Source organism: Lepus europaeus, chromosome X, assembly GCF_033115175.1.
Source record: "Lepus europaeus isolate LE1 chromosome X, mLepTim1.pri, whole genome shotgun sequence".
NCBI classification, from domain to species: domain Eukaryota; kingdom Metazoa; phylum Chordata; class Mammalia; order Lagomorpha; family Leporidae; genus Lepus; species Lepus europaeus.
The window spans coordinates 90730596-90874774 of record NC_084850.1 but is presented as its reverse complement, the minus strand read 5'-3'; the positions used below and the strand labels follow the sequence as shown (position 1 = coordinate 90874774).

Here is a 144179-nt window from a genome sequence, read left to right as displayed (position 1 = left end):
GGGTACCAGTTCCAGTCCCAACTGCTCCACTTCCAGTCCAGCTCCCTCATAATGTGCCTTGAAAGCAATGGAAAATGGCTAAAGTCCTTGGGCCCCTGTACCCACGTAGGAGAACAGGAAGAGGCTCCTGACTCCTGACTTTGATCTTGCCCAGCCCTAGCCATTGCAGTCATATTGCAGTCATTTGTGGAGTAAAGCAGAAGATGGAAGTTCTCTCTCTCTCTCTCTCTCTCTCTCTCTCTCTGCTTCTGCCTCTCTGTAACTCTGGCTTTCAAATAAAATAAATTTATCGTTTAAAAAAATGAGCACAGGTACATGAAAAAAAATGCTTACTATCACTAATCATCAGAGAAATCTAAATCAAAAACACAATGAGATATGACCTCACTATGGTAAGATTGGCTATTATGAAAAATATGTTAACATGTTGACAATAATGTGGAGAAAAGGAAACACACATGATTACTGAGAATGTAAATTAGTACAACCATTGTGCAAAACAGTATAGTACAAAGGATCCTCAAAAAAAAAAAAACAAAAAAAAAAAACCTAAAAAGAGAACTCTCTTATGACTCAGCAATCCCACTTCTCTGTATATAACCAAGGGAAATGAAATCCATCTGTCGAAGAGGTATCTACCCTCCTGAGTTTACTGCACCAAAATTCACAATAGCCAGGAAATGGAAACAAGTGTCCGTCAGCTGGTGATTGGGGGAAGAAAATGTAGTACATACACAAAATGGAGCAGTAATCATGAGAAAGTGTGAAATCTTGTCATTTGCAACAACATGATAGGAACTGGTAAAGAAATGGGCAAGTTATATGAAATATATTTTTTCAAAGAAGAAATACAAATAGCAACAGACATATGAAAAGGTGCTAGCCATCAGGGAAATGTAAATAAAAACCATGATGAGGTTTTCATCTTACTCCTGTTAAAATGATTGTTACCCAAAAGTCAAAAAATAATGAATGCTGGTGAGGTTGTGCAGAAAAAGGAACCCTAATACACTTTTGGTGGGAATACAAATTGGTACAACCGTTATGGAAAATAGTATGGAGATTCCTCAAAAAATTAAAAACGGATCTACCTTATGACCCACTTCTTTGGGAATATATCCCAGGAAAATAAGGTCAGTATATGAAAGATACCTGCACTCCCATGTTTATAACAGCCCAATTCACTGTAACAAAGACATGGAATCGAAAAATACATAACTCCATTTTATGAATTATTTTACATAAATGTCAATACATGTAGAAACAAAGACTAGAATAGTGATTGCCAGAAGGTGTGTTCCAGGGGAAAATAATGAATTATTATTCAATGATTATAAGCTTTTACTTAAGAAAGATGATTATGTTCTAGAGATTAGAATTACATCATTGTGCCTATAGTTTAAAATACAGTATTGTATATTTAAAATCTGTTAAAGGGTAGATTTCATGATAAATTTCCTTACCACAATAGTTTTAAAATCCAGCTATACAAAGTTAATAACTTTCAAAAACCTAGATATCTATATTAATTGCTGACAGAGAAGACTTCAGATGAAGAAAAATTATATTGAATAATGATAAAATTGGTAAATTCTCTGAGGACACATAACAGTTCTGAATAAATATCTATCTAAAAATAGAATGTCAACAGTTACATGGAATAACTTCCAGTATTCTACAGCACAGCAAGTGACTATAGTATATAATTTATAATATATTTTATAAAAGCTAGAAGAGCAATTTATAAGCTTCCAATACAATGAATTGTTAAATGTTTAAAGAGATGAAAAATGCCAAATTAGCCTGTTTTGACCACTAAACATTGTATACATAATTGAATTTTCACAGTGCACCTCAGAAATATTTATAATTGTTATATGTCAAGCAAAAAATACATTTTAAAATAGCATGTCAAAATATGAGGTAATATCTGGTAGAAATGCAAAGAGAAATAGATGAATCCACGATTATTGTTGAACACTTCAACATTCTATTAGAAATTATCAGATCTATCATGCAGAAAATAATAAACAACATAGTGATACTCAACAGCAACATCAATCATAGCTAACATTTATAAATTACTTCTTCCAGCCACCTCAGAATACACATTATTTTCAAGTTCACATGGAACATTAACCAGGAATGACCACATTCTGGTCATAAATGCACTTGAAAAATATAGGAGAACAGAAATTATACAATTTTTTCTGAGAATACAATTGAGATTTACCAGAGATTAATAATATAAAGACCTAGAACATTCCAAAATACCTGGAAATTAAACAATATCTTTGGAGCAGGTATTTGACCTAGCAGTTCAGATATCCAAATCCCCATATCCATATGCCAGTGTTTGAGTTCCAGTTCCATTCAAGATACCACAAATGCACATCCTTGGAGCCAGCAGTAGTGGCTCAAATACTTGGATCCTGCCACCTGCATTACAAACTTGGATTGAGTTCCCAGATCCTGGCTTCAGCCCGACCAAGTACTGGCCATTGTGGACATTTGGCAGAGCTGGGTGGGGGTGGCAAACCAGCAGATGGGAATGCTCTATCAGATGAATTTTTTTTAAATTTTTTTATTAAACTTTTATTTAATGAATATAAATTTCCAAAGTATAGCTTATGGGTTACAATAGCTTCCCCCCTCCCATAACTTCCCTCCCGCCCGCAACCCTCCCCTTTCCCGCTCCCTTTCCCCTTCCATTCATGTAAAGATTCATTTTCAATTCTCTTTGTATACAGAAGATCAGTTTAGTATATATTAGGTAAAGATTTCAACATTTTGCCCATATAGCAACATCAAGTGAAAAAACTACCATTGGATTACTAATTATAGCATTAAATAGCAATGTACAGCACATTAAAGACAGAGATCCTACATATTTTTTTTCAAATTAATTAATTTTCTATGCCATTTCCATTTTAACACCAGGTTTTTTTTTTTTTCATTTCCAATTCTCTTTATATACAGAAGATCACTTCAGTATATAATTAGTAAAGACCTCATCAGTTTGTGCCCACACAGAAATGCAAAGTATAAAAATACTGTTTCAGTACTAGTTATAGCATCACTTCGCTTTAGACGACACATTAGGGACAGATCCCACATGGGGTGTAAGTACACAGTGACTCCTGTTGCTGATTTAACAATTTGACACTCCTGTTCATGGCGTCAGTAATCTCCCTAGGCTCTAGTCATGAGTTGCCAGGGCTATGGAAGCCTTTAGAGTTCGCTGACTTTGATCTTATTCTGATAGGGTCATAGTCAAAGTGGAAGTTCTCTCCTCTTTACAGGCAGAGTTATAGACAGTGAGAGAGAGAGAGAGACACAGAGAGAAAGGTATTCCTTCCGTTGGTTCACTCCCCAAATGGCCGCTACGGCCAGCATTGTGTCAATCTGAAGCCAGGAGCCAGGTGCTTCCTCCTGGTCGCCCATGCAGGTGCAGGGGCCCAAGCATTGGGCAATCCTCCACTGTCTTCCTGGGCCACAGCAGAGAGCTGGCCTGGAAGAGGAGCAACTGGGACTAGAACCCGAAGCCCATATGGGATGCCTGTGCCGCAGGCGGAGGATTAACCAAGTGAGTCACGGCGCCGGCCCCTCAGATAAATTTCTTAAATCCTTCTAAATAACTCATGGATCAAAAAAGAGCTCTTCAGAAATTTAAAAACAATTTGAGCTAAATGAAAATGAAAATATGAATTATCAAAACTTGTGGGAATGGTGCCAGTGCTGTGGCATAGCAGGTAAACCTGCCTCCTACATCCCATATGGGCATCAGTTCGAGACCCAGCTGCTCCACTTCTGATCCGGCTCTGCTGTGGCCTGGGAAAGCAGTAGATGGCCCAAGTCCTTCAGCCCCTGCACCAGCATGGGAAGACCCAGAGGAAACTCCTGGCTCCTGGTTTCGGATTGGCAGAGCTCTGGCCATTGCAGCCAGTTAGGCAGTGAACCAGAAGATGGGAGACCTCTCTCTCTTTCTCTGTCTCTCTGTCTCTCTGCCTCTCCTTTTCTCTCTGTGTAACTCTTTCTTTTTTTATATATTTAATGAATATAAATTTCCAAAGTACAGCTTATGGGTTACAATGGCTTCCCCCTCCCAAAATTTCCCTCCCACCCACAAGCCTCCCCTTTCCCTCTCCCTCTCCCCTTCCAATCACATCAAGATTCATTTTCAATTCTCTTTATATACAGAAGATCAGTTTAGTATATATTAGGTAACGATTTCAACAGTTTGCCCCCATATAGTAACACAAAGTGAAAAAAAATACTGTTGGAGTACGAGTTATAGCATTAAATAAGAGTGTACAGTACATTAAAGACAGAGATCTTACATAATATATTTTTTAATTAATTAATTTTCTATGCCATTTCCAATTTAACACCAGGTTTTTCCTTTTTTCATTTCCAATTATCTTTATATACAGAAGATCGATTCAGTATAGAATTAGTAAAGATCTCATCAGTTTGTACCCACGCAGAAACACAAAGTGTAAAAATACTGTTTCAGTACTAGTTATAGCATCACTGCACATGAGACAACACATTAAGGACAGATCCCACATGGGATGTAAGTACACAGTGACTTTTGTTGCTGACTTAACAATTTGACACTCCTGTTCATGGCGTCAGTAATCTCCCTAGGCTCTAGTCATGAGTTGCCAGGGCTATGGAAGCCTTTAGAGTTCGCTGACTTTGATCTTATTCCGATAGGGTCATAGTCAAAGTGGAAGTTCTCTCCTCCGTTCAAAGAAAGGTACCTCCTTCGTTGATGGCCCCATTCTTTCCACTGGGTTCTCACTCTCAGAGATCTTTCATTTAGGTCTTCTTTTTTTTTTCTTTTCCATGGTATCTTGGCTTTCCATGCCTACAATACTCTCATGGGCTCTTCAGCCAGATCCACATGCCTTAAGGGCTGATTCTGAGGCCAGAGTGTTGTTTAGGACATCTGCCATTCTATGAGTCTGCTGTATATCCCGCTTCCCATGTTGGATCTTTCTCTCCCTTTTTGATTCTATCAGTTAGTATTAGCAGACACTTGTCTTGTTTGTGTGATCCCTTTGACTCTTAGACCAATCAGAGCCATCGAATGTGAACTGAAATTGATCACATGGACTAGTGAGATGGCATTGGTACATGCCACCTTGATGGGATTGGGGTTGTATTGGAATCCACTGGCACATTTCTAACTCCACCATTTGCGGCAAGTCTGATTGTGCATGTCCCAAATTGTACATCTCCTCCCTCTCTTTTTCCACTCTTAAATTTAACAGGGATCACTTTTCAGTTAAAATTTAAACACCTAAGAATAATTGTGTGTTAATTACAAAGTTCAACCACTAGTACTAGAACAACAACAACAAAAACAACAACAAATACTAAAAAGGATAAAGTATTACATTGTGCATCAACAGTCAGGATAAGAGCTGATCAGGTCATTGTTTCTTATAGTGTCCATTTCACTTAACAGGTTTCCCCTTTGGCGCTCAGTTGTCACCGATCAGGGAAAACAAATGATATTTGTCTCTTCGGGACTGGCTTAATTCACTCAGCATGATGTTTTCCAGATTCCTCCATCTTGTTGCAAATGACTGGGTTTCATTGTTCCTTACTGCTGTATAGCATTCTATGGAGTACATGTCCCATAATTTCTTTCTCCAGTCTACTGTTGATGGGCATTTGGGTTGGTTCCAGGTCTTAGCTATTGTGAATTGAGCTGCAATAAACATTAATGTGCAGATGGCTTTTTTATTAGCCAAATTAATTTCCTTTAGGTAAATTCCAAGGAGTGGGATGGCTGGGTTGTATGGTAGGGTTATGTTCAGGTTTCTGAGGAATCTCCAGACTGACTTCCATAGTGGCTTAACCAGTTTGCATTCCCACCAACAGTGGGTTAGTGTCCCTTTTTCCCCACATCCTCTCCAGCATCTGTTGTTGGTAGATTTCTGAATGTGAGCCATTCTCACCGGGGTGAGGTGAAACCTCATTGTGGTTTTGATTTGCATTTCTCTGATTGCTAGTGATCTTGAACATTTTTTCATGTGTCTGTTGGCCATTTGGATTTCTTCTTCTTTTTTTTAACGTTTATTTAATGAATATAAATTTCCAAAGTATAGCTTATGGATTACAATGGCTTCCCCCCATAACTTCCCTCCCACCTGCAACCCTCCCCTTTCCCGCTCCCTCTCCCATTCACATCAAGATTCATTTTCAATTCTCTTTATATACAGAAGATCAGTTTAGTATATATTAAGTAAAGATTTCAACAGTTTGCACCCACATAGCAACACAAAATGAAAAATACTGTTGGAGTACTAGTTATAGCATTAAATCACAATGTATAGCACATTAAGGACAGAGATCCTACATGATTTTTTTTAAAAAATTGATTAATTTTCTATGCAATGTCCAATTTAAAACCAAGTGTTTTTTTTTTATTTTCAATTATCTTTATATACCGAAGATCAATTCAGTATATACTAAGTAAGGATTTCTTTTTTTTATTAAACTTTTATTTATTGAATATAAATTTCCAAAGTATAGCTTATGGGTTACAATGGCTTCCCCCCTCCCATAACTTCCCTCCCGCCCACAACCCTCCCCTTTCCCGCTCCCTTTCCCCTTCCATTCATGTAAAGATTCTTTTTCAATTCTCTTTATATACAGAAGATCAGTTTAGTATATATTAGGTAAAGATTTCAACATTTTGCCCATATAACAACATCAAGTGAAAAAACTACCATTGTATTACTAATTATAGCATTAAATAGCAATGTACAGCACATTAAAGCCAGAGATCCTACATAATTTTTTTTCAAATTAATTAATTTTCTATGCCATTTCCATTTTAACACCAGGTTGTTTTTTTTTTTTATTCCAATTCTCTTTATATACAGAAGATCACTTCAGTATATAATTAGTAAAGACCTCATCAGTTTGTGCCCACACAGAAACACAAAGTGTAAAAATACTGTTTCAGTACTAGTTATAGCATCACTTCGCTTTAGACGACACATTAGGGACAGATCCCACATGGGGTGTAAGTACACAGTGACTCCTGTTGCTGATTTAACAATTTGACACTCCTGTTCATGGCGTCAGTAATCTCCCTAGGCTCTAGTCATGAGTTGCCAGGGCTATGGAAGCCTTTAGAGTTCGCTGACTTTGATCTTATTCCGATAGTGTCATAGTCAAAGTGGAAGTTCTCTATTCCCTTCGGAGAAGGGTACCTCCTTCTTTGATGGCCCCGTTCTTTCCACTGGGATCTCACTCACAGAAATCTTTCATTTAGGTCTTTTTTTTTTCCCATGGTATCTTGGCTTTCCATGCCTGCTATACTCTCATGGGCGCTTCCACCAGATCCACATACCTTAAGGGCTGATTCTGAGGCCAGAGTGTTGTTTAGGACATCTGCCATTCTATGAGTCTGCTGTGTATCCCGCTTCCCATGTTGGATCTTTCTCTCCCTTTTTGATTCTATCAGTTAGTATTAGCAGACACTTGTCTTGTTTTGTGATCTCTTTGACTCTTAGACCTATCAGAGCTATCAATTGTGAGCTGAAATTGATCACTTGGACTAGTGAGATGGCATTGGTACTTGCCATCTTGATGGGATTGTGTTGGAATCCCCTGGCACATTTCTAACTCCACCATTTGCGGCCAGTCCGATTGAGCATGTTCCAAATTGTTCATCTCCTCCCTCTCTTTTTCCACTAACATAACCCTACCATACAACCCAGCCATCCCACTCCTTGGAATTTAACCAAAGGAAATTAATTTGGCAAATGAAAAAGCCATCTACACATTAATGTTTATTGCAGCTCAATTCACAATAGCTAAGACCTGGAACCAACCCAAAGGCCCATCAACAGTAGACTGGAGAAAGAAATTATGGGACATGTACTCCATAGAATACTATACAGCAGTAAGAAACAACGAAACCCGGTCATTTGCAACAAGATGGAGCAATCTGGAAAACATCATGCTGAGTGAATTAAGCCAGTCCCAAAGAGACAAATATCATTTGTTTTCCCTGATCGGTGACAACTGAGCGCCAAAGGGGAAACCTGTTAAGTGAAATGGACACTATAAGCAACAATGAACTGATCAGCTCCTATCCTGACTTTAGATGTACAATGTAATACTTTATCCCTTTTAGTATTTGTTGTTGTTGTTGTTGTTCTAGTACTATTGGTTGAACTCAGTAATTAACACAGAATTATTCTTAGGTGTTTAAATTTTAACTGAAAAGTGATCCCGGTTAAATCTAAGAGTGGAAAAAGAGAGGGAGGAGATGAACAATTTGGATTTCTTCTTTCGAAAAATGTCTATTAAGGTCCTTGGCCCATCTCTTAAGTGGGTTGTTTGTTTTGTTGTTGTGGATTTTCTTGATTTCTTTGTAGATTCTGGTTATCAACCCTTTATCTGTAGTATAATTTGCAAATATTTATTCCCATTCTGTCGGTTGCCTCTTCACTTTCCTGTTTCTTTTGAAGTACAGTAACTTCTCAATTTGATGCAATCCCAAATGTTAATTTTGGTTTTGACTGCCTGTGCTGCTGGAGTATTTTCCAAGAAGTCTTTGCCTGTGCCTATATCTTGCAGGGTTTCTCCAATGCTCTCTAATAATTTGATGGTTTCGGGTCGTAGATTTAAGTCTTTAATCCATGTTGAGTGAATTTTTGTGTAAGGTGATAGGTATTGGTCTTGCTTCAAGCTTCTGCACATGGAAATCCAATTTTCCCAGCACCATTTATTGAATAGACTGTCCTTATTCCAGGTATTGGATTTGGATCTTTGATCAAATATAAGTTGGCTGTAGATGTTTGGATTGATTTCTGGTGTTTCTATTAAATCTTAAAAAAAAAACTTTTGACAAGTAGTAAAACCTATCCTTGGAGGGAAATTTATATCACTGAATATATGTTTTATACGGAAGTAAATGAATGAAAATGAAAATACTGTTTATCAAAATTTGTGTATTGTACAGCAGACACATAGAATGGCAGATGTCCTAAACAGCACTCTGGCCTCAGAATCAGCCCTAAAGGCATTCGGATCTGACTGAAAAGCCCATGAGAGTATTTCAGGCATGGAAAGCAAAGACACTCTGGCAAAAAAAAAATGACCTAAATGAAAGATCTCTGCAAGTGAGATCCCAGTAGAAAGAACGGGTCATCAAAGAAGGAGGTACCTTTCTCTGAAGGGAGGAGAGAACTTCCACTTTGACTATGACCTTGTCTAAATATGATCAGAGTCAGCGAACTCAAAAGGCCTCCATAGCCTTGGCAATTCATGACAAGAGCCTAGGGTGATTACTGACGCCATAAACAAGAGTGTCAAATTGTTAAGTCAACAACAGGAATCACTGTGCTCCTACTCCTCATGTAGGATCTCTGTCCTTAATGTGCTGTACATTGTGATTTAATGCTATAACTAGTACTCAAACAGTATTTTTCACTTTGTGTTTCTATGTGGGTGCACACTGTTGAAATCTATACTTAATATATGTTAAATTGATCTTCTGTATATAAAGCTAATTGAAAATGAATCTTGATGTGAATGGAAGGGGAGAGGGAGCGGGAGAGGGGAGGGTTGCAGGTAGGAGGGAAGTTAAAGGGGGGAAAAGCCATTGTAATCCATAAGCTGTAATTTGGAAATTTATATTCATTAAATAAAATTTTTAAAAATTGTGTATTGTAGAAAATACTATACATGGAAGAAAATTCATAACACTGAATTTATGTATTAAGCATAAATAAATTATGTTGTCAAGGATCTGAACTTCCATCTTAGAAAACTAGGAAAAGATAAATCCAAATCATAAAGTAAGATAGTTTGGAGATTTCTCAAAAATTTCTAATAACACTTATATATAACCCAGTATAGCAAAAGGAGAAGAAATCACCTTCTCTTAGATATAACTCCACTTTCATGTTCATTGCAGCATTATTCAGAATAGTCAGGATGTGGAAACAACCTAAGTGTCCATTGACAGATGGACCAGAAAAACAAAGATCTGATTCTTTCAAGACCATAGATTTCAATTAAATACTAATCAAAGAGAATATGAGAGGATAATTAGGAGGAGGATAACAAAACATGTTCCAGAAAAAGGACTGAATAGCAAAGAACAATCAGAAAGCAGCGTTTAAAAAATTTTACATCAAAATATACTCAATATATTTAATCAAATAACCGAACTTGAGTAAGATAAGACAAATAGGCATAATGTGCCCACAAATTGGCACCATTTTACTAAATGCTGTTAATAAAAGCTTTAGAATGCTTTAGTCATAATAATCTAAATGTATGAAGTTTCTACTCCTTAAATAAAAAGTTTCTCAGGAAAAAAAATAGAACAAAAAGAGGAATAAAGAAAAATAATAGTCTAGTTTCAGAGATGTTTGCTTCTAAAATTATAGATTACAGAAAGTAAGTACTTTTTTAGCTTTTCTCAAATTTTTTGTTTAAGTTCTAAGTCTCTTTGTAACAGCTTGATTTTTAGGATTTTCATATATCTGTATACAGTATATTTCTTACTCTAACATTTTAAACTTCTTCAACTGAAGGTAATTTCTGAATATGTTCTTTCTTCTTTGCATGATGGTGTATGAGATTCCAGTGTTCAGCATAACTCAGTGTAAGAAAATGTGTGCAGTGAACACTTAAAAAAAAGATCTGGTTCTTTGAAAAGATAAACAAGATTTACAGACCTTTCTATAGTAGGGAAAAAAGAGAAAATTAAATACATAAAATCAAAGTTGAAAACAGACATTGCAACTGACACCACAGAAATACCGAGTTTTTAATAATAGCTTTTAAAATCTTTAACTCTTTTTGTAGATTGCCAATTGATTTGAATTGCTTTTTGTTTTTAGTAACCTCAGTTAACCATACTTTCTCTCAGTTGGTACTGTTAATACATTATTGGCTTCATCTGTTTACAGAGCCATCTCAAAGTACTGAATACAATAGAAGTGGCTGGAAAAAGTCCATAGGAACCTATAGGAGGACAGCTAAACACAGAACCAACAACGCTTTAGTTTTATGAGCAGCACATCATATATAACTGTGGACGACAAACGACTTTAAGTTGCCATGTTTAAAATTATAAACTCATCAACCAACTGGAGGCACTTTCTTACTTCACAGCATTTTTTAACGCACCTGCAGGATTTTACAAGTATTTAACCCTTTAGGCCTCTGGGGCTTTCTCATTAAGATAACTATCATGTCTAGTAACACAAAATCATTAGACTTTTTAATTCTCAAACATTTGTATTAATAGCATTTTCCATTATAGAAACTTAAAGTTTGGTACCACGTCACATCTTGACAGTACTTCTCATATAATCCAAATAGCCTGATTAGTTGGTGTCTCTATAAGATGAGAGACATAGGTCCTTCGATTTTTTCAGTTGGGCCCAGACTGGAAAAACCAAAGTCCAAGATTTACTGGAAATTTTAGAGTCCAGATTGTTTGAAATTTTGATTTTTTGAATGCCTGTCAAGAATGACAAGAAGGTTCAAAATCCAAAATATCTGGTTGAAATAAGATTCCTTAAAATCATGACATAACATAGACCAAATTTGATCATTGTTACAAGGTGATTATTCAAATCTTTGAAAATAAGCACATATTTAAATAACCCATAGCTCTTAATAAAAATTCATCTGTTTTTGAACAATTAGAATTTAACAGACATCAAGAGAACATAATAGATTACTTTAACACATTGCTTTAACAGAGCATCAGAGTTTAATTCTATGTCAAAGAGAAATTGAGCTTCCTGTGATCTTTTGCTGTGAGGTTTCCTTCCTTTACCTTCTTTCATATTGGTGACCGTGTTTCTGTGTTTCTGTGTGTAACACATCTTTAAGCATCTTTTGCAGGGCAGGAGGAGTGGCGACAAATTCTTTCCATTTCTGTTTGCTATAAAAAGTCTTAATTTCACCTTCATTCACAAAAGAGAGCTTTGCAGGATATAATATTCTGGGCTGGCAGTTTTTCTCTCTTAGTACCTGGGCTATGTCTCGCCATTCCCTTCTAGCTTGTAGAGTTTCTGATGAGAAGTCTGCTGTGAGTCTAATTGGAGATCCTCTGAGAGTAATCTGACGTTTCTCTCTTGCACCTTTTAGAATCTTTTCTTTATGTTTCACTGTGGTGAGTTTGATTACAACATGTCGTGGTGAGGATCTCTTTTGGTCATGTTTATTAGTGGTTCTATAAGCTTCCTGTTCTAAGATGCCTCTTTCCTTCTCCAAACCTGGGTAACTTTCTGCTAGTATCTCACTGAAAAGGCCTTCTAAGCCTTTCTCCCTCTCCATGCCTTCAGGAACTCCTAGAACCCGAATGTTAGGTTTTTTAATAGTATCATGTAGATTCCCCACAATATTTTTTAGATTTCTAATTTCCTCTTCTTTTCTTTGGTTTGCCTGTTTCCTTTCCTGTTCTCTGTCTTCTAAGTCTGATATTCTCTCTTCTGCTTCGCCCATTCTGTTTTTAAGGCTCTCTAATGTGTTTGTCATTTGATCTATTGAATTCTTCATTTCATTATGATTTCTCGTCACTATCACAGTTTCTTGTTCTACTAGTTGTTTCATTTCATTTTGATTCCTCCTTAATATTTCATTTTCATGAATCTTGATGGGAATGGAAGGGGAGAGCAAGTGGGAAAGGGGAGGGTTGCGGGTTGGGGGGGAGGTGTGGGGGAGGAGCCTTTGTAATCCATAAGCTGTACTTTGGAAATTTATATTCACTAAATTAAAAAAAAATTCATTTTCACGAGAGAGATTTTCTATCTTGTCCATTAAGGATTTCTGTAGTTCAAGAATTTGTTTTTGAGAACTTCTTAATGTTCTTATCAATTTTTTCAGATCCGCTTCTTGCATTTCTTCTATCTCATCATCTCCAGAATCTTGAATTGGGGTGTCTTTTTCACTTGGGAGCGTCATAGTGTCTTCCTTGTTCTTGTTACCTCGGTTTTTGCGTTTGATGTTTGGCATGGTGGAGATATTTGGTTTCTTCATTGTGGTGTTTTTTCTTGTTATACTATGGCTCTATTTTAAGTGGACTGTCTGCTTTTGGTGGAGACTTAGAGGCTTGAGATAAGTGTGGCCTGAGAGCTGTGTTTGGTTCCTCAGGGTTGAGGGTGTGTCAAAATGACACTCCCAGGTTAGGCATGGTAAATCTCTCTTTCTTTCTTTCTTCTTTTTTTTGATTCAAAAGGGAAGTAATTCCACACAGCTGAATGGAATTGGAGGTAGTTAGCAGGCAAATGATATACCCACAGGAGCCAGAGTTCAGAAGCTCTTTCCCAAGGACCACACAGGGAATCTCTGCTGCCCTCAATGTGGGCTCCAATTCTCCTGCAGTCTCCCACTGGGTTGCCAAGTTAGATCCTAATCTCCTGTTATTTCACCCCTCCCCCCAGAGTCAGGTTTTTCTTCTAGGCTCAGGGCCGGTGCAGACCTGAGGTCGCCCTGCTTATGACGTATGTCCAAAATGGCGCCTGCTCTTTGTCTTCCTCGCCTTTGAGGGGTGAGAGGAGAGAGAGAAAAACTCGTGTCCGTATCGGTCACTTTTTTTTTCCCTCTCTCTCTTCTAGTTAGCCTGGTGAACTTTTCCCCACGGAGTTTCAAGCCTCGTTCCCTCTAGTCTCCTCTTTCCACTTGCCCGCTGGTGTCTCGGGCTATTGAGGTTCAGCTCACCTTGCGTTCCAGCGCTGGTGTGTTGAGTCTGCCGCTGGTGTCCCGAACTTGGGCTCCCACACTCTCCATGCAGGTCCACTGTGAATCACTAGTTCTGGAAGAGTTTCCTCTGCTGTTTCTTCCCCTACTCTTCCTTGACCCTGCAGTATCTCCACTTTTATTAACCTGTGTCTTCCCGAACTATCAGTGTTCTCCCTTCCTATTCCGCCATCTTGCCGCTCTCAGAGGTGGATACTTTGATGGGTGGTGGTGGTGTGAGTGTGTGCATGTGTGTGAGTATCTATATGTGTGTGCACGCGTTTGTGTGTGTGTAAGAGGGAGAGACATAGACAGAGACAGAGCTAGAAAGAGTAAACTATAGTGAAAAGGTGATCTGCATAGTATGAGAAGCTGAGGCTTTTCTTTAATAGCAAAGTTAAGCTTTTTTTCCAGAAAGGTCAAGCTGTCAAAGCAGTAGGGAAAATCTGAAAAAACACAGCTAATAAGGTTAATTTTAGGATGAAAAGATGTAGGCTTTTGAAGTCAACAGGAAATCAGTCTAGGAGGGTATGAGAAGAAACTATCATTTATTAAATTTTACTGATCAAGTACCAAGAGCTTTATGTGTGTTACCCCTTGTAATCTTGATAGCAATGCTTTGGAACAGGTTATTTAATATAACTGTTAAATTTAGAATTACATTTTGAATGTAAGTCTCTCTCTCTCTCTCTCTCTCTCTGTCTGTCTTCTAACACTGTGCTTAGAAAGCTCCTCTAATAATGACTCTGTCCTTTGTTCTAGACCCTGTCTAGCGCACTTGGGCCTCATTCCTTCGTAATCATAACCTCTACTCTACCACCAATGGCTCTACTCCCAACCTGTGTGTACTGATGGTCCTCTTCCCCACTTAATGCTGTATAATTGTTCAGACCTGGTTAATGCCACTCTTAGGATCATTGGTTACTATCCTCACCCTGTCTTTTATGACCTTGTCTAAATATGATCAGAGTCGGCGAACTTGGAAGGCTTCCATAGCCTTGGCAACTCATGACGAGAGCCTAGGGTGGTTACTGGTGCCATAAACTAGAGTGTCAATTTGTTGGGTCAACAACAGGAGTCACTGTGCACTTGCTCCTCATTTGGGATCTCTGTCCTTAATGTGCTGTACATTTTGATTTGATGCTATGACTAGTACTCAAACAGTATGTTTCACTTTGTGTTTCTATGTGGGTGTAGACTATTGAAATCTTTACTTAATATATACTAGGTTGATCTTCTGTATATGAGGAGAATTGAGAGTGAGTGTTGATGTGAATGGAAGGGGAGAGGGAGCGGGAGAGGGGAGGGTCGCGGGTGGGAGGGAAGTTATGGGAGGGGGAAGCCATTGTAATCCATAAGCTGTACATTGGAAATTTATATTCATTAAATAAAAGTTAAAAATAAATATATATATATTTAAGGTTAAAAAAAGAAAAAATGAAATACCTAAGAGAAAACTATAACTATACCATTTCAAAGTGTGCCTATACTTCATTTTAGTTTCTGAGGAAAAGTTTTTGACATGGTATATTCAGAAAATACTTCACCAATCCCAGTATACACAATGTAAAGAAAAAGCACTAGAGAAAGAAACAAAACATTCTTAGCAATAAACCATCTGAGTTTCTGAATTTATTCCTTTTTCTGCATTTTTTCATATGTTACATAAATAGAAACCAAATTTTCCAGAGTAGGTACATCCTTTTAAGTGTAAAAATGAGGCCTTCCATTTTACGATCAGTTTAACTTAGCTAAAACAGCAATGCGAAGTTCATTCTGACTAATTCTGGGCTTGTGTCACAAACTTTTACTTAATCAGTCTAAGGAATTGAAACTTCTTTTGGTTATATAGTTTAGAAATGTTGGGGCAGACATTGGCACAGCAGTTAAGCCACCTTTTGGAACACCCACATTCCATATCAGAGTGATACAGTACGAATCCCATCTCCTTGGCTACAGATTCAGTTTCCTGTTAATTCACACCATGGGAGGCAAAAGGTGATGACTCAAATACTTGCATCCCTACCACCAACATGGACCTGGATTGAGTCTGAGGCTCCTGGCTTCGTCTAGCCCAACGCTGGCTGTTGCAAGCATTTGGGAAGTGAACCAGTGGTTGGAATATTTCTCTATGTCTGTCCCTCTGTCTGTCTCTCTCTCTCTCCTCTCTCTCTCTCTCTCTCTCTCTGCCTACCAAATAAATGAAAATATTTTTTTTCAAAAAAAGAAATGTTTAGGTAGCTTCAAAGAAAGATTGATATATAAGTCTATTTTTGCTAAGTTGCATCTGTTAGAGTTTCTTCAATATGGCATTAACTTTTAATTACATCTTTACTAATATTTTTCAGAATTGTCAAGTATGCCAAAGTTTTAGGCAATTGTGATATAGTGGCAACATCCCTTGATTTGATTTGAAGTCAGAGATTTGAAGTCAGAGAATCTAAGTTGAGATCTTAGCTCTGAATCCTATTTACTGACTGTGCAAGTTTGGACAACTAACTTACTTTCTCTCAGCCCTAGTTTCCTCATCTGTAATGAGAATAATCCTAACTTCCTATAGTTATTGTGAAAATAACTTGAAATAATAAATATGAACATATTCTGTAGGTAATAAAATTCTATTTTAATGCAAATAGAACTGAAATATAATGAACACTAAGGGAATATTTACCATGCACTAGTCACTGTGCTAATTGGTAACTTATTTTCTTCCTTTTGTTGCCAGCATGACCAAGGGCTGCATATCTCTAGGAAAGAGTAGCATGCCCTCTTGCCTTGGGTATTATTTCCCGACTCTTCTACCTGTTGCTCCAGGAGTTCTGCATGGCTAACATCATACTGGCAAGAAGGTAAAAATATATGGGAGAACCTCCTTCTAGGTCATTCTCTTCAAGCACAGAGATCTCTTATCCAGGAAAAGCCCACTTAACAATTAATACCTCCATTCAAGGCAATGAAAGCAGTATTGGAGATAGACAGTAGTTTTACAACAAAGTCCAACATAATCATCAAAATGAAGCATTGTGATAGAAAAGGAAAGTCACCAAGCTAGAAGCAAGGGAATCGAAGATCCTACCCTAATTTCACTACTAACCAACTGTACAACCTAAAGAATTTCCTTTTTCCCTTTTGATCTCAAGGTCCACCCCTATACAATAATATTATCTCCAAGGTCTACTTGAACACTGATAGTCTATGATCCTGTTTTGATGGTAATAAAAATTCAGGGCCAGCATTGTGGTGTAGGGAGTAAAGCAGCAACCTGCGGGCCAGCGCCATGGCTCACTTGGTTAATCCTCCACCTGTGGCGCCAGCATCCCATATGGGCACCGGGTTCTAGTCCCGGTTGCTCCTCTTCCATTCTAGCTCTCTGCTATGGCCCGGGAGGGCAATGGAGGATGACCCAAGTGTTTGGGCCCCTGCACCCACATGGGAGACCAGGAAGAAGCACCTGGCTCCTGGCTTCAGATTGGTGCAGCCAATTAAAAATGAACCAAGTGCATGAACTCCTGCAACTGCCTAGGAGACCCAGAAGAAGCTCATGGTTCCTGGCTTTGGTCTGGCCAAGCCCAGTCCTTAGCAGCCATTTGAGGAGTGAACCAGGAGATGGAAGATGGATATTCTCCCCCTACCTTCCTCCCCACCCCCGTCTCTCCCTCTCTCTCTCTCTCTGTAACTCAGCCTTTCAAATAAATAAACCTTTAAAAATAATAATAAATTGTATAGGTTTTAACATGCCTTTTTTTATTTTTGACAGGCAGGGTGGACAGTGAGAGAGAGAGACAGAGAGAAAGGACTTCCTTTTTCCATTGGTTCACCCTCCAATGGCAGCCATTGCTGGTGCGCTGCGGCTGGCACACCACGCTAATCCGAAGCCAGGAGCCAGGTGCTTCTCCTGGTCTCGCATGGGGTGCAGGGCCCAAGGACTTAGGCCATCCTCCACTGCCTTCCCGGGCCAGAGCAGAGAGCTGGCCTGGAAGAGGGGCAACCGGGACAGAATCCGGCACCCCGACCAGGGCTAGAACCCTGGGTGCTGGCGCCGCTAGGCGGAGGATTAGCCTATTGAGCCACGGCGCTGGCCTAACATTGCCATTTTATACCTCAAAAGGAAAAAGAAAAACATACACAGATTATTTCTGTGTTATAGATTACAATAAATGTTCCTTTATATTAATAGCTTTATGGCCGGTACCGCAGCTTAATAGGCTAATCCTACACCTGCGGCGCTGGCACACCGGGTTCTAGTCCCGGTCGGGGCACTGGATTCTGTCCCGGTTGCTCCTCTTCCAGGCCAGTTCTCTGCTATGGCCCGGGAAGGCAGTGGAGGATGGCCCAAGTCCTTGGGCCCTGCACCCCATGCGAGACCAGGAGAAGCACCTGGCTCCTGGCTTCGGATCAGCGCGGTGCGCCGGCCGCAGCAGCCATTGGAGAGTGAACCAATGGAAAAGGAAGACCTTTCTCTCTGTCTCTCTCTCTCTCACTGTCCACTCTGCCTGTCAAAAAAATAGCTTTATTTGGGTAAAATTAATATAATCCTTTACATTTTCGAAGTTCCTTTAAGATCTTTTGAGTCTCTTCATATCATTTTACCATTTATTCTCACATAATAAATTGAGAACTGAGGTTCAAGGAGGTTAAAAAGTTTACACAACATCACATAGCTAATGGAGACAGAAACCCCATTCTGTTCTATCTCCAAGCCCAATATTTTTTCCACTGTATCAAGCTGCTTTGACTATTTAGTCACACTTAAAATAAGTAGACTGCATCTTGAAAATTAATTTAAAAGGGAGGAGTCACTGCTTTTGTATATGTTCAAAGTAAAAATAAGGATAGTTTTTATATGGCTTAAAAATATTCTTCATTTTTGAGACTGAAGCTAAATACCATGTGCAAACAAATGCAGAAATAAAATATACAAGAGTACTTTTAAAAGTTTATGGAAAATATAATTAAAATAAGTTTTTTGGGGGGCCAGCTCTGTGGCACAGCAGGTTAAAGCCCCAGCTTGCAGTACTGTCATCCCAAATGAATGCCAGTTCGAATTCTGGCTGCTCTATGTCTAGTCCAGCTCCCTGCTAATGCGTCTGGAAAAGCAACGGAAGATGGCCAAAGTCCTTGGGCCCCTGCATCCACGTGGGAGATGTGGCAGAAGCTCCTGGCTCCTGGCTTTGGATCTGCCTAGCTCCAGCTATTGCAGCCATATGGGGAGTGAACCAGCGGATGGAAGATCTCTCTCTCTCTCTCTCTCTCTCTCTCTCTGTCTCTACCTCTCTCTGAAATTCTTTCAGACAAAGAACTACTGGAACTCATCGAAGAGTTTGGCAAAGTAGCAGGATATAAAATCAATGCACAAAAATCAACAGCCTTTGTATACACAGGCAATGCCACGGCCGAGGAAGAACTTCTAAAATCAATCCCATTCACAATAGCTACAAAAACAATCAAATACCTTGGAATAAACTTAACCAAAGACGTTAAAGATCTCTACGATGAAAACTACAAAACCTTACAGAAAGAAATAGAAGAGGATACCAAAAAATGGAGAAATCTTCCATGCTCATGGATTGGAAGAATCAATATCATCAAAATGTCTATTCTCCCAAAAACAATTTATACATTCAATGCAATACCCATCAAGATCCCAAAGACCTTCTTCTCAGATCTGGAAAAAATGATGCTGAAATTCATATGGAGACACAGAAGACCTCGAATAGCCAAAGCAATCCTGTACAACAAAAACAAAGCCGGAGGCATCACAATACCTGATTTTAGGACATACTACAGGGCAGTTGTTATCAAAACAGCATGGTACTGGTACAGAAACAGATGGATAGACCAATGGAACAGAATAGAAACACCAGAAATCAATCCAAACATCTACAGCCAACTTATATTTGACCAAAGATCCAAATCTAAACCCTGGAATAAGGACAGCCTATTCAATAAATGGTGCTGGGAAAATTGGATTTCCACATGCAGAAGCTTGAAGCAAGACCCATACCTATCACCTTACACAAAAATTCACTCAACATGGATTAAAGACTTAAACCTACGACCCGAAACCATCAAATTATTAGAGAGCATTGGAGAAACCCTGCAAGATATAGGCACAGGCAAAGACTTCCTGGAAAATACTCCAACAGCACAGGCAGTGAAAACCAAAATTAACTTTTGGGATTGCATCAAATTGAGAAGTTTCTGTACTTCAAAAGAAACAGTCAGGAAAGTGAAGAGGCAACCAACAGAATGGGAAAAAATATTTGCAAACTATACTACAGATAAAGGATTGATAACCAGAATCTACAAAGAAATCAAGAAAATCCACAAAAACAGAACAAACAACCCACTTAAGAGATGGGCCAAGGACCTCAATAGACATTTTTCGAAAGAGGAAATCCAAATGGCCAACAGACACATGAAAAAATGTTCAAGATCACTAGCAATCAGAGAAATGCAAATCAAAACCACAATGAGGTTCCATCTCACCCCGGTGAGAATGGCTCACATTCAGAAATCTACCAACAACAGCTGCTGGAGAGGATGTGGGGAAAAAGGAACACTAACCCACTGTTGGTGGGAATGCAAACTGGTTAAGCCACTATGGAAGTCTGTCTGGAGATTCCTCAGAAACCTGAACATAACCCTACCATACAACCCAGCCATCCCACTCCTTGGAATTTACCCAAAGGAAATTAATTTGGCTAATAAAAAAGCCATCTGCACATTAATGTTTATTGCAGCTCAATTCACAATAGCTAAGACCTGGAACCAACCCAAATGCCCATCAACAGTAGATTGGATAAAGAAATTATGGGACATGTACTCCATAGAATACTATGCAGCAGTAAGAAACAACGAAACCCAGTCATTTGCAACAAGATGGAGCAATCTGGAAAACATCATGCTGAGTGAATTAAGCCAGTCCCAAAGAGAAAAATATCATTTGTTTTCCCTGATCGGTGACAACTGAGCGCCAAAGGGGAAACCTATTAAATGAACACTATAAGCAACAATGAACTGATCAGCTCCTGTCCTGACTTTAGATGTACAATGTAATATTTTATCCTTTTTGGTATTTGCTGTTATTGTTGTTGTTCTAGTACTGTTGGTTGAACTCAGTAATTAACACACAATTATTCTTAGGTGTTTAAATTTAACTGAAAAGAGATCCCTGTTAAATCTAAGAGTGGAAAAAGAGAGGGAGGAGAGGAACAATTTGGAACATGCTCAATCGGACTGGCCGCAAATGGTGGAGTTGGAAATGTGCCAGGGGATTCCAACACAATCCCATCAGGATGGCATGTACCAATGCCATCGCACTAGTCCAAGTGATCAATTTCAGCTCACAATTGATAGCTCTGATAGCCCTAAGAGTCAAAGAGATCACACAAACAAGACAAGTATCTGCTAATACTAACTGATAGAATCAAAAAGGGAGAGAAAGATCCAACATGGGAAGTGGGATACACAGCAGACTCATAGGATGGCAGATGTCCTAAACAACACTCTGGCCTCAGAATCAGCCCTCAAGGCATTCAGATCTGGCTGAAGAGCCCATGAGAGTATAGCAGGCATGGAAAGCCAAGATACCATGGAAAAAAAAAAAAAAAGACCTAAATGATTGATCTCTGTGAGTGAGATCCCAGTGGAAAGAACGGGGCCATCAAAGAAGGAGGTACCCTTCTCCGAAGGGAGGAGAGAACCTCCACTTTGACTATGACCCTATCGGAACAAGATCAAAGTCAGCGAACTCTAAAGGCTTCCATAGCCCTGGCAACTCATGACTAGAGCCTAGGGAGATTACTGATGCCATGAACAGGAGTGTCAAATTGTTAAGTCAGCAACAGGAGTCACTGTGTACTTACACCCCATGTGGGATCTGTCCCTAATGTGTCGTTTAAAGCCAAGTGATGCTATGACTGGTACTGAAACAGTATTTTTATACTTTGCGTTTCTGTGTGGGCGCAGACTGATGAGGTCTTTGCTAATTATAGACTGAAGTGATCTTCTGTATATAAAGAGAATTGGAAACGAAAAAAAAAAAAAAAAAAGGAAGGAAAAAAAAAAAAAAAAAAAACAACCTGGTGTTAAAATGGAAATGGCATAGAAAATTAATTAATTTGAAAAAAATTTTTGTAGGATCTCTGTCTTTAATGTGCTGTACATTGCGATTTAATGCTATAATTAGTAATCCAATGGTAGTTTTTTCACTTGATGTTGCTATGTGGGCAAAATGTTGAAATCTTTACCTAATGTATACTAAACTGATCTTCTGTATATAAAGAGAATTGAAAATGAATCCTTACACGAATGGAGGGAGAGGGGGAGCGGGAGGGGGGAGGGTTGCGGGCGGGAGGGAAGTTATGCGAGGGGGGAAGCCATTGTAACCCATAAACTATACTTTGGAAATTTATATTCATTAAATAAAAGTTTAATAAAAAAAAAAAAAAAAAAAAAAAAAAAAAAAAAAAAGAAAATAAATCTTTAAAAAATACGTTTATCTTGGTGCAAACATTTTTTAATCCATGCAGTTTTTACATAATACATATTTTCCACAGACTTTTTGAAGCCCCCTCACAAATACATGTGTCAGATTCCTAGGGATTATGAAATAGTATTTTGTAAAGCATTTTAAGATCACTTGAAGAATGTGGTTATTTAAAGGTAATAAATAGGGGCTGGGGTTGTTGTGCAGTAGGTTCAGCTGCTATTCCTTGCTCATGCTGCTGAGAGGCTGCAGGTGATGGCCTAAGTATGTAGGCCTCTCTCACCCACATGGAAAACCCAGATGGAATTCCAGGCTCCTGGCTTCTGCCTGGCCCAGCCTCAGCCAATGTGCCCATTTGGGGAATGAAGCACCAGATGGAAGATCTCTTTCTCTACGTTTCCCTCTCTGACACAGTGCCTTTCAAATAAAAAAAATCTTTTTTAAAAGGAAAGAAAATAAGTAAATATACTATTTTTTTTGGACAGGCAAAGTGGATAGTGAGAGAGAGAGAGACAGAGAGAAAGGTCTTCCTTTTTGCCGTTGGTTCACCCTCCAATGGCCGCTGTGGCCAGCGCATCTCGCTGATCCGAAGCCAGGAGCCAGGTGCTTCTCCTGGTCTCGCATGGGGTGCAGGGCCCAAGCACTTGGGCCATCCTCCACTGCCTTCCCGGGCCAGAGCAGAGAGCTGGCCTGGAAGAGGGGCAACTGGGACAGAATCCGGCGCCCCAACCGGGACTAGAACCCGGTGTGCCGGCGCCGCAAGGCAGAGGATTAGCCTGTTAAGCCACGGCGCCGGCCAGTAAATATACTATTTAGAGCTATAAACCCTCAGTCATACAAGAGAAAGTGAAAGAATAGGTGCTGGCACTGTGGCATAATGGGCTAAGCCTGTGGCGCCATCATCCCATGTGTGTGCCAGTTCGTGTCCCACCAGCTCCTCTTCTGATCCAGCTCTCTGCTATGGCCTGGAAAGGCAGCAGAAGATGGCCCAAATGCTTGGGCCCCTGCACCCACGTGGGAGACCCAGAAGAAGCTACTGGCTTCTGGCTTCAGATTGGCCCAGCTCCAACTGTTGTGGCCATCTGGGGAGTGAACCCGTAGATGAAAGACCTTTCTCTCTGTCTCTCCCTCTCTCTGTCTGTAACTCTACCTCTCGAATAAATAAAGAAAATCTTTTAAAAAATAAAAAAAGAAAGAATAGGGGCCAGTGCTGTGGTGTAGTGGGTAAAGCTGCCGTCTGAAGTGCCGGCATCTCACATGGGTGCCAGTTCGAGTCCCAGCTGCTCCACTTCCAATCCAGCTCTCTGCTATGGCCTGGGAAAGCCCAAGTCCTTGGTCCCCTGCACCCATGTGGAAGACCCAGAAGAAGCTCCTGGCTCCCGGCTTTGGATCAGCGCAGCTCAAGCCATTGCAGCCAATTGGAGAATGAACCAGAGGATGGAAGATTTCTGTCTCTCTCTCTGACTCTCCTTCTCTCTCTGTCTATAACTCTACCTCTCCAATAAATAAATAAAATCTTTAAAAAATGGAAGAATAAAGAATGGAATATCAATTATATAGGGATCATCTGTCACATTTGCTGTGTTAGTATAGACATTTTAGCAACTGCTGTACTCTTTTACTTTTTCTTCCACATATTTTTTCCTTTACCTCCCAACCAAAAATAATTGCAGGCTTTAGGGTGTTTGATGTGAATTATCTCTGTCAATGAGCATAGTAACTGCTAGTTACTGGTGTCGTAGCAACAATGAAAAGCCACCAATGGAGATTTTGCATCTAAAATTGTTAATAATTATTTCAAAAAATGTGTAGTTCCTGGGGAGCCTGTGCATTAAAATCAAAGAAATTTCATTTCTCTGTTTGACAAATAAATGGTTTGTGAAGGTGGAACTCATTAACTTGCTTATTAGCATGTTAAAGTTTAATCAAATCCAGAAACAAATGTTAGGAGATTTGAATATATTGGATTCAAACTCTAGATGATGAGCCTGTATGGAGATTCTTAGTATTCTACAAATGTGTCCTAAGCTTTTCCAGTCCATGGAAAAGTAGGTACCAGGGCCAGCATTGTGGCACCGCAGGTTAAGCTACTGTTTATGATACTTGCATCCCATATCGGAGTGCTGGTTCAAGTCCCCGCCACTCTGCATCAAATCCAGCTTCCTGCTAATGCTCCTTGGAAGGCAGCAGAAGATGACCCAAGTAATTGAGCCCCTGCCACCCTGGCTCCTATATTTGCCCTGCACAGAACTAACTGTTGGAACCATTGAAAAACAAAGCAGTGGATGGAAGATCTCTCTCTCTCTCTCTCTCTCTCTCTCTGTGTGTGTGTGTGTGTGTGTGTCTCCCTCCCTCTCTGCCACTATATCTTTTTTAAAATTTATTTATGGGGCCGGCGCTGTGGAGTACCAGGTGAAGCCACCGCTTGCAGTGCCAGCATCCCATATGGACGCCAGTTCAAGTCCCAGCTGCTTCAGTTCCAATCCAGGTCTCTGCAATGGCCTGGGAAAGCAAAAAAAATGGCCCAAATCCTTGGGCCCCTGCACCCACGTAGGAGACCCAGAAGAAGCTCCTGGCTCCTGGCTTCAGATTGGTGCAGCTCCAGCCGTTGCAGCCATCTGGGGAGTGAACCAGCAGATGGAAGACCTCTCTCTCTCTCTCTCTCTCTCTCTAACTCTGCCTTTCAAATAAATCAATAAATAAATCTTTAAAAAGGATTTATTGATTTATTTGAAAGGCAGAGATACAGAAAGAGAAAGAGAGAGATAGAGAGATCTTCCATCCTCTGGTTCACTTCCCAAATGACCACAACAGCCAGAGCTGGGCCAGGCCAGAACCAGGAGCCAGGAGCTTTTTCCAGGTCCCACATGGTTGCAGGGGCCCAAGTACTTAGACTATCTTCCACTGCTTTCCCAGGCACATTATCAGAGAGCTGGATGGGAAGTGGAGCAGCCAGGACTTGAACCCGCGCCCATATGGGACACCAACACTAAAGGTGGAGGTTTAATCTTCTATGCTACAATACCCACTCTTTCAAATGAATAAAAAATTTTTAAATCATTTTTCTAAAAGCAGTACATGTCAAATACTGTGAACCCAACTTTTAGAGGAAATCATGTCTTTTTATCTAATATGCCAATCTCTGCATGTGCAGCTGCAGTTTAATCCATTTGCATTTAAGATAATTACTAATAAGGAAGGACTTCTGCCATTTTACTGTTTGTTTTCTGTATATCTTGTATATTTTTGTCCCTCACTCATTCCATTACTGCTTTTTTTGTGTTTAGTTGCTTTTTGTAGTATGCCATTTTGATCTGATTCACATTTCCTGTTTTGTATTTTTCAAAAGTTATTTTTGCTGAGAAGTCTGCTGCTAGGCATATTGGAACTGCCTTATATGTGATTTGCTTCTTTTGTTACCTTCAGTATCCACTTTATCTTTGATCATTGACAGCTTGGTTATAATATGTCATGAGGTAGTCTTATTTGAATTGAATATGATTTGAGATCTTTTACCTTCTTATATCTAATTATTTATAACTTTCTCTAAATTTAGAAAATTTTCTTCAGTTATTTCTTTAAGCTAGCATTTTGATCTTTCTCTACTTCCTCTTGAATGCTAATGTTTCATACATTAGCTTTTTTGATGCTGTCCCATAAAATCTATGAGTCTTCTTAACTTTTTTAATTCCCTTTTTCCTTCTGACTATATATTTCAAAATAACTTGTCTTTGAGTTAACGTTCTTCTGTATGGTGAGTTTTGCTGTTGATTCTTGCTTTTTTATTTTGTTCATTTTATTATTCAACTCCAGGATTTGTTTCACTTATTTATTATTTCAATCTTTTTGTTAAATTTCTCTAATTTTTTTGAAATTCATTAAGCTTCCTTAAAACAGTTGTTTTCATATCTTACAACTTTATCTCTTTAGGTTCAGTCTCTGACACCTTGTTTTCTCCATTTGTCCTAACCCATTTCCTTGATTGTTCATGATCCTTATGGTCACATGTCAATGTCTGCATATTAAAAAATATTTCCCAACCTTTGCAATCTTGTTTCATCTGAGAACATCCTTCAGCAATAAGCCTGTCCAGAAATGCTAGAAGCTCTTCTGTAATGCCTAATCCTGTCCACTGCAGCCATTGCAGTGCTAGGAAGCACTCAGGACTTCCATAGCACATATAATCTATAGCACACTAGTCTATATTCCCTTAGTCATCAAGACTGTATCATGCCAGGCTGGAATCCCAGTCTCCAGGCACTGAAATCTACCTGTTGCATAGCTACTTGGGTATTGTGATCCCAAGGCCATTGTAGTGGGTTAATAGTGATACAGGCCAAAATTCAAGTCCACCTCATTGTGGCTGCAATTGCCGTCTGGCACCAGGATGGGTTTATAGACAGTCCATGGATAGTCTTGAGTCAGGGGCCACAGGGGTCTGTCCAGTTCTGCATTTTACCATAGTTGATCTCATATGTGGGTTCCAAAGTTCTATGTTTATTCCCCCTATTTCCCCAAAGTAGACTATATTTCCCTCTGCACTGTGCTTCCTAGATTGAAAGAGACATGATACAGATAATATAAAACTGTCTTTCCTTCCCTCTTCAATTAATCTTTTCTTATTATTGTGCCAAACCAAATACTTTTATATCTCACCAGGTTTCCTTAGTTCTAGTGTGGGTATTTTCATGTGTGCATAGTTGGTCAAATTGATGTTTCTGCAAGGGGACAATCACTGGAAAGTCTAATTTTACCATCTTGCTCCATCTCCTATCTATTATTAGGTATTTTCCTACTGTTTGCCATGGGGATTGCAACTAACATCCTAAATTTCTTCTGCTTTTATGACCTATTTGAAAGACACACAGACATATAGAGATGTCCCATCTGCTGGTTCACACCCCGAATGCCCGAATGCCCACAATACCCAGGGCTAGGCCAGACCAAAGCCAGGATCTTAATCCAGATGCCCCATCTACTTAAGCCATCACCACCACCTCCCAGGGTACACATAAGCTGAAAGCTGAAAGAAAGGAAAACTGGAACTAAAATCCAGGCCCTCTGACATGGGATGTGGATATATGCTTAACTTCTGTGCCAGGCACTCCATCATCCTAAGTTTCTAATGAGCTAGTTTAGATTGATACCACATTAGCTTAAATGGGATATAAAAACTCTTCTCCTATAGAGGTTTACTTCCTCTTTCTATAGTTGACACAAATTTTGGTTTTATACACTGTATCCAATAACTTAGGTTTATAATTATTTTATGTATTTTTATTTTTAATTATATAGGAAATGGGGAATTACAAACCGAAATGAAATAATGCTGACTTTTGTGTTAACCTACATGTTTTCATTTACTAGATTTCACAATTCCTTTATATGGCTTCAAGTTGCAATCATTTAAACCTGACGAACTCATCATTTCTTATAGGGAAGCCATTGATAGCAAGTGCTTTCAGATTTTCTTTTGTTTGGAATGTCTTAATTTCACCTTCAATTTAAAAGATCAATTTGCAAGATATAGAATTCTTTGTTGCAAGTTTTCTTTTTCCTTCTCCACCTTAAATATTTTCTCATTGTCTTCTGGTTTCCATGGTTTATTTTTTAAAGATTTATTTATTCATTCATTCATTCATTCAAACGGCATAATGACAAAAAAAGAGGAAGAGAGGACAGAGAGAGAGAGAGAGAATCTTCCATCCATTGGTCCACTCTCCCAAATGCCCACAACATACTGGACTAGCTGAGACTGAAGCAGGAACCAGGAACTCCATCCAGGTCTCCCATGTGGGTGGCAAAACCCATGATCTGTTGCCTGCCAGGCACATTAGCAGGGAGTTGGATTGGAAGCAGAGTAGCCAGGATTCAAACCGGCATTCCAATATGGAATGCTGGAGATACAAGCAGAAACTCAACCTGTTGTGCCACAAGGCCACCCCTGGCTTCCTGTTTCTGATGAGAAATCAACTATTAATCTTACTGAGACCCCCTTGTGTGTGACACGTTGCATCTCCACTGTTGTTACCAAGATTCTCTTTGTCTATCAACAGGTTGTTTCTAATGAGTTTTATTGTAGTCCTTTTTCCATTTATCCTTGGGATTTGTTTGGCTTCTTGGATATGTAGATTAATGGCTTTCAACTAATTATAGAAATTTTAGGCCATTAAATGTGCAAATATTCTTTCTGCCATTTCCGTTTTTTCTCTCCTTGCTATACCTTCACTATCTGTATCTTGGTCTACTTTGTAGCATTCCACAGTTCTCTTAGGCTCTGTTCCATTTTCTTTATTATTATTTTTCCTTCTGTTCTTCAGAATTTAACCTTGCAATTTTCCTGTTTTCAAGTTATCTGATTCTTTCTCTTACTTACTCAGATGTGCCCTTAAGCCTATCTGGTAAAGTATTCCTTTCCATTTTTGTATTTTTCAGCTCCTGAATTTCTGTTTCTTTGAGGGGTGGGTGATTTCTATGTATTGATGTTCTTTTTTTCTGTATAATTTTATAGTTTCCCACACATTTCACACTTGATTTCTTTTATTCTATGAGCATATCTAACACAGTTGTTTTATCTTTGTCTATGTCTATGTCTGAGCTTTGGTGGAGATGGTTTTCATCAGTTTTTTCCGAGTGACTGTACCTGTTTATGTGTATGTTGTGTGATTTTTTTCAAAAGATTTATTTATTTATTTGAAAGTCAGAGTTACACAGAGAGAGGAGAGGCAGAGAGGCAGAGAGAGAGAGAGAGAGAGAGAGAGAGGTCTTCCATCCACTGGTTCAGTCCCCAGTTGGCCGCAATGGCCAGAGCTGTGCCGATCTGAAGCCAGGAGCCAGAGTTCTTCCGGGTCTCCCACATGGATGCAGGGGCCCAAGGACTGGGGCCATCTTCTACTGCTTTCCTAGGCCATGGCAGAGAGCCAGATCAGAAATGGAGCGGCCGGGTCTTGAACCAGCACCCATATGGGATGCCTGTGCTTCAGGCCAGGGCTTTAACCCACTGTGCCACAGCACCACCCCCATCAGTCCATTTCTATGCTGATTGAGTCTAAATTTGCCTGATTATTTACAACCCTGCATTACCCTTTACTTCCTCCTTACATTGAGTCCAGAGATCAGTCAGAGATGAAAGTGTTGGGATATCTAAACTCTTGTTCAGAGCAAATATCCTGCCCTGAGCATACGTATTGCTATTCAAATTCCTCATTATACAAAGGTGCTTTGAGATATCTGAATTTCCCAAATAAACTCTCTCCTTTGCTTTTCTTACCGTACTTTAGACAGAATATTGTAGGAGGGCAGCTCAAAAAGTTTGTGGGAAACTTTTTTTAGATTTATTTTATTTATTTGGAAGGCAGAGCTACAGAGAGGGAGAGCAAGAGACAGAGACTGAGACCTTCCATTCTCTGGTTCACTAACCAGATGGCCACATTGCCAGGGCCTTGCCAGGCCCACATCAGGAGCCAGGAGCTTCTTCCAGGTGTCCCATGTGGATGCAGGGGCCCAAGGAATTGGGCCATCTTCTGCTGCTTTCCCAGGTCCATATGGAATGCTGGCAATGCAGGCAGCAGCTGAACCTGCTATGCCACAATACCAGCTCCAATAAAACATTTTTGAAATTCATGCATATGAAAGGTCTTCAAAAAGTTCAATGAAAAAAAGAATTATAGGGGCCAGTGCTATGGCGAAGTATGCTAAGCCTCTGTTTGCAGGATCAACATCCCATGTGGGCGCGGTTTGAGTCCCAGCTGCTCCATTTCCGATCCAGCTCTCTGCTATGGCCTGGGAAAGCAGTGGAAGATGGCCCAAGTCCTTGGGCCCCTGCACCCGCGTAGGAGAAGCTCCTGACTCCTGGCTTCAAATCCGCTCAGCTCCGGCTGTTATGGCCATTTTGGAAGTGAGCCAGCAGATAGAAGACCTTTCTGTCTCTCCCTCTCTCTGTAACTCTACCTCTGAAATAAGTAAATATTTTTTTAAAATATGTTATAAAAACACTATGCCTGGGTTTATAAATTTTGGCACCAGAATAAATTTATCACTTAACTCCATTTTCAATGGACTTTTTTGAAGTTTCTCCATGCATAGGATATGGTTACCAAACTAATGCAGACATTTAAATTTTAAACCCCAGCATCTTATGTTGATAGTGCTAGGTGGGTAGAAACTGAATCCAATTCTGGTATTTAGGAGATTGCAGGATCTTAGTCCACCTGTATGAGGATGGACTGGGTCCGAGGAAAGGTAAGTGTGCCACTCGCCTGTTTCCCAATCTCGCGAACCCAGAGACATCAGACGCAGCAGGGAGCCAAGTCAAGCAGGCACTCGTTTACTTCGGGCGTAACAGAGCCTTTTAAAGCACAAAACTGCAGAGCCATTGGGGCAGGGCATAAGGACCAACCAATCACTTAAAAGATCATTTTACGGGAAGATTCTTATAGGACTAGCCATATATCTATACACTTGTCATCAGTTGTCCTCACTTCCCCTGATGTTGCACAGCCAATCAGCTTTAGTGACAAACAACTTTGAGTTCCACCCATCTTACTTTCTCTGGGCACCATCTTCTTTGCCCCTCTCCTCTGGAGAGGAGGCCGCTGGCATCATCGTCAGCAGCCTGGTCCCTCTCCATCTGGTTCCCAATGGTCCTCTTACTGGGGGGCTGTGGCAGCCGCGCGGGCTGCTCCAGGAGCCACTCCGCCTCCTTGAGCGACAGCAGTTTGCTCATGGCCGGCCCTGGGCACAGCGGCATCATGGTGGCAGCTGTGCACATGCTCCAGCTCACAGTCCCATTCCTCCAGCGCCTGCAGGCTGTAGATGAAGTCCTCCTACAGGCGCTGCAGCCGGCCCTGGGCCTCCTGGAGCTAGGCGCGCTCCATGTTGACCCCTCCTTGGTGCCGCCCAGGGCCCCCATCGCCCGCACCGCCTGGTCCGGGGGCTGGAGCCGCTACCACCGCGCCCCCCACGGGGCTGCTGTTCGCGATGGCAGCGGCCGGGGCCATGTGCACACGCGCCGGGCCCCTCCCTGCGCCGCCATCCCCGGGACACCTGCCGGCTGGCTCCGGGCCCTGGCTCAGGTTATTTCGGGGGCTCGGCTCTGTGCAGCTCGGACGGGGGCGCCCCAGGGCAGCTGCACATACGGAGCCCCTGGGCCTGGCCTGGCCGCACCATGGCCGCGCTCATGCCCTGCAGGAGATGGCCTTAGTGAGAAGCCATTAGATGGGCCCTTGGGAGGTAGATCTCATGAGAAAGTTGGCAATGAAAGCCTTAGTCAGGCCCAGCGTCTCTCTGTTTCCCGGCTGACCTTGTGACGGTTACTCCACAAGTATTCTGCCGTTGCCATCCTCTGCCCTCCCCACAAGGCTGAACTAATGGGGCCTACCCAATCTTGGATCTTGAACCTCCAAAACCACAAGCCAAAAGAAAACTGCATTCCTTATAAGTAACTTCTCTCAGGTATTTGTTACAGTGACAAAAAGCTGACTAATATGGAAAATTGGTAGTAAAGAGTGAAATTGTTATGATAAACTATATCTGAAGATATGGAGCAGCCTTTGGAATTGATTTCTTGTAAAAGGTTGCAAGAGCAGGCCTAAAATGATGTAAGCAGAGCATTCTGGGAAATCCTGATGAAGGTTTGCTGAAGGTCAAGCTCAGAGGTAGTTGACTCATTTGGCAGAGATTTTAAGCATCACAGCAATCAGGCTGCAGTGTGGGTGTTATTGGCTGCTGTTAGCAAGTTTCACAGTGAGAATTAGGAGCAAAAAAGAGCAGAGCAGGGGGCAGCGGTGTAGCATAGTGGATAAAGCCACCACCTGCAGTGCCGGCATTCTATATGGGCACTGTTTCTAGTCCCAGCGGCTCCACTTCTGATCCAGCTCTCTGCTGTGGCCTGGGAAAGCAGTAGAAGATGGCCTAAGTCCTTGGACCCCTACACCCGCATGGGAGACCCGGAAGAAGCTCTTGGCTCCTGGCTTCAGATCAGCCCAGCTCCAGCCGTTGCAACCATTTGGGGAGTGAAACAGCAGATGGAAGACCTTTCTCTCTCTGCCTCTGCCTCTGCCTCTCTGTAACTCTGCCTTTCAAAAAAAAATAATTTTTTAAAAGGAGCAGAGCAGAAAGATTTTAAAAATTCACAGCCTAATGAGAGAATAAGCCATGCAAAAGTATGTTTCAGATAGGAATACACAGTAGAAACACCTTCTGCTAAACAGATTAGTGCACATAAAAGAGAGTCCTGTGCTAGTTTTGGGAGAAAAACCCAAAGGCACTTCTTTGAAGCTCTCCCTCTCATCACTGGCCCAGAGACCTTGAAAAGAATAGATTTTTTTTAAAGATGTATTTATTTATTTGAAATTCAGAGTTACACAGAGAGAGGAGAGAGAGAGAGAGAGAGAGAGAGAGAGAGAGAGAGAGAGAGAGAGGTCTTTCATCCACTGGCTCACTCCCCAGTTGGCCTTAACGGCAGAAGCTGCACCGATCCGAAGCCAGGAGCCTCTTCTGGGTCTCCCACACAGGTTCATGGTCCCAAGCACTTGGGACATCTTCTACTGCTTTCCCAGGCCATAGCAGAGAGCTGGATCAGAAGTGGAGCAGCCAAGACATGAAACTGTGCCCATATGGGATGCCGGCACTGCAGGCAGCAGCTTTACCCTCTACACCACAGCGCCGGCCCCAATAATTGATTTTTGAAACTCCAGAGCACTTTCAGCAAGCTTACCCAAGACTTCCCCAGGAATTTATTTCCTTGTAGTTGCCCAACAAAGCAATGCAGGGCTGCACTCATGGTTCAAGTGGGACCAGAAGTGTCTCATATTAGCAGCAGATAAGTGGCATCAGTGTCCACTGGTTTTGCAGGTGTATAGAACATAGAAGTTCTGGGGTCATGAAGGCTTCTGCTGAGATGGCAAAAGAAAGCCTATGAGGCCAGGCAGAGTTGTACCATAGGGTTGAGTCCCAGATGGGGTGATGCCTAGTGAAGTTATGAGACAGAAGCTGCAGTGAAGACCACTGGGGAAAGCTACAATCAGCATGGCATATAAACCTTGGAGAGCCATAGATATCAGTGTGCATCCTCAGAGAGCAACCACTTGGGCAGAGACCAAGCCAACAGAGCTTTGGAGGTATGGAGACCTCCTCCACTTAGATTTCAAAGGAAGTCTCAAACAAGCTGGGAGCCCAAGCAGAAACCCATAGCAGGGGTGGAACCCCTGCAGAGAGCTGCCCACCCCCATCTTATGGTAATACCAAGCAGAAATGTAGGCTCAAAAGTTCTAAAGAGTTGCTAGCATGGCAATGCCTAAGCAGCTGCAGGAATGAGACTAACCTATGAGAACTGAAGCAAAGCTAAAAGGATGGAGTTGCCCCTGCTACAGTGTGCCTAGGATGTCAGACATGGAGCTTTAGGATTTAATGTTTGCTCTTATGGATTTGATCCTTTTGTTGTTTGAGCAACCTTTTTTTTTTTGAATGGAAATGTAAACTCTGTGCCTATCCTGCCATTGTGTCTTAGAAGTATGTGGCTTGTCTGATTTTACAGGTGTTCACAGCTAGAGTTTGCCTTGAATCTCACATAAAACTTTGACTTGGACTTTTTGAGCAATGCTGAAACATTAAGACTGGGAGATGGACTCATTTTATGTTGAATATGAGAAGGGCAGGAATTTTGGGAAAACGGGTAGAATGCTATGGTTTGAATGGTATATGACTCCATAATTCATGAAGATGTTTAATGTTTAAGCCCTTGAATCTTGTGTTGATGGCAGTGGAAAGGTACAAATTTAGTCCAATTGTGGTGTGTAGGAGGCAAGCCTAATGGGAGATCCTTTTGGTAGGGAGACACCGTGAGAAGGTTTGTTATAAAGCCTGAAACAGGCCTACGCTCTCTCTCTGTCTGCTTCCTGGCTCACCTTGACATCCTTCCTCCACATATTCTCTACCATTGCCATTCTCTGCCCTCACCATATATCTGAACCAGTCAGGCTGCTTGATCTTTCACTGTGGACCTCCCTAAAAATCATCAGCCAAAGTAAACCTTACTTCCTAAGTAGCTTCTCTCAGGTATTTGTCACAATAACCAAAAGGTGACTGACACACCCAGTATGTCTCAACTGTAATCTTTTGGCCCAGAACTCAGAAGCTTTTTCAGCTACCTTATAATGCTTTAAAGCAATGACTGCCACTTTTCTACACCAAGTGAGTTCCAAGTTAAGCAAAACAAATACAAGTACCTTGCATAAGACCTATAGATAGCCCCCAGAGAGGTGAGAAGACTAACACAATAATTTACAGATGAGGTCTGCTCTGCTCCCTCCAGAACCAGGAACCAGGGTCCTACACTGGAAGTAGGGCCTTCCATCTTCAAGACCACTGCTGAGAATTGGTAGGGGTGGGGAAGAGAGAATACAAATGCTACAAGATTTTCCTACCATTTAGGTTGACTTTTTTTATTCTATATTTGCTTGGTTGCTGTCAATACTTGCTTGTTTTCGTGAGTTCCAACAAAGTTGTTTCTGACAGCTTATACTTGTTTTTCAATGCTTCTGTGGAAGAATAAGTATTTAGAGCTGCTTGTTCTGACATTTTACTGACATGACTCCCACATATATAGTAAATATAATTTCTTAATTACCAGATAAAAAATGGTGGTTGGATTCCCAAGTCAGCCACCACTCTTTCCTGACCACCAAGAGCTAGTTAACCTACTGATGCGACTGAATAGATTGAGACAACTCTGAGGGAAAAAAATTGCATCTGGTATGTTTTCTTACTTGAAATGCCTTACACGATGTCTGTAATAAAGCACAAGTTCAAAATGTAATTTGAATAAGTAAGTGCAGTATAACATCTAACCATTGGTAATGATAGTAATTACACAGAAACATATGAAATGCCAGAAACACAGAATTGTATTAATAGTCAAAATGTATGTCCTTATACGCCTGTATACTTTTCAGAGTACTTTCATATTTATTTTCTCTTAGAGTTTCAAAACCATTCTAAGAATGATAGACGTTATCCTTCCCATTTTATAAATCAGATAGGTTAAATGCTATCTTCTAAGTCATTCAAGTGTAGATTGTAATGTTAGGAATTATATCTAGCTTGGCTGTACACAAATTTTTCATTTTTCCAAGTTTCCTTTCGGGCTCACTATGGAAGAAAACCATCCTTCTCAGTTACCCATCATAAAAGAAGCATGTGCATTGTCCTTTTGAATATTTTGAAGACTATCAACTGTCAAAAACTATAGGAAATAAGGAGTAAAAGAATTCCTACTCTATTTTTTACAGATTTAATTATTTATTTGAGAGGCAGAGTTAGAGAGAGAGAAAGGTCTTCCATCTGCTGGTTCACTCCTTAGGTGCCTGCAATGGCCGGAACTAGGCCAATCCAAAGCCAGGAACCAGGAGCTTCCTCCAGGTCTCCCACGTGGGTGCAGGGCCCCAAGAACTTGGGCTATCTTCTTCTGCTTTCCCAGGCCATAGCAGAGAGCTGGATCAGAAGTGGAGCAGCCAGGACTCGAACCGGTGCCCATATGGGATGCTGGCACTGCAAGCAACAGCTTAACCACTACACCACTGTTCTGGCCCCAAGTTCCTACTCTTTTTTTTTTTTTTTGACAGGCAGAGTAACAGTGAGAGAGAGAGAGAGAGAGAGAGAAAGAAAGGTCTTCCTTTTCCATTGGTTCACCCCTCAATGGCCACTGCGGCCAGCGCACTGTGGCCAGCGCACCACACTGATCCGAAGCCAGGAGCCAGGTGCTTCTCCTGGTCTCCCATGCAGGTGCAGGGCCCAAGGACTTGGGCCATCCTCCACTGCACTCCCGGGCCACAGCAGAGAGCTGGCCTGGAAGAGGAGCAACTGGGACAGAATCCGGCACCCCGACGTGGACTAGAACACCGGCACCGCAGGCGTAGGATTAGCCTATTGAGCTGCAGTGCCGGCCCCAAGTTCCTACTCTTTTTTTATTAAAAACTTTTATTTAATGAATATAAATTTCCATTGTACAGCTTATGGATTACATTGGCTTCCCGCCTCCCATAACTTCCCTCCCACCCGCAACCCTCCCTTTTCGCGCTCCCTCTCCCCTTCCATTCACATCAAGATTCATTTTCAATTCTCTTTATATACAGAAGATCAGTTCAGTATATATTAAGTAAAGATTTCAACAGTTTGCACCACATAGCAACACAAAGTGAAAAAATACTGTTGGAATACTAGTTATAGCATTAAATAACAGTGTACAGCACATTAAAGACAGAGATCCTACATGATATTTTTTAAAAATTAATTAATTTTCTATGCCATTTCCAATTTAACACCAGGTTTTTTTTTCATTTTCAATTATCTTTATATACAGAAGATCAATTCTGCATATACTCAGTAAAGATTTCATCAGTTTGCACCCACACAGAAACAAAAAGTGTAAAAATACTGTTTCAGTACTAGTTATAGCATCACTGCACATTAGACAACACATTAAGGACAGATCCCACATGAGATGTAAGTACACAGTGACTCCTGTTGCTGATTTAACAATTTGACACTCTTGTTTATGGCGTCAGTAATCTCCCTAGGCTCTAGTCATGAGTTGCCAAGGCTATGGAAGCCTTTAGAGTTCGCCGACTTTGATCTTATTCCGATAGGGTCATAGTCAAAGTGGAAGTTCTCTCCTCCCTTCAGAGAAAGGTACCTCCTTCTTTGATGGCCCCGTTCTCCCCACTGGGATCTCACTCGCAGAGATCTTTCATTTAGGTCTTCTTCTTTTTCTTTTCTTTTCCATGGTGTCTTGGCTTTCCATGTCTACAATACTCTCATGGGCTCTTCAGCCAGATCTGAATGCCTTAAGGGCTGATTCTGAGGCCAGAGTGCTGTTTAGGACATCTGCCATTCTATGAGTCTGCTGTGTATCCCGCTTCCCATGTTGGATCGTTCTCTCCCTTTTTGATTCTATCAGTTAGTATTAGCAGACACTAGTCTTGTTTGTGTGATCCCTTTGACTCTTAGACCTATCAGAGTCATCAATTGTGAACTGAAATTGGTCACTTGGACTAGTGAGATGGCATTGGTACATGCCACCTCGATGGGATTGTATTGGAATCCCCTGGCACATTTCTAACTCCACCATTTGGGGCAAGTCTGATTGTGCATGTCCCAAATTGTACATCTCCTCCCTCTCTTTTTCCCACTCTTATATTTAACAGGGATCACTTTTCAGTTTTCAGTTTCAAGTTCCTACTCTTAAAACATCATATTTACATACATACTCCTTTGAGAAAAACAGAATATATGCATACTTGCAAATGATGGGAATCAAATTATTGAAGGGATAAGGTGAACATTACCTACATTTCAGAGGATCAGCCAGTCTCAGTAATTGAGTCACTGATCATAGCAGGGGAGGCTATGAAAGTGATTTGGAAATTAACCCAGGAACCAGGGAAATAAGGGTGTGGGGGAGGAGAAATAGCCACAAGGACCTTAGAGCTCTCTCTCTTCTTGTCCCTGACTGCCTCTCCTGTGCCCAATAGCCCTGATGTAGTGGCACTGAAGAATTGGGGACTGAGGCAAGAAAGGTTGGGTATAGGAAGAGATAGGAGTGGCTCTAAGCATCAGTGAAATACATAGAGGAAAAGGAGGAAGAAAGGGCATATTGTAATTGTTGCTTAAAGGAGCGTTAGGGGAGTTCTGTATACATATCAAGATTCTCTGTCTAAGCTTTTTTGTACTTACAAAGAAAGAGAGATGGTCTAGTGATATGGAGTCAGGTAGGCTTATGTTAAAATTTGGGCCCTGTTACCAGTTAGCTAGCTGTGTGGATTCAGCAATTTCATTCATTTCTCTGAACCTTAAATGGTTATCATCTATGAAGCGATGATAATAAAAGTGGGCTTCAAAAAGCTTAGGAGAAATGGAATTAAAAGATGATGCAAGTTGCCCTTGAATTTTTTGAAGCCCCCTCATATGTGTTTCAAAGTATTAATGTGAGTATTACAATGAAAAAAATGAACGTACTTTTAGAATGTTAGATACTATTTTTAGAATCTTTGGGTGGCTCGAATTCCAGGTTCAGAGAATCTTCATTTATTGTTTATTATTTGGAAATAATGGGGTAGTTTTCAAAATGAATTTGTCAGACAACTAAAGCTTTAGTGTTTGAAAATTGACTCTTGATGGAAAGTGTCTCTTATAAAAAGTGCATGGATTTCAAAAAATTTTGCACCAAAAGAAACATATCTCCTAATTCCATTTTCCATAACTTCTAAAGTCCCCTTGTATTTCTAAAACATATTGTACAATTATATTCCTACTTAAACAGTAACATGAACAGAATTTAACTTCCTCTTGACAACTTGGAATCATTAATGAAAATCCATTATTATACATTACTATAATATAAGATGTAGTAATAGCTTTCAAAGACTGAGACTGGCATCAATCAAAAAGGGGTAGGATTGAGACAGATAAGGTTTATAGCCTCAGAAAAATATGTTCTTTTTTCTTTTGTTATAGTTTCTGAGTTTTTCTTTCCTTTTCAACCTGATGTTGCTTTCACCACTATCTGTACGTCTGCCTCTGGCAGCTTCCTTTCAAATTGTCCCTGTTAATATAGACCGGGAAACCCAGACAACCTAACTTAATAAAATTACATCTATATCTAATGCAATGGTTTTCCTATGTGTGTGATGGGGTCCTCTGGACACCAGCATAACTATCACCAAGAAATCTGTTAGAAATGCATAATTCTCAGACTGCACTTCAGACTTACTGAATCAGAGAACTCTAGGGTAGAGTCCAGCAATCAGTTTTAACAGGACTTGCAAATGATACTAATGTATAGTCAATTTTGAGATTCACTGTCCCGCTATACTTATTAATAATACCCACACCCAGTCCTCACTCTGAGAGGTGTGATTTAGTTGGCATAGACTATGACCCATGCATCTTAATTTTTGAATCAGTACCCCAGATTATTCTGATGAAAAGTAGTCACAAAGCACACTTGGAGAAATTTCTCAAGCCTACACAAATGCTTCTTAAACATACCTTTAAGATTTCTTTAAAAATGCATGTTGTGATTTAGTGTGTCTGAAGTTCAGTGGTCTAAGACCTTATATGCTAGGTTTTAGGATTTAATGGTTCAAAGAAGGAGAGAAGGTGGCTAGTTAAAGTAAAGAAGACTTTCTGACTTTATCTTAGGGGGGACACAATGGAGGGTAAAGAGAGAGTGGGGGTTGAGCCTTTTCAGAGGGCAGGCAGGGGATTAGAAACCAAGCTTCATTCTGTTTGAGCAGCAGGCAGAGTCCCTTCTTAAGCTGCTTGTTGGGGGAGGTGCAGAGCACCACGTGGGCCCTGATAAGGTCAGGGATGGGGAGTGGGTAGGGGGCTGCAGAAAGGCTCTTACAGTGTGCTGTCTTTACAGTCTAGCAAGGCTTTCCTGAGCAATAGACATTACACTAGCCTTTACATTATCTACCTGCGCCAAGTTTCATCAGGGCTAGAGGTTCAGACCCAGTGTTCTAACGTTATAAAGTAGGTGTTTTATAGGTGCTTTTATTTTCCTTTATTTTTGAATGTTTTTATCTTAGAATTTTTCTATGAATAAAATATCCTTTCTTGATTTTGCAAAAGATATTTTCTCCAAAATCAAATACGTTCAAGATTTGTATTTTTAAATTTTAAAAATTGAATTAATATTAATCATAAAGCATGAGTTAGTTGTCATTAAGTACGTTCTGGAGCTGTCCTGTTTTATAACCTAAGCTTTTTTCCATAAATGAAGCCATTTTTCCTCTGAATGAGCATGAAGAATGAACACTTAACTTTGCCCTAGACCCCAGAACCAGGTCTGCGTCAATGAAACCCAGCACCAATGTAGCCCCCGTGGCTCCTGGGCCAGCCCCTGCTGACTCAGGCTCTAGGCCTGCCCAGTGCTCCAGACTGACCCCAGTGCTAGACTGGCCTCTATGGCCCCAAGCTCCAGGTAAACACATACAAACCCAGCTTCCAGGCATGCCCTATTGCCAGGCTAGCAATTGTGGCTCGACTCTAGGCCAGGCCCTGTGGCCCCAATGTTCATGTTCACTCCACTGCAGGCCAGCCCAAGTTAATTCAATCTCCAGGTCTTTCCCAAGCCCCAGACCAGATCAGCATTTTCAAGCTCTAGGATAGCCTCCTTGGCATCAGAATTTAGGCTCACTTCAGCGACAGGCTGGTCCCAGAATCCAGGCCAGTACCCACAAGCATACTTCTAAGCACACTCCAGTGCCAGACCATACCTGAAGACCTCAGCTCCAGGCTAATCCCCACAGTCCCATGTTCCAATGGACAAAGACTCCAGGCTATCCCCAGTAGTTGCAGAACCCAGGTTCCTTTCAATAAACTCAGCCTCCAATTTAGTCCTTATGGCCAGCATCCATGGACTTAGTCTCCAGGAAAGTACCTGCAGCTCTCAGCTTCAGATCAGCCTCCACTGACCCAGGCCCTAGACCAGTATCCATGGGCCCAGGTTTCAGATTTGCCAATAAACTCAGTCTCTAGGCTTGCCCCAAGCTTCAGGCTAGTCTCTGCAACCTAAGAGTTCAGTGGACTCAGGATCAAGGCCCACTCCAGCTGTCCCAGAATTCAAACTTCAAGTGCCTGGCCAGACCTCATAGACCATCCCACCTTAGGGCCATGCCTTCCCCCTACTAGACTCAGGATATAAATTGATTTCCATGGATCCAGGACAGTGCCAGGCCAGCCCCCACAGACTTAGACTCAAGGCCCACCCCCAGAACCAGCTTAGCCCCCATGGGCCCAAACTCAAACCTGACCCCCCCAGGCCCAGGATTCATCTCCACACCCTTGTAACCTGTTGATTAGGTCCACCCCAGTGCATCCCAGACAAGACCAATCACCATGTACCCAAGATCCAGGTTCACCCAAGAAAACCCAAGCTCAGCAGACCCATCCACAGACCTTACCAGGGAGCCCACCCAGATTTTCTGGATAGTTTGACTGAGGAAGGCTTTGTCTGCCAAAGCCAATAAAAGTTGTAATAGGCATCTACTTCAGATGCACAGACACCAACACATAGCCCCAAGGATAATGAATACCACAGGGAACATGCTGCCACTAAAGAACAGAATGAAGCACAAGTAAACAACTTTCCAGAAATAGGTATCTATTAACTGCCTGACAATTCAAAATTATCTTTCAGAAACTCAGCAAGCTGCAAGACAACACATGTAGACAGCTAGATGAAACCAGGAGAATAATACATGACCAAAATTAGATACTCAACAAAGAAATAGAAAGCATAAAAAGAACCAAACAGAAATTCTGGGGAACGGCAGTGGATTATCATAAGCTTAATCCAGATGGTGACTCAAATTGTATCTACTGTGCCAAATGTGGTTTCATTGCTGGAGCAAATCAATACAGCCTCTAGTATCTGATAGGTAACTATTGATCAGGCAAATCACTTTTTATACAGCCCTTTCAATAAGGCCCACCATTTTACTTTCACCTGGAAAATGCCAGCAATATACCCTCACAGTCCTACCTCTGGCATATATCAAATCTCCAGGCCCAGCTCATAATTTTGTTCACAAGGATATTGATCACCATTACTTATATAAGATATCATGCTTTGGGTAGATGTTGTGGGTGCAGTGGTTAGAACACCTGCATGCTATATCAGATTGCCTGGCTTCCAAGTCCTGTCTCTGCTCCAGATCCAGCTTCCTACTAATGTACACCTCAAGAGGTATCAGGTGATGGCTCAAGTGCTTGGGTTCCTGCCGCCCATATGTGGAGTTCCTAACTTCACCCTGGCCCAGCCCTGGCTATTGTGGGCATCTGCATGTGTGCATGTGTGTGCATGTGTATGCAGGTGTGTGCCCTTATCTGTATCATTCTGCCTTTAAAGTAAATAAAATTTGAAAAAAAATAAAATTATCATATCGGTCCGTTATATTGATGACATTATGTTGATTGGACCAACTGAACAAAAAGTATCAAGTACAATAGACTTACTGATAAGACCTTTGGTATGCCAGATGATAGGAAATAAATCCAACCAAAAATGCAAGGACCTCCTGCCTCAGTGAAATTTCTAGGAGTCCAAGGCTGTTCAGTGTATCAAAATATCCCTTCTAAGTTAAAGTATAAGTTGCTAAATCTGGTCTTCCTTACAACCAAGAAGTGCAGTGCATAGTGGTCCTCTTTAGATTCGGGAGACAACATACTGCTGTTACTTTGACCCACTTACTGAGACCCCAAATGCTGCTTATTTTGTGTTGCACCTAGAGCAGGAGACAGCTCTGCAACAGAATCAGGCCTCTGAAAGCTGCTCTGCCACATGGGCCAGCAGATCCAGTGGTGCTTGATTGTCAGTGACAGACAGTGATGTTTTTTGGAGCCTTTGGCAGGTCGCTAGGAGTAAAACCCAGTATAGGCATTTACAATTCGGGGATAAGACCCTGCTGTCTCATCTGTAGATAACTACTCTCTATGATAAACTGCTCTTGGTTGGCTACCAGGCCTTAGAAACTGAATACTTAACCCTGGGCCAATCATGTTGCCATGTGAGCTTAGTTGCCCAACATGAACTGGATGTTATCTGACACAAAGCCACAAAATTGGATGTGCCTGGCAGCATTCCATCACATAATGAAAGAAGCATAATGCATTATTGGGCATAAAGATCCTGAAGACACAAGTTGTATGAAGAAGTAACCCAAATGTCTATGGTTCCTACTCCTGCTACGCTACCTTCTCTCTCCCAGGCTGCAGCTGTGACCCATAGGGAGTATCCTATGATCAACTGGAGGAAGAAGAGAGGACTTAGGACTGGTTTACACATTGTTCTATATAATTCTGTGATTCTGTATGTTAGAAGTGGATAGATGGAGCAATATAGTCCTTATCAGGGACAACAGTGGTGAGGGGAAATCCTGCCATTTGGCATAAATTTGAGTATTGTACCTGCTTGTTTAATTTGCCTGGAAAGAGAAATTGCTAGATGTATGATAATGTATTTGTTCATGTGCCATAGCAATGATTTAGTTGAATAATCAGGGACTTGGAAGGAACATACTTCAGAAATTAATAATGTGTAAATGTGGCAAAAAGGTAAATGGATAGACATCTCTAAATGGGAAATAAATGAGAAGATACTCATATTGTGTCCCATGAAACAGTTCATCAAGTGGGTAAGATGATTCATAGTGTGGATACTAGTCAGCCTCTTCTCAGCCACTCTTGTTATTGCCCAGTGTGTTCATGACCAAAATGGCCATGATAGCAGGTGGTGTTAATGTATGGGCTTAACAACATGTCCTTCCACTCCCCAAGGCTGACCTACGTACAGCCACCTCTGAGTACCCAATCTGCCAGCAGCAAAGCCAAAGTGTGAATACCTGAGATAGCTTCATTTCCTGGAGTGATCAGCCAAGCTACCTGGTAAGCCAGGTTGATTACATTGAACAACTTCTATCATATAAGGGGCAGTAATTTGTACTTATTAGATTAAACACTATGTAAACAGATTTATCTTTCTGCTTACAATGCTTCTGCCAAAGCTATCATCTGTGCACTTAGACAATGTCTTATCTGCCATCATGGTATTCTGCACAGCATTGATACTGATCAAGGAACTCCTTTCACAGCAAGTAAGTGAGGTAGTGGCCCCATACTCACGAAATATCATGGCTCTCACCATGTTTCCCACCATCCTGAAGCAAATAGGTCACAGAATACTGGAATGGCCATTTGAGGACTCAGTTACAGTGAGTGGCAATACCTTCAAAGGTACAGAACTATATATGCTCAGAATCAGCAGCCAGTGTTTCTCGCATGATCACGATTCAGGGGCCAGGTTTCAAGGAGTAGAAAGAGGAGTGGAACCACTCACTATTACCTTTAGTGACCCATAGGAAACTTTATTCCTGTAGTCATGGCCTTACTCTCTGCTTCCTAGAGTGAAATGTTTCCATTAGGGGACATAACAATGATTATATTGGACTAAAAATTAAAATTGCCATTCAGTCACTTTGAACTCCTTATGTCTTCAAGTCAACAAGCAAGGAAGAAAGTATTATGCTGGCTGGGGTGATTTATATGGACTAGTATGGGACAATCATGTTGCTATTCACTCTATAATGAAGATAAGGATAAATATGTCTAGAATACATGATATCTCTTAAGGTATCTCTTACTATCATCATGCTCTGTGATTAAAATCAGTAAAAATGATAAAAATCCAATCCATGCAGGACTGCTAATGGATGATACTCTTCAGGAATGGGAATGGCAGTTTGGGGAACTCCATTAGGTAATGAACCATGACAGTCTGATGAAGGTAAAGGGAATACAGAATAGGTAGCTGAATAAGATAGTTGCAAATACCACCTATGACATGACCAGATATAGAAATAAGGACTGTAATTGTTTTGAGTATTCCTTCATATGTTGTTATGAATATATTTGTGTTTGTGTGTATATTTATACATATGAGTATATAAATATATTATTTGCTGTATATAAACAACTCTTTGTTTTCTCTGTTAATCCCTTATCATATAACAGAAGACTTATTATTGACTTACCATAATAATAAGACATTGAATAATTTACAACGTATTTTCTTGGGTAAGTTTACGTCATAGCATTTGAGTTATAGGATACCAAAGAGAAGAATAAGCATTATTCAAAGACTTTACCTCTTCTTCTATAGAAGGGGTTAGTTCAATTTTGGTTGTATGCAGGATAATTGTTAGGTGGAATTATGACCTTTTTGTTCTCTATATTTTCAGATTACATGTGGTTTAAGGAGATATGCATGGTTGTCAAGTATAGACTTCTGGCCGGCGCCATGGCTCAGTTAGCTAATCCTCGGCCTGTGGCGCCAGCACCCCGGGTTCTAGTCCTGGTAGGGGCGCCGGATTCTGTCCCAGTTGCTCCTCTTCCAGTCCAGCTCTCTGCTGTGGAATGGGAGAGCAGTAGAGAATAGCCCAAGTGCTTGGGCCCTGCACCCACATGGGAGACCAAGAGGAAGCACCTGGTTCCTGGCTTCAGATCGATGCAGCGCGCCGGCCATAGTGGCCATTTGGGGGGGTGAACCAACGGAAGGAAGACCTTTCTGTCTGTCTCACTGTCTAACTCTGCCTGTCAAAAAAAAAAGAAGTGTAGACTTCTGATCATAAATTTTATGAGTCAACTTGAATAGGTAACAAGATGCTTACATATTTGGTTAAATATTTTTCCTGAGTATGTCTGTGAGAGTGTTTCTACGTTAGATCAGCATTTAAATCTATAGACCAAGTAAAGCAGATTCTCTTCCCCAATATGGGCAGGTATCACGCAATCCATTGAACTGGAACTGATTAAGTTCGGGCTATTCTCTTCCTTCATAATGTATTTGCACAGTTGTATTTGCCTAGCCATTTCAAAGAAAATGTACTGAGTCTCAAGGTAGCTTTTTTCTGACTACAGTACGCTTTAATAGTTGGATTCTGGAGCTAGATAAGGGGCTTGGGGTCAGGGAGGTGACTCTGATAGGGATCATCAAGGACCCCAGAGCATATTTTCTGCCTTCTACTGCTGCAATTGCCTCATGGACTCTACCATTATGCACCACAGAAGACATGGAAAAATCTGAAAGGTCAAGCACAGGGGAGGATGGAAGGAAAGAAGCAGAAAACATCAGGTTAGAAGCGGCAAGGTCATGTGGTATTTATCTTCTGGGTCTGGCTTTATTTCATTTAACATGATTCCAGTTCCATGCATTTTGCTTCAAATGTTAGCATTTTCTTTTTGTGGCTGAATAATAGTCATTATATATATATATACACACTACAGACTGTAGATCACAGCAGCATATATTGTATAAAGAACTGGAAGAAAGGAGCCTCTAGGCACCAAACACAATGAAAGAATAAGGAAATGAAAAGCTCGAGACCTGGCTTGATTAGTTTATGCTGTGTTTATGTGTTGAAATATTGCAATATATCTCACAAAAATGCACAAACATTACATGTTAATTGAAAACTTTAGGTAATAAAATTATAAAGTATTTTCTTTTAAAAAAGATTTATTTATTTATTTGAAAGTCAGAGTTACACAGGGAGAGGAGAGGAAGAAAGAGAGAGAGGTCTTCTATCTGCTGGTGCACTCCCCAGATGGCTGGAACAGCTGGAGCTGTGCCAATCCGAAGCCAGGAGCCAGGAGCTTCCTCCAGGTCTCCCACGTGGGTGCAGGGGCCCAAGGACTTGGGCCATCTTCTGCTGCTTTCTCAGGCCATAGCAGAGCTCTGGATCAAAAGTGGAGCAGCCGGGTCTCAAACCAGTGCCCATATGGGATGCCGGCACTGCAGGGGGCAGCTTTACCCACTAAGCCACAGTGCCAGCCCCTAAAGTATTTTCTAGAAAGAAGTGCCAAGGTCAGGAGAGGGAATAAGATTTGAAAATCTTGCCCCAAGTATCAAGTTTCCTAGTTCACTTTATGCTTCCAAAATTAATGTTCGCATTGTTAGTAAGATGCAAGACTCTTAGTTTCAAGGTTTTGAGTGTGCTTTAATTTGGGTACATCAGTTGAAGTCCAGTAGTAGACAGAGAAGATGTTTGAGTCAGATAACCATGCGAGATAGTTTTCCTCTTTGTTGGAGATTTGAATTGCAGTTTCCTCATCTATGAATGGAAACAAGAGCATACTGCTCAGACTCCCTTCCAGGCTTACTGTGGCGATTACATGAGTTAATATATAGGTGAGAGATTTTGTGAATTCAGAGTCATGCATTCCTCTTAATGATCATATTCAAGTAGAAATGGCACAAGGCTAGGCATCTAAATACCTGAATTCTTAGCACTTACAAATAATATGAAACCAATTGTTGGTACAGACTACTAACTGGAAGAGTTATATTCTATTTTTTTAAGTTTTATTCTGTGTTGTAAGGTGCACTCAATGGATAGAATTTGTTGTTAAAACATTAAAAAAAGATGCTGCAAGAGTCCTACTAGACACTTCAGAATGGGCTAAAGATCCGTAAGGAACTAATAACTTTTGAAAGTATGACCTAAGATTGAAGATCAACTTCCAGGACAGCAGCATGAGAAGCTCCAATGACCTGATCCCCAGTGAAACTGGTGAAACTTTTTTAAAACAACTATTGACACCTCTGTAAATGGTCCTAGGAGAAAGCAGCAAGTTGAGAAACTTCTATTCATAAAAATTCATTAGGAAAGTGAGAGTCTGTGGCATTTGAGCCAGAATGACCCCTTCTATCCCCTCCCAGCTCAGAAAGACAGGAACTCCACTCTGGACTGCTGTAATGAAGAAAACTAGTCACAGGCAGGGATGGCGCTGTGGCATAGCAGGTAAAGCCGCCACCTGCAGTGCCAGCATCCCATATGGGCACCGGTTTGAGTCTCGGCTGCTCCACTTCCGATCCAGCTCTCTGCTATGGCCTGGGAAAGCAGTAGAAGATGGTCCAAGTCCTTGAGCCCCTGCACCCACGTGGGAGACCTGGAAGAAGCTCCTGGCTCCTGGCTTCAGATCAGTGCAGCTCCGGCTGTTGCAAACATCTGGGGAGTGATGCAGCAGATGGAAGACCCCTCTCTCTCTCTCCCTCTCTCTGCCTGTGCCTCTCTATAACTCTGCCTTTCAAATAAAATAAATAAATCATAAAAAAAAACAAAACAAAACAAAACAAAAAGAATACTAAGCACCCTGTCCCACAGCTTGCTGAGGAATTTCTTCCTGGAAGAAGCATTGTTTCCCATCATTCTCCCAGCTAAGTCTTGGGCAAGTGCAATAGAGAACTGGGGAGACCTGGATAGAATTCCAGGGTCCACCTGCCTTCAGCCTGGCCCAGCCCTGGCTGTTACAAGCATTTGGAGAGTGAACCAGCAAATGAAAGATATTCATTCTCATTCTCTCTCTCTATCTATCTCTCTCTCGCTCTCCTTCTTGCTCTCACTCTCGCTCTCGCTCTTGCTCTCCCCTCGCCTCGGGTACGGGTTTTTCTATCTTGTTTTGCCTTTCAGGTAATCCTTATTTGAAAACACCGAATCTCCTTCATCAGAAATATCAGAGGCTTCACATTGTGAGAGTAAAGAACAGACTTCACTAACCAAATTTAAAAAAAAAAAAAAAACCCTCTCAGGGGTAATGGATAAACAGTATCCAGAATCACTACAATATATTAACTGAAATGCGCATTCAGTTCAACCAAAAAATTTAGGAAACTTGCAATATGACAGGAAAGTATGACCCAGATGACTTTTTTTTTAAAAGACGGATAGTTGATCAACTTGACAGCTTGGGGTTCTAAAGTCATACATTCTTGGCAGCCCTTATCCACTGCAAAAATCACACTACAACTTCCAAACACTTAACAGCTTAAACCATTGAGACACTCACAGATCCTTCTGATATTGATCATAGCTGAAGAATTCATACAGAGATTACACCTTGTTGCCCATTCATAACCAAAGCTGAGGTACTTTGCTCAACCAACAACTGATGACTCATTTTTTAAATCTTTTTTTATTTTTATTTTTTTAGATTCCCGCTGTTTTTTTTTAAACTTTTATTTAATAAATATAAATTTCCAAAGTAAAGCTTATGGATTACAATGGCTTTTTCCCCCATAACTTCTCTCCCACCCGCAACCCTCCCATCTCCCACTCCCTCTCCCACCTGATGGCTCATCTTTAAGAAAAAGTCTTTCCCTAAAAAAACTACTCTGTAAAATCAGAGAAGCTATTGTTACACTAGGTGCACAAACATCAAGAAAGGAACACAAGACACATGAAAAAGCAACAACACATGACAATGTCAAAGAAACATAATAAATCTGCAGCATCAACCCCTCCTCCCCTCAAAGGAAACTGACAGAATGCCTTAAAATGAATTCAAAAGAATGAGTCTAAGGAATCTCAATGATTAGGAAAATAATTCATGATATAAGTTTGAAACTCAAATAAATACAGATCATACACTATATCAATACTAATGTTTTTTTTTTACTTTTATTTAATGAATATAGATTTCCAAAGTACAGCTTATGGATTACAATGGCTTCCCCCCCCCATAACTTCCCTCCCACCCACAACCCTCCCCTTTCCCGCTCCCTCTCCCCTTCCATTCACATCAAGATTCATTTTCAATTCTCTTTATATACAGAAGATCAGTTCAGTATATATTAAGTAAAGATTTCAACAGTTTGCCCTCACATAGCAACACCAAGTGAAAAATACTGTTGGAGTACTAGTTATAGCATTAAATCACAATGTACAGCACATTAAGGACAGAGATCCTACATGATATTTTTTTAAGAATTGATTAATTTTCTATGCAATTTCCAATTTAACACCAAGTTTTTTTTCATTTTCAATTATCTTTATATACAGAAGATCGATTCAGTATATACTAAGTAAAGATTTCATCAGTTTGCACCCACACAGAAACACAAGGTGTAAAAATACTGTTTCAGTACTAGTTATAACATTACTTCACATTGGACAACACATTAAGGACAGATCCCATATGAGACATAAGTACACAGTGACTCCTGTTGTTGATTTAACAATTTGACACTCTTGTTTATGGCGTCAGTAATCTCCCTAGGCTCTAGTCATGAGCTGCCAAAGCTATGAAAGCCTTTAGGGTTCGCTGACTTTGATCTTATTCCGATAGGGTCATAGTCAAAGTGGAAGTTCTCTCCTCCCTTCAGAGAAAGGTACCTCCTTCTTTGATGGCCCCGTTCTTTCCACTGGGATCTCACTCACAGAGATCTTTCATTTAGGTCATCTTTTTTTTCTTTTCCATGATATCTTGGCTTTCCATGCCTAAAATGCTCTCATGGGCTCTTGAGCCAGATCCGAATGCCTTAAGGGCTGATTCTGAGGCCAGAGTAATACTAATGTTAAATATAAATGTGTTAAATATATAAAAGAGATACTTGCACTCTCATGTTTAGTATGGTATTATTCAAAATATCAAAGGTATAGAATCAACCGAGATATACTTTGACAGATGGATAAAGAAAATATGAGATATAACACAATGGAATATTATTCAGCTGTAAAAATAATGAAGTTCTTTCACTTGAGGAAATGCAGATTGGAATTGGAGGACATTATAATGAAATAAACCGTGCACTGAAAGACAAATACCACATTTTCTTGCTCATATGTAAGAACTAGAAAAACTTATTTCATAAAAGTAAAGAATAGATGGTGGACACTAGAAGTTGGAAAGGGTGGAGGAAAAAAATAGGGAAAGACTGCATAATGAGTACAGTCTTATAGAATATAGTCATATAGAAGGAATACATTCTAATATCCTCCAGCACAGAATGACTACAATTTATAAGAACTTATTATATATTTTAGAAAGAACTAGAGAGGTGTTTAAAGATTCACAACGCAAAGAAATAATAAATGTTTAAGGAGAGGGGAATGCTTTATTACCTTATTTGATCACTGCAGATTGTATATATGTGTAAAATTATTACACTGTAAATAATTAATATTTACAAATTAAATAGAATGTATATGTGAACTAAAAAAAATCGACAGTCAGAAATGTTCACATTAGATTTTTTTTCCAATGATCTATTTGATTAAACACACTTTAGATTCAAAAACACAAATATTTTGAAAGTATGAGTATGGAACCAGATACTTCATGCAAAGTACACCAGAAGGAAACTAGAATGGTGCTACTGTATTGAGACAAAATAGACTTTTTTTTGACAGACAGAGGGGACAGTGAGAGAGAGACAGAGAGAAAGGGACAGAATCCAGCTCCCCAACTGGGACTAGAACCCCGTGTGCCGGCACCACAGGCGTAGGATTAGCCTATTGAGCCGCGGCGCCGGCCAAAATAGACTTTTTTAAAATATTACCATAGGTAAGCAAGGACATTTAGTGACAAACAAGTCAATTCCTCAAGAAAATATAACCAGTGTAGGGGCCAGCGCTGTGGTGCAGTGGGTTAACGCCCTGGCCTGAAGCGCCAGCATCCCATATGGGCACTGGTTCGAGACCCAGCTGCTGCACTTCCAATCTAGCTCTCTGCTATGGCCTGGGAAAGCAGTAGAAGATGGCCCAAGTCCTTGGGCCCCTGTACCCGCGTGGGAGACCCGGAAGAAGCTCCTGGCTCCTGGCTTCGGATCGGCACAGCTCCGGCCGTTGCGGCCAATTGGGGAGAATGAACCAGCGGATGGAAGACCCCTCTCTCTCTCTCTCTCTCTCTCTCTCTCTCTCTCTGCCTTTCCTCTCTGTGTAACTCTGCCTTTCAAATAAATAAATAAATCTTTTAAAAAAAAGAAAATATAACAAGTATATACATATATGAGCCTATCAATAAATCACCAATATGTATGAAGTAAAAACATATGGATATGAAAAAAGAAATAGAAAATTCTACCCTACTACAGTAAGAATAGAACTAGACAAGAAAATTGTTAAGAAGATAGAAGATTTGGACAATAGCATAAACCACCCAGACAGATATATAAACTTTCCACTCAACAATACAATACACTTCTCATGTGCATATGGAACATTCTTCAGAATAGACCATATGCTGGGCCATAAACCAAATTTCAATAAATTATATTTTACTAAAGATTTATTTATTTATTTGAAAAGCAGAGCTACAGAGAGAGAGAAGGAGAGAGAAAGAGATTTTTCATCCACTGGTTCACTCCCCAAATGACCACAACAGCCAGAATTGGCCAGACCAAACCAGGAGCCAGGAGCTTCTTCAAGGTCTCCACACCCAAGCACTTAGGCCACCTTCCACTGCTTTCCCGGGCACATTAGCAGGGAGCTGGATCAAAAGTGGAGCAGCCAAGACTCAAACCGGCACCCATATTACGATGCCAGCATTGTAGATGGCAGCTTAACCCATTGCACCACAACACTGGTCCCTCAATAAATGTTATATAATCCAAGTAATACTGCAGGAAGTATTTGGTTCAGTGGTTAAGATACCACTTGGGACACCTGCGTCCCATATTGGAGTGCCTAAATTTGAGTCTTGGCTCTGCTTCCATTCCAGCTTCCTGGAGGTAGCAGGAAATGCCTCAAATGGTCAAGTCTCTGATACCCACATGGGAGACCTGGATTGAATTCCTGGCTCCTGGCTCCTGGCTTTTGCCTGTCTCTGCCCTGGCTGATATGGGCATCTAGAGAGTGAAGCAGCAGATGTAAGTTCTCACCTTCTGTCTGTCAGTGCTTTGATTTTCAAATGCAATGAAACTGATAAAAATTTTGAAAATAATAATACAAGATATGTTCTCTGATCAGAATACAATGAAATCAGAAACCAATAGCAAGAAAAAAAGTGGACTCACTATTACGTGGAGATTTAAGAATACATTCTTTAAAAAATGGGCCAAATAAGAAATGAAAAGGGAAATCAGAAAATACCTTGAAATGAACTAAAATGAAAACATATCATAACAAAGCTATGAGATTTGAGTAAAATAGTACTTAGTGAAGATTTTTTGGCTGTAATATCTATATTAAGAAAAAGGAAAGATCTCAAATCAACTACCTAACCTTGTACGTTATGGAAGCTTTACTTATGGTTTGTTCTAGGAATCTTATAATTTCAGGTTTTAGATGGAAATCTTTAATCCATTTTGAATTAATTATTGTATAATATAATTTTACTATTTTACATGGGCATATTCTGTCTTCCAATTCCAAACACAAACATCATCTTTTTTACTGTGCATTCTTTTTTTTTTTTTTTTGGACAGGTAGAGTTATAGACAGTGAGAGAGAGAGAGAGAGAAAGAGAGAAAGGTCTTCCTTCTGTTGGTTCACTCCCCAAATGGCCGCCTCGGCCGGCACTATGCCGATCCGAAGCCAGGTCTCCCACACGGATGGAGGGGCCCAAGCGCTTGGGCCATCCTCCACTGCCCTCCCGGGCCACAGCAGAGAGCTGGACTGGAAGAGGAGCAACCAGGACTAGAACCCAGCGCCCATATGGGATGCTGGCGCCACAGGTGGAGGATTAACCAAGTGAGCCATGGCACCGGCCCCTTTACTGTGCATTCTTGGCATCCTTGTCAAAGATCACTTGACCATATATGTGTGAATTTATGTCTCATTTCCCTATTATATTCCATCGATTTGTATTTATACCAATACCATATTGTTTTGATCACTGTAGATTTTGTAAGATAATTTCAAAGAAGGAATTGTGATGCCTTTAGCTTTTTTTCTTTTTCTCAAAATAGCCTTGGCTATTTGGGGTCTTTTATGATGTCATGTGAATTTTAGAAATGCTTTTCCTATTTCCATAAAGTATGTCATTGGGATTTTGATAGAGATTGCATTGACACTGTACATCCTTTGAGTAGTATGGACATTTTAACAATATTGATTCTTCTAATTCATATACATGGAACGCCTTTCCATTTATTTGTATCTGCTTTAATTACTTTTATCAGTGTTTTATAGTTTTTAGTGTATAAATCTTTCATCTCTTTAAATTTACTCCTATTCAAGTTTTTCTTTTTGGTGCTGTTATAAATGAGATTATTTTCTGAATTTCCTTTTCAGACAATTCAGTGTCGTTTTATAATGGAACTAAATTTTGTGAGTTGATTTTTTTATCCTAAAACTTTATTGAAATATTTTTAGTACCTAAATATTTTGTGGTGTTTTTACAGTTACATATCAGTTATAGAAATACAGTTACCTGTAAGATCATGTCATCTGCAAACAGTGATCATTTTACTTCTTTTGCAATTTGGATGATTTTTATATCATTTTCTTGCTTAATTGCTCTCACTAAGACTTCCAGTGCTATGTTGCATAGAAGTGGTGAGAGCAGGTGTCCTTGCCTTCTTTCCTATTTTAGAAGAAAATTCTTCCAACTTTTACAATTAAGTATGATGTTAGCCTAGGCTTTTCATATATGACCTTTATTGCGTTAAGATAAGTTTTTGTTTCCCAAATTTGTTGACGGTTTTTATCATGTAAGTGTGTTTCATTTCGTCAAATGACATTTCTACATCTACTGAGATAGTCATATGGTATGTTATCCTTCATTTTGTTAATGTGATGTGTCACATTGACTGATTTGTATATGTTGTACAATTCCTTCATTCTAGGGGTAAATCCTATTTGGACATGATATATGCTCCTTTTAATATGCCAATGGATTAAATTTGGTGATAGTATGTTGATGATTTTTGCACCTATGTCCATTAGGAACATTGACCTTTGCATTTCATTGATTTTTTTTTTTTGTAGTGACACACAGTTATGGGCTGAATAGTGGTGTCCTCCCAAAGTTCATATGTTGAAATCTTAACCTCCAATGTGATGGTCTTAGGAGTTGGAACTTTGAGAAAGTAATTGATTTTGAGAGTAAAATCCTTGTGTATGAGATTTGTGCCCTTATAAGGAAAAAACACAAAGGAAGTGATTTTTCTTCTGACCATGTGAAAGTATAATCCAAAAAGAGTGCTTTTACCAGATACTGTGTCTACTTGCACCTTAATCTTGGACTTTGCCTGCAGAAATGTGAGAAATAAATTTTTGTTGCTTCAGCCACCAAGCCCATGATATCCTAGCCTGAACTGACTAAGATACATGCTTTGATTGCTTTCTTTGATGCATCTTCTGTGTATATTTTCTTGTAGTTACCAGGGCAAATACATAAAATGTCTTATAACAATATATTTTAAACTGATTATTTTTAAAGATTTGTTTATTTATTTGAAGGACAGAATTACAGAGGGAGAGGGAGTGGAGAGAGAGAGAATGAATCTTCCATCCACTGGTTCAATCTCCAAATGGCCACAATAGCTGGGACTGGGCCAAATCAAAACAAGGAGCTAGAACTCCATTCAGGTCTCCCATGTGGGTGACAAGGGCCCAAGCACTCAGACCAATCTTCTGCTGCTTTACCAGGCACATTAATAGGAAGCCAGATCAGAAGTGGAACAGCCAGGACTTGGACCAGGGCTCATATGGGATGTTGGTGTTGCAGGCAGCAGTATAACCCACTGTACCACAGCACTGGCCCTTTAAACTGATTATTGCTGTGCTTCTATTGCATACAATATGTCTACTCTTTACACCAACTACTTTATTGCATCTGTGTCACAATTTTCATTCTTTATTTTTTTTTTAACAGGCAGAGTGGACAGTGAGAGAGAGAGAGAGAAAGGTCTTCCTTTGCCATTGGTTCACCCTCCAATGGCCGCCACGGCTGGCGCGCTGCGGCCAGCGCACCACGCTGATCTGAAGGCAGGAGCCAGGTGCTTCTCCTGGTCTCCCATGGGGTGCAGGGCCCAAGGACTTGGGCCATCCTCCACTGCACTCCCAGGCCATAGCAGAGAGCTGGCCTGGAAGAGGGGCAACCGGGACAGAATCCGGCGCCCCCGACCGGGACTAGAACCCAGTGTGCCGGCGCCGCAAGGCGGAGGATTAGCCTAGTGAGCCGCAGCGCCGGCACAATTTGCATTCTTTAAGTATTTCGTGTCCTTGAATATACTTTTTATAGGTATAGTTATTTTTATTATTTTATCTTTGAAAAGCATATGCCTGAATTAAATGTTTGTTCTCTATCATTACAATATTATAGGATTCAATATTTGTCTATATATTTACCTTGGCAGCTTTACAATTTTTATACGCATTTGTCTTGCTATCTAGTGTCCTTTCATTTCAAATTGAAATACTACCTTTAGAAATTCTTGTAAGTCAAATCTACTGATTATGAACCCTCAGCTTTTGCTTTTCTGGGAAGGCCTTTATTTCTCCTTCATTTTTAAGCACAGTTTTGATGGAAATAGATATCTTGATGGATGGGGGGGGGGGTGTTTCAGTACTTTGAATATGTCATTTTAATCTTGCCAGCCAATAACGGTTGAAAAATAAACTGATGATTTTATGAGTTGTGTTAGTCAGGATAATTCATAAACTGAATCAATAGGATAAACACATAGACATAGAAAAGGGGAATTTATTATGAAAATTGTCTCATGTGATTATGGAGGCTCAGGAGTCCCATAATACTGCATCTGCAAGCTGAAGAACCAAGGAAGTCAAGTCTCAAGGAGTGGTGCAGTGGGTAAAGACACCTCCTGCAGTGCTGGCATCCCATATGAGCTCCAGCTCGAGACCCGGCTGCTCTACTTCTGATCCAGCTTTTTACTATGGCCTGGGAAAGCCCAAGTCCTTGGTCCCCTGCACCCATGTGGGAGACCCAGAAGAAGCTCCTGGCTCCCGGCTTCGGATCAGCACAGCTCAAGCCATTGCAGCCAATTGGAGAGTGAACCAGTGCATGGAAGACCTATCTCTCTCTCTCTCTCTCTCTCTCTCTCTCTCTCTCTCTCTCTCTGCCTCCCCTTCTCTCTCTGTGTAACTTTGACTTTCAAATAAATGAATCTTTATTATAAAAAAAGGCTCAAGGACTGAGATGAGGGAAACTGATGATGTAAGCACCAGTACACCAGTAAGCCAAGGACTGAGAAACCAAGGTAGTCACTGCTGCACACCCAGAGTTTGTGAAGACAGTAGAACTTGGAATTTGGTGTACTAAGGCCGAAGCTGTGGCATAGCAGGTAAAGCTGCTGCCTGAATCGTTGGCATCCCATATGGGCACCGGTTCAAGTCCCATCTGCTCCACTTCTGATCCAGCTCTCTGCTATGGCCTGGGAAAGCAGTAGAAGATGGCCCAAGTCCTTGGGCCCCTGCACCCACGTGGGAGACCTGGAAGAAGCTCCTGGCCCCTGGCTTCAGATCAGCCTAGCCTCAGCCATTGCTGCCATCTGAGAAGTGAACCAGCGGATGGAAGACTCTCTCTCTCTCTCTCTCTCTCTCTCTCTCTCTCTCTCTCTCTTTCTCTCTCTGCCTCACCCTCTCTGTAACCCTGCCTTTCAGGATACTTCAGAAAATTTGTGTAAAAATGAATCCCATCAAGGTGGCATGTACCAATGCCATCTCACTAGTCCAATGATCAATTTCAGTTCACAATTGATGGCTCTGATAGGTCTAAGAGTCAAAGGGATCACACAAACAAGACAAGTGTCTGCTAATACTAACTGATAGAATCAAAAAGGGAGAGAACGATCCAACATGGGAAGCGGGATACACAGCAGACTCATAGAATGGCAGATGTCCTAAACAACACTCTGGCCTCAGAATCAGCCCTTAAGGCATTCAGATCTGGCTGAAGAGCCCATGAGAGTATTGTAGGCATGGAAAGCCAAGATACCATGGAAAAGAAAAAAAAAAGAAGAAGACCTAAATGAAAGATCTCTGTGAGTGAGATCCCAGTGGAAAGAATGGGGTCATCAAAGAAGGAGGTACCTTTCTCTGAAGGGAGGAGAGAACTTCCACTTTGACTATGACCCTATCGGAATAAGATCAAAGTCAGCGAACTCTAAAGGCTTCCATAGCCCTGGCAACTCATGACTAGAGCCTAGGGAGATTACTGACGCCATGAACGGGAGTGTCAAATTGTTAAATCAGCAACAGAAGTCACTGTGTACTTACATCCCATGTGGGATCTGTCCCTAATGTGTTGTCTAATGTGCAGTGATGCTATAACTAGTACTGAAACAGTATTTTTACACTTTGTGTTTCTGTGTGGGTACAAACTGATGAGATCTTTACTAATTCTATACTGAATCGATCTTCTGTATATAAAGATAATTGGAAATGAAAAAAAAAAAACCTGGTGTTAAATTGGAAATGGCATAGAAAATTAATTAATTTTTAAAAAAAAATATTATGTAGGATCTCTGTCTTTAATGTGCTGTACACTGTTATTTAATGCTATAACTAGTACTCCAACAGTATTTTTTCACTTTGTGTTGCCGTATGGGGGCAAACTGTTGAAAACTTTACCTAATATATACTAAACTGATCTTCTGTATATAAAGAGAATTGAAAATGAATCTTGATGTGAATGGAAGGGGAGAGGGAGCGGGAAAGGGGAGGGTTGTGGGTGGGAGGGAAGTTATGGGGGGGGAAGCCATTGTAACCCATAAGCTGTACTTTGGAAATTTATATTCATTAAATAAAAAAAAAGGAAAAAAAATTTGTGTAAAAATGAAAAAAATGGTATTTTGGTGCCAAAAATTTTGAGAGATGGGACATTTGTAGAGCAGTTAAGGTGCCACTTGGGGCACCCACAATCCACAAATTGTCTGAGTTCAAGTCTTGGTTCTGCTTCCAATTCCAGCTTTTTGCTAATGCACACCCTGGGAAGCAACAAGAGATGACTCAAATACCTGGGTTCCTGCCACCCACATGGTAGGCTCTGATTGAGTTCCAAACTTCTTCTGGCTTTGGCCTGTCTCAGCACTAGCTATTGTGGGTATTTGAAGAGTGAACCAGCAAGCAGATCTCTCTCTTTCTCTCTCTTTCTCTCTCTCCCCCTCTCCCTCTCCCTCCCTCCCTACCTTCCTCACTTTCAAATAAAAATAAATGTTTTAAAATTTTTAAATCTATGTATATTTTTTCATAATACACATTTCCATTAACTTTCTGAAGTTTTTTTTTTATATCTCTGAGACCATATTTTAAACTGTTTTGAGTACATACTAAGAAGTAGAATTTCTGGATCATATAATAATTCTATTTTAAATATTTTGAGGAAATTCCATAATGTATTCTATAGCAGCTGCCACCATTTTCCATTCCCAAAAATAGTGCACAAGTTTTGAAAATTCTCCACACTCTTGCCAACACTTGTTATTTTCTGTTTTTTAATATGCATCTTAATGAATGTGAGGTGGCATCTTATTGTGATTTTGGTTTTCACTTCCCTAATTCTAAGTGATACTGAACACTTTTCACATGCTTGTTATCCATTTGTATATCATCTTTGGAGAAATGTACATTCAAGCTGATTATTGTGAATAATGCTAAAATGAACATGGGAGTGAAGATATCTTTTTAAGAAACTGATTTCATTTCATATATATATATATATATATACACACATATATATTCAGAAGTGGGATTGCTGGATCATAAGGTAGTTTCATTTTTAATTTCTTTTGGAACTTCCATACTGTTTTCTACAATGACTGTCCCAATTTACACTCTCACCAATAGTATACAAGGGCTCCTTTTTTTCTATGTCCTCACCAACATTTTTATTTTTTATGTTTTCATAATAACCATTTTAACAGATATGAGGTGGTAGCTCATTGTGACTTTGAATTGTATTTCCCTAATGATTAGTGATATTGAGCACCTTTTCATATCCCTGCTGGCCATTTGTGTGTCTTCTGAGAAATATTTCTTCATGTCATTTACCCATTTTTCAATTGAGTCTTTTGGTTTTTTGTGTTTTTGCTTTTGCTACTGAGTTGTAGGAATTTCTCTCTCTCTCTCTCTCTCTCTCTCTCTCTCTATATATATATATATATATACAATATTTAAATAAGATTTTATTTATTTATTTGAAACCTAGAGAGAGAGAGAGAGAGAGAGATCTTCCAACCACTGGCTCACTCCCCAAATGGCCACAATGGCTGAGGCTAGGCCAGGCCAAATCCAGGAGTCAGGAACTCCATCCTGGTCTCCCACATGAGTGGCAGGAGCCTAAGCACTTGGGCCATCATCTGCTGCCTTCTCACTTGCATTACCAGGAAGCTGGATCAGAAGCAGAGTAGCTGGGATTCACACCAGTACTCAATACAGGATGCTGGTATCACAAGTGTCAGCTTAGCCCACTGCACCATGACATCTGGCCCAATTATTGAAAAATATTTGTGTTTCTTTGGTGACGTCATGTTTTCCTGATTTTTCATTCATCGTATAGCCTTAATGTTTGCCCATTTAAGGAAGCAGTTACCTCTTCCAGCCTTTACAGACTGGTTCCTTTGGTTGTGTATGAGAGTACATCTGGATGGGGTGTGACAATTTCAGATCCAGGGAGGATGAATATGGTTTGATAATGTTATTCCTCCAACAAAACTCATGTTGAGGCCTGGTCTCCAATGTAGTGTTGGGAGATAGTGGCCTTTAAGTAGCATTGGGGGGGGGGGGGGGTGCGGCACTGTGGCGTTCAAGACCTGGTTGCTCCACTTCCAATCCAGCTCTCTGCTATGGCCTGGGAAAGCAGTAGAAGATGGCCCAAGACCTTGGGCCCCTGCACCCACGTGGGAGACCCGGAGGAATCTCTTGGCTCCTGGCTTTGGATTGGCGCAGCTCCGGCCTTTGCGGCCATCTGGGGAGTGAACCAGCGGATGGAAGACCTCTCTCTCTCTCTCTCTCTCTCTCTCTCTCTCTGTGTGTGTGTGTGTGTGTGTCTGTGTGTGTATAACTGTGACTTTCAAGTAAAATAAATAAATCTTTTAAAAATTTTAAAAAATTTAAAAAGTAGCATTTGGGTCTTGGGGGTGGAAGTCTCATGAACAAATTATTGCTTTTCTCATGTGAAATCTCAATCTCCTGGTACCAGAGTGGTTACATAAGAGTTGTTATAAAGCAGAGGTTCCTATCATATTCTCTCTTTTTGCTTGCTCTTCTGCTCTCTGAGTTGAAACAGCATAAGGTTCTCACCTAATGTGCCTGTCTAATCATGAACTTCCAAACTTCCAGAACCAAGAGCCAAAATAAATCTTTTTCTTTATGAATTACCCAATCTCTGGTACTATATTAGAGCAAAAAATGAACTAAGAGTACAGCAGTAGTCTCCATGCAGCTCTGTCTGCTGAGGTCAGCATCAAAAGCGTCCCCAGTGCTGAAGATTGTTGGAGTCTTCCTGCTCTCTCTTTTTAAAAAGATTTCTTTTATTGGGGCCGGTGTTGTGGCGTAGTGGGTAAAGCCGCCGCCTGAAGTGTCTGCATCCCATATGGGTGCCGGTTCAAGACCAGGCTGTTTCACTTCCAATCCAGCTCTCTGCTATGGCCTGGGAAAGCAGTAGAAGATGGCCCAGGTCCTTGGGCCCCTGCACCCATGTGGGAGACCCGGAAGAAGCTCCAGGCTCCTGGCTTCAGATCGGCGCAGCTCTGGCTGTTGCAGCCAACTGGGGAATGAACCAATGGATGGAAGACCTCACTCTCTCTCTCTCTCCTTCTCTCTATGTGTAACTCTGACTTTCAAATAAATAAATAAGTCTTTAAAAATATTTCTTTTGTTAGTTTCAAAGGCAGAGTGACAGGAAGGGAAGGAGAGAGAGAGAGAGAGAGAGAGAGAGAGAGAGATCTTCCATCTGCTGGTTCATTCTCCAAGTGGATGCAATGGCTGGAGCTGGGCCGATCTGAAGCCAGGAGCCAGGAGCTTCTTCCAGGTCTCACACATGGGTGACAGGGGCCCAATTTGTTGAGATGTCTTCTGCTGCCTTCCCAGGTACATTAGCAGGGAGCTAGACAGGAAGTAGAACAGATTGGAATCTGCTATGGGATCCAGCTTCACCAGCGGCAGCTTAACCCGTTGCACCACAATGCCAACCTCCTCCTGCTCTCTTTATGCCCCTCAGGTATAAGTCATGGATGAGGGGATCCTTCTCGGCACTGGATCTGGTATGTGAACATGCTCATGGTCATGGTGGCTCTGGTATCTGATCTTTGAGCAAATGCAGAGTGGCTACAGGCCTACAAGCCAGGATCTAGAATTCAGGAATGCACAGAGTGACCATAGCTCTAGAACCGGGAGTGAAGGTGTACTTACTGCAATGGTGATTCCAGTGTTCAGTGTACAGGCATTCTCACTTGGGCATTGGCACTGGTGACCAAGGTATAGGTGCTCAAAGAATAGATATGGATTCTGGATCTGGAGTGTGTGTGCTAAGCAATTGTAACTCCAGGATCCAGGGTATAGGCACACCCCCTGAAGTGGTGGTACCAGTGTATGGGGTGTATACACACATGGAAGTGGCCATGGAACCAGGGTCCAGGGATCAGGCACACACAGAGTGATGATGTGCTATGGTGGTGTGCAAGTTGTGGGTACTATTGGAGCAACTGCTATTAGCAATAGCTGACATCTTAACAATCCAATGTATATGTATTAATACTAACTTAATCACGGTAGTGTATAAAAACTTTGTTCTAATATAGATCTGATTCCCCCCCCTCCTTTGTGCTATTTTCTCATACAAATTACATCTTTATACATTGTAAACTAATCAACCCAGTTTTATAATAATTACTTTATGCAATTTGCCTTCAAATCAGATTAAAAAGTTATATACCAAATTTACATGTGCACTGGAATCTTTATTTACCTATTTAGTTACCTTTACCAGTGCACCTTATTACTTCACATGGATTCAAGATATTTTTAGTGTCCTTTTCTTGAACCTGAAGAATTCCTTTTAGTATTTCTTCTAGGGTATATTTCTTAGTGATAAATTCTCTCAGTTGTTTACCTGGGGATTTTTTTCAATTTCTCCTCATTTTTAATAATTTATTTTTATTGTTTATTTGAAAGGTGGAGCGAAAGACAGAGGGCAGATATCTCCCATCTGCTGATTCACTCCCCAAATGCGTACAACAGCCAGGACTGGGCCAGGCTGAAGCCAGGAGCCCCAGACTCAATCTGGGTTCTTCACATGGGAGGGCAGGGACTCAACTACTTTGCTGCATCCCAGGGTATACATTAACAGGAAGCTGGAATTGGGAGAAGAGCTGAGACTCAAACCTAGGCACTCTGATATGGGATGCAGGCATGCCAAGCAGCATCTTAATTGCTACACAAAGCACTCATCCTTTTCTCATTTTTAAAGGGTAGTTTTACTAGATTTAAAATTCTTGGTTGAAAACTGTTTTCCCCCTTAATGCTTTGAATTTGTCTTTCCACTGCCTTCTGGCTCCAGGATTTCTGAAGAGAATTCTTTTAGTCTTACTAAAAGTGTTCGTTGGATGTGATGAGCCATTTCTTTCTTGCTAATACTAAGTTTTGTTTTGTTTTCTTTTTTTTTTAACATTTTTTAAAATTTATTTGACAGAGAGATGGAGAGAAAGGACTTCCTTCCATTGGTTCACTCCCCAAATGGCCACTACGGCCGGCACTGTGTCGATCCAAAGCCAGGTCTCCCATGCAGGTGCAGGGCCCAAGGACTTGGGCCATCCTCCACTGCCTTCCTGGGCCATAGCAGAGAGCTGGCCTGGAAGAGGAGCAACCGGGACAGAATCCGGCGCCCCAACCGGGACTAGAACCCAGTGTGCCGGCGCCGCAAGGCGGAGGATTAGCCTGTTAAGCCACGGCGCCGGCCATCTTTTTTAAACATTTTTTAAAATTTATTTGACAGTGAGAGAGATGGAGAGAAAGGTCTTCCTTCCGTTGGTTCACTCCCCAAATGGCCACTATGGCCGGCACTGTGTCGATCCGAAGCCAGGTCTCCCATGCGGGTGCAGGGCCCAAGCACTTGGGCCATCCTCCACTGCCCTCCTGGGCCACAGCAGAGAGCTGGACTGGAAGAGGAGCAACCGGGACTAGAACCTGATGCCCATATGGGATGCCGGCGCCGCAGGCGGAGGATTAACCAAGTGAGCCACGGTGCCGGCCCAAAGTTTTGTTTTGTTTTCTTTGACTTAGTATGTACATGATGGGTCTAAACATGTATCTTTTTGAGTTTCTCTGACTTTGATTTTATTAATCTTGAATGTGTAGATTGTTTTTCATCGAATTTTGGAAGTTTTTAACTATTATTTACTCACAACACTTCTGTTCCTTTCTCTTTCTCCTCTTCTTATGAGATCCCTGTCATGTGTGTTTTGATTCATTTGATAGCATACCATAGTTCTCTTGGGCTCTAATCATTCTCTCATTCTTTCCTATTTCTGCCCCTTACACTGGATAATCTCAGTTATCATCTTCTAGTTTGCTGTTTCTTCAGCTAGCTGAAGTCTGCTGTTGAGAACTCCAGTGAACTTTTCATTTGTTATCTTTTTCAATTCTAAGATTTCCATTAATATTCTCTGCTTTCCTTTTGTTTTTTGTTATGTTTTCTTATAATTTTCTAGCATATTTTAAATAACTGATTTAAAATATTTTTCAAGTAAGCCTGACATCTGGATTTTCTCAGGAACAGTTTCTATTGACTGTTTTTTCCCCTCTGCATGGGGAATTGTTTCTTTCTATGTTTCATAATTTTTTGTTAAAACTGGACGTTTTAAATAATAAAATGTGGCAACTCTGAAAATCAAATTCCCTGCTCTCCTGTTTATTTTTTGTTTGTTTCTGTTTGTTTGTGGTTATTTTTGGTTTTTTGTTTGTTTTTTCTTTTAAAGATTTATTCATTTGGGTAAATTCCAAGGAGTGGGATGGCTGGGTTGTATGGTAGGGTTATGTTCAGGTTTCTGAGGAATCTCCAGACTGACTTCCATAGTGGCTTAACCAGTTTGCATTCCCACCAACAGTGGGTTAGTGTCCCTTTTTCCCCACATCCTCTCCAGCATCTGTTGTTGGTAGATTTCTGAATGTGAGCCATTCTCACCGGGGTGAGGTGAAACCTCATTGTGGTTTTGATTTGCATTTCTCTGATTGCTAGTGATCTTGAACATTTTTTCATGTGTCTGTTGGCCATTTGGATTTCTTCTTTCGAAAAATGTCTATTGAGGTCTCTTAAGTGGGTTGTTTGTTTTGTTGTTGTGGATTTTCTTGATTTCTTTGTAGATTCTGGTTAACAACCCTTTATCTGTAGTATAGTTTGCAAATATTTTTTCCCATTCTGTCTGTTGCCTCTTCACTTTCCTGACTGTTTCTTTTGAAGTACAGAAACTTCTCAATTTGATGCAATCCCAAATGTTAATTTTGGTTTTGACTGCCTGCGCTCCTGGGGTCTTTTCCAAGAAGTCTTTGCCTGTACCTATATCTTGCAGGGTTTCTCCAATGTTCTCAAATAATTTGATGGTTTCGGGTCGTAGATTTAAGTCTTTAATCCACGTTGAGTGAATTTTTGTGTAAGGTGAAAGGTATGGGTCTTGCTTCATGCTTCTGCACGTGGAAATCCAATTTTCCCAGCACCATTTATTGAATAGGCTGTCCTTATTGCAGGGATTAGTTTTGGATCTTTGATCAAATATAAGTTGGCTGTAGATGTTTGGATTGATTTCTGGTGTTTCTATTCTGTTCCATTGGTCTATCCATTTGTTTGGGGGCAAACTGTTGAAATCTTTACCTAATATATACTAAACTGATCTTCTATATATAAAGAGAATTGAAAATGAATCTTGATGTGATTGGAAGGGGAGAGGGAGCGGAATAGGGGAGGGTTGTGGGTGGGAGGGAAGTTTTGGGAGGGGGGAAGCCATTGTAACCCATAAGCTGTACTTTGGAAATTTATATTCATTAAATAAAAGCTTAATAATTAAAAAAAATATTTATTCATTTATTTGAAAGGCAGAGTTACAGAGAGGCAGAGGCAGAGAGAGAGGTCGTCCATCTGCTTGCCCAACCCTCAATTGGCCACAATGGCCAGAGCAGTGCGGATCCGAAGCCAAGAGCCAGGAGCTTCTTCTGGGTCTCCCATTCAGCTGCAGGGGCCCAAGGACTTGGGCCATCTTCTACTGCTTTCCCAGGCCATAGCAGAGAGCTGGATTGGAAGAGGAGCAGCCAGGACTAGATCCGGCACCCATATGGGATGCCGGCACTACAGGCCACAGTTTTACTCGCTATGCCACAGCGCCAGCCCCTGTTTGTTTTTTAGTAAACTAGTTGTTGTGTGTGGCCACTGAAGTCTCTGCTTGGAATAGCTTAGTTTTTAGCTATTGGCTCAGCTTAAACTTTCTTTGTTTTTCCAATAAGTCTGTCTCCCTTTGCCTTATGAAAAAGCATTTGACAACTTTGCCTTAGGCTTCACGTCCTGACTGCATATAGCCTTAGGGTCATCCATAGGCCAGAGATTTGGGACTTTTCAGACTTTCCCTGAACCCATACACAGTCCTGCATAAGTTACATGTCCTTCTAGATTCTCAGGAAAATGTGATATCTTTTCAAATCCTCTTATGGGCATCTCATTCCCAGATTTTCCATTTGAGTTTTATAGTCAAGTTCGTTTGCTGCAGCTCTTATTAGCACCTTAGGCTGATGTGATTTTAAACAGTTGCCTCTAATTGCCTTTGTCAAATATCCATGAGGAAAAGGCTGTTCATCATGAGTGATCTGTAAATCAAATAAAGACAAGGGAACTATCAGACAGGTCAGTTAACGGTAACTCTATGAAGGATGGGACTTTTGGGGAGTTCTAAACTTGTTCTGTCCCGTATATTGATTCCAGACTGTTAGTCCTTCAATGGCTGCTGTAATTGTGAAACCACTGATTTCCAACATCACTATGAATCTGGTGGTAGATGATAATAGAGCAAATTGAAATACCAATTTTCCATCCTTATCAAGTTCAGTCAATTTTTAAAGGTCTATTTTATTTATTTGAAAAGCAGGGTAACAGAGAACGAGGAGAGGCAGAGAAAGAGATCTTCTATTCACAGATTCATTCCCCAAATGCCCACAACAGCCGGAGTTGGGCCAGGCCTACGCCAGGAGCCAGGAGCTTCTTCTAGGTCGCCCACTTGGATGCAGAGGTCCAAGGACTTGGGCCATCATTCTGCTGCTTTCTGAGGTGCATTAGCAAGGAGCTGGATTGGAAGTGGAGCATCCAGGACTCAACCCAGTGCTCATACGGATACTGGAATCACGGGTGGCAGCTTAACTTGCTGAGCCACAATACCATCCTCTATTTTTTATTGTTGTTGTTGTTGTTGTTGTTTTAAAAACATTTCTGGGGTCGACGCTATGGTGCAGCAAGTTAAAGTCCTGGCCTGCAGCGTAGGCATCACATATGGGCACCAGTTCAAGTCCTGGCTGCTCCACTTCCTATCCAGCTCTCTGCTATGGCCTGGAAAAGCAGTGAAAGACGGCCCAAGTCTTTGGGTCCCTGCACCTATGTGGGAGACCTGGAAGAGTCTCCTGGGTCCTGCCTTTGGCCTGGCCCAGTCCCAGTCATTGTGACATTTTGGAGAGTGAACCAGTGAATGGAAGACTCTCTCTCTCTCTCTCTCTCTCTCTCTCTCTCTCTCTCTCCCTCTCTCTCTCTCTCCCCCTCTGTCTGTAACTCTGTCCTTCAAATAAATAAATCTTTAAAAAAATAAATTAAAAAATTCCTTGTAATGTTGCAATCCTTTGGTCAATTTCCAGCGTTCTGGAAAAGTTGATTTTCACAATTTGGCCATGTTCTCATTGCTTTTAATGATAAGCAAATTTCTGGAGATCTTTTTCTGCCATTCCCACTTACATCATTCATGACTAGCATTTCATTATGTAATTGTCTAAATATTTTATAGCATAAAATCAATTAGATAAACTATTGGAGAATTATTACTATACATGATTTTCACCATCTTTAACTTCTGTAAAAAAAAAATGCTTTCCAAACAAGCTAGCATTGACAGATTTTTAGTGAAATCCTTCCTGGATAATAAATTCCTCACAACAAAATCATTTTAACGCAGTTCATCAGTTCAGGTAAAAGCTGGGGCTATACGTAATTGATCTAAAGTCAAGTGGTTTGTATAATTTTGATCAGCTGAATTTAGCTGCAGGCTTCTGTGGGCATGCTGGAGGCGACAGCAGTAAAAGGATAAAGGATTTAATAAAATATTTATTAAAACCTATCACATACATAATGGTATGCTAGGTGTTGGGATCAGGGAAAACAGTGATACACGCATGTTCTCGCTATTCATGGAGCTCACAGTCTTGTGCAATGGACTTGTAACAAATGGAAGGAGAGAAGTGGGAGTAGAGACAGAGAATCCTGAGAACATTACTCAGTAATCTTAAACCCAACATCATCTCTCATGCCTTCGTGCCTTTTCACATGCTATTCCCTCTGCCTTGCATATCATCCCCAGTCCCTCCCCTTTCCCTGATGAACCCTTAAAGCAAGTTTAAATTTCATGTCTCTTTCCTCAGTCATCAGAATTACTTATACCCTCCTTGACATCTCGCTAGCATGTAGAAACAACTTATGAGAGCCTATTACATTGTTCTGTAAATATTTGCTTCTGTGTTTATCTCCTCCTACTAGTACGTGAGCAGATCACAGGGACTGTGTCTTATTTGTTTTAGAACACTGGCAGCAGTGCTGACAACATAGTATGCAGGAAGACACTGAAAAATTAGAACTTCCAAGTTCCAAATCAGGGTACCGATTTTATAACATGAAAAAGGCAGCTTTTAGATCTCCCCCTAGTGGCAGTGTCATAAGAGAGGAACGCCGTGTTCCAACAGTATAGTTGATGGTGAAGGAATGAATTCTAGGGCCGCGAACACAGCTAAATGGGCAACTGGTAAAACATTTTGGCAGTTTCCATGTTTCACATTTAATCCTCAGAAATCCTATGAAATAAGCACCCTCATCATTCCTATTTTACATGGCTCAGAGAGAGCATAATTTACCCAAGATCACACAATTAGCCTTGGTAGAGTTTGGACTAGAACTTAAGTCTCTTGGCTTTCATTCAACTGCTGTAGTTACTGCTTGTTGTTAAGTGGTTCATTCTACTCTCTACTATGGCCAACAGTAGCATCATCTTACATTTAAACAATTTTATAGTTTATAACATACTTCTAACATGCATACTTTTATTTGGTCCTCACACCAGTCCTCTCAGGAGACAGAAAAGAATATCATCATTGTCCAGGTGAAGAAACTGAAACTCGGAGTTGACATGACTTGCATAAAGTTGCACAGTTCTAGAAAGTGGAAGAGGGACAACTTGAACCCAGATCTCCTGACTCTAACTCCAGATGCAGAAGGCTTCTCACTATACTCAGGTTGCTTTGACTGTTCCTGCATGGGACCTTCCAGGATCAACAGCACTCAAGGCTCATGGGCCAGCCAGGAGAATGTCCTTGTCATAACATGGTTGACATATTATTTAATATAATATACATTGCATTAGTACCAGTCCTTTCTCCAAAAGCCTCTGAAATATGTTTAAAACTGTGCTTCTTATTAACTTTGCTGGCCACACAAGTACAGCTGCTGGTGAGATAGAACAGAGCAGCTGTTGAAAAGAGCAAGACATAACTATTTGAGGAAGGAAGTGAAAACAAATAATGTGTTGGTTGACATAGGGAGAATTAAGACTTACAGAGTCTACTAACCTCTCTGACCCTTCTGTTTTTCCCATTCTCTCCTACTCTCATTTACCTCCCAGTATATCTCAAATTTCATCTTGGAGATTTGGGGAGCTAACCAGACTTAAAATGATGACATCATGGCTGTAAGATTGTGGCTACCTCTCAGAATTTCCCTGATTATCATGTCCTTTCCCACTTTAATCTTATTATATGAGTATGAAGACAGAAAATAGGATGTACTTTATTCCACTCATTTTGCAAGGCAATTGGGTTGGAGAGAAACAGGGAAGATCAGTGTTATAAACTGAATGGGATGCTCAGGATATGTTTGTTGTTATAAAAGTCACATGAATAATGCTATTTTTTCAAATTTAATGTAAATATAGGATAACACAGCTACATTTCCCTACAACTTTTGACCAAAGGAGTCTTAGAGTGGGGGTAAGTAACACAGATGGAAAAAGAGAGGGAGGAGAAGAGGGAAAGGGAGGGGGAGAGAGAGAGAGAGAGGAGAAACTTCACCAATGAATCATAGAAGTGGATGTGTTCTCTGGGGGAGCCACTTTCATAATAGCTTGCCAGCCATCGCTTGTGGCCAGAGAACACATATTCACTGTACAATTACTCTAGCAGAGACCATCGCCTATAGCATATGAATGCTGCTTCCCGGCCCGAGTTTCAACTGATCTTCCTCCAGACCTTCTTTATAAACAGAGAAGAAAATAGTAAGTATGTCCTCCTGAAGTGTGCAGAGCAGGAAATGTTTTGGAGGGGGAGATGGAATTCAATGTAAGTTAAGGAGACATGTATCATTGTGATTGTGATCATAATTAGTTTGCACAACAGAGTGGGTGTGTGGCAATGTATTTCAGATGTACTGTGGACAAAGGTACTCCCTAATAGGATAAGCAGCAGTGAAAGGTATTAGGAACATGAGCTCTAGTTCAAAACCTGGAGAAATCAAATCATTGTATGTTTTGTTTGAAATCCTCAAAGAATGAATAGGTAACGAAGGCCAACAGACTGTTGCTTTCCTCTGTACATTTTATCTAAAACTTCAATATTCAATATATGAGTTGGGGGAAAGAACTAAGTTTGATCCTGCAAAGCTTTTAGGTCTCCTTTGAAAGGAAATCCTAAGTTTTGAATAAGTTTAGTTGTTCTTTGCTCTGGCCGTGACAGTTTTTGCTGTGACATGCGTCATATTGAGAATGCACTGAAGATAAAAGAAAATGCCAGTTTTGTTTGGAAGATGATGTAAAAGCATAAGGGCTGACGAGAGTGCATTCCTTGCTGGAGGGAAATCCCATTTTTACAAATGCAGTATGCTATTTCTTAGATTTCTTTGCCGAGTGTTACTACCTCTAAACCATCATTCAAGAGCACACAAACAGGTGGGTGTAGCTAGCAGCTGCAGAAGCAATGAAGCAAATCTTTATCTCCTTTATGATATAATTGCTGCGTGTGATTGATTTACTGAGGATGAAAATGAGAGGATTTGAACATCGGGTTTTCTCAGAATGCCTTTATGGTGAACCTTTTTTTTTTTCATTTTGAGAATCAGTAACATTTTCAAACCTCTTCGTCTCCCTCCCAAGCATGTAAGGACGCCTTCACTTTATATTTCTCCCTGGAGTTTGTGTAACTTCCTTAACTGATGTGCTTGACACAGGGAATTGGAGGTGGGCTATGTAAGTCATAACAGCTCAAATGTGGGTTGTGTCGGTGATGACGTGGCTCTGTTGATTGAGAGGATGTATATGAAAGCACTCAGACAACTCTAAGATGCAATGCAAATGTAAATTATTTTTCATATTTCATTACTGTTGGAGTTTCAGAATAACTCTTATTCTCTGTCATTTTTTTAAAGTAAAACATGATGGATTTGTTCTCTTAAAAGGTAATGCTAAAAACAATGATCTAGTTTAGTCAGGAAAAAAATCAAGAAAAAAGCTTAGTATTCCTATGATGACTGAATTTCAATCAATTCTTAATTATCTTCCATCAAAAATCCCACACAGCAGAGAATTTTTGATATGTTTATTTTCTTTGAGGAAACCTTTTATGGAAGAATTGCTAGAAGGGAGAAGGAAGGGCAGCTGTCTAAATAGATGTCCCTATGTCTCTATCAAAATATGCATTCCCAGGGCCGGCACTGTGGTGGAGCTGATAAAGCCGCTGCTGAAGCACCCATGTGGGCACCGGTTCTAGTCCCGGCTGCTCCACTTCCGATCCAGCTCTCTCCTATGGCCTGGGAAAACAGTAGAAGATGGCCCAAGCCACCCACGTGGGAGACCCGGAGAAAGCTCCTGGCTCCTGGCTTCAGATTGGCGCAGCTCCAGCCATTGTGGCCATCTGGGGAATGAACCAACGGATGATGGAAGATCTCTCCCTCTGTCTCTCTCTCTCTCGCTGCCTCTCTTTAACTCTACTTTCAAATAAATAAATAAATCTTTAAAAAAATATATGCATTCTCAGAACACAGGAATAAAGTGGGTTAGTCATCTACAGATAATTAAGAATTCTGCTCTTGGCTTGGCTACTGCTGGGTATCTTTTTCCAAAAGGACTATTGGGCTTTTTATTGTTTAACATTTCCAGTAGTTTTGGTTTAGTTGACATGCTCAGATGTTTCTTTCTCCATATAGGATTGTCACTTGGTGGATTTTGGAAGAGACAAAGTGGAGTTTATAATAGAACCTAAAGACTGATCCTGGAAAATTGCTATGTGTAAATGCAAAATGAATGAACTGTGTTTCATGCTAAAAGGATTCGTGAGAGAGAAAAAAATAGAAGACTTTGGTCTTTCCTTCTTGGTGGAAATACCCTGAGGTTGCTTTTGGCAGATTTTGCCTGCATGCTTCTTTGCTCTTTGAGATTTAAATACAAATTTGCAATCATGTGCTTAATCATATTCTTAAGCAGGTTACAGGCAAGCTCTGGACCTATGACTTGTGGCTATATAGTGACAAAGCTCTTAGTTTCATAAAACAAATTGCATCCATATTTTCATCTAACTAATGTAATTTTCCAAAGTATGCCAGTCTTTAATGCATCCACTGGTGACTGTTTTTCAATTCAATAGCAATGAAAGATAAAACCTCTTTTCAACACTTGTCATACTTAGTAGCTAGAACATCATCTTTGAAAAATTTCTCCCCACTCACCTACCTTTTTGGGCAAAAGTGACTACTTTCCTTTAGCCATCCTCAATGCTTTCATTTATCACTCCCCACAAGTAGTAGTAGGTATGAGCTGTTGACTAAGGCACTATATCATATTAATCTTCATATATTTATAATTTTTAAAACTCTTTCATGCCCAGCAAATTGTTATTCTTTCCCCTAAGGCTCAATTGCTAACTGCCTGTACCTGTAAACGCTTAATCAGTTAGCCATGGCTTATGATTATGAATCACATAGTTATTTGATTATTGTCACTGTCCATTTCCTGCCACTATAATTTAAAGCTCCTTAATATCAGAATCCTTTTTGTTTTTATATCTCCATATTGCCGGGCACATAGTTGACACTAAATAAATGTTTCTTTGAATGAATGAATGAGTCAGGAAGTGATTTCAAATCCTTTTTGAATCCTTTCCTTACCTCTTTACCCACCACCCATATCTCCCACCCCATTGACAGGATTGAACATTTCCTCTGCTGCATGTTAGTGGAGATTTGCATGTAACTTGATTGACCACCCATACAGCCAGGTTTCCCTGGGATATCCCCAGTTGATACTATAGTTTTGGCATAATTACCAGTAAACATTCCTTTGATGTTCAAAAGTATTATAGCTTGAAATCTAGTTGCAATGCTTACCCTCTAAAGAATTGTGTTCCAGAACTTCCTAGAGCCACTTATAGTCCACTTTTTTACTCTTTTGTGGATTCTTTGAGGAAAGGCTTGGTCCTGTGTTTTCTTCCTTGCATTCAGGCTTAGCATCATGTCTGGCATTCATTCACCATTCTTTTGAGTGAAAAGACATCCCTGCTATCTTGGCTCAAGAAGTTTGCATTCTAAAATAAAACAAAACCAACACACACACAAAACAAGATACCTGCAAACTTGCACAGGCTTCAGAACATACAACCAACATCTTAAAATTTCCCTGCTTGGGTCTGATGTTGTGGTATGGTGGGTTAAGCCACCACCTGCAATACCAGCATCCCATAAGAGCGCCAATTTGTTTTTTTTTTTCTTTTTTTTTCCTTATTTTTGACAGGCAGAGTTAGACAGTGAGAGAGAGAGACATAGAGAAAGGTCTTCCTTTTCCGTTGGTTCACCCCCCAAATGGCTGTGCTGTGCCAATCCGAAGCCAGGAGCCAGGTGCTTCCTCCTGGCCTCCCATGCAGGTGCAGGGCCCAAGCACCTGGGCCATCCTCCACTGCCTTCCCCGGGCCACAGCAGAGAGCTGGACTGGAAGAGGAGCAACCGGGACAGAATCTGGCGCCCTGAACCCGGGGTGCCGGAGCCGCAGGCGGAGGATAAGCCAAGTGAGCCGTGGCGCCGGCCAGGAGCACCAATTTGAATCCCAGTTTCTTCACTTCCCATCCAGCTCCCTGCTAATGCACCTGAAAGGCAGCAGATGATGGCCCAAGTGCTTGGGCCCCTGCCACTTGCCCTCCCCTGGAGGACACAGGTGGAGTTCTTGACTCCTGAATTTGGCCTGGCACAGCCCTGGCTGTTGTGGCCATTTGGAGGGTGAACCAGCAGTTGGAAATATCTTTCCCTATATCTCTATGTAGGCAGAAAGAGAGAGCGAGAGAGAGAGAGATTGGGGGGGGGGGGGGAGAGAGAAATAAGAATCATCCATCCACTGATTCACTCCCCAAATGGCCATCCTGGTCTTCCACATGGGTGGCAGGGGTCCACTTAGGCTATCTGCTGCTGCTTCCCAGGCACGTTAGCAGGGAACTGGATAGGAATCAGAGCAGCTAGGACTTGAACTACTGCACCCATATGGGATGCCAGCATTGCAGACAGCAGCCTTAACCTTTTATGTTACTATGCTAGCCCGTCAAATAAATCTTTTTTTAAAAACTGCCTACTTAGAGCTTTGAAATGTAAATCTAAGTTTATTTCTGTTAAGTTATTCATTTGTCTTTCTTTCACTTTAGGCTACTAGTAGGAAATTTTCACAAAAATCAGGAATAATTACAATGACAGTTTCCTACATTTGTGTGACTTTCCATGATATTATATTTGCTATCGTAGGGCTACATAAACATGATGAAAGTGTTCATGTTTCCAACTCTGTGGTACAGTGGGTTAAGCTGCTGCCTGCAGCGCCATCATTTCATGTGGGCACAGGTTCAAGTCCCAGCTGTACCACTTCTGATCCAGCTCCCTGCTAATGCCCTGGGAAAGCAATAGAAGGTTCCCCAAGTGCTTTGGCCTCTGGCAACCTATGTGGCAGACCCTGATGGAGCCCCTGGCTCCTGTCTTTGGTTCTGGCTATTATGGCCATTTGGGGAGTGAACCAATGGATGGAAGATCTATATTCCCAACCTCCATGTAACTCTTTCAAATAATAAATAAATAACTGTTTTTTAAAAAAGAAAAAGATTTATGAAATGCATGAAGTTCGTATTCTTTAAAATAAAAGGTTTCTGGGGAAAAATAACACTGCAAAGAAAGAAAGAGAGAAAGGAAGTAAATTGTCCCAAATTCTCTCCGATGATTAGTATTCTCTTTGACACGGCCTGATTTTTTTATGCACTTTCTATGATGCATTTCTATGATTTTGTTCTTTTGTTTATTCATTAAAATAAATCAGAGACATTTCAGATACACTTAGGAGACACCCCCTTCCATATCTGGGACACACCTCTCTCTTACCCTTACAGCCTACTTCACTTGTCTCAAAGCAATTTTTATGATTTTCTAGTCTCCCTAGAAGATGGGGATCCTGACTTTTCTTAAGATTTATTTTATTTATTTGAAATACAGAGTTACAGAGGGAGAGAGAGAGAGAGAGAGAGAGAGAGAGAGAGGTCTTCCATCCACTGGTTCACTCCCCCAAATGACCACAATAGCTAGAGCAGCACTGATCTGAAGCTAGGAGCCAGGAATTTTTTCTGGGTTTCCCACACAGGTGCAGGGGCCCAAGGACTTGGGCCATCTTCTACTGTTTTCCCAGGCCATAGCAGAGAGCTGGATTGGAAGTGGAGCAACCGGAACTCAAACCGGTGCCCATATGGGATGCCTGTGCTGCAGGCCAGGGCTTTAACCCACTTTGCCACAGTGCCAGCCCCTCTTAATATTTTTAAAAGAGTAGTGCTGGAGAGTAGTAGTGGATTTCAGCCTTAGTAAGAAGGATCTGGTACATGATGCGGAAACACTTCCCTGGCAGAATGAAAGAAAGAGAGTCCTTTCCAGAATGGACACACACACACACACGTATGTATATATTCCTGCACCCTTTTGAAATGCAGGTTCTCTTTTGAAGCTGTGGTCATAAGCAAATAACTTTATTCCTTTTTTAACATTTTATTTACTTATTTATTTATTTGAGAGGTAGAGTTACAGAGAGAAAGACAGAGAGAAAGGTCTTCCATCTGCTGGTTCACTCCTCAAATGGTTGCAATGGCTGGAGCTAGGCCTATCTGAAGCCAGGAGTCAGGAGCTTCTCCCAGGTCTCCCAGGTGGGTACAGGAGCACAAACACTTGGGCCATCTTCCTCTGCTTTCCCAGGCCATAAGCAGAGAACTAGTGCCCATATGGGATGCTGGTGCCACAGGCAGAGGTTTAACCTACTATGTCATAGCACCAGTCCCATAAGCAGATAACTTTAGCTGAGGTGTTTTTTTTTATTTTTTATTTTTTTTTGGGGGGGGGGGGTACCACTACTGAAATTTATTTGCCTAAAATTATTAGAATTAAACTTTCTACATTTTTAATGTAAAATGAGTTCAATCATGGTGAGAAGGAAAATCAAAAAAACTTTTAGAGAGAAACCTCTATATTCTAAAATGCTTTTCCAGAACTTTCCTAAACATGGTTGTGGTATGTATGTTTACTTGTAGGGACTGGTGACATCTGAAAAGAACAAACCAAACAGACAAACTCCTGCACCACTGCTATCAAAACATTTTACCACAGAGAAATGCCACTCCATGTGGATCCCAAGCAGGCTAAAAAGAAAAAGAACTGATTAGACCTCAGACTGCCCACTGAACGGGATGACGGCCACAGCTGCAGTGGAGACACCAAAAATGGAGAAGAGCGCCTCCAAGGAAGAAAAGCAGCAGCCTAAGCAGGACAGCACGGAGCAGGGCAATGCAGATTCTGAAGAGTGGGTGAGCTCTGAGAGTGACCTCGAACAGATGAGCCTTAAGGGCAGCAACAACAACAGCTGCCAACCCAGAGATGGGCAATCGAAGAGAAAGGAGATGCCCTCCAAGCCACACCGCCAACTCTGCCGATCACCCTGCCTGGATCGCCCAAGCTTCTCCCAGAGTAGCATTTTACAGGATGGCAAGCTCGACTTGGAGAAAGAATACCAAGCCAAGATGGATTTCGCTCTAAAGCTGGGCTATGCAGAGGAACAGATTCAATCAGTGTTGCACAAGCTGGGCCCAGAATCACTTATTAATGATGTATTGGCAGAGCTTGTCAGACTTGGCAACAAAGGTGATTCAGAAGGGCAGGTCAACCTGACTCTGTTAGTGCCTCGTGGGCCCAGCTCCAGAGAAATTGCAAGCCCTGAATTATCTCTTGAAGATGAAATAGACAGCAGTGATAATTTGAGGCCAATTGTCATTGATGGAAGCAATGTGGCAATGAGGTAAGCCTGCTGTATTTTTCTCTCTTTTGTAAAACTGAGCTCATAGAAATTGTATGTATGTATGTATATGTATGTATTTATTTTCAAAGCACTACAGGTGACCATGGGTCGTTGCCTATGGCCTGTGTTCTTGGAGGTGGGTAGACAGAGGCTGATATGATCCTGCCCTTGCCTTTCCTCTCTCTTCTGAAATTACTGCCAATGTGTTTTTCAGGGGTTCTGCAGGCAATTTAGACATTTATGATCCTTCAGGGCAGACATAACTATTCAGCTCTGTTCCTCTTGGGATCTGCTATCCGGATCCTGAAAGTGCTGCCCTCATAATCACTCTGGGACTTACTGAGGAACTCTCAGTAACTTCTGAGTGTTATCCTACCAAGTTTGGATCCCTTCATCTGGCTTTAAAGCTCTTTGTGATCTGGCCTTTCCTTCTTCCCCTTTGATCTCATTTCTAACACCTATTGTACTTGCAATTTGCATAAGGCTATTGAATGGTCTCCATGTAAATTACGATAATTTCTACTCCCCCTCCCCTGTGTTCATGTTATTTCCCAACCTAGAAGTAACCTCCTCTTTATGTTCATAGTCTTCAAGATGCATCATCTCAACTAAAAAAAAAAAAGAAAAACGCAGAAAGGGAGAAAGAAGGGTGGGAGGCAGAGAGGGAAGGAGGGAGAAAGGGAATATCATTATGTCCTCTGAATTATATCTACAAACCACGTTGAATCTCATAAAAATTAATTAAAACTTAAAATTAAATTTTTTGGTGTAATGATTAAGAGGCCACTTGGGGCACCCACATCCCATATCAGAGTGCCTGTGTTCAAGTCCTGGCTCTACTTCCAATTCCAGTGGATGAAAAGATCTCTCTCTCTGTCTCTGTCTCTCTGTGTTTCAAATAAAATGACAAAAAATAACTTAAAAGGAGACAATGCTACTAGAATGGAATGATCAGTTTCTTTTTTTTTTCATGTGAAGAGACTCAGGTTCAGAGAGATAAGTAACTACCTAGGGTCACATAGTTAATAAATGGCAAAGCTTGGATTAAAGCTTGAATCTGCTCCAAAACTTCTGACGCTATCATACAATATTATGAGACTATTAATGTTATTAAACATGTTTAGTACCATTGCTAGTAGCAAAGAATACATATACAGATTTCCTTTTTCCAATATTTTAAATCATGACAGCATCACCATAAAGTATGTCAATCAGGCTACACAGCTTCCCTTTTTTAGTGAGGGAAAACCAGGGCATGGTAACAAGCAAATCAAATGAACTGCACACAATACTACAGAATCAGAATGATGCAATGGACCAGTAAAGCAGAGAATAGAAGTTAATGTTGTGGCACAGAGGGTTAAGCCGCACCTTGTAACCTGCGCTGCCAGCATCCTGGTTGCTCCACTTCCAATCCAGTTCCCAGCTAAAACACCTGGAGGAAGCAGTGGAAAATGACCCAAGTGCTTGGGTCCCTGCTCCTGGCTTTGACCTGGCCCAGCCTCAACTGTTGTGGCCATTTGTGGAATGAAGCAGGTGAAGCAGAAGATGGAAGATCTCTCTCTTTCTCTCTCTCTCTCTCTCTCTCTCTCTCTCTCTCTCTCTCTCTCTCTCAAACACACACACACACACACACACAAAATAAATCTTTAAAAAAAGTAGGGAGCGAATGATTTCTCTGTTCAAAGGGTCAAAAGTATCTCTGCTTTAGGCATAACCTAGAGTGATCCTTTTTATTTATTTATTTATTTGAAAGGCAGAATGACAGAGAGAGAAGAAGAAACGGGGAGAGACAGAAAGAGAAAGATCTTCCATCTGCTGGTTCATTCCCCAAATGGCCACAGAAGCCAGGGTTAGGCCAAGCTAAAGCCAGGAGAATCCGAAACTCCATCTGAGTCTCCCATGTGGGTGGCAGGGTCCCAAGCATCCCATCCGTCTTCTGCTGCTTTCCTAGGCACATTAGCACGGAGCTGGATTGGAAATGGGGTAGCTAGGACTCAAACTGGCACTCATGGAATGCTGGCGTCATGGTCAGTAGCTTAACCTGCTGTGCCGCAAATGTCTGCCCCGACTAAAGTGATTCTTGAGGGGAAGGGGTACCTGATCTGACCAACTCAATCTCTCCTCAAACTAGACCACCCAGAACATCCTAGATCGGAGATGTTTCCAAAGCCTACCTTTCTTTAAGGATTTTGTGTTTTGGAGTCAAGGATGAGAGGAGCCAGACTGCCTTGGGAACTTTGACTTGATGGTGATACCAGATCTTCCTTGAGGCCAGTGTTGTGGAACAGCAGGTTAAGCTGCCACCTGAAATGCCAGCATCCCATATGAGTGACAGTTCAAGTCCCAGCTGCCTCGCCTCCATTCCAGCTCCCTCGCCTCCATTCCAGCTCCCTGCTAATGCACCTAGGAAGGTAACAGAAGATGGCCCAGGTCTTGAGACCCTGCTACCCATGTGGGAGACCCAGATGTCTCCTGGCTTTGGCCTGGCTGAGACCTGGCCATTGTGGTCATTTGTGGAGTGAACCAGTAGATTTATTGATATTCTCTCTCTCTCTCTCTCTCGCTCCTTTTTCTCTATCTCTCCTTCTCTGTAACTCTGCCTTTCAAATAAATATTTTTTAAAAAGATCTTCCTTTTCCTTGGATTTCTGTTCAAGGATGGCTAATTTTGAAGGATACTTTATAGTTCTTTTATTTTTGAAAAAACAGCGAGGAGCTTAATTACTCAGGTAGTTAGTTTCAACATATCTAGTCTGTGTCAGTAGCAGTCTTACTGATAGGAAGATGAACTTTTGTCTCCTGAATGACAGGAGATTTGCTAAATTAAAGGTACCTTACATGATTTACATAAAATTAAAATACTAAAATAAATCTTTACAAAAATAAGCAAAAAACTCAACACTCAATCTTATCTTTAGAGCCTATTAAAATGGTGCATAGGGACCACATGCTGTTTTAAAAATCGTTGTGTGTGTCTCTATTAGCATCTTGTTCTTGTCTAAGTAAGTTCCTTATGAGTCCCATTTATTCTGTAATCACAGTTTACATGTCCAAAGTGCAGTGTTATAGTCTGCATACGAACTTGTTACTGCTGTTAATGTAAACTCAGTTTGTTTTCCCCATTAGTTAGCTATCACTTTATCATGCGATTAACATTTCTTAAACTACATTTTAACATCTGCTGTTCGTCAGCCTGTTGGATGAGCCTGTGTTTAAATTCTGATACTCTGTTTGCCATTGAAGGCATTAACATTTGCAGTAGTGGGATACCTATGATTCACATATTGTGACTATGCTATGATACATACTAAAGGATACATTCATTCTGTGATCTGTCTCCCTTGGGAGGGAAAAAACTCCATTACAGAGGAACACAGACTTTGAAATGTAAATGCCACTATATTCTATGTTATGTCTGGGAGAAGCCCAAACGTTTGAATCCTACTTTAAAAAAAAAAAAAATTGCAGAGGGAGAAGACAATGACTCATCTGCTATTCAAAATTCAGCTTGGGAACCTGGATCATGACATGTTTTTAATCCAGTTTACAGGACACAGTGAGCTATAGTATCACTGAGATACCCTGTGACCTGCAGGTCCTAGGATTTTTAGCCTTTTCAAGATTGTAAAAGCACTTTTTATGTATTTGGCAAAAACAGGTCATTTTGCAAACATTACTTTATTTGTTCTTAAAAATGTATTCGTTCTTTAAATATTTATTGGACACTAAACTTAGCATACTGGGTCCTTATATAGGTCTTTATTGCCACCTTGATAAACATTAAAAATGTCTTATAATTCTTACTGGATAGTTCATGCTGTGCTTTCTGGACTGCTCTAAAGACAAAATTTTAATATGTTTTTATTAGAATGCTATGGGTTGTTGTTTTTTTTAAAACAATTATCAGTGCATTTAGAAACTGATATAAGAATACAAATGCATCAAAATACAAACTGTCTGTGGGTAGTAGTGAAAGAGTTGGATCTTGAGGAGTTTTTCTTTGTTGTTTTTGTGCTTTCTACATTTTATACAGTATGAATATATTCAATAACCATATCCATTTGTCATGATGAAAATATTTTTAAACAAAGAATTTGATAGTATACAGTACAAAGTTGGAGTATCTGACAGCAAATCTAACTTTTGTATTTCTTTCTAGACTTAAACTATGTTTGAGAGAAGATGACACTTTGCAGCACTGTGAAGCCAAATGAAATCCCCCTTCTAATGGCAGTTCTGATGACTTTCCCAAGTTCCATTATTTATATTTATCAGCACTGTAGTAGTGGGAAAAATGACAACTGGATGTCTTCCTACCCGATTGTTTCATGCTGGCTTCATCCAGTAGTAGCCCTTTAAATACTGTGGGCTTGCCCAATTGCTCCATGGCTCATTTTTTTTTAGAAGCAATCAATGGTAGCTATCTTTAATGCTATCCTAGAATGTATTGGCAGTGAAGTATATTTTTCCTGATATTTTCTATAGAGTAGTATAATTGCTTTATGGTATACTGGGGACTTATTAAAAAATATATTTATTTATTTGAAAGGCAGAGTGACAGAGAGTCTCTCTATGTCTCTCTCTCTTTCTCTGTTACTCTGCCTTTCAAATAAATAAATCTTCACAACATGAATTCTGTTTGACTTTTTAACTTTCCAGGTGTTTGCTCCTGGTATAAGTAACAGTGACAGAATTTCCTCTTTTTACATCATGTTTTGATGATAAAAGGAACACTGGGTTTTTATAGGAAATTTTGAAATCAAAGGAAGAAAATAAGGTGACTGATAACCCTGCTGCCACATAGAATAACAAATTTTATTAATATATTTATTTATTTCTAACATTTCTTCAATGCTTTCTTCTACAAAATTAGGATTACTATATTTATATAGATACCATACACACGTTTCTATATCCTTTCTTTTCTCTTTGATAACTATATTGTGAGCATTTCCCATATCTTAAAATTTTCAATACTATGATTTTTGTTAGTGTATTATATTTAATTAAATGTATACATATGATAAGCATTTTCAGTCAGCGTTTTTATGTGTCTTTTCTGCTGTCAATGCTATTTTCAGAGCTTGATGTATGCACTTGAGACTCATCTCCAGATAATCCTCTACATAAACTATCTAAAAATCTAATAACAACTCATCTTTTTCATCAGTTTTGAATATATGAATCTTTAAAAAAGAAGGTGGTAGTACAAACAGACAGAGAAAATGGAACTAGTGATAGGAGAGAGCCACCAGGGCTGCTACTGGGTGGGAGTTGTTAACCATCTGTGCCCTTGAGAGAAGTCTGTAATAATGATAACAATTTTTGTGACAATTAGATGAAAGAGAATTTAAGGGCCAGGCATTGTGGCACAGAGAGTTAAGCTGCCCCTTAGAACTCCCACATCTGATATCAAAGTGCCTGGTTTGAGTCCCACCTCTGCTTCAGATTCAGCTTCCTGTTACTGGGCCGCTGGGAGACATCAGATGATGGCTCAAGTGCTTGGGTCCCTGCCACCTGCCGCTGTGGGAGACCCAGATGGAGTTTCTGGCTCCTGGCTTGAGCCAGACATTTAGAGAGTAAACCAGCAGATGAAAAATATCCTCTGTCTCTCTTGCTCCTCTCCTTTCAGATAAATGAATAAACTGAAAAATTGTTTTGATATGCTCTTTCTTTTAAAGATTTATTTATTTGAAAGGCAGAGTTACAGAAAGGAAGAGGCAGAAAGAGAAAGAGAGACAGAGAGAGAGGTCTTCCATCTGCTGGTTCACTCCCCAGATGGCTGCAATGGTAGGAGCTGTGCCGGTCCAAGCCAGGAGCCAGGAGCTTCTTCCGGGTCTCCCATGTGGGTCCAGGGGCCCAAGGACTCGGGCCATCTTCTACTGCTTTCCCAGGCCATAGCACAGAGCTGGATCAGAAGAGGAGCAGCCAGGACTCAAACCGGCACCCATATGGGATGCCAGCCCTGCAGGCGGTGGCTTTACCCACTGCGCCACAGCATAGTGAGCATTTTTTAAGATGCTCTTCTTAAAAAATACATACTTTGGGGCCTTTGCCATGGCGGAGTAGGTTAATCCTCTATTTGTGGTGCCGGCATCCCATATGGGCGCTAGTTCGAGACCCGGCTGCTCCTCTTCCGATCCAGCTCTCTGCTATGGCCTGGGAAAGCAGTAGAAGATGGCCCAAGTGCTTGGGCCCCTGCACCTACGTGGGAGAGCAGGGAAGAAGCTCCTGGCTCCTGGATTAGGATCAGCGTAGCTCCGGCCGTTGAGGCCATTTGGGGTGTGAACCAACGGAAGTAAGACCTTTCTCTCTGTCTCTTCCTCTCACTGTCTGTAACTCTACCTCTCAAGTAAATAAAAAATAAAATCTTTTAAAAAATGCACACTTTGGAGGCTTGCATGGTGGCATAGTGGATAAAGTAGCCGCCTGCAGTGCCGGCATCCCATATGGGTGCTAGTTCTAGTCCCAGCTGCTCCTCTTCCAATCCAGCTCTCTGCTATGGCCTGGGAAAGCAGTAGAAGATGGTCCAAGTCCTTGGGCCCCTGCACCCACACAGGAGACCTGGAAGAAGCTCCAGGCTCCTGGCTTCGGATCAGTGTAGCTCTGGCTGTTGCAGCCATCTAGGGAATGAAAAAGAGGATGGAAGACCTTTGTCTCTCTCTGCCTCTGCCTTTCTGTAACTCTGCCTTTCAAATAAATAAATAAATCTTTGAAAAAATGCATACTTTGGCATCATTTAAAAGGAAATTGCTTGTTGTGAATCTCTTGATACTAAGAAAAAGCCTGTTTGGGGAGTACTTTTTGGCTATCAATTGTCAGTCCTTTCTCCTCTTATTTTCTACCTTCCTAAAGCCATGGAAATAAAGAAGAATTCTCCTGCCGAGGAATACAGCTTGCTGTGGACTGGTTTCTAGATAAAGGCCATAAAGATATTACTGTATTTGTGCCCGCGTGGAGAAAGGAGCAGTCCCGCCCTGATGCACCAATTACAGGTACTGTTGCAAATCCAACATTTCTTCTCATCTATAAGCAAAGCCAGCAAACTGATTGAGGGAGGGGTTGGTGGTACCAATTTAGCTAAATATTTTTTGTCTAAATTGTTAAGTGTATGTAAAATATCTTTAGTAAGTTTATGCTTGATAAAGTGACCCAAAGAAAACCATCATTGTTTTGTGGTATATGGCAGTTAAGTAGAGACAGCATCAGTTCAGCAAGGATAAAGTACAGAGTTGAAAAGGAGTGCTTTTCTACTTGGCCATAGATTCAGAATAAAGAGGAATAAATCTGTCTATGAACATGGACGAATTTTTCAAGGGACTATGGAAACCATGGTAGACAACACATCTCATTCTGCACCAGACAAATGATTGTGGGATTTGCAATTAGGGAGTGGAATAGAGAGAAAAGTCCCATGTGACTTATCTGTGGGGGACTGATAATATTTTTAAGTTCCCATGGAATATTTTAATTTGATTTTCTTGTCATATCAGAAGGAGAGATGAATATGATAATAGTGAGCTCACAATGATGTATCTAGATGGATTATATTTGGATTTATATTAAGGCCATTGTAACATGGAAATTTTCATATCTCTTTGTGAAAGAAGTGGCCCGTGAACGCCAAGAATGTCTTAAAAAGTCACCAAAAGTCAGTATGTGGTAGGGTCCTAGTGGGAGTAGGAATGCTACATTCACTTACAACAGTATATGAAACATATACTCTTTACAGTATTTAGGGACTTATAGGCCCCAGTCCTCTGAGTATCAGCTCTTACCTGATGTGCCTAATGGGAAAATCCAGTGAATGACTATCTGGGCTGTGTGTAGAGCTGACTGACATCTGCTGAACAGGCTCCCAAGGCTCAGTCTGAGAGTGAATCCTGGCCCTGCTCAAGCGCAGCCAGCAATTCTCTCTCCTTGGCAATTAGAAGGCCAAAGAAAGGGCGTCAATACAAGAGCTACAGCTTGATGTTTCACCTTCATTTGGGCCTTCCTTCAGGCAGAAGGCAAAAATGTAAGTCCCTAGGAGTGATGCTTCACTCTCCTCCTACCAGCACACCAGCCTGTTCTCTTCAACAGCCGGAAAGCTGGGGCTTTGGCCAAAAGGCAAAATAAGTATCCAGAATGCTGGGCCATCAGCGTCACTTTTCACTCTTCATGGTAACTGAAAATTTAGGGGTCATTGAGTCCAATTCCTTCATTTTACTGAAAATAAGTCCAAAGGGGAAGGTGATTTGCCTAAGTTCATGATCCAATTTGGTATCGTAGCTGGGAATAGAACCCACTTTCTAAGTGAAAATATTTTAATTTAGTATAAACTTTTGTATTTTGTAATATTGGGAGAAGACTGTTAATTTCCAAAGAGGATTTCTACTCTGTGGTATATAATCATATTTCAACAGATCAAGATATTCTACGTAAGCTGGAAAAGGAAAAGATTCTTGTCTTCACACCATCGCGAAGAGTCCAAGGCAGGAGGGTTGTCTGCTATGATGACCGGTTCATAGTCAAACTGGCTTTTGATTCTGATGGCATCATTGTATCCAACGATAACTACCGAGACCTTCAAGTTGAAAAGCCGGAATGGAAGAAGTTCATTGAGGAGCGGTTGCTGATGTATTCTTTTGTGAATGACAAGTGCGTTTCTTTCCAGTAGGCTCTGAATAATAGCCCTCTATCCAAGTTACCAGTAGGAATAGATTTCATTTCATTTCAATAAAAATTTACTGAACACTTACTGTGTACCATGCATTATGCTGGTTGCCATGGAGATAAAAGGCTGAATGAGAAACAGGACTGACTTTGAAAGGGCTGAAAGCGCAGTTCAGAAAGAGAAACCACTGCAATGTGTTGTGATAAGCGCTACAGTTAAAGTTTTTTATTAATTGCTCTGTCTACAGGAGGTTTTAGAAAAAGACCTCCCAGAGGAGATGACATTTCAGATGAAGCTCACAGAGTAAAGGGGGCTGCTGGGCATGACAGAGGAAGGGGACAACATGAATAAAGCTATGAAGGTGTGAATGTGAGTGGCATGCTGGGGGGAACAAGCAGGCACACTGGTACTGCTGGAACACACTCACATGGAAGAGTGATGCACAGGGAAAAGAATTATTCCTGTGTGACCAAGCGGTAACAAAAGGAAGAGCTGCTGGCTTAACAGAAAAAGGCAGACTTGAGCCAGGAGGGGCCATTAGAAAGCTGTGACACCAATATAGGCCACAGCTAATGAAAATCAGAACTCCTGCTTAGGGGATAGTGGCAACAGAAGGGAAGACATTCACCCCTTGCTTGCTTGCTTTCAGATTTATGCCTCCAGATGATCCTTTAGGACGCCATGGCCCAAGCCTTGAAAATTTCCTAAGAAAGAGACCTGTCGTTCCTGAGCATAAGAAGCAACCGTGTCCTTATGGTGAGTACCTATGTGCAGAACTGAGTTCTGTACTAAGGGAAACATAAGGACTCTGTGGATACTTTTCTCTCCCAGGTTTCCCTTTCAGATGGGAAATCCTGGTCCATCCACTTTCTGTGAGTTACAGTTTTGTGTCTTTATGTACTCGCAGTAGGTATTTAAAGAAAAAAATCCTAGAAGCTGCATGAGGAAGAGGTATCTAGAATTGAAGGGAAGATCAGCTGTCACTTGCTAAAATAACATACGAGCTCTAGCTGCCTGAGTCCTGAGCAATGTTGTCGAAACCTACGGGGCCTGCGGAAATAGAAAGAGCAATGCCAAACTGGGTTTGACCCCAAGAATGTGTCTGTCAGGCAGCTGACTTCCACCTTCTGTCAACTAATAATGCCCTTTCCTTCTGATCTGTGGTTTGCCACTTTGCCTCCAAACTTCCCTTTCATTTTTTTTAAATTTTTTTAAAGATACCTTCTTCTAGAGTGTTTTTGCGTCCTTACCCAAGTCCCTCTGATACAAAGTTTGTGAGCCTACAGTGCATCATGGGCTTGGTCTGAGGCTAGTTTGGATGTTGGCTCTTTTTTTTGACAATCACTTTTATGGGGCATTTGGTTTTTGTCCTCGATGAACATTTGAATCAGAATCTTTTCGTGTTATCTCATTGAATCTTTACAATTACCCTATAATATAGGCGTGCTTATGAACCCTGTTTACAGAAGAAGAAAATGAGGCTTGGAACATAGAGTCACTGACCAAGGTCACGAGGCTAGTAAGGGACATAGCTGAAATGGAAACTCAGGTTTGCCTGGCCTCCAAACCTGTGCTCATTTGCACTGCACCACGCTGCCTTCTGTTGCTCTCCACCACCTCAGCGTGCAGGCTATGCTGAGGCAAAGCTGTACATCACTGGACAATCCAGGCTGTTCAACTGCTCAGCTCTTAGCTTTGACACTGCAATTTCCTCTCCAGCTTTCCACCTCTACCCCTCTCCCCTTGCAGTGTGTGGTGCCTCCTTGGTGTTGTCTGTCTCTCACCTTTGTGGAAAGTTAATATTCTGCCTCAGCCCCAAACAGTAATAACTCTAACCTGAGTGACCAGGTTGCTATGACAGTTTCTGGCACAGAGGGTTGCGCCACTATGAGAGAGTCTTACTCCAAGGCATTATTTTTTCAGGCAAAAAATGCACCTACGGCCACAAGTGCAAATACTACCACCCGGAGCGGGCCAACCAACCGCAGCGTTCGGTGGCTGATGAGCTCCGCATCAGTGCCAAACTGTCCACAGTGAAAACCATGAGCGAAGGCACCCTGGCCAAGTGTGGCACAGGGATGTCTAGTGCCAAAGGTGAGATAACCTCAGAGGTCAAACGGGTGGCCCCCAAGCGCCAATCCGATCCCAGCATCCGGTCCGTGGCTGTGGAGCCTGAGGAATGGCTGTCCATTGCCCGTAAGCCTGAGGCCAGCTCTGTCCCCTCGCTTGTGACTGCCCTAAGTGTCCCCACAATCCCACCCCCCAAAAGCCATGCAGTGGGTGCACTCAACACCCGTTCGGCCAGCAGCCCAGTGCCAGGATCCTCCCATTTCCCGCACCAGAAGGCCTCGTTGGAGCACATGGCCAGCATGCAGTATCCCCCGATTCTTGTTACCAACAGCCATGGGACCCCTATTAGCTATGCTGAGCAATATCCAAAGTTTGAGTCCATGGGGGACCATGGCTACTATTCAATGTTAGGCGACTTCTCCAAGTTAAACATCAACAGCCTGCATAATCGAGAGTACTACATGGCTGAAGCAGATCGGGGGGTGTATGCCCGGAATCCCAACCTCTGTCCTGATAGCCGCATGAGCCATACCAGGAACGACAACTATTCCTCCTACAACAACCTGTATTTGGCTGTAGCTGATGCCCATTCTGAAGGCAGTTTGAAGTTGCACCGCTCGGCATCTCAGAACCGTCTTCAGCCTTTTCCTCATGGTTACCATGAAGCCTTAACGCGAGTGCAAAGCTACGGCCCAGAGGATTCTAAGCAGGCCCCTCACAAGCAGTCAGTCCCCCACTTAGCTCTGCATGCCCAGCACCCAGCAACTGGGGCACGCTCCAGCTGTCCTGGAGACTACTCCATGCCTCCCAATATCCATCCCGGGGCAACTCCCCAGCCAGGCCGTGCCCTGGTGATGACACGGATGGACAGCATTTCTGACTCCCGCCTCTATGAGAGCAACCCCATGAGGCAAAGACGACCTCCTCTGTGCCGGGAACAGCACGCCAGCTGGGACCCACTGCCCTGTGCAGCTGACTCCTATGCCTACCACTCCTATCCCTTGAGTAACAGCCTCATGCAACCATGTTACGAGCCAGTCATGGTACGGAGCGTGCCCGAAAAGATGGAGCAGCTTTGGAGGAATCCTTGGGTGGGAATGTGCAATGATTCCAGGGAGCATATGATCCCAGAGCACCAGTATCAGACCTATAAGAACCTCTGCAATATTTTCCCTTCCAACATTGTTCTTGCAGTGATGGAGAAGAATCCCCACACAGCAGATGCCCAGCAACTGGCAGCCTTGATTGTTGCTAAGCTTAGGGCTGCACGTTGATGTGACATAGGACCACTGCAGTCCTTTCTAGAGATAGGAATATTAATACTTCAAATACACTAATACTATGATTATAGTAACTAATCATTTGTGTTGCGCTTTTAATAAGTTACAGAGTGTTTACATCATTTAAGCGCATAACAACCCTGTGAGGTAGGTCTTGCCAACATCTTATTTTATAGAGCAGGAAGCTGAAGCTCAGTGAGATTGACTTGCCAAAGTCACACTGCTAGCAAATGACTTCAGTCAAGACACACACCCAAGTCCTCTGACAACCAGTTCCATGCCCTTTGTGCACTGCACAGCACAGGTAATGGAGGACAAAACCCAGGGAGAAGAGGCCTAAATGTGAGAAATCCCGAGGGATTCCATTACCAGCATTTTCTTAGTCAAACATTCTATATTGCAAAGTGTGAATGATATATCCAAGTTAGAGAGCAAAAACATCAGGATCAGAGTGTATGTTGAATTAACCTTTTAGGTTTTCTTAATAGGATTTTTTGAAGCTATTTAAAATCAAATATTTCCTTTTGCATGGATATCTGATCATTCAATATCTTTACTAAACAAGATATAGGGTCACATTGAGGCTTCTAGAGCTATATCTAAAACCTATTAGCAATTACATTGCATGTATGAATGTATATATTTGAGATGTGTGCATACCTCTGTATCAACTTTTATAGTGATAATAAGAAGGTAAGCTCTAAGCAGTCCTTAGTCTATAGCTGTATAGGTCATGAATCTGACTTGATGATTTTATGTTACATTTCATAGTTTCAACTAGTTTTGAAAGTGGAAAGTACATGCCAACATTAGAACATTGCTTTCTTAGGTGCCAGAGCAAACCAGATCCGTTTCCTTTGCACTTTTCACTGGCCAGCCAATATTTACTAATAGTTCCTAGCTTCCAAGTCTCTTCACCTCAGCAAATTAGGGGTCAGGTTGCAGCCTTCTGCAGAGGAGCTGATGGATAAGCTCAAATTCCGATCATAGGATATGTGTATGCTACACAAGCACAGAAGAGTTTGACCAGGACCAAAGGATTTACTCCCAGAGGCCACTCACCGTATCCCAGGAGAGATGGCCAAACTCATGTGGCATTAAATGGCGAATACTAAAGCTTCACTCAAGGAGGGACTAATGGATGTTTTTTGGACTTCTGACCTATGCAGTATTCAACACCACAGGATGAAAATGTAATGGAGGACAGTGCATAGCCATGTAATCCACTATTCTCTTGCTGTCCACCCTTTGGGCAATAAGGTCAATCATTGGTGGAGCAAAATTTCTTTAGGGGAAAAAAAAACCAGGGATTTTTCTAGATTGGAAAAAAGCAGCTTCCGGAAGGGGATGCTGCATCTTTGCTAACAGCTGGCTCAGTTATGCACTTCAAATCCACGCAAAGAGGGTGCACTTGCTAATTAGGTAATTCTTAGATCTGCTACTAAAGAGGAAAGGCCTCGGATTGAGAGGCACCATTTGCGCAACTTGTATCTTGCTCAGGGTGGGAAACTTTGTAGCTAAGTGCCTCTAGAAGAGGTATTTCTTGTTTATTTTTTTTAAAGCTGCACTAAATGAACCCCCTTTTTGAATCCATTGTATATTGCAACATTTTGAACCATGACCAGCTCACTATTTCCTGAGCTGGAACTTGCTAACTTCTATGGTTGTTTTTTTCATGAAAGTTGAGAAGGCCTGGCCTTGGCCTTTTGTTTCTTCATGAGAAGGTGTGACACTGCCTATTAAATGTTTCTTACTGTGAAACACTCCGAATGTGAGGCTGTAGTCAGGGTTGTTTCTGGTGGTTTGATAATGGCTTGCATGCTGCTTTCTGTCTGTCCAAGTCAATCAATTCTGCATCTCAACCAAATATTACTCTTCAGTTAATCACAGCTTCCCATTAATCTCTTACCTTCTAATCCTCCCATTTCTCAGCACATTACTGAAAGTGTTAAAAGTATTTTCTACCAGGTAGGTCCACAGAGTGACAGTTGCCCCTGCAGTGCTTGCTGTTTCACACAAACACTACTTCCTACCTTCAACTTCTTGAACCTTCCCAATCTGCCCTGTGTCTAAATCAGCTTTTTGACAATCTCAGATGACTCTGATGCCTTTGTGCCAGTTAGTTCATCTGCCTACCAAAATCATCAGTGGCACTGCATTATTCCCTGTTTGCACAATTTACACAGAAGCACAAGATTTATCATGTTAGCTGCAATCCATCTCGAACATGTTCATATTTAGTACTCAGAACAGTTTGTAAGTTTCCCCCGATATAGGAAATATTTTTTAAGGCAGCGTATGTATTTCTTATTTCCTAAAAACAATTGTCATTCTCCTCCTCTCATACAATGTGTATAAACCAAAGCGGCTAGGAGCAATGCTTCAAATAACCAGAAATGACCTTTTGTTGATACAAATTGTATCTCTTTTTTCCTGATTGTATAGAAACAAATGTACAAAACTCATCAACTAGGATTAGTACTGAATTTTCACTCCAATGTTTGTGGCACTGTGTGTCACATGGAAGTAGCCCAGAGGTTGTGAAGGAGCTTTTATTTCCAAAGGGCAGTCATAGTTTATAGATAGACAATTTTTCAAGGCCTCTTTATTACTAGGTGCACAGCTATTGTGTGTACAGTTTCAGGCATTATATTGCATAAGTTCTCTTTAGGCTATTAAATTTATTATGTCCTTGCGGAAGGGATTTTGTGTAAAAAGTTATCTGTGTTAGTGAATCATCTGCAGGAATCTATAAATGGAGCTGCACGACTATGAATGAATAAACCCAGCTTGGTTCTTAGTTATTAAAGAAACATTTTCTTTATATTGAAGTCTGCATATTTTTGACTTTTCCATTGTCTGTAGTTATAAAACAGCAATTAATAAAGAAGCACTGGGACACCCCCCCCCCCCCCCCCGCTTTGGTTCCCTTGGGAATAAAACCAAGTTTCCCTCATGGGGCTAAGCATGTATCTTTCAGGATACTTACCTCCGAGCACTCAGCAGGGGTCACTGCACAGTGTTTTGTGTGGTTTTCAAGAAGTGGTATATTTTGTAAGAGGTGCTTTGTAATTTTAATTCTTTCACTGATTTTCTGACCTCATAGCAGTCTGTGCCTATTCAGGCCTTAGAGTTTGTAGATTTTTGTGAATTCTTTTTTTTTTCTTTTTCCTGTTTGTGATTTTCTCATTTTGTTTTCATTTTGACCTAAAGGAGATGCGTGACCCTGGGATGGCATGGTTAATCCAGGGCACTATTTCTGTAAGACAGCTCCAAGGAATAGGAGCCTTTTCAAGGGTAACATTGAGACATTGTACTCTCTCTTAAGGTGCCGGGTAGAGAAGGGAGAATGACAGATGCCTCATGGAAATGGCCTCCAAAACTTGTCCTATTCTAAGAAATGAAACACATAGCATGATATTTTTTTCTTTCTCTCTCTCCCTCTCCTAGTTTCAAATACTTCGCTAAAATTCCTTTTTATTTTTCTATTTTGGAAGAAATTATCTTTATACAGTAAATCCAACATTGATATCCATTAACCTGTGGCACTGAGTTTTCTTCTAAACATAGAAGAGTTCGCTTTGAGAGGCGCTCAGTTACCATTCTATCTATGCTGTAAGTATGGGACTTTGTATACAACGCCCTTTTTGAGGGCCAACGATTTCAATACACTTTGTTTTACTCTGTGAACCGGGTCTGGATCTGCACAGGGGAAGTAACGCCGAGCTGTCCAAAGAGCCCTGCTCAGGTCTCTTCCTAACCCTACTCTTCCTTCCCCTCCTCAGATCTGACACTGGGGAGTGCATAGTCTCAACTGAAACGGCACTACACTTAGTTCTCATTGGAAACCAAACCAGTGTATTTCTGGAACCTGCTTGTCTAAAGTAGTCAATGCCTTTCTGAAGACTCAGCATAGTTAGCATCTATTGTATTGTAGTTAGTTATATACCTAGGCAGATTGACTATTTTTAGTCCTGGTTTGTGTATCATTGAGCTATAATAGTTTGCTTTATTCATTTGTGAGATTAAACAATAATGTTTAATGGTTGTAAACTTTTATAAAACCTCTTTGGGTTTTTTGTTTGACCCAAACATAATGTAAGTCTCAATGACAAAATACACGAAGCCAACCAGAAGTGAGTAAAAATATATCTCTTCCCCAGTTTTGTCTGCCCCTATAATGCACGTGCAATGTTTTGTAATATGTTCTCACTAGCATGAATCTGCTATGACTACTTCAAGAGATTTTAGTTTCACCTATAATTGTGATGGAAATGCTGTATCACTGACAACAATGAACTGTATCCACACTTATTTACTGCATAAACTGTTTGTCTACTAAGCACTAATGGCTCTTTCTTTACAAACATCAAAAACAGAAGCCATATACCACACACACACACACACACACACACAGAGTCTGCTCCTGAGATACTGTATTTCTGTCCTTGTGACTTGCAACTTGAACTAAGCTCATAAGGCAAAGGATTCCCCCAAAAGGAGTTCACCTGAATTTTATCACAGTAAGCAGATGCCCTGTAATCTGTGAAGACTAACATAGCTCCAAGTGCTATTCAGACTGGTGTTTCCCACAAAGCAAGGCTGGGCATCCACTGGTGGGGCAGAACCAAGTAGAAGGCGCAAGGCCCAGGCTTGTTTCTGTACATAGCCTTTAAGGATTTTCCCCGAAGTCTCAAGAGAGCCAAAAGGGCCCTCGCACCCTACACTTCCCACTTGCAGAGTGCTCAGCTGCATCAGCTCCTTTAGGAGATGGGGAAGCAACTGAGGCTCCAAGAGTACCAAGAGATTTGACCAAGGACAAACAGAATTAAGAGGCAAAAGGACTGGAAGCACCGGCCTCCTGACTCCCAAGTGGGCAAGCCCTTTACTACAGTGTCAGGCCTCTCTGGAGCCTCCTACTCCATCCCTCACCCTACCCCAAGTTAGTCTCATTCTAAAGGCCACAGTTGCTACAGCAGAGCTCAGCCCTAGGAGCCTTTGCAAAGGACTATTCATGAGCTAAGAATTCTGGTTTTCTAAGATTTACTTATTTATTTTGAAAGTCAGTTACAGAGAGAGAGAGAGAGAGAGAGAGAGAGAGAGAGAGAGAGAGAGATCTTCCATCCACTGATTCACTCCCCAGATGGCTTCAACAGCCAGCGTTGTGTCAGGCTGAAGTCAGCAGCTTCTTCTGCGTCTCCCGTGTGGGTGGCAGGGGCCTAAATACTTGGGCCATCATCGGTTGCTTTCCCAGGCCATAAGCAGGGAGCTGGAGTGGAAGTGGAGCAGCCAGGACTTGAACTTGTACCCATGGGGGCTGCTGGCATCACAGGTGCTGGCTTCACCCACTATGCCACCTGCTGCACCACAGCACTGACCACAGAATTCTGTTTTGCTTTGTTTCCTTTTACCACCCTCCACAGGACTGAAGGTACTCATCTCCCCTCACCCTTTTCCTGTCTCTTTTATTCCTGCTGCCTCCTGTCACATTCCTAGGGAATACACACATCAAGTTCTTACTAAGAACCAAATAGGGGACTGGCCTATAAGTGGCCTAGGGAGAAAGAAGAGGAACAAATAGTTCCTATCTTGGGGCACTTGCACTCTGGTAGGGGAATGAAACACACTTAGAGAATAAATTAATACCCTGACTTCCTTGGATGGCAGTGGCAGTGTGAAGAGAGAATGGTAACAATGATTCAAATTCCAGGAAGAGACAAGTGGAAAATCAACAACTCTCACCATATTCCTCTCCAGCTCAGCTCTCTGGCCTCATGGCCTATGAAGTCACATCACCATCTTTCAAATTAATACCCTGGACCCTGTACTGATTACTGCAACCATGCTCTTTCTCTACCCCTCTGGATTTTGGCTTTCCTTTTATGGATGCCTTATTCTGACTAGCAAAGCCTTACTTTTGAAGATAGTTTTCATTCACCTCTGACAAACTGTTCTATGTCCCGGTCCAGTCACTGTTAGTCCCTCCCCTCAGTGAGCCTTAATACTTCGTTAGCACTTGGTGTTTTGTCCTAATTAAGTTAGCACAGTCTCCACCCCAAAACAATTAGTTCAGGGTGGGGGCGCAGGAACCATACCCTTTGTCACTGATGAATTACCCATCAGACGGGATCTCTCAATCACCATTGTTGAACAATAATATAATCAAACATTTCCCTTGACACTCATCTCTATGTCCCAGTTAAATGTGTACAGTTCAGAGACTTACTAATCAGTCTCTGATCTTTCTGATCAGAAGGAAAAGGTTAAAGGGCACTAGGCCAAGATTGCACCCTGGCCTAGGGTGGCACACCACCCTACACACACCACCACCATCTGAAGCCCTTCAACCTGGTCTCTCAACTGCCAGGTTTCAGGACTACAGCTAACAATGCCCTTGGCTCTTACTCTCTCTGGACCTGGACCAGAAGTGAGCTCAGATCACCTTCTCCTCATTTTTCATCTTTGAGGGCCAGGGGAAAGCACTGTCCAGAATTATACAGACAACTGAGTTCTGAGTTCAAGACTCACCAACCCTAGCATGAGTTCAAACCACTCGTACATATTAAGTGTGAATCACTTTAGAAAACACATCTATTATCTGTTTTGGTCCTTACGAGAAGCCTGTGAGGCAAATATTATCCTCTTTATACAGAGGAAACTGTGACATGACTTGCCCAAGGCTGCTTCTGTTTAAAGTGGTGGAGCTTGTCTGGAGCCCAGGTCTTTAGGTGGCTTTTCCTCTGTTGTCAGTGAGTCTCAAACTTTACTTTGTATCACAATCACCTTAAGGACTAGTTAAACCAGAGACTGCTGCCTGTCTACAAGGCTTGATTCCTAGGATCAGGAGGAGTGAGGCTCAGTAATTTGCATTTCTAACAAGTGCAAGGTATGCTGATATGAAAAAACATTTGGCTCTGTGGTCTGGGGCGCATCTCTTCCCTTTTCAAGCTCCACACTGTCTCAATGCCTAAAATGAGGGGGCAACACCAGAACAATGCTTGCCAAATGCTTTTTAGCATCAAAAACCCATCTTATGTAGGACCCCAAGACAGACAGTAAAGTCAGGGTTGCTCTGGTGAAGGACAGAGCTTTTGGCACCCATCTCCCCACAGAGCAGGCACGGGACTACCTCCCAGAATACACATTTGCAAATGCCCTCACCATATATGGCCTAGGTGCTCTCTGAGGGCTCTTCTGCAATTCCAGGATGCTAACTTAGAGCATTTGCCACTGTGAGGAGATAGGGAACAGTTGTAAAGAAACTGAGTTTGAAGACTGTTTTGCACATGTCCACTGCTTGGGTCCAAACAGGAAAGGAAACCTTGACCATGTTGGATTCATGGGCCCCTTTGATGATCTGATAAAATCTGTGCATCAGCTCCCTAGAAAAATTTATATAAGTTTATCTCCACAAAGATATTTAATATATCCCTTCAGGGGTTGTAGACTCCCTAGGGGTCCCTACTCAAGTTACAGCCTTAACTGAGGGGCCGGCATCGTACAGCAGGTTAAGTGGCTGCTTGAGACAATGACATCCCATATGGGCGCTGGTTCAAATCCCAGCTGACCCACTTCTGTTTCAGCTCCTTGCTAATGCACCTGGGGAAAGTAGTGGATGATGGTGCAAATACTTGGGCCCCTATCAACCACATGAGAAATCCTGATGGAGTTCTGGAGTTCTGGGTTCCTGGCTTCAGTCTGGCCCAGCCCTGGTCATTGTAGCCATTTGGGGAGTGAACCAGTGAACGGAAGGTATATCTCTCTCTCTCCCTCTCTCTCTCTCTAACTCTGCCTTTCAAATAAATAGATTTTTTTTAAAAAAAGAATGTAATACAATTATCACCTAGGTAAGTCATTTCAAACCAAAAACCTTAACTGAGCTCTCCCACAGCATCAGACTCAACATTTCTTCGTACAGCCATTTACAGAAGCCCCTTAAGGGATTAGCAGGGGCATCAAGTTATCACTTGGTGACTTGGTCCTTCCTCACCAGGCTCAAGGCCCTGAGGGGTGAGAACGTGGTCTCTTCATCCTGTCTCTTGGCAGCTCAGGGCTGACACAGAGCAAGCACTCTTTAGTGAGGTATCTAAGGGGACTGACCATACAGAATGGGCTCTGGGTCAGTCCTTAAGACATTTCTCTGGCTCCAATGCCTACCACAGAGAAGTCCAGTCTACCTTTTCTGAATCAAAAGAATGGAGAAGTAACAAAGAAAGGATTCTCTGGCTTTCACTGTTTGGTGCCCAATGAGGGCAGGCAAGGAGATGAACAGGAAGTCTGCTGGGTAACAACAGGAAAACCTGAGTTTTCCCACTGTCCAGAGGCTGTGAGCCAGCCTCCTTCCCACCCCACCAGTGCTGACCTAGCTCTGGGTCAGTAATGCATCTCCCCTATAGCCTGATTCTTCCAAGTGAGCTGGCCCCATACTACAGCTGAAGGGAGCAGAAATGGTTTGAGTCAGGCAGAAGATATGGAATCTAGTTGTAGGATCAGGGCAAGGGGCCTCGGGATCCAGTTCCTGCTCAAAACCCTATTATGATCCCACCCTCTCTGGATCTTCCACGGGAAAGGGAAAACTACATTGGTATGCCCCAGCACATACTCCCTCATCTCACAAACATCAAAACAACAGTTGCCTGTTTATTGTTTTTTAAAACAAAACAAAATAAAAACAAAACAAAAAAAACCCTCAAACCATACTCAAAATCCCACTGGAAAGTTGAGTTGTTGTTACTAAACCAAGCTCTCACTCAGGTTGTCTCATGGAGCACAGGGTGCAGTGGACGGGGGAGTGGGCTGTTGTCCTGGCAGAGCTGGATGATCACTTGCACCAGGACAGGCATCAGAAGAGTTGCACGCCAGTTTTGATCCTGTGCATCTGTGCCTGGGTCCAATAAAGGCGCTCACACTTGCCACTGCTGCAGTTGCTACTGCCGACATCACAGTTCATGTTCAAGATGCTGCGGAGAAAGTGAGGGGTCAGTGAAGGAAGGAGGCAGCTTTAGGCTTGGGGGAGGGGCCAAAAGTGCTTGACTTGGGGGGGGTGTGCGTGCGTGTATGTCTCAGTGGGAAGGGTGGGGCCTGAGGCCCATCCTCCTTCCTGGCTTTATAATGAAAAGACTGGAGCAAATCTGAGAAACAATTTCAAGTAGAACCAGGGATGGCTCTGCCCTCCCCCCTTACTTGAGGTAGGGGAAAGGGAAGGAAGAGTGGAATTTTTAATGAAGCTTTATGCAGAGCCCCAGTGCACAAACTAGACTAAAGCAGAGCTACTAGGGTTGAGGTAAGGGAAAGGGCCCTTCCCCATCCCACCGCCAGGAAGATATTGAAAGTGGCTCCCTCAACAGGGCCTCCTCTCAGGAACTTGGGGGCCCAGACAACTCTGGGCTGGATCCTTCCCACACCCAGCAGCTGGTTAAGAGGCCCAAGGCCAGGCTTGGGCAGTAGGGCTAGGCCCAACTCCCCTCCCATAACTGTAAGATTGTGCTAGGCAAACAACTACCGACTGCCCTCCTTCTCCCTGGCTCAGAACACTCTTGCTTCCCCTGCTTCCTGCAGATCCAACATCCTTCCACCTGGATGAGGGTGACAGCTGAGAGCAAAGCCATCATCTTTTCCCTCAGGCAGATCCAGGGTTACGCTACTGCAGTGGAAAAAACCCTTAGAGATGATCTAGTCCTATACCCTCCAACCAGCCGCCATCTTATCAACAAGGAAACTGAGGCCCAGAGATGAGAAAGGACTTGCCCAGGGCCACATATCCAAGTCAGGGCTGGAGCCGAGACAAAGAGCAAGGGTGGGTGTGCCTTGCTCCAGCAGAGAAGTCTCACTTACTACAGGGGTTCTGGAAGCTAAGCTGAATCAGCTTTTTTCCTGATTTAACAGCTCCACCTGCCTATACTTCACCCTTGATACCCTGGTGCTCATCGAGCCAGCCTTACCCAGGGTCAGATTAGTTAGGGCTGAAGGGAGAGGGGATGTCTTTCTCAGACAAGTGAACCTTACTCCCAATTATAGACCACTTGGCTTCCACAGCTGCCTCCTCTCTTCTCCAAGAGGCCTGCTGCCCCCTGGCTTTGAGTAGAGTCCATGACATAGCTTTTGACCTGGCCTTCTGGGGTCCCTGGGTTCTTGAGCCCTCTCCCAGAATGCCAGATGAAGAGGCACTCATCTCCCAGGGAGCAGGCACACAGGGGCCCACAGAGGTCTCTGGTACTCAAGAATTCTCCTCATCACAATGGCCCAGCATTCTGGAACATACAGGCCCTCTGGATGACTTTTTCTGTTACCAGCATAGCCCCTCTGTAAGGGTTGCTTATTACTAGCCCCCTGATGCCCAAGGACCCCTAGGCCCATGGTCCAAAGGCAAATTTTGGGGGAGAACATGGAGTCCTGCGTAGGCCTTGCTACCACGATGCACGGACAGTGCAGGGAGGCTTACTGATTACCTTGTGCACCTTTAGACAAATCTCTTCCCCTTTCTGGGCCTCAGTTTCCTTGTCCACAAGAACATGAAATAGATGGATTATAGCATCTTGTTCTTGAGCTTTTGGGAGTGGTGGACCTGTAGAGAATCTTGAAAGCTACAGATCTGTCTCTTCCCAAAACACACACACATGCACATGTACACATGTTCACTTACACAGACTAACTGAATGCAATCTGAGAGGAGTACCAAGCCAGCTGTGTGTGACTACTTTACTGGCTTCCCACTCTAGGGCAGGGTATCCTGGGCAAGGGCCCAGCCAGTGACTAGAGCTTATACTTCACTGATTTAAGCCGGCAGGGACAGCCACTGCCCCTACCCACCCCACTTGGCCTCCACCTCTCCCCTCTACAGGTGGCAGAAAAATGGGGTGAGAAATCCTGCTCCCATGGGCACTCACCCACTCTTGCACTTCGGGGGTTCCACCCGCTGCTCTAGCACAGGCTGCTCCAAGAGATACATGGTGTCATATTTATCCAGCAGCAGCTCAGCTGGGTCTTCAGTCTGACCTGGCACTCGGCCTATAGGGAATTTTTCCCATCGTACATCCTCTGTGGAACAAAGACAGGTGGCAGGAGTGGACTGATGAACTGAGGCTCTGGTGCACAGGCCCACCCACCCAGCCCACTGTGAGGTCACTCAGCACAGGCCATCTGCATATCCCCAGTCTCACTCCTCTGTCACTTCCCACAAACTGCTCTCCGTCACAGCCCACCGCACTATGCAGAGTCCCCCAGCACACCTCTATCTCTCACACTCAGGCACAGACACAACTACGAACATTTTTGTTCCTCTGCTTTCCTCCCATTTTCCCAGGCATGTCCCCATAGACACAGACAACATCTTTAGACCTGGCTGCATCATGGCCTGAAACTCACTCTCATCCCTATTTCCCTGCCTGTGGGAGAAACACAAACACAAACACAAACACACACACACACACACACACCACGGAGGGTCTGCCTATCCCAGAATTCCCACAGCAGCCCCCTTCCAAACCCACTGCTACCTGAGTATCTGTATGACTTAGATTTCCTCCACAACTACATGCTAACCCCCTGACGTACTGCAATGCCACATTCTTTCTTAGTGGCTTTGCCTGAAGTAATGTACATACACACCCCCACCCTCACCCACCTCTGGGTGGACTCTCTCAGAAGTAATATATACCCCTTGCCCCCAGATGCACAAAGAACATCCCTCCTCTAGGGAAAGGCTGTCTCCACTACACAGCCTGCCACTCACTGCCACCCAAGTATACACACAGAAGGTCACATACCAAGCCCTCATTCAGTGAATGTCCCCGGTTTCATAACTCGCCCTGCCTCCCACACCTTTCATTCACAGACACACAAACCAGAAATTCCATCCCTACCTCCACACACGTGTACACGCACACACAGATGGAGCAATGGCAAGGGGGGAGGGAACGACTTAATGCTCTAGCCCTTACACATTCATAACCCAAAACCCTGCCCTCCACACACACTCCACTTTAGGTGGACCATGTCATTTAGCATCTCTGTCTTCTCACTTATACACCCTTCAAACAGTACCATATTCATTCCTCCCTCTCCATGCTTACACAGATGAATGCAGTGTTTCTGAAAAAAAGCCTTCACTAGTGAGCTCCATGTAGATTTTGTTCCTGGCCACCTGCTTCTCCTTGCTTCACAGTGTTCTCCTTATCATAATGCTCCTGGCATTCTGTAAGGTATCAACTCTGGACTGGCTCTTTAAAATATATTTTTTCATTTTATTTATTTGAAAGGCATGGAAGGAGAGAAGGAGAGAAGGGGAGAGAGAGGGAGGGAGAGCGAGCGAGCAACCAGTACAGAGACCCCCATCTATTAGTTCACTCCCCAAATGCCTGCAATATCCAGGGCTGGGCATGACTAAAACAAGCAACCCCGAACTGTATCTGGATCTTGCACATGGGTGGCAGGGACCTAGCTATTTGAGCCATCACCTCCTGGAATTGGAAGACTTGAGCCCATGCACTTGGATATGAGACATGTGCATCTCAAGCAGCATTAATAAACTGCACCAAACTCTTACCCATGGACTAGCATTTTTTTAAATTACTTATTTATTTGAGAGACAGAACAATACAGAGAGACATCTCATCTGCCAGTTCAATCCCTAAATGCCTACAATGGCTGGGACTGGGCCAAGTCCAGAGTGAGGATCTGGGAAATCAATCCGGGTTTATATGGGTGGGACATGATTATTAGAGCTATTACTGCTGCCTCCCAGGGTGTGCATTAGCAGAAAGCTGGAGTCAGGAGCTGGAGCCCAGTATTGAACCCAGTACTCCAACATGGGATGCAGGCATCTTAATCACCAGGCTAAAAGCCTACCCCTGGACCAGCTTTTTATATAACCCAGAGAAGGGCTGTGCATCTGCCTGCCCACTCCCTATCCCTAGCTCTTACAGGTTATACATATCTTGATGCCCAGAATCACCCTAAAATACAGATATCTTCATGCACAAGGGTCATTCCCCTCATGGGTTCTGTCACTGACCTGACCACCTTCCACATTGCTAACATCCCCTACCCTCCGTCACTGCCCTTACCTCTAAACTCACACTCTTGTATATGGACCCTCAGTGACAGCACAAACACACAGGCCACCTCTGGATGGCTGACTCATTGTGTGTTCCCAAGCCCTTCCACAGGTCCCTACCTCTCATTATTGCTACTTCTTTTCTTCACACAAATACCTCTTGGCCCTTGTGGGTCTTGGTGACACTGCCTCCTCTTCCAAAAATATACACGACCATGTATGCAGGTATACACAGCTGTACTACTGCACATTTAGCAATTATTTCACAATGACTTCTCCTTTCTCTATGCCACCCCACCACACATACAATTCCGCTTGTGCCAATGTGCCTTTCACTAGTTTTAAAAACTCAAAAACACAGCCTTTCTTGCCTTAAGGTCTTTGTCAACATGCCATTATTTGTCCAGCAGGTGCAAGTAACCCCGCCCTCCCACCCACCCACACAGGGACACAAATGCACTCTTGTAACCCTAGTACTCAGGGCCTTAATGCCCCAGCCCCTCCACACCTGCTTCTATATAATGACATAGACCATACCTTTCCCCATAGGCTTATTCCCTGCCTCCCCTCTCATTCTCTCACTCCTCATCGCGCTCCCCAAACACCAGACCCAGGCCCCACCGTTTTCTCTCCCTACTTCTCTCAGACGCCAGCACACAGGCCGTGCTCCTGCCTCTACTGTGTGCATGCACACACATAGGCTCCCATACACATCACTGTTCTGTTACTCCTTCTGGGTCTCTGCTCACTAACCTCAGTGAGGGCACTCAAAAGACCACTCAGAAAAGCAGTTGGGCACTCTCGCATCACCAACCGCCCCTGCATTCCTCCCTACTCTACTTTGACAGCCCTCCTGTGTGCTTCACCTAGTTTGTACTAGTCCTTTTCTTCTCTCCAGATCTCACTTCCAGTTTCTCTGACTTAATTCCCTGGGTTCGTTCTTTCTAATACACACAGCAAAATCCTGTCTTACTACCAGCCAGCCTCTCTGTGTAATCCACTCATATATGCATAAACAGCTCTCTCACTGTCCATGAATGACATGTGCAGAATCATCCACATACACACCCTCCCACCTCCGGCCTTCTCTTGCCTATGCGTCACTGCCCAGTGCCCACACCCACATACGTTCTCTACATGAAGCAGCCAGTAGCCTGATGGTGGTTTCTGGTGCTCACAGGCTCCACCCTAAAAGAGAGGGAAGCCACCTGTCATCCATGTATCAGGCTGCTTCCCAAGCTTGCCTCACCTCCGCTATGCCCTGCTACTTTCCATCTCTTCCCTAGGATAAAATGGAACCTCCAGAGCCAGCCAGAGAGAAGAAATTGGTATAGGATGGAAGTGGCTATCAGGCATCTTACCTGAGCTAACTTGCCATGAAGAGCCTTGTAAAGCTCCTCTTCTGTGGGCCATGAAATTGGCAAACTCGAAACCGGGGGATTCCTGCAATATAGTGTAAGGTGCCACTTCCATTCCTTCCTCCTCCTCTTCGTCCTCCTCCTCTTCATCATCTTCATCATCTTCATCACTTTCACCCTCCTCTGCTTCCTCCTCCTGGTCATTTTCCCCTTCTTCTTCCTCTTCCTCCATTTCTTCTTCTTTCTCTTCCCCCTCTTCTACCTGGTCTTGCAAGCCTTTGTCCTCCCCCTTCTCTTCCTCTTTGACATCAGTAAGGCTGCCCTTCTCCTCCTGCTGCTGGGCCTTTCCTTCAGCCCCACAGTTGGAGCCAGCTGGTTTGAGGATGGACTGTAGGCTATCCAGGGTGTACGGAGACTTCCCAATGGGGGAGGGCTCAAAGCCCTCCAGCTCCAGGCTATCTTCTCCGTTCTGGGTATAAATGGAACAGAGGCGCAGCAGCTTCTCCTGTTCCCCTTGTGGTAGGACCTGCCCCATGGCTTTGAAGACGCTGAGCAAAGGGAGGGATGAGGTAGGTAAAGATTCAAAATCTCAAGTCATTTCATACCCTAATACTCCAGAGGGTGTGAACTTGGTATCTAAGCTTCTAGACATGCCTCTGAAAGGCAGTGCAGCAGAGCAGAAAATACAGAAAACAACAGGACCCTGAACAAGCTCTGGTTCCTCTCTGTACCTTATTTCCATGCTCAGTAAAATGAGGACAATAATAGTACCTATCTTAATAGGGTTGTTGGGAGGAGTAAATAAGAAAGCTGACAACGAATGCCTGGCACAGTGCCTGGCACATAGTGGGCATGCAATAAATGATAGCTCTTAGTCTGCACTGAAATGCTACATAAATATGCAAACTAGCCAGTAGGTCTACAGGGCTGGAGATGAGAATGGCAGACCCCTCTTTCCTCTGGCCTAGTGCAGCAATCTGTCCCGTGCTCCAAGGATACACCTGGAAGTGGGCTGGGCTCCTTCTGCACGGAACACAAAGTGCCATCCCTGTGCAGGAACAGCTACAGCCCAGCCTGGAATGGAGGAAAAGAAAATAAAAAAAAGCAGCCGTTGACAAGACAAAGCAGGATGTGGGAGAGAGGCCAGATGAGCACTGTGGGCCTACCGTGGGCACCATGGGAGCCGGGGGAGGCAGAGAGCACAGAGGGCAGGTGAGAGCAAGGGAGGGCTTCGTGCAGGACCAGAGACAAGAATGAGCACACCGTGCTGGGTGCAGTGAGCAGCCTGGCTGGAGGGCAAGGCCTGTGCTGAGGAGCTGTGGGAGGAAGACAAGGCTGGGAAGGACGTGTGGCGGGGGGGGGGGGGGTGCAGGGGCGGGGGTCACCTGCCAGCTCTGAGCACAGGTGAAGGCTGCTTCTGAAGATCACCATGGTGACTGTGTGGAGGATGCCACATGGAGGACAGCCTGGGCGGGCAGCCTGGAGGCAGGCAGCCTACCCTGTAGCCACAGTTCTCGCCAGACTCGGTGAGGACTGGCCTAGGGTACCAGCAGTGGAGATGGAAGGGAGAGAAGCTGTGAGGGACAGACAGACAGACAGAGAGCAGGGTTTGGTGACCGCTGGCAGGGCTCTGGCAGAGCAGAGTTAAAGATGAGGACACTGAGCACACACAAGACGGCGCTCACAGCAAAACCACCGACACACACAGAGCCGCTGGGAAGGAGAACTCATGGAGGGGGAAGGGGACAAGCACCCCTCGCAGGGCCACACACAGAACCTGGCACCAACAGGCACCCAGGCCCTGCCGGGCGTGTGGCTGGGAGTTTCCTTCTGGGTGTGTTGAGACTGAACTGTGGGCAGTTCCCAGGGGGAACGTCTGCTCCATGGGCTGTTTGCTGTCCAGACGCATGCCGACTGGTCACATACATTAGTAGGAGCAAGGCCGGGGGCTAGTGGGACCACCACTGAGAGACCGGGGGACCCTTCTCTGTGGGGCTAATTTCATATTCCAGGAGAACACTGGCTCAAACCAAGCTGATATTGGCTGGCTGGAGGAAGCTCTTGAAAAGCTTCCAGCTTTATTAGAGGAAAAGCCAGAGAGAAACTCTGGCCTCTCACTGCGATCCATTAGTGTGATGAATAATAAATATCCCCATGCATCTGATACTGGCAAGACTCCTTATCACTGATGTTTATTATTACCCACTGGCTATCTCGAGCTGCCTAGTCTGACTGCGAAGGTGCAGGCCTGATAGGAGTTTTGAAATGCACCTCCTTCCTTTTATGAGCCTAATGACGGATACTTTCTGCAATGGTACAATCTAGTGGGACATTACAGAAGAGCATGGGACTAAAGACAGGCTATCTAGAATCTGGCCCTAGCTCTGCCTGACTTGCCACATAACACCTGGGCAAATTCTCCCTGATTCCCAGTCTGTGCAGTGGGGAGATGAACACTAAATTTACTGATTATCTGGGGAAGACAGGATCTGTGCACAAGGAATCGTACCCAAGTGAGCCGCTGTTATTGCTGGCATGTGTCGCATCCCTCTGGTCTGCTTGGGTTGGGAGAAGATCTCTGTGGTCCAGACTTCTCCAAGACCAGCAGCTTCCACTCTGCAGGCACTTAGGATTGGAAAGTACCTTGAAGGTCACCTATCCAAGCCTCTCCATGCTGCTCTTTTCAGTCCCCCAACTCCCATTGCATACACATGCCACATTCCTTCTGGACTTTGAAACTTCCTTTTCGTTTTTCCTCTGCTTGAATTGCTCAAAGGCATCCCCCGACACTCCTCCAGGCCCTGTGGTTCTCTTCCCACTCTCCCCACCCAACTGTGTAACTTCTAGTCTCCAGCACATACATCTGGCAATGTGGCTGTCTGGTTCAATCCCATCTACTGGAGGTCTTGCCTTGACTGTCTACACGACCTCATTTTTATCTTATGAACACATTATTTTGCCATAACGGTTCAAGAAATACTTCTGGACTCAATAGGGGGACCAGCGGACTAAGAGTCTTGGCACCCAGATTCCCACTTCAGTCATTCCCCAGGCACTGGGTCAGTTCCCAGCAAAGACAGCACTGCTGGCAATGAGAAAGCAGAGGACAGTTCAGTCCAATGACGTTTACTGGTGCCTGGACTTGTGTGGTAAGGCTGGGGCACAGATAGCTAACACAAAGGCCTTTCCCTTGAAAAGCTCAGTCAGAAAAAGCGAAGGAGACACTAAGGGAAGTAGACGGGGCAACACAAAATCTCAGATTTGGGAAGTATTTAAGAGTTAACAGGACAGGGTAGATGGTGCCACCACCAAGTGAGATAAGGAACAGAAGAAGATCACTTTAGAGTCGGGGCAGGGAGTAAGCTGACCAGTTCTCTTCTGGTCCCAGTAAGTTGTCTATGGGTCATTCAAGGGGAGATGTTCGATGTGCATAGCAGGCTGAATCTTGGGGGAAGGGCGTGGGCTAGATAAAGAAATTTAGGCCTCAGCACTTTGTAGGAACTCTTAATCAACACAGACACTTCTAGGAGGGAGTAATAAATAGCATCAATGCAGCAGACAGAGACACTGTCAAGGGCCACTGGGTTTGGTAATCTAGGTCAGCTCTTGAGGTTAATGCCAAATTATAGCAGATTGGGGAGTTAAGAGAGTAGCATGGAAACTGAGACCATTGGGCATAGACTACTCTCTTGAAATGTTTTGACTGGAGAGGAAAGAGTGACAAGTTGGAGGTAACCCAACAGAGGAATTTGGGGTGAAAGGAAATTTTGCTTGTATTGTTATTGTTGTTTTAAGATGAGAAAAACTCAGGGATATTCATAGGTTGAAGAACAAGAGCCGGTAGAGCAAGGGAGAGGCTGAGGGAGGCCCCAGTGATAGTGGCAGAGGTGGCTCCAGAGCACAGGTGAAGGAGCAGGCTTTGAGGCAGGGCAAGGCCACCTCTTCCTGAGACAGGCGAGAAGGTTGAGTGCAGCCGCAGATCAGTTCACGAGGGCTGGATCTCAGGTCGAGGGGGCCCTGCTGGATGCCTCCATGTGCTCGAGGAAGCTAGGGTAAAATGGGAGAGGGGAAAGGGCTTCAGGTGAGTGGTAAGGGTTTAGAATAGCCAAGAAATGAGAGAAAAAGTGGTCAGAAAAACAAGTCAAAGTTCAGCCAAGCAGAAAGGAGGCCTAGCCCAAGATTAAAACTCATATACCTGTGCAGTGGCAGCAATCCACAGGGCTATGTATAGGCTTTCTCCAGCAGAGCTCAGCTACCCAGACTGAGGAGCAGGGAAGCAGAATGGGGAGAAACAATCCCAGCTTTGGGGTTTGGAAGTCAGATGCAGCCAAAGGATGGGCAGCTGAGGATGCTGATGATGAGTGGCTGAAGGGAGCAACCACAGATACGACTGAGGGGAAGCAAGGTCGAGGGAGGCAGGAAATAGAAGGATACAGGTCTGGATGCAGACAAAGAGCAGATGTCATGAGATGCAAGATGCAAACTAGAAACACGAGAGGTGGTGGTCGCCGAGTGGGATGCTGCAAGGTCAGCTTTCAGAGGTGGGACACCTCCGATGAGGGCAATGGGTTGCTGAGTATAGTGGACAATGGAAGTCACTGGTGAGCAGCAGATGGGTCACCCAAATGAAACAGGTATTGCTCCAGAAAGCAGGAAGCGAATCAGATGCTAAAGGCTTCCATGAGTATGAGGGAAGTGGCTTGGGGTCATGAAATGATAGAGAAAAGGCAAAGGAGACAACTACAAGTATTTACACAAAGCAGTGCAATATTCAGTTTGACCACAGAACCACAATGGGTTGGGTAAAAGGGATTTGGAGGAGGTTGGGCCAGAATCAGAAAGATCTTTGAATGTCAGGCTCAGAAGCCTGTACTTCAACAGGAAGGCAGCAGAAGGCCACTGAAGGTTGCTGAGCCACTCTCAGAGGTATACTTTGGGAAGAAAATAGAGGAGACAGCACTGGGCATGCAGTCAGAAGACCTGGGTTTAATAAAAAAAAAACAGCAGCTACCATTTATTGTGCACTTACTCTGTGCAGGCCACTGTGCTAAGCATTCTCATGCTGGACTCAGCCCAGCCAGGTCTTAAGCTGTATGTTCTTTGGGAAGAACACCTTACCCATCCCCCTTCCCAGACTCAGTTTTCCCATCTGTCAAGGGGAGCAACTCTGGGTTAGATGTCCTCAAAAGGGCCTTCCAACTTGGCCATTGTAGGGCTGTGTGGCCCTGAGGCTCGCGGGGCCTCACTATCTTACCAAATGGAGTTCAAGAGACTTACAGCTGAAGGAGCTGGCAGCTAGCCCAGCAAGGTGAGCCTAAGCAAGACTCAACCACCCGGGGCCAGTCAAGATTGGCAGAGCAGTTGAACAGTCTCCAGTTCTTTCTTGATTCCCATTGGCTCGCGGAAAATTGGCGAGCATCCCGTCCTGAGAGAAGAAAAGACTTGAGGAGGAGGAACCATTGAGCACCCTCCCCCCACCCCCGCCAACCTTTTGCCTTGAAAGGTTTGGCTATATCCCTCCCCTTCCTCCTAGACCACCCACCCTATTGCTCCTAACTACTCAAAGCTTTCAAGGCACTTTGCCCTAGAGCAGTTTACTTGGCTCTGGAAAGAGAAAGGAAGATGAAAATTTGTCTACTGTTGCCCACGGGGCCCTCGTGAACAAACCTAAACAAGGGAGGTGTCTGCCTGGTACTTCTCAGTAGAGAACTAAGGACAGTGGCAGATGTTACTGCCTGGGCTGCCTTAGGCCCTCAGATTAGGGCTACTCTGCCTTACCCAGCTTGGTGTTGGCCACAATCAGTTCAACAGTCCATCTGAGGATGTAGGTGGGCCGGATCCCACTGTTGCCCAAGGCTGGCAGCTCAGAGAACAACCTGTCCAGCAGTGCCTGCGTGAAGGTCTGGGAGTGCATGCCCCTGAGCAGAGGCTGCCAGAACTGACAGAACGGCCTTGGCACCAGGATGTCATTCAAGTCCACATTTTCTGATTTATGAGGGGCAACCGTTGGTGGGGGACAAAGGGGAGCGCGAGAGCAAGGACAAGCCAGAAACAGAGTGCAGACATGCACACGCGAGCCCCACCACCACCAGTGGAGTTGCCACCACAGAACAGGAAGAGAGAAGAGAGCAGAGCAGCAGAGAGAGAGAAACCAGTTAGTATCTAGCAAACAACAACTGATTCAAAATAAAGAACAAAAGAAAAAAGAGCTCTGGTTCTAGCTTCAGCTTCGTCAACAACTCACTCTTTGACTTTCGCTCAGTACTTTCTCCCTTCTGGGCCTCAGTCTGACCATCTGTAACATTAGGGTTTTGGACTAGATGACCTCACAAGGCCCTTCCAGTGCTGCTGTTCTAGCTTCCTAGTTAGTGGCTAAATCACAATTGACATGGCAGAATAATGGCATTAATACTCCCCGGACCTGACCCCAGCCCACTGAAGCCCCACAACTGCATTTACAGTGTGGCTACCTGTTCGGCTCACACAGGAGAGCTGAGGGGTTTCCACAAGCCATGGGATGGTGGGAAACAGCCCTAGTCCCACAGTCCAGGGCCCCCAACCCACCTCTGGTGTTCCCACCCAGGAAACAGAGAACCCTAAAGCTACAACGAGGGCCCAGGACCTTACCTTCATACTCAATTTGCAAAGCTGCCAATTGTTCAAATGTGGGGATGAGGAAGCCATCATCTAAAAAAGCATCCAGCACAGCCTCCCTGGAACAAGAGGACACCAGTTTATTAAACCAAAGCTAGCAGAAGACCTTCTTCTAACCACCCCCACCACCTCCAAGGCAGCTAATGCCTCTGGCTCAAGTACCCTAAACAGCATGGGGGGAGGGGCAGTGGGGAGGAAGGGACAAGGAGGTAAGAATGGGGAGGGAGGCAGGCAACAGTTGGATCTTAGGCTTCAGCCTCCTGGAGCAGGGTTGGAGGCAGAGGCCTGTGAACAAGTATTTATGAAGAACATGCTGATCATAATGAAGACAATAGTAGCTGAACAAGCCTCAAAACACTGATAGAGAAAAGTCTCAGGCCTGAGATCATAAGGTCTCAAGTCTTCTAGACTTGATCTCAGTTCCTATGCAGTCTTTGTTTTGCTCTTAACCATTCCACCCCTCCCCTTCTCCCTGGATGCCCTCTTTTAGATCCTAGAGGTAGAAACCTCAGGGACTCATTTGCTCTGATCAAATATGACCCATAGGCCTTATTACTAGGAACTCCTAGAACTTAGAACAGTTAAAGGAGGTGAAGGAATGAGTTATAGTGGCAACCTCTCATCCCTCTCTACCTTAAACCTAAACCAGCAACAGCAAGCTGACTCCTCCAGAGCTCCTGGCTCCCCAGGAAGCACCTCTAGCTGACCTGCTCTAGGGGGAAAAAAGAGCTCCCAAGGTATCCCAGTGCCTGGAGGGCTGACATCCAGCAGAGCAGGCTTGAGGAGGAAATAGTTGTCCTTCCATCTATCTCCTTGAATAAGTACTCAGAAAGAATAGTTCTTGCAGCCAGCCTGCTCAGCAATGCTGGGCAAACACTACAGGACAGAGTCACAGGATAGTGTTCCCGAGCTGCTAACGGAGTTGCTGCCCACTTTCTACTGAAGGGTAGAGCCAAGAGGTCTGGGCTAGGCAGACATTGTTCAAACACCTTTGAATCTAGTCCTGTCCTAAGGATGAAAAGACTCTGGGGCAATGCCAGCCTGTACTGCAGGCTTCTACCCAGGTCCATTGTGCCACCTATACCACATACCTACACACTCTGCTGCATCCCAGATTCCTTTCAGGCTCTCCATAGCTGGGAAGGTTTTTTTTTTTAAACATTGTTTTCTTATTTTTGCCCCACACAGGTTTTTAATGGAAAGCTCTCCCAAATCCTTGGTAGCTGCATTTAGTTAGAAAGCCCATATGAGTTAGGGAGGACAGAAAAATGGAGATACTCTTTCTCTGCTTTGAATTGAACTGAGCACTATTTTTGCAAAAAAAAAAAAAAGTGGCTCATGGCGCTGAGAAGGGCCTCCATACCCCCCAACTATCCAGGGAATGCTGATATCCTGTAACAGCAGTTTGCAAGAATGCACTAGCAGTGCTCACCATTTATCTTTTACCTCAAACTTGGACAAGACCTAGTCAAAGTGGTAAGGATCAAGGGCTTTTCCTAGTTTTCCAGAGCTTTACATCTTACTGATGAAGTCTGTGCATCTTATGAAGAGGAGGAAAAAGGATAGCTGGGGTTGTCAGCTTACTGCCAGAGAGGAAAAAGGGTAGCTGGGGTTGGAAGACAGTGGACGTTCCTGACTCTGACTATTCTGGCAAACTCCCACTAGGTAGCTGGCTAGGCTGGGGAGCAGAGGATCATGCAGGGTCATAGGGTGGGGGATAAGGTTTATCCTCGAGATTTCCTACAGCAGAGCTTGACAGACTAGGATAGGAGACAGATTTCAGTGAGGCCGCTAGCCTGGTTACCTAGTTACATACCTGTTTTCCCATGTAATGCCCTTGAGCTCTGCCATAATGCTTTCCACACGTGGGGACAGGTTATTCCACGCCTTAATGGCCTGAGGTAAATGCCTAAATTTCTCCAACACCTGCCAGCAAAGAGGGTTCCATCAGAAAGTTGGTTCGGCCAAGCAACCCACCCCCACCCCTCCAGCATCCCTTCACATTGGACCTCAGCACTGACCTTTAGGGGAATAGAGCAGGGCATGCTAGGATGGGCCCACAACTCCCCTACTGGCCCTGTAACTTAGATTAAACTGCCTCAAATACCAGATTTTCTCCTCCTCCTTCACTCGCTCCCATCCCCCACCTAATTCCCTGTGGCTCCCAATTACCAGATACTCATACTAAAATGTCCAGTGGGGGCATTTGGTTGCAGATAGGCAGAGACCCTTGAGCCAAAGGGTGAGGGGAGGCAAATGGGTTATGGATGAAAAAGAATCAGGAGACGCAGGTATAATTGCAGTTCTACTGTGTGTGTGTGTGTATATATATATATATATATATAGTATTCCTTTACTCATTCGTGGCTTCTGTTTCTTCACCTGAAAAAAGGGAGGACTGTGCTAAATGGTTTCTGAGCTACCTCCCTTCCTATTAAAACGGCACCCCTTTGAGGGATCTCATCTAGAAAGCTCTTGGGCCCCATCTGTTGGTCAGCTGAGGAATTGCAGGGCTGTATACAACCACCCAGTCCCAGTTGTTCCCTACCACCCAGCAGGGCAGGTTAAACACAAACTTCATCATCTGCTCCCTTCCAACCAGTGTTAGGATCAGCCAGACTGACTCAACTCTTCTCCTCGTCACCTTCTTAGTTCCCCCTCTCTCTTTCTAACAAGTTCCCTCATGCTTTGTCACTTTTCTTTCAAATTCCTTCTTAAGACTTCTCTCTCAGGTAGCTGGCAAGAGGGAAAAAACGGCTGGAGCAGATGAGAGCACTCCAAGTCGAGGGCACTTTCTTACCTTAAACTGCTCCTCTTCATATGATACCAGCAGATCTCGGGCTCTTTCTAAAAACAGAATGGGGAGACAGATAGGGCAGCCAGCCTAGCTCCCTATTCCTGCTGGGATCCTGAGGCCCTCTCGTCTCATTTCTTTGGAAACTAGCCAGGTAGATGGTTTGTAATAGTAATTTTTTAAGCTAGGACTCACCACACCCCAGAAAAAAAATACTGAGCCAAAAAAATAACCAATGCTACCCCTAAGCGTGAGCCCCCCCTCTACCCACAGGGATACCTACGATGGACACCTACCATACAGCTCTTTTTGTTTCAGAACCTTTTTCAAATGAGACTCTACTTCTTGGCTGACTTTGTCTTCTATGTCAGCACCAACATCCAAATCTGCACCTTTTCCATCCGTCTGAGGCTCTGGCTGCTGTTCTGTGATATCATCAGCAACTACATTCTTGTCTTGATCTTCATCTGTCTCTTCCTTGTCCTCTAACTCCCAGCTGTCTCTCAGGCTGTTCTCCATTTGGCGGCACCAGTAGGTCTTCTGGAGCCAATCCAAGACAAAGTAGCAGCCTAGAGGAAGGGAGGAACCAAAGGCACTGCCATAGACCCAGCCACAGATAAAGCAGTTAGCAGGTCCCAGCCCTTATTATAAGCTCCCAGCCTTATATTGTGAGCATTATGGAAAAACCCCAGGAAAGAGGATTGGCTCCAAGGCTCAAATCTCAAATATCCAGAAGAAGTCTCTCTTACTCTGTTATCTCACTGTGGTTGGCTTTATCCTACTCACCAGCACCTTTCCTAGAAAAAAAACCTCTCCTGGCCAGCGCCGTGGCTTAACAGGCTAATCCTCCGCCTTGCGGCGCCGGCACACCGGGTTCTAGTCCCAGTTGGGGCGCCGGATTCTGTCCCGGTTGCCCCTCTTCCAGGCCAGCTCTCTGCTATGGCCCGGGAAGGCAGTGGAGGATGGCCCAAGTGCTTGGGCCCTGCACCCGCATGGGAGACCAGGAGAAGCACCTGGCTCCTGGCTTCAGATCAGCATGATGCGCCGGCCGCAGCGGCCATTGGAGGGTGAACCAACGGCAAAAAGGAAGACCTTTCTCTCTGTCTCTCTCTCTATCCACTCTGCCTGTCAAAAAAAAAAAAAAGAAGAAGAAGAAGAAGAAAAAACCTCTCCTAGCATTTAAGATGAGATGCCAAAACCAGCAAGGGGCCAGTAGTAGAATGGACTAGTTTTCACTCTTGGTCTCTGCCAAGTCTTTTCCCTTTTTTACATCTGTTTTACCATCACAAAGGGCTAGGCTATCTCAGGGGTTCTTAACTGATATGAGCAGAGAACTCCTGGGTTCATGACAGTCATTGATGGCTCATGCCACTCAACTCTCCCACCACTAGGGTGAGGTGAGTGAGGCTAACGAAGCTACCACCTCAGGAGCAAGTTTTAAGGATAGGCTAAACTTTGTAATCAAAGTATCCAAACTTCGAGTGAAAACTAGTCTGTTCTACTTACTGGCCCCTTGCTGGTTTTGGCATCTCATCTTAAATGCTAGGAGAGGTTTTTTTCTAGGAAAGGTGCTGGTGAGTAGGATAAAGCCAACCACAGCGAGATAACACAGAGTAAGAGAGGCTTCTTCTGGATATCTGAGGACCCAACAGTGCCCTGCTAAGTCACACTGGAGCTTGAAACAAAAGAAGTCAGTAGTACTAACCCTGTTTTTATTTAAAATTTTGATTTTGTTAATTGCAGATTTTTTTCACATTAAAATGTTATCTTGACAGCTGAGCTTTTTATGCCCCCTTAAATTTTATGCTCAATCAAGCACCTCACTTGTCTTACCCTGGTCCCCACCATGACCCCAGGTTTACCTCCCTTTCCCTCTACTTCAAGTGCCACCCAGCACAGGCCCCAGGGCTTAACTGTAACAGGTATATCCCCTAAGGACTCACCTCTACGGCAGTCATTTATATGGGGCATTTTCTTATGGGTCAACTCATGGCGAAGTTCAACAATCCAGTCTGGAATGTTCACCTAATTGTGGGGGAGGATGTAAGTATAGAAATTTGAAAAATGTTAAACCTAGAATGGACCCAGAAATGAATCAGCCAGACCATCCTCCATCTTACAGAGAAACTGAGGTCCTCAGAGAAGATTTCAGTCTTACTGGCAGAGCCAAGAGTAAAAACCAGGTCTCCTGATTCTTTTGTACTATACCAGAGGGGTAATCTTGAAAATCAGAAAAGGTACCCACTTCCCCCAACCATCAACTACAGTCCAACAGAAAAATTCTTATGAATGACCATTAACAATCACCTTCTCCAGCCTCCCTTTTCCCCATCCCCTCTCCCTGGGTACCCTCTACCTCCCTTTCTTCCTCTCATAGCTCCTCCAGGAAGCTTCTCTGATGACGGAGAACATGACTGTCCTCTGGGCCTCTACACATTTCATGTCGTCACTCAGGGCAGGAATGTCTGGCATTTTCGTGCTGCTAGGCTGAGCTGTCTCTTCCCTCAGACTGTCAGCTCTACAGGGGGAGCGGCAGTGATTGCTACCTCTTTTCTGTCCCCTCCCCCACAATGGTACATTCGGACTCCTCAGCTTGACTGGGCCATTCCCAGCAAGCTAGGCAGGCAAAGCCCACTGAGACACCAGTCATGAGCAAGGGAGCAATTCTGCCTCTTTCAAGTTGGAAGGTGAGGTTCTGGGGTTCTTGCTGGGCTTGGCTGGTAGTACTGAGATGAGCTAGTATGACTGTGTGCCCACATGATTACCCCATGTCCCATTTGGTGAGCCCTCCTGGAGAGAGAGAACTGAGCAAGACCATTTTATCATACGCACCTCCTGAGCCAGGTACTTGAGGGGAACCTTGGCAAACTTTGTCTTCCTCTCTGAGATAAGATTCACAAACCTGGGGTTGGGGGAGAAATAAGTGGCACAGCCCGAGGAATCATTTTATTCAAAACACCTGGCTGAGTTACTGACCCTTCACATTTCCACCACCTTGCCACTAACTGGCCTGTCCTAATGGTTAGTATCAGAACAGGAACGGCTCCATCCTTTTCAACCTTCACTGAGTCTGCCCTGTATATACCGAAGCCACACAGGTGAAAAAGACATTACTCTGGCCTTGAAGAGTTCAGTCTAGGATAACAAATTGTAACACAATATATTATGCTAGAACAAAACACTGCATCAAGTGACATGGGGAGCAAATGATGGAGAAGAGAACAAGGGAGGACCCCCAAGGCAGAGAAGGGGAACAGTGTGAGATGAGAAAAGGCTTTGGCAGATGCCAAAGCTCAGAGGCAACCTTTTTTCCAATTTGCATGAGACAGCTAGAACCATCATGAGTAGTTCTGTGAGTCAGGAACTCCCAGCCCAAGTCTCCACTGCCACAACTCAGCAGCCCTCAGTGTTCAGGGAGAACAGAAGGGAAAATGGGTGGTGCTAGGTATAGACAGGGGGAGGGTTGAAAAATCCACAATACTTCACAGCCAAGGCCAACTGAACCATTCAGGAAAATTCCTCCAGGTGAGGAGTTAAAGGGGAAGAAAAAAAATATCAGACTGTCAAAGCTGGAAGAGGCTCAGAGAAATCACATGGGTTTGAACACCACCACCACCCCCATGCACATTCCAAGAAAAATGGAAGAGAGCAAACTTTCAGGAAAAGGAAACAAAAAGAAGAAAAGTGTTGACAGGGGCTACCAAAAGCTGTCAAGTCAGCTTTTGTGTCAAGCTGAGGACACAAAGGGCTTGTGGCTTCAGGTAGCACCAGGAACCAAACTTTGCTTATCACACGCTTACCCATCCCCCCCCCCCCACCAAGCAGGCCACAAAGCCAACCCCACCCCTCAACCTCATGCAGGTCTTACCTGACCAATGCCATGCCATAGAGCAGTCTAAGTTCATCATTGCCCAAGCCACCAGTTGCATCCAAGAGCTTACAGCGTATCAGGTCAGCTGTAGAAGCCACTGCCAGGGGGAGTTCATTGCCTAACCTAAAGGGCCACAGGCCAGCACTATCATAAAGGCCCCTTACACTGGTCCACCCTCCACCTCAGAATCTTGATTGCTGTAGGCTATTCCCATGATAGATTGGCTCAAGAGCACAGGAATGAACTCACCAGAAGGTGAGTAGAAACAGGGGAACATCTGTGGAACTCGACTCTACACAGGGCATGGGTGGGTGGGGTGGCCAGGGTAAAAGAAGACCACCGAACTGCCCATCAAGAGTTGCGTGGACACACCCCTTTCATTCACCCCGGAAATCCTCACCCCTTTCAGCTAAAGAAGCCCTTTATCCCTTACAAGCCTGCCCCCCAACTAAATCTTACCAACCTGAGGCGCCCCACTTAAACGTGGTTTTGTAGGCAAGACTCCCTCCACATTTTCCCTAATACCAACAGGGCGCTAAGCTATTTCGTAAGCCCGGGATCAGGCCCCACTGCCCCCCCCCCCCCCCCCCCGGCACCCTGTCCTAGGCGGGAAAGGTTAAACCTCGCAATTGAGAGGACCAGGGAGGCACAGCCCTTTACTTTCCATCACAAACGGCATTAACGCCCAGGGCGCGGCGACTTTCCCTGGGGCACTTGGGGGCGGGGCCACAGGCAATTTCGGGGGAGACTGGAAAATAGGGCCTCAGAGGAACTCCACAAAGGAAAAAGTAAGGCGCCACGAGCATGGAGTAACAGGACTGAGCCCCCCCTCCCCCCTACCTGCTCCTCCACACGGTGATGCGGTTCAGGGCGTACCGCTGCAACTTAGGGTCATCACAAAACAGATAAACTGTCACTTGGTCCCACTCGGCCTTGTTGAGCCAGGCAACCACGACGCTGCGTGCCCACAGTGGCGACAACCCTTCCCTTTTGACGCACTTTCCGTACCACGCACTGCACACGCGATCCATGCCACGGGGACCCAGACCTGGCCTGGCCCCAGATTCCCAAAAACACTGGGCCCCACGCCAGCCCTGTGTCGCGGCACTCCACAGTATTCCCCTCAACGTGCTACCCTCACTCCAAACCGCCGCCGCGCCAACAGCCAATGGGAGAGAGTGACCCCAACGAAAGCCCGCCTCTCTACGTTAGGATGGCTAATCGGAACGTGAGAATTGGAAGCTGACCTTATCACGTAAGGATTTACGTCTTCGCCGGCAGGCCGGAAATGTTCTCCTTACAAAGCAGCCCTACCAGCCGCAAAGGCTCAGTCTCAAGGTTCCGCAAATTTCCTGGTTGCCAACGGATTCCTGTTCCCGAACAGAAGGGGTGTGTCTAGACCAAAGGAAACATTATGAAGCGCCCCTTAGCGGGCGAAAGAGGACTCGTCGTCCGGCCGTACTTCCTGGAACTACACTTTTAAGTTTATTTTTGTTATCACGAGTCCGGTAAAAGGAGTCCAGCTATCCCGGTAAAACACCACGTACACTAGCACGACTACGGAGCAAACATATCTAGGGGTTGGCAGTTGGCCGACGGTTAAGACTTCGCTTGGAAGGCCTGCATCGTATATCGCAGTGCCTGGGTTCTAGCCCCGCAAGTTCCAACTTCCAGCTATAATGCTGCGTCCTGAGAGGCGGCAAATTATGCTGTAAGTATCTGAGTCCCAGCCACCCTCGTGGGAGACACGAATGGAGTTCCTGGCTCCTGGCTTCCACCGGGTAGAGCCCCGGCTGTTCGGTGCATTTAGCAAGTAAACCAGCGGATGGACGATCTCTCTGTTTCTGTCTCTTTGAAATAAAGTGAAAAAAAAAATAAAAATTTTTTAAAAATCTAAAATAGCTAAAGTTGGCCTGAAAAATCTGCCGTTTTGGCAAATACCAATCGGTACCAGCCTGTTAAGCGGTGATATGAGGTATGAATGACTGGGATAAGAGTTCTTGAGAATATACAGGTCTGCATTCTTATCTTAATTTTGCCATTAACTATGTGTTCTTGGACAAGAGTCTGCCCCTCCCTGAGTATCAGTTTCTTCATCTGTATATTGAAGGATTTAGATTGGTCGCTAGGTTTTCTTCCATCACTGAAAATAGTACGATTTTACTCTGCCAGAATTTCACTGTTAGTTTCAACATCCACAAAGGTGTACTTGTTTCTTTCTGAATAATTCCCTGAGAGTTTGGAGTTATGGGGGAAGGCAACATTATGGAACTTCTTCTGGCTTTACAGGCTGACGAAAATGGATTTAGGATTGCCCTAATCCTTCCCACATAAGTTATTTTCTGATTTAACACTTGAGACAGACCTGCTGGTAACAGTCTTAACAGTATTGCTGTGAGTGGTTTTTGTTTCTTTTTTAATCTTTACTGCAACAAATCCCAATTTATCCTCTATATGTACTTCTTTCTCCAGCCAGATTCTCCTAAGATATAGTCTGCCTATTGTTCTTAGAAGCTTCCATGTCCATAATGTTAGCTCTACCTACAACATTCCTTTCTTCGCACTGCTCATCTTTAAAATTCTGGATCTTCTGTCAAATCTAGTTTCCCCAAGCAGGATAAATCTGGCCCTTCTCTGAATCCACACAACACTTTTTACATCCCTGTATTGGAGGAAAAGAGACAAAGAAACTCTTACTGAACACTTACTATCAGGTAAGACTTACCCTAAGTGCTTGACAACATTGAACTTTATCTGAACCCTGGGCTCCAGAAAAGCATCTACAGTTAGGAAATCTTCTTTATTTATTTATTTATTTTGAGAGGTAGAGTTACAGAGAGTGAGAGAGACAGACAGAGAGAAAGGTCTTCCCTCCGTTGGTTCACCCCCCAAATGGCCGCTACGGCCGGCACTGTGTCGATCAGAAGCCAGGAGCCAGGTGCTTCTTCCTGGTCTCCCATGCTGGTGCAGGGCCCAAGCACTTGGGCCATCCTCCACTGCCCTCCCGGGCCACAGCAGAGAGCTGGACTGGAAGAGGAGCAACCGGGACTAGAACCCGGTGCCCATATGGGATGCTGGCACTGCAGGCAGAGGATTAACCAAGTGAACCATGGCGACGGCTCTGGAAATCTTAATTGCAAAGGACCACACTGTCCTGGCAAGTACCCCAAGATAAAACCCTTCCACAAGGTGACTCCCATAAAGACACATGAATGACTCCATTCTTTACCTGCTTCTAAAAAACCCTAAGTTTCTATTCTTCTCTTTGAGTGTTCTCCCTATGACAATAGCCTGAATAAAATGGTTTCCTTGATTGCCCGGTGCATTTGCTTTTCTAAGTTGGCTTTGTTTTCATTAGTTCACAGATAAAAATGAAGTTCCACCAAGAAAGGAGGGAAACGTGATTTGTTTATAGTTCTTCCTAGCTCTGAAGCCTAGCATTACTCCACAACCCTCAGACACAGGGTTATGATCCACCTGTTTACAAGACTGCTTCAGCAATGAAAGCTTCAAGAGCAGGAGCCCCAGTTACCTTTAATCCTTGTTTGCTGAATTAATTCCTGAGTGAACTACATCAATTCCCAGTAGGTAGTGTTGCAGTGTTTCTCAAACTTTCTTTCTAATAGAAAAAAAGCCTCTTTTTGGTAAATAGGAAAGCAAAACAAAATCAAAACTATATTAAAAATTGAAGTGCTGGTCCAAAGGACAGTGGCCTGTCCAAAAGACTATGCCCTCTGAGGAATTGCAGGCCTATGAAGGATGGAGAGGGAACTTATGTCCCTTCCAGAACCTCCGGCCTTCCGGAGCCCTAAAGTGGCAGAACTTCCTCAAAGACACAGATAACCCGCTTGAGAACCAGGTACTGGGAGGTTATAGCCAGAAAACACATCTCAAATTAACTGCTCTGGTGTGAATGTTTAGCTAGCAGTTAATACACCAGATTAGGACTCCCTCATCCCATTTCTGAGTGCCTGGGTCTGAGTCCCAGCTCTGCCCATTCCAGCTCCCTGCTAATGCACACCCTGCAAAGCAACAGGTAATGGTCTAAGTGGTGGGGTCCCTGCTACCCATGTAGGAGACCTGCACTGGGTTCCAAGGTCCTGGCCTCTGCCTGACCCAGTCCTTATTTTTTAAAAAGATTTATTTGTTTATTTGAAAGGCAGAGTTACAGAGAGGTAGAAATAGAGAGAGAGAGAGAGAGAGAGAGAGAGAGAGATCTTCCATCCACTGGCTCACTCCCCAGATGGCTGCAATGATCAGAACTGTGCCAATCAGAAGCCAGGAGCCAGAAGCTTCTTCTGGGCCTCCCATGCAGGTACAGGAGCCCAAGGACTTGGACCATCTTCTACTGCTTTCCCAGGGACTTGAACTGGCACCCATATGGGATGCCAGCACTGCAGGCGAAGGCCCTACCCACTACACAACAGTACCATCCCCATCCCAGTCCTTGCCATTGTGGGCATTTGAAGAATAAGCCAGCAGGTGGAAGTATTCTCTTCTCTCTGGAGTGTGTGTGTGTGTGTGTGTGTATCTCTGTTTCTGCCTGTGGGGGATAAAAACAGCAATAAAAAAATTTTAACAGCCTGATTAGATCATAGACTCCTTTCTAGAATCATACTATTCATCTAATGAGAGGGGTCCCAGAGGTCATCTTATCCAGTCCCCTGCCTAAGTACATTGTATCTCAATGAAATGGGAACCTATGCCTTCTTGGCATAGCTTTAGATGCTAGTAATTATTTTTTTTTGTTACAAGCAGAGTTAGTCAGTGAGAGAGAGAGAGAGAGAGACAGAGAGAAAGGTCTTCCTTCTGTTGGTTCACCCCCCAGATGGCTGCTAAGGCCGGCGCGCTGCGCCGATCCAAAGCCAGAAGCCAGGCGCTTCCTCCCGGTCTCCCACGCGGGCGCAGGAGCCCAAGCACCCAGGCCATCCTCCTCTGCCCTCCCGGTCCACAGCAGAAAGCTGGACTGGAAGAGGAGCAACCGGGACAGAATCCGGCACCCCAACCGGGACCAGAACTTGGGGTACTGGCGCTGCAGGCAGAGGATTAGCCAAGTGATCCGTGGCGCCGGCCAATGCTAGTAATTATTACAGTAGGGAGTAGTTTGTGTGTAGCCTCCATCTTTCATGCAGCAGTAGCGACATGGTTTCTTTCAGCTCTCTGCTGAAATGGCAAACAGCATAATACATTAAAAGGTCCCATTCAACCACTTAATCTACATAAGGAGCACCTATACTCCAATACTCAGATTATGTGTTCTTTTCTAACAAAGCTGGAAGCTTTTTCTCCTAGCATGAAGTGTGTAAGCTAGAAATAATAATATTTTAGGGGTCTATCAGCATCTTTTTAAGGCCCAACTTTTAAAACGTTTGTGGATTCAGGGTCCAGCAATGTGGTATAATGGGTTAATCTGCCACCTGCAACACTGGCATCCAATATGGACACTGGTTTGAGTCCTGGCTGCGCTGCCTTTGATCCTGCTTCCTGATGGTGTGCCTCGGAAAACAGTAGAAGATGGTTTAGGTCTTTAGGCTCCTGCACCCACATGAGAGACCCGGATGAAGCTCCTGGCCCCTGGCTTGGCCCAGCCCAGCCCTGGCTGTTGCAGCCGTTTGGGGAGTAAACCAGCAGATGGGGGATCTCTCCTCCCTCCCTCCCTCCCTCCCTCTCTCTCTCTCTCTCTCTCTCTCTCTCTCTTTTTCTTAACTCGTTCAAGAAAATAAATACATCTTTTAAAAAATGTGGATTCAAACTCATTGTAAGAAATGTATCTGACTTCATGCCTTGTTTAACTCACACGCATAAACAAAGTCCCACAAAACAATACTTAACCATTACTAAATGAGTTCAACTTGGTTTACTTTATTTCAGTTCTTGAAAAATGTTGAACATCACTGTCATATAAGGGGGTCATAAACATATACCAGCCACCAGTGCCTGAAAACCAAAAACTATCCTCATATTCAGCCTGGCCACCAGAGGATAGCACTAAAACAATACCTTACTGTTTACATTAATAGGATTCTGCTATTCTGTCCTGATTAGCATAACTTTATTTTGGGGGGACTCCAGTGCCCATGCAAATACTATCATTGTTCATTACAGAAATATCTCAACAACACTTCAATGGAAAGCATCAACAGAGGGTTTGAAATTTCCCAGTGTTCTTTGAATTCCTAACCTTAAAATCCTTGTCTTGCTGTTTTCAACAATCCTGAACAACTGTATCACAATCCTTATTTGCCTCTAATTAAGTCCCTACATTAAAAGACCAGTCGGAAACCAAATATTCAATTCTCTAATTTACACCTTACCTTCCCCCCTCTCTGAAACACTAGGAAGTTTTACAGAGATGGTGCTCTCCTTTACCCCCAGTAAGCAAGAAATTCAGCTTCGATCAACAGCCTATGTTACTGATGTCTAAGGAGCCAGCTTTTGATATATCAGAGGGTGCAGGGTTTGTTAGGGGGAAACTTACAAGCAAGTAGAGAAGTAGCAGGTGCACACAGGCTCTGAAACTCTCCTTGTTCCATAGCATAGGCCAGTCACAGATGTTCTACAAGAATTAAGGTCGAAGTACCATCAAAGAGGGACCTACCCGGATGGTAGGCAGACTGTGCCACTATGAGCACTCCAAGAGAACACAAGAGAGCTCCGCCTCCAGGATACCTAATTTCTCTAAGTAACAAAAAATGTAACAATGATCTCCCAAGGTCAGGAACAATGTTAGGGACTGTGCATTCCAGGGCCAAGGTCTGAATGTGAGGGCCCTAGGAACAGCCTTGCCTGCCAGGAACAAGTTGACATCAGTCAAAGACATTATCTTTCCACAGCTGCTTTAGTTTGGTGCAGCCAACTAAACTCCTGAAAAGGGGAAACAAATAAGCCTCCGGAGCCATCAAGATTTTTTTCTTATCAGTTGTCCAAGAAGTGATTCCACAAATGACTATTGATTGCGACCTGAGGTTAAAACAAAACAAAACACTGTTCTCACTCCTGCAATACTAAGTTCATTATATTTATTGTGACCATGGTTTCATATATCCACATATGTTAAAATTCATCAAATTTTACACTTTTTTTCTCTGTATAGCTGTGCAGTAAAATTCATTTAAAATTATTTAGGAAATTTTAAAGACAGACAAAAGGAGTTTTAACACTTACCAAAACATGACTAATCTTGTTGCATCTATACTTTTCATTTTCACCAGGCCCCTGATGAATTTTTCAATTTTAGTGAGTTAGAATTTTCCTACAGGGCTGGCGCCGCAGCTCACTAGGCTAATCCTCCGCCTGCAGGGCTGGCACCCCAGGTTCTAGTCCCGGTCGGGGCGCCGGATTCTGTCCCGGTTGCCCCTCTTCCAGGCCAGCTCTCTGCTATGGCCCGGGAAGGCAGTGGAGGATGGCCCAAGTGTGTGGGCCCTGCACCCCATGGGAGACCAGGAGAAGCACCTGGCTCCTGCCTTCGGATCAGCGCAGTGTGTGGGCCGCAGCGCGCCAGCCGCTGTGGCCATTGGAGGGTGAACCAACGGCAAAGGAAGACCTTTCTGTCTCTCTCTCTCACTGTCCACACTGCCTGTCAAAAAAAAAAAAGAAAAAAGAAAAAGAATTTTCCTACAATAAGCTGCATATATTTAAAATGTAACATTTGATGAATTTTAACATATGTGGACTCAGGGGCAGGGTGAAAATGAAAAGTATAGATGCAATAAGATTGGTCATGTTTTGGTTATTGTTAAAACTCCTTTTCTCTGTCTTTAAAATTTCCTAAATAATTTTAAAAGAATTTTACTACACAGCTATACAGAGAAAATAAAAACCAAATACCTAGGGCTAACATTTGATACAGTGGAGCAGTTAAGATGCCTCTTGGGACACTTGCATTCCATATCGGAGTGCCAGATTCGAGTACCAGCTCTTCTGATTGCAGCTTACTGCTAATGCATACCCTGGGAGGCAGCAGGTTAATAGCCCAAGTACTTGGGTCCCTACCACCCGCATGAGAGACTCAGATTGAGTTCCAGTTTCCTGACTTCAGTCTGGCCAAGCCCAGAGTATTGCAGGGATGTGGAGAGTGAACCAGAGTATGGAAGCTCTCTCTGTGTCCGCCTCTGTCTACTTTTCAAGTTTTAAAAAATTAAGTAAAAAATTAAAAAAAAAAAAAAAACCTGTTCTCCATGCCTGCATAGTTATCACAAGGCGAGTGGAGAATGAAAGTAGCTCCAAAGCTCCAACAGACACAAGTTTCTTTAGAGCCCTCTGTTACTCTAGTGAAAAAATTATTTTAAAAAAATTTTATTCATTTATTTATTTATTTATTGGAGAGGCAGAGAGAGAGAGAGAGAGAGAGAGAGAGAGATATCTTCTATCCATTGCTTTACTCCTCAGATGGCCACAACAGCCAAAGCTGCGCCGATCTGAAGCCAGGAGCCAGGAGCTTCTTCCAGGTCTCCTATGTGGGTGCAGGGGCCCAAGGACTTGGGCCATCTTCTACTGCTTTCCCAGGCCACAGCAGAGAGCTGGATTGGAAGTGGAGCAGCCGGGACTTGAACTGGTGTCCATATGGGATGCTGGCACTGTAGGTGGTGGCTTTACCTGCTTTGCCACTGTTCTGGCCCTGAAAGAATTTCTTATTCTGAGAGCTAAGTGGTTTTCATGCCTTGAATACTTCATTGAAGAAAACAAATTGGGGCCTGCGTTGTGGCATCCAGTTAAGATTTTGTCTGCAAATGCCAGCATCCTATATGGATGCCAGTGCAAGTGCTGGCTGCACTACTTCTTTTTTTTTTTTTTTTTTACTTTTATTTAATAAGTATAAATTTCCAAAGTACAGCTTTTGGATTACAGTGGCTTTTCCCCCCCCATAACCTTGCTCCCACCTGCAACCATCCCAGTTCCTGCACCCTCTCCCATCTCATTCACATGAAGATTCATTTTCAATTACCTTTATATACGGAAGATCAATTTAGTATATACTAAGTAAAGATTTCCACAGTTTGCACCCACACAGAAACACAAAGTGTAAAGTACTTTTTGAGTACTAGTTATACGTTAATTCACATAGTACAACACATTAAGGACAGAGATCCTACATGGGGAGTAAGTGCACAGTGACTCCTGTTGTTGACTTCACAATTGACACTCTTGTTTATGGCGTCAGTAGTCACCCTAGGCTCTTGTCATGAGTTGCCAAGGCTATGGAAGCCTTTTGAGTTGCAAATTCTGATCTTATTTTGACAAGGCCATAGTCAAAGTGGAAGTTTTCTGCTCCCTTCAGAGAAAGGTACCTCCTTCTTTGATGGCCCATTCTTTCCACTGGGATCTCACTGACAGAGATCTTTCATGGGCTTTTTAGCCGGATCCGAATGCCTTAAGGGCTGATTCTGAGGCGAGAGCTGGCTGCTAATGCGCCTGGGAAAGGAGCAGAAGGTGGCCCAAGTGCCTGGGCCTCTGCACCTGCACGGCGGACCCAGAGGAATCTCCTGGCTCCTGGCTTCGGATTGGCACACCTCCTGCCATTGCAGCCATTTGGGGAGTGAACCACCGGATGGAAGATCTCTCTCTGTGTCTCTTCCTCTCTCTCTCTGTAACTCTGCCTTTCAAACAAATAAATAAATCTTTAAAAAAAAAAAAGAACAAAGGAAGAATGTGAAACTAGGAAGTGAAAAAAGCAATCACTCACAATAACAAGAGAATCCAAAATAAAAGTCTGTGTTCTTACCAACATCGATTGCCTTCTCTAAATTAATAAAAATTATTTTAACATAAACTGTATTTTACAAATCCTAGAAACTGTTCAAGTAACTAAAGGTAATGTTCCAATGCCATTTTGACTGTTTGTTTGCTGTAAATGCCAATACAGGCAAATTAATACACATTTGACCAAATATTTCCCAAACAGTCCAGGAACACATTAGCATTTTCCATTCACTGTCTTAAGCACAAAAACTATGCTTACAGTAGTTAAGGCCATCACATTTTAACAAAAGCAATGTTTAAAAAATGAAAAACAACATGCTACTAATACTTTATTTGTAAGTGCAAGACTGAAAGAACAAACACTGTGCAAAATGCTTCTGCCCTGTGTGCTGGTCATTACAAACACACACTGGACTGCAGCCTCTTCTGCTGTGATACACATAGTCTAATCCTTTACCCTATGTAAGTCAAGGCAGCCCAGTTCGTTCCACCTGGAGGTCTTTTCAGTCCATAGAACTTTTTTTCAAGAGTTGGGGGGGGGGGAGGTTGGGAGGGAAGGAACAAGGGAAAAAAAGAAAAAAAGAGACAATGACCTATTGTCAATTTGTACAGTAGTTATTCTAAAACTACTCAACCCGGCAAATGTGTACACCTACACTCTGAGCTGGCATGGGTTTTATGCAATTAGAAGTTTGTTATAAATGCACAGTACACATGCAAATCTTGAAGCCATTTGTAAACATTTATGTTTTCTTTGTTATGAAGTGAAGTTATCAATTTCCAACCTAGGTTTTTATTCACTTTAACAGCTTCAACTTAAAGGAAGTGGGATAGTCAATTAAATTATATAAAATTAAAATAAGAACAGTGCATTTACATTCTTCATAACACCAGGGTTTTTTTCCAAGTGGTGCTATTTTTCTGAGGTAACTAAATAATTTTAAACTCGCTTATTAAAGTTCCACAATGCAAACAAAGACAAAAATACAATGAAACTCATGCATTTCTGTAGCGTTAATATTTACTTTTCAAGCCTCAACTAAGAGCATCAGCACAACCGTCAAGTTCTATCACACCCCCAGTCCATATAATCAATTACAGTATATAAGAACAGTAATTCTGGGGCCGGTGCCGTGGCTCACTTGGCTAATCCTCTGCCTGTGGTGCCAGCATCCCATATGGGTGCCAGGTTCTAGTCCCGGTTGCTCCTCTTCCAGTCCAGCTCTTTGCTGTGGACCGGGAGGGCAGTGGAGGATGGCCCAAGTGCTTGGGTCCTGCACCACCTGCATGGGAGACCAGGAGAAGCACCTGGCTCCTGGCTTCGTATCGGCTCAGCACCAGCCGTAGCAGCCATTTGAGGGGTGAACCAACGGAAGGAAGACCTTTCTCTCTGTCTCTCTCTCTCTCTCTCTCTCTCACTGTCCATAACTCTACCTGTCAAATAATAACAAAAAAAAAGAACAGTAATTCTTAAACACACAGTTCATCACTGCTGAAGCTGCGATAACCTCATCATCTCCATCAAACCTTCATACACACAGTGTGTCTCAGTTTTCCCAGTGTATTTTCAGAATTTCTTTCACAGGGAACTGTCAGAAAACCAGAAGTTGCCACAGAAAGTTTAAAGTTAACTGCTTGTTTAAAAAAAGGGCCAGCGCTGTGGCATCATGATAAAGCCGCTGCCTGGGGCACCGGCATCTCATATGGGTGCTGGTTCACGTCCCAGCAGCTCCACTTCCGATCTGGCTCTCTGCTATAGTCTGGGAAAGCAGTGGAAGATGGTCCAAGTGCTTGGGCCCCTGCACCCACATGAGAGACCTGAAAGAAGCTCCTGGCTCCTAGCTTTGGATCAGCCCAGCTCTAGCCATTGTGGCCATTTGGGGAGTGAACGAGCAGATGGAAGACCTTGTTCTCTGTCTCTCCCTCTCTCTGTCTGTAACTCTACCTTTCAAATAAATTTTTTAAAAAATCTTAAAATAAAATAGATAATCCAAGGACTGGTGTTGTGGTGCAGTGGGTAAAGCTACCGCCTGCAACACCAGCATCCCATATGGGCACTGCTTCTATTACCGGCTGCATCATCTTCAATCCAATGTCCGTGACTGTAGGTAAGCTCAGTGCTTTTTTTTTTTCAAAGATTTTATTAAATTATTTGAGAGAGAGAGTTACAGACAGAGAGAGGGAGTATCAGAGTGAAAGGTCTTCCATCCGCTGGTTAACTCCCCAAATGACCACAACAACTGGAGCTGGGCTGATCCAAACCCAGGAGCCAGGAGTTTCTTCCTAGTCTCCCACATGGGTGCAGGGGCCCAAGCGCTTGGGCCATCTTCTACTGCTTTCCCAGGCCACAGCAGAGAGCTGGATCCGAGGAGTAGCAGCCAGGACTTGAACTGGCATCCATATTGGATGCCGGCATTGCAGGCGGAGGATTAACCTACTACTCCCAGCCCCAGTGCTTTGCTTTTAATGGACGAAGAGTTCATCATCTCACAGGGGAACTTGTGAATGTGTCTAGACAGGTCTCTCAACTGCACTAATCTATGTTCACAACACTTATAGGCGTGCACCGCGGTGTGGCAGCTCAGGTGTCCAAGTGCTGGAAGCTCTTGCACATGTAGGGCTTCTCCCCCCACTGAGTCCTCTCGCGGCATTTGAGGGTGTACGTGCAGGAGAAAGTCTTCCCACATGGCGAGCACATGTGTATATTGGCATCAGTGGCAGGCTTGCTGCAGATACCTTAGTCCTGCTTATGGAAGTGGGTGCTCAGGTGGATCAACAGGATGTGGGGACTGGGAAAGACTTTGTAACAAAGAGAGCACAAGATCTGGCCCCCAGAGCTCAGGATGTTTGAGACATAGGGGAGCATACTGCTCTCCATACCCCCTTCCACCCGGACTCGCTAGTTTTCCGGGGTCATCATTTCATCGTCGCTGGCTTTGTCCTCCCCATCCAGCTCCCACAGGACCGAGTCTTCCCTCAGGGGAGCCAGATGAGCCGGCTCATACTGTACCCTGTTACAAGCGCTCGCACTTTCTTTCATAGTGCTATGTTCCATGTCATAATCGTTAGTGCCAACATCACTCTCATCACAGGAAGCTTCTTTCTCTACCTTCAACTGCACCAGGTTGCTTCTCAGTGCGTCGTATGATGAGAAATAGGAACTGTTCAGATTTTCAACTCCTGAAATGTTGGACTTGACAGACAGGCCCAGCATACAGTCAACATCTGTCAAATCCCTCATGGAGGTGACAGATCTCTGGGACAAGTCTCTGACGAGCTGCAGGGGTTGGCTTCTGTTTTTCCAGCTGCTGTGGCATGTGGCTATGCTTCTCCGCCAGCCTGGGGGATGTCTGCTGAGTCTGAGGGCAATCGCATCCGCATGTTCCCAGGCTCGGCTGCCAAGTTCCTTTTGCTGGGCAGGATGTTCAATTTTTCACCTTCCACATCATCTTCATCACTGGGCAAATTGCTTGCCGAATGGCTGCTGCCATCAGAGGGAGTCTCCACTTTGTCAAACCAACTTGAAGCATTTTCCTCCTCTTCGGTGCTGTCTGCCTCTGTAGTGGCTTTCTCTTTCAGCTGCTTTTTGCAGACTTTGACAATGTCATCCACGTGGAGGTAACTGGCAGCTGCAAGCACATCTTCAGTGGGCAAGTCTTTGACCAGAAGTTTCCCTTCATACATGAATTCAGGCAGGGGAGCAAAAGCCAAGGCTGTAACAATGTCACTGTGAAAGTGGGGGCTGTAGAAATGAAATTGACACTTTGAGATGCAATGACTTTGAACAACCCTGTTATCCACTGTTAAAGAACAGTTTTTTTTAAACCATATTATTTGTTGAACTCTTTACTTAGTATATAGTTAATCTTACATGTGTAAAGTTAGTTCGAAATGGATCTTAGTAAAAAATAAGAATGGGAATAGGAGAGGGGGGAGGAAGAAGGGTGGGAATGTGGGTGGGAGGTGGGTAGGGTGGGAAGAATCACTGTGCTCCTAAATTTGTATATATGAAATGCATGAAGTCTGTATACCTTAAGTAAAAGGTTTCTGGGGCAAAATAAAAATTAAAACAAGAAAGTGGGGGCTGTAACAGTGTTGCTGTTCAGGGAACAGTGCATCTTTTGTCCAGCTGCTCCTTATAAACGTGGTAGAAATACATGCTGCATGAACAGCTGGGTGTGCTTGGAACTGGGCATCTCCCACCAGAATAGTGCTGTCACAAAGAAAACCCTGGTGCCTCTTGCTGGCTCAGACACTGCAGCCAATGTCTACTGTGGTCTGGAAACTGCATACTATCTTCATAACCAGTTGTCAAAGCTGATCCTGTGGTTGTACACGCCACCAGCATACCCTGGCCTCCTGGGTCCTTCCGGTGCTTGCTGATGCCGCCGTGGCTGTGATTCACGTGGCGGTGGAGTTTCCACGTCTTCCACAGTCTGGATGGCATGTTGGCTGCTGAGAGCAAAGAGCATGAACTATATACATTTGACTACATAAATATTGGGGGCATTTTGGTTTCAATAAAATAAGATTTATTTATTATTTATTTGAAAGGCAGAGTTACAGAGAGGTACAAGGAGAGAGAGAGAGAGAGACAGACAGAGACAGAGAGACAGAGAAGAGGAGAGGAGAGGAGAGGAGAGGAGAGGAGAGGAGAGGAGAGGAGAGAGAGGTCTTTCATCCCCTGGTTCACTACCCAAATGGCCGCAATGGCTAGAGCTGGGTAGATCCGAAGCCAGGAGCCATAGCTTCTTCTGAGTCTCTTCTGGGACTTCTGGGACTTGGGCCATCCTCTACTTCCTTCCCAGGGCATAGCAGAGAGCTGGAAAAAAAAGTGGATGCAGCTGAAAGTTGAACTGGAACTCACATGGGATGCCTGCGCTGCAGGCCAGGGCTTTAACCCGCTGTGCTACAGTGCCAGACTCTATTGGGGACATTTTGAACAGCCTTTTTGTTGGAACGCTCTTTTCCATCATTCCCATAATCCATGCTGATAAGCAATAAGATAGCTGTCCATGCACATAAGCAAATATTCCTATGCGTGGTTGCTTATATTTTTTTCCAAAAATGGGGTCATATCATACAGACTTTCATATATATTACATTCAATAATATCTCATTGGAATGCTTTCAAGTCATCTTGGCAGTGCTCTAATTCTTTCCTTTAACGTTTGCATAATATTCCCCAGGGATAATGCACTGTAATGTATTCAACCATTCCCATTATTGAGTACTTGCTTTGTTACCAATGTTTTTGCCACAAAGAATCAGAATACAATAATATTCTTGTGCAGATGTTCTGCAGAGATAGTATTGCACTACATAACACTGCTATACCTGGTGGCCCTGCTAGGAAGGTTAAACAGACTCTTCAAAAAAAAAAGTCCTCCTCCAGTTCGAATCCCTGCTGCTCCACTTCCGATCCAGCTCTCTGCTATGGCCTGGGAAAGCAGTAGAAGACGGCCCAAGTCCTTGGGCCCCTGCACACCTGTGGGAGACTTGGAAGAAGCTCCTGGCTCCTACCTTTGAATCAGCACAGCTCCAGCCTTTGCGGCCAATTGGGGAGTGAACCAGCGGATGGAAGACCTCTCCCTTTCTCTGCCTCTCCTTCTCTCTCTGTGTAACTCTGACTTGAAAATAAATAAATAAATCTTTTTTTTAAGAAAAGCCCTGCTTTGTATTGTTTTCTGAGTTCATGGTGTAAATACTCTTGCCATGGCTTATTCGAGCTACTGGGGTGAAATCACTGAATGCAGAGCTGAGCAGAGATGCTCCAGCCTGTAGGAGTCAGCAGCAGAACAACAATTTGAGGGCTTGGAAGACATGTGCTATTTTGTTCTTGGTCTTTATTTGTTAATTTATTCTGGCGGCGGAAAGAGGAACAGCATTTTGCTGGCAAGTCTACACTGCACGACTTCACACAGCACTGTTCACATCTATGTGAAGGTCACTACTTCCTGTTTCCTCTCAAATGATACCAGTTTGCCTCCTTGAAAGGCTAACCTAAGTGTCAGGGAAGAAATTCTCGAATGTTAGCATGCATCAGAATCACCTGTGATGCTTGTTACAACCCAGATTGCTGAACCTTCTCTTCAGAGTCCTTGATTTTGAAGGCCTGGGGTGGGGCCCAATATTTTGCATTTCTAGGGAGTTCCCAAGTCTTGGTAATGTGTTTGACCTATAGATCAGCCCTCAAGAACCACTGGTATAGTGTAAACTAGTTGTTTTCTCTGTGAGCAGGAAATACATGGCTAGAACATTTGATAAGACAGCTTACTAGCTTAGGGAATGGGAGCTCAAGGTAGGATGGCATCCCAAACTCAGATGCCTATCAAGGCCTGGTAGGTAACACAAGTATGAATGGTGGCTAGCTCCGATTCAAAACATGTTATATTTGGTATTAATTAATATGGTTTGGAGTTTAGGAGCACCCCCTCACCAACTTCAGCCAGGTTCTAAACTTAAAGGAAGGGACAAAAGCCTTAGAGGAGTGGGAATTAAGCAATGAGGCTGGGGAGAGGGGATTAAGACAAGAAGGGTGTCTGCAGCTCAGGACCACAAGGAAAGAGATGTCAAAAGGAGGAAAGGAAGGACCTATAAATCCCTTCCCTTGTAATACTTACCCAATCCCTCAGGATCCTCAAATTCCAAGGCATTGGGAGAGCCTGCTGGGTTTCAAGGGCACATAGGTGGGAGAAAGTTGGGTTGGCCCATGTCCAGCGCTTACTTCATCACCATAATGTGGAATGGCCTATTTGGCAGGGAAGACCCAGATTCCGGAGAATGCAGTACCATGAGTTCTGCAGTAGGTGGCAGTACATGCAAGTTCCCATCTCTCTTCCCCACTCAAGACTGTAAGGCAGACCATTTTTCCGACTTCTTTTTCTCCATCTGTAAAATGAGAGCTTTGGGCTAGATTACATGGACAAGAAACCTCTATGAGAGCTTCAGTGCTTTAGAATTAAGGTCTCAAGACATTCTATGGATGCCAGAAACTGGAAGGATGGATTCTCTGGTCCCCTATGCTAAGTGTGTGTGTGTGGCAGGAGGGGAGGAGTAGACAGGAGGGGCCTAGTACAGAGTTAAAATGGCTTGAGAAACTGGAAATCTGAATTTTCATTTTATCTGACTTTGGAGGTTCCATCTTTTTCTCTCTAATATTTAATAATGCCAGAAATACAGATAAGCTAAATGGGGTGACAAATATTAATGAGGACTATTACAACATTATGAGGACAGAACTGGATCCAGAGTCAACCAGCTTGCATTTGAACCCTATCTTGGAGGTTGGCATTTGGTGCAGAGGTTAAGACAACGTCAGTTGGGATGCCCTCACTCCATATCAGAGTGCCTGGCTTTGAATCTTGGCTTTGCTTCCAACACAGCTTCCTGCTAATGCTCACCCTGGGAAGGTAGCACATGGTGCTCAAGTCCTTGGGCATCTGCCACCCACATGGGACACCAGAATGGAGTTCCAGGCTTCTGACTTCTGCCTGGCCCAGCCCTGACCATTGTGGCCATTTGAGGAGTGAAGCAGGAGATGGAAGATTCTCTCTCTCTCTCTCTCTCCCCATCTTGACCACTTTCCAACCCTTTGACCTTACCCTAGTTCCACCTCTTCCAGGCTTAGAGTCTTCAGTTGTAACATCTATTGGGTTAATACTAACCACTACACCAGGGCCTCTCAACCTCTTCATATTAATAGTTTTTTCCCATATAATTCATTACTGGAGTTGTTCTTTGTGTTGTAGAATCTTCAGTAGAATCCTTGGCCCTTACCCACTAGATGCCAGTTGTAGCAACTTCCCCAACACATACCCCCAGTTTGTGACAGCAAAAAATTTCTCCAGACATTAACAGATATCCCCCAGGGCAAAGAACACCCCTGGTTGAGAACCACTACCCTAGACCAGAGTGAGGGACAGGAAAAATATCAAAATTGCTTTGCTTTGTTGGACCCATATGTCTTTATTGTCTAAATATTCAGCATTTTATTAGATAAATGCAGAAGCAGATTGGTTTCTGAGTCAAACACACGAAGGCATGAGATGGCTGGATTATGCCTTCATTTGGAGATTTGAGAAGAGATGGCTGAAAATAGTGACCAACTATCCCAGTTTTCCAAGTATGAAGGGATTTCTCATGGTGTGTGATTTTAGTGCTAAAACTAGGAAAGTCCTAGGCAAATCAAAATATCACTCTAATCAAAAAAAGGCATCCGGGGCCAGTGCTGTGGCATAGTGGGTAAAGCCGCAGCCTGCAGTGCTGGCATCCCATATGGGCACCGGTTCAGGTCCTGGCTGCTCCACTTCTGATCCAGCTCTCTGCTATGGCCTGAGAAGGCAATAGAAGATGGCCCAAGTCCTTGGGCCCCTGCACCCACATGACAGATCCAGAAGAAGCTCCTGGCTCCTGGATTTGGATTAGCTCAGCTCCAGACATTGTGGCCAGTTGGAGAGTGAACCAGTGGATGGAAGACCTCCCCCTACCCCCAGCCACCTCTGCCTCTGTGTAGCTCTACCTTTCAAATAAATAAATAAATCTTAAACATAAAAAAGTATCACCAGTGTATATTGCTTGACAAACATTATGTTGGACATTTTATACCTATTTTTAAATCCTGGCAATAAGACTGTGACAAAAGTAATACCCTGGGGCTGGCACTGTGGCATAGTGGGTAAAGCTGCTGCCTGTGGTGCCAGCATTCCATATGAACGCCAGTTCGAGTTCTGGCTGCTCCACTTCTGATCCAGCTCTCTGCTATGGCCTGGGAAAGCAGTAGGAGATGAACCAAGTCCTTGGGCCCCTGCACCCATGTGGGAGACCTGGAAGAAACTCCTGGCTCCTGGCTTTGGCCTGGCCCATCCCGGTCATTGCAGCCATTTGGGGAGTGAACCAGTGAATGGAAGACCTCTCTCTTTCTCTCTCTGCCTCTGCTTCTCTGTAACTCTACTTTTCAAATAAATAAATAAATATTTTAAAAAATACTACCCTTATTTTCTTGGAGAAGCAACTAAGACTCAGTGCAGTAGGGTAGTCTGGCCATAATCAGAGGCATCTGGGCAAGTCCACTCTAAGGAGATAGGATGGTTTCAGGTCTTCCAAAAACTCAGTGGGTTGGCCAAGACTTCCTTTCATCACAACCTGAGATCTTCCTTTGCCTGTGTCCTTAGCCCAAGACATAGGGGAGGCCTCTCAGAATGCAGCCAGTGACTTGCTGGTGATAGTATGAATGCACAGTTCTGAGCATATCATGCTCCAAACCTTCAACATGCAGTAAGCTGGAGTGGGCCTCCTTGAAGTGTCAGCAAAATTATCTACAAAGGTTAAGAGGTGGTCATAAGGAAAGGGGAAGCCCAAGAAAGATGCAGCTCTGCAAAATTGTCTTAATTCCTTCCCGTCCATTACCCCGTAAGTAAGAGGAAAATGGGTGGGAGAGGTGACTGGGGTGTCTCAGAGCAAGAAAGACACAAATCCCCCATGATCTGAAGCTTACATTTTCTCAGCATGCCAGCAGATTCCAGGAGTCTTCAACATCTCACCCCAGTCCTTACTCATCTCACCCCAGTCCTTACCAAAAATGAATGTTTTGCCCCTAAAAAGCTTGGTCCAAATGCCTGGCATCATAAGCCCTTGCCAGGCCTTTTGGAAGGAAGTTGCCTTTCCCATGATGAGGAACTTTGTTTTGGGAAATCTGGGGTTTTCTCTGCCAACTAGGAAAAATGTAGTATCTTTACTTCTGCTCTCCTCCTTGCCTGCATTTTAGTGTCTTAAACAGCTATCCTTGCTCTAGCCTTAACAACTTGAAAACAAACTTGAATTTGCTCCTAGTGCCAACAGTGGAACTTGAGCTGTTCATTTCTTTCCCATGAGTATCTTTGATCAAAAGCCAGGATTTGTTAATGTTGTTGTTTGCCTAACAGGAACTACCCACTCTTGTTTACCTGTTCTCTGAGTCCAAGGCTGCTAGAGAACAATGCTCTTTGATGTCCTTCCTCCCACTCCTACTCCCTGGTATTGGGTCAGCTGGAGAGACAGAGAGACTTCAGAAGGGGTTGTGAGGAGGCACGCTCACAGGGATCCATTCTTATGCTTCAACTGCTAATGCAAACTGTCAAAGACAAGCGTATTGTTGGAGCTGGAAGGATCTTTAGAAGAGCAGTAGGTTTAGCTCTCAGCTGAGAAAAGGAAAAGCAGTGATGACCAGAAAGGGCAATGGTCTAGCCCAGGATTGTTCAGAGTTGGGGATTGAGACTGGCACTAGAACCCAAGGACTGCCAGAATCTAAATTGTTATGCAAGCGACTTATTATTTTTGCTGCAGAGGAGGGGACTGAAAGTTCTAGCCAGGAGTCTGGCTACTTGATACCTTGAACTGATCCGCTGCTCCTTGGAAAGATCAATGTTCCCACTCAAGTGTCCAACCCAGTCGGACAGCCTTGGAGTGGGGAGGGAGGAGGCTAGAGACATCCTCAGAGGGATTGGTGACAGTTGTTTCCGTGGGTCGAGCTGCCAAGAGTGATCCTGGATGTAACTCACTTGCCTAGTTTGGCATAATTAAGTTTAAAAATTGTCTTTTCAGGGCCAGCATTGTGATGCAGCAGGTTAAGCTGCGACCTGTAATACAGCATCCCATATTGGAACACCAGTTCAAGTCCTGGTTGCTGAGCTTCCAATCCAGCTCCCTGATGATGTGCCTGGGAAAGTAGCAAAAGATGGCACAAGTGCTTGAGCCCCTGCCACCCACATGAGAGCCCTGGCCATTATGGCCATCTGGGCAGTGAACCAGTGGATGGAAGATCTCTCTGTCTCTTTCTGTAAGTCTGACTTTCAAATAAATAAATAAATCATTAAAAAGAAAAAAAGGAATACTAAGCTGCTACCTGCAATGCCAGCATCCTATATGAGAGTGCTAGTTGGAGTCCCAACTGCACTGCTTCCAATCCAGCTCCCTGCTAATATGACTGGGAAAGCAGCAGAAGATGGCCTAAGTACTTGAGTTCCTGCCACTCTTGTGGGAGATAAGGATGGAATTCAGGGTTCCTGGCTTTGGCCTGGCACAGCCCTGACTGTTGCCATCATTTGGAGAGTGCAACAGTGGATGGAAGATCTCTCTTTCTTTCCCTCTCTTTCTCTGTCATTCTGCCTTTCAAATAAATGAAACAATTATTTTCCAAAAAGATAAAATCATGATTCCCTCACAGATATAAAATGAACATTTAAAAAAACCTGACTTTTCTCCATTTAAGTTGTTTTTACTTCTATAAATCTTTCTTAAACTATTGCCACAAGCCAACAAGATTCAGCATGTGTTAAGACTAAGGGTTCAAGCAGCTTCTCTACTTTTTCTGTTTGTTTCCTGGACATATGGATTGTGATTTTAGGCACATACTGACAATATGTTGTCTTTTGGGAAATTTTTTTGTTCGTTTACATGAAAGAATGAAATAGCAAGCAGGGATTTCAGAGACTCATCGATGAGGATTCCAGCCCCAGTTTGAATTTAGGGAATACCCCCAAACTGCAAACTGGTTGGAGGAATTGCTATAAAAGCCCCTTCCTGGGTCCTCTTGCCCGACCAGCAGGAAGCCAATCACTGACACCAGAGTGGTGGAAGAGAGCAGGAGTTTACTTCCAACCTGCAGAACAAGAAGTCAGTCAGCTATCACTCAGTTCCTGAACTCTTAGTGGGATTAAGCACAGTGCATTTTACAGATTAAAAATCAGTGCCTCTGGCTGGTCCACGGTGTGAGTAGCTTTCTTTTGATTGGTCAGTGATGGGGGCCAGTGCATTTCTTTTAGACTGGCAGAGGTGAGCTCAGGTCTACCTAGAGTTTTTAGGTAAATTAGGTGTTACTTTGTTCAGTGCCAAAGTCACAAAATAGAGGCTAGCATTGAGATGTTAACTACGAGGACAATCTGAGGCCTTGTGATTCAGGGTCTTGGCTCGCTTCTTCCTTATGTCACTACTTAAATTGGATGAGTTAATCTTTAGAGAGGAGCAGAAAGTTGAGGGAGAGCTCTTGGGGTCTGATAAAGTCTACATAAAAAGGCATTGTCATAGGAGCTCAGCTTCAAACTAGCTGGAGTAGCCTGGATGAGTTAATCTTTCTGAGCTGCATTTCTCTAATTGTAAAATAGTGTCATGATACCACTTCAGGGAGGATTATATGAGGTATTGTGGGAAAAGTGCTTGGCATTTATGTGTCTAGCACATGCACTGAATTTGTGCTCAGTGAATACAGCCTATTAACAGCATTGTAATATTCTTGCGGTGTTCCACCAAGAGCTCTGAGACCTCTCCGTGTGCTGCTGCCACGGTCCTGGGAAGCAGTATACTACCCCTGTAAGCCTTGTCCCAGGTCTCCAACCCCTTCCCCTTCTGTTCTCCAAAATCTGTGGTGCAACAGGTTAATCCTCCACCTGCCTTGTCCACGTTCCATATGAGCTGTTCCACTTCCAATCCAGCTGCCTGTGAATACACTGGGAAAGCAGCGGAAGATGGCCCAAGTGCTTGGGCTACTGCCACCCATGTGGAACTCAGAAGAAGCTCTTGGTTCCTTGGCCCAGCCCTAGCTGTTGCCGTCATTTGGGGAGTGAACCAGCAGATGAAAGATTCTCTCTCTCTCTCTCTCTCTCTCTCTCTGTAACTTTGCCTTTCAAATAAACACATAAATCTTTTTAAAAAAGCAACAAAAAGCAAAAACTATTACCCTTGCTTCCTGCTAGCCTGGGAACTTTGCTAATGTCACAAATCTATCTTTACCTCTGCCTTTTCGCATTGTTTTCTAAGTATTTGTTTAAACATCACAATGTCTATTTAACTAGATTTTAAGTCAGATCAGACTGTCTTAATACTTTCTGATCCCCCAAGAACCACATTAAACCTAAGGCATACTAGGTGTTCAAGGAGTATTTGAATAAATTAACAAATGAGGATACCCCCAAATGCTAAAGAATTTGCACTCAGGTTCTTTCTGGTTGCAAAAGGGTGTGTGTGTGTGTGTGTGTGTGTACATCACCATCTGTTTGTCCAAGACTGCAAACTTGGGAGTCCCAGATGTTTCAGATAAGAGGCTTGGCTCCTAAGTTTTTTTGTGTGTGTGTTTTTTTTTTTTTGACAGGCGGAGTTAGACAGTGAGAGAGAGAGAGAGACAGAGAGAAAGGTCTTCCTTTTTCCATTAGTTCACCCCCAAAATGGCCACCACGGCCGGCGCGCTGCGGCCAGTGCATTGCACCCATCTGAAGCCAGGAGCCAGGTGCTTCCTCCTGGTCTCCTATGCAGGTGCAGGGCCCAAGCACTTGGGCCATCCTCCACTGCCTTCCCGGGCCACAGCAGATAGCTGGACTGGAAGAGAAGCAACCGGGACTAGAACCCGGTTCATATGGAATGCCGGTGCCTCAGGCGGAGGATTAGCCAAGTGAGCCACGGCACCGGCCCAGTTATTTTGAGAAGTCTACCTCCCACCCCCAGGATTCATATAATTTGAATTTGTTTTTCATTCCTTTTTGTGTTCACTCAGAGTTCCATCTTTATTCTAGCACTTAATGTTAACCATGATCAATGTTAGAGTAAAGTCAGTTCTGTATTTCAATTACCACTTCAGAATGGCTACTCCTGGAGGGGTTGGAGCTGGCTTTGAAATATGAGAGGTGTAGATTTCTTATGGGAATATGTATCTCAATTTTGGTATCCAAGTTCCTTCCCTCACAGAGATACACATTCAAAGCAGGGGCATAAATACAATGCACAGTGGATGCAGGGTTTATTTAAAAGCAAGTCAAGACACATTCACACATGAATGTGGGCAACCCCACACAGAGAGATACCCATCATGAGTGGACCGGAGTGTTGCCTATGAAGACAGGGTATGGGAGGAGGCCAGAGAAGGACCAACAAGAGCCAGAAGTAAAAAAGAAAACAAAAAAAGAGCACAATGTGTAACAATCCGTTTACTAGGTAGGGGATGGTACCTTAATTGAATACACAAATAGGGTGGACTTTGGGAAAGGTTTTTTTTGTGTGTGGCCTTCTGGAAGTTTCATGGAACCTCCACATGGAACTTAACTTCCAAGTTGCCATAATGGCCTCTCTTCCTTCCAGGTCCCAAATCAGACACGGGTGCATCATGGGAAAGATGACGTACTGGATTGACGGGTAAGCGGTGGAGTTACAATGCAGGGCTTGAAGCAGAAATTGTGAAAAAAATCTTCCTGCTCACCTATTCCTACCTAATCTTCCTGCTTATTTCACACATGTCAGATTGAAACTGTTCTGTCACTCATTTACTGGCTATATGACCTTCAACAAGTGGCTTAACCTCTTAATACCAGTTTGCTATTTGCAAAATGATGAGATAATATCTCCCTTGTAGGGTTGTCACAATGATTAAATAAGATAATACATGCAAAATGCCTAGCATAGTGCTAAGTAAATAGATATTCAACCAATTTTAGTTTATCATTTGACAAAAATAGCAACTATATTACAGGAAAAAATGCAAAAAAAACCCACAAAAATTCCTAGTTCCACTATCTTAACATAATATCTGGCTTTGGTGTCTTCAGGGTCCCTGTCCTATCTATCTCTATTGTCCCCTCAGTGGCTAGCTCAGTGTGTGGCACATAGTGGGGACTCGATGAATGTGTTCTATTCCAATGACTTTGAAAGGCAATTTAAATCAATAGCAAACATGGAGAGACAGTTTACCAAACGGTCCATGTCCACTGTCACATTGGTTGCCCAGAACAACTGTTTAAAGCTACTAGATTAAGTTTTGTAATCCCTCCCATTTCAGTGAGGAAGAAGCTGAGTGAGGCTTAACAGAGGTACAATTGATTCACGTGAGTCTATAAGGCAGTGAGTTAATGACAGAACAGGGCCTCTGGCCCAGGATTCTAAACTCCAAAGCCTGAGCTTTTGCCACTATCAGTCACTCCCTGGGCACAGTTGTCCCTGAAAAGTATTGTTATCACTGCTTTGAGGGGTGTAATGTTCCCATAGAATCTGCTCAGCTTTGCCCTTTCTTTGCTCTTGGTGTGAGGTTAGATGGGCTAATAGGCCATTAGGTCAGGTACCTGTAGGAATGAGAAAAAGGGCAGGGTCCCTTTAAGAGTGGACAAAGTGCTTGCCTCCACTCAGAGGCTACCTGTAATAGCACTTAGCTTTTCACCATTAGAATAGGTTAGTCCGAGGTTACCAATTCCCACCCCTCTGGTGGATTTTTAGTTTTACCTGGAGGGCACGCTAGACAGGATTACAAATTCCAGCTTTTTGGTGAGTTTTATCTTTGTCTCTGGTTATTATCCCAGCTCTCTGGTTGTTGCTCCAGGCTTGTTATTGTTATTCTGCAAGAACAACTCCCTAGTTGTCATTCTAACTCTTCTGATTGGTTGTTAGCTGTTATTCTGTTCCTGCCCTGATTGGTTAAATTTAGACAGCCACTTTTTGCATAAAAGGAGTCAGTACCCATGGTTCCTAGAGGGCAAGTCCTCCCTTGGAGCCCCCTCCTAACTGCTGCAGCAGAGGCTTTTCACTACAATAAATCTTGCTTTGTTCACTATGCCTGTCCACATGGAAATTCTTCGATGTGAGACAAGGACTGTAACATTGGTCCCTGAGACTTGCGTTAGGGAGTAGGGATAAGCTGAGACAGGAAAGGCCTGGTGTCCATGAGTCCTTAGGGACAGAGGGAGAAAAGATGCACCCAGAGGATATTAAAACACTTCCACTGGGGATGAAGGGAGGGGAATGCAGTTTAGGGAAGGTCAAACTGGTCCTGGGCCAACAATCACTGGAAGAAACTGTGCTCCCCGTGAAGTCCCTGTCTGGACAGTTAGGGAAAAGGTTGTAGGCCAATTCAAGTTATCTCCATCTCCTGCACCTGGGGCAGGCCTATGTTCCTGAGACAATCCCATTTCTGCTCTGCCCCAGTCTTTTTGTCACCTAGTTTGGCATTTGAACTCCCACTCTGAACTAAAAGCCTTTTTAACTGCTCCCAGTGAGCTAAACTAAGGCTTAACATAAATTCACCCACCCATACATCAGCCCCAGAGTTGCAGGAAAAACATGAGTCCCAGTTGCTGTCCTGGGGTCAATGATGATTTATGAGACCAGACACAATGGTGAGAGTAGAAGAAATGAAGTCTTATTTAAGTAAGAAAAAGAGTAGCTCCCAGTATGATTGGAGGAACTGGTAGAAAGAGAGACCAAGCCATTGAAGTCTTGCAGTCTAGGGGTAATTGTATGTCCTTAACACATTATCTCCAAGGAACAAAGGTGAACAAAGGTAGTAGTTATATATTAGTTACTGTGAAGGCCAGGGGCAGTGTTAATGGAGCCCTTTCTAGCTTGTTTTTATGTAAACCTAGATCTTCTGATGGTAACCAGAGATCTTGTCATGGTTAACAAGTATTTGTTCCAAGGAGCTTCCACCCTGTTGCTGGCAGGGAGCTGTGGGATGGCATTAGTCTGGCCTGCTTTTAGTCCCAAGCTCGCTCACCAGTTTCCATCTGCATACTCCACTGTGGGAATATTGCAGGAAAACTGGTGAGATGGGTCTGGGTTCGTGTCCTGGAGTTGAGGAAAATTTATGAGACCATATACAATGGTGAGAAGAGAAGTGAAGTTTTATTTGAGTAGGAAAACAGAAAAGCTCCCAGCAAAGGGAGGTGCTGCTGAAGAGACAAATCTGCGCAGGTCTTGCAGCCTAGGGATATTTTTATATTTTTAACATGGCATCTGCAAAGAGCAAATGTAGTGGTTATACATTAGCTATTGTGAAAGCAGGGACAGTTTTTAATGGAATTTCTTCTAACTTGTTTGTGTCAAAACCTAAATCTTATTGTTTGTTGCCAAATACTGCTGCAACTGAACTTTCATCCTGTTTTGCTCAGTGTGTACGTGCTGGCAAGGAGCTATGGGATGGAGTTAGTCTGGCCTGCTTCTAGTCCCAGGCTCCCTCAGGAAGCTGCCCACACACTCTTGTAAGGCACTCCCCTAGCCTGCCTTGCTCACCAAGATCCAAGTGCATAGCTTTTTATCTAAGATTGATGAAATGTCCCTGGAGATGCTCATGGTGAAAACCAGGCTGGCAGAACTCCAGCAAGAGTCCCCAGATGTGGACCCAGCTCTATGGGAGTGTGGTTGGAAAAGCGTAGTGTGTTGGAGCAGGGGCGTGGGACTGGGATGGATATGCAAGGCCAGACACATCTGCTTCTGGCCTACAGGGAGTGTTTACCTCCCTGGACCTCAAATGTCATCTGGGTTTAGAGAAAAGGATTCTCAGAATGCTCAAATTGGCCTTATCCCACCTCAGACCCAGAAACTTGTTCAGAGTTGGTTAAAGTCAGAGCTGGGATATGAATGCAAAGCCTGCAAAAATGCCTAGATGCTGCCTAGTACAGAACAGGAACTCATGTTCATCTTCATTCTTCTTCCTAACTTAAAACAAAGCAAAACAAAACATTTATTTATTTGAATGGCAGAGTTGGGGGGGAGAGAGAGAGAGAGAGATTTTCTATTTGCTGGTTCATTCCTCAAATGGCCGTAACAGCCAGGGCTTGGCCAGGTGGAAGCCAGGAGCCAACAGCTTCATCTGGGTCACCCACGTGGGTGGCAGTGGACCAAGCACTTTGGAAACCGATCTG

The 144179-nt window shown here is 43.2% G+C and overlaps 2 protein-coding genes and 1 pseudogene across 4 annotated transcripts; 1 reads left to right on the top strand and 2 right to left on the bottom strand.

Moving 5' to 3' along the window:
* The first annotated feature begins 76488 nt into the window (after window positions 1–76488).
* ZC3H12B (zinc finger CCCH-type containing 12B) lies at window positions 76489–89095 on the top strand. The gene is made up of 5 exons (XM_062183828.1): window positions 76489–77093; window positions 83951–84090; window positions 85501–85735; window positions 86401–86507; window positions 87675–89095. The coding sequence occupies exons 1-5, from the start codon at window positions 76489–76491 to the stop codon at window positions 89093–89095; spliced, it is 2508 nt and encodes an 835-aa protein (XP_062039812.1).
* An 8626-nt stretch (window positions 89096–97721) lies between these two features.
* Window positions 97722–117948, bottom strand: LAS1L (LAS1 like ribosome biogenesis factor). Of its 3 annotated transcripts, none has more exons than XM_062183298.1 (13): window positions 117709–117948; window positions 116830–116955; window positions 115794–115863; window positions 114905–114986; window positions 113258–113530; window positions 112968–113014; window positions 111984–112093; window positions 110141–110226; window positions 109292–109498; window positions 108791–108938; window positions 103517–104061; window positions 99988–100138; window positions 97722–98061 (listed from the first exon to the last, which is right to left on the bottom strand). In XM_062183298.1, the coding sequence occupies exons 1-13, from the start codon at window positions 117861–117863 to the stop codon at window positions 97944–97946; spliced, it is 2118 nt and encodes a 705-aa protein (XP_062039282.1). In that variant the 5' UTR covers window positions 117864–117948; the 3' UTR covers window positions 97722–97943. The 3 variants fall into 3 exon arrangements, with proteins under 3 accessions (XP_062039282.1, XP_062039283.1, XP_062039284.1); XM_062183299.1 differs by having other exon boundaries at window positions 117841–117948; XM_062183300.1 differs by lacking the exon at window positions 109292–109498 and having other exon boundaries at window positions 117673–117948.
* Window positions 117949–118095: 147 nt separating this feature from the next.
* LOC133752747 (zinc finger and BTB domain-containing protein 18-like) lies at window positions 118096–130831 on the bottom strand (annotated as a pseudogene).
* Between the last annotated feature and the right edge of the window lie 13348 nt (window positions 130832–144179).

What these genes read in the sequence shown, in the direction of transcription:
- LAS1L (XM_062183298.1), bottom strand. Translation starts at nt 117,863, where the DNA reads ATGGATCGCGTGTGCAGTGCGTGGTACGGAAAGTGCGTCAAAAGGGAA. An exon ending in ATGAAGAGGAGCAGTTTAAG is followed by an intron (nt 112,094 to 112,967) that starts GTAAGAAAGTGC and finishes CTTTGCTGGCAG; the next exon opens with GTGTTGGAGAAATTTAGGCA. An exon ending in TTTGCAAATTGAGTATGAAG is followed by an intron (nt 109,499 to 110,140) that starts GTAAGGTCCTGG and finishes CTCATAAATCAG; the next exon opens with AAAATGTGGACTTGAATGAC.
- ZC3H12B (XM_062183828.1), top strand. Translation starts at nt 76,489, where the DNA reads ATGACGGCCACAGCTGCAGTGGAGACACCAAAAATGGAGAAGAGCGCC. An exon ending in GGAAGCAATGTGGCAATGAG is followed by an intron (nt 77,094 to 83,950) that starts GTAAGCCTGCTG and finishes ACCTTCCTAAAG; the next exon opens with CCATGGAAATAAAGAAGAAT. An exon ending in TATTCTTTTGTGAATGACAA is followed by an intron (nt 85,736 to 86,400) that starts GTGCGTTTCTTT and finishes GCTTGCTTTCAG; the next exon opens with ATTTATGCCTCCAGATGATC.